The 144,179-nt window shown below is 37.5% G+C and overlaps 3 protein-coding genes across 16 annotated transcripts; 1 reads left to right on the top strand and 2 right to left on the bottom strand.

Moving 5' to 3' along the window:
• The first annotated feature begins 2,442 nt into the window (after positions 1-2,442).
• On the top strand, positions 2,443-29,084 carry frem3 (Fras1 related extracellular matrix 3). The gene is made up of 24 exons (XM_026204469.1): positions 2,443-7,471; positions 7,587-7,676; positions 17,365-17,511; positions 17,883-18,113; positions 18,234-18,359; positions 18,454-18,705; positions 20,456-20,605; positions 20,720-20,929; positions 21,101-21,298; positions 21,388-21,552; positions 21,630-21,812; positions 21,970-22,100; positions 23,063-23,221; positions 23,416-23,719; positions 23,841-23,972; positions 24,076-24,407; positions 24,711-24,903; positions 25,084-25,188; positions 26,184-26,311; positions 26,440-26,574; positions 26,716-26,842; positions 26,970-27,157; positions 27,799-27,945; positions 28,026-29,084. The coding sequence occupies exons 1-24, from the start codon at positions 2,443-2,445 to the stop codon at positions 28,542-28,544; spliced, it is 9,381 nt and encodes a 3,126-aa protein (XP_026060254.1). The 3' UTR covers positions 28,545-29,084.
• Positions 29,085-30,530: 1,446 nt separating this feature from the next.
• On the bottom strand, positions 30,531-104,481 carry gab1 (GRB2-associated binding protein 1). Of its 12 annotated transcripts, none has more exons than XM_026204471.1 (13): positions 103,871-104,476; positions 103,660-103,781; positions 55,515-55,812; positions 49,433-49,658; positions 49,129-49,218; positions 47,528-48,174; positions 45,688-45,782; positions 45,282-45,585; positions 41,511-41,594; positions 38,775-38,868; positions 35,594-35,669; positions 34,007-34,135; positions 30,531-32,526 (listed from the first exon to the last, which is right to left on the bottom strand). In XM_026204471.1, exons 2-13 carry the CDS (start codon positions 103,735-103,737, stop codon positions 32,368-32,370), a joined length of 2,280 nt encoding a protein of 759 aa, XP_026060256.1. In that variant the 5' UTR covers positions 103,738-103,781; positions 103,871-104,476; the 3' UTR covers positions 30,531-32,367. The 12 variants fall into 12 exon arrangements, with proteins under 12 accessions (XP_026060256.1, XP_026060255.1, XP_026060260.1 ...); XM_026204470.1 differs by lacking the exon at positions 35,594-35,669 and adding an exon at positions 38,129-38,255 and having other exon boundaries at positions 103,871-104,467; XM_026204475.1 differs by lacking the exons at positions 35,594-35,669; positions 103,660-103,781; positions 103,871-104,476 and adding exons at positions 38,129-38,255; positions 60,294-60,391; positions 60,488-60,843 and having other exon boundaries at positions 32,320-32,526.
• Positions 104,482-107,031: 2,550 nt separating this feature from the next.
• On the bottom strand, positions 107,032-116,708 carry LOC113044466 (ubiquitin carboxyl-terminal hydrolase 38-like). Of its 3 annotated transcripts, none has more exons than XM_026204485.1 (11): positions 116,564-116,708; positions 113,948-114,636; positions 113,217-113,352; positions 112,696-112,825; positions 112,337-112,438; positions 112,008-112,166; positions 111,251-111,444; positions 110,935-111,028; positions 110,692-110,798; positions 108,236-109,499; positions 107,032-107,426 (listed from the first exon to the last, which is right to left on the bottom strand). In XM_026204485.1, exons 2-11 carry the CDS (start codon positions 114,627-114,629, stop codon positions 107,265-107,267), a joined length of 3,030 nt encoding a protein of 1,009 aa, XP_026060270.1. In that variant the 5' UTR covers positions 114,630-114,636; positions 116,564-116,708; the 3' UTR covers positions 107,032-107,264. The 3 variants fall into 3 exon arrangements, with proteins under 3 accessions (XP_026060270.1, XP_026060269.1, XP_026060268.1); XM_026204484.1 differs by having other exon boundaries at positions 113,948-114,677; XM_026204483.1 differs by having other exon boundaries at positions 113,948-114,677; positions 116,524-116,708.
• Between the last annotated feature and the right edge of the window lie 27,471 nt (positions 116,709-144,179).

Consider the following 144,179-nt stretch of genomic DNA (forward strand, 5'->3'; position numbering starts at 1 on the left):
TGTTTAGAAACTCAAAATATTAAATTTTAGATCTACCAATACAATCATGAATTACATTAACCTTGATTAATAAATGTAAAAAGTATTGTTCGTTGTTAGTTCATAATACATAATGCATGAACAAACAAACTGAATCTTATTATAAAGTGTTAACCAGTTCAATTATTTTGGAAACTGCGATAAACTGTATCTTGGGACATAATTAACCATCAAAACATGTGCATATGTTCAGTAATGTGATGCTTTATGTAAAGGACTCTTGTTGAGTTTACATGAATGTGAGTTAATTAGTTGTAATGAACTAGGAAATGTCAGTTATCTGAGAAAATGATGACCAAAACAAAAATATTATTGGTCATTTAATCGGATATGTGAGGTGGTATCAGTTCCCATATATCCGTTTGAAACACTGCTCCATAAATGGAAAGAGGGTATTTATATCTAGATGGGACCACAAGGTTTCCATACACAGTATGTATTCTCAAGTATCTACCCTGATTCTCACTTCAGCTTGGTCATGTTAAGCTGAAGTCGCAACAAAAACACGAACAAAATAAAGCAGTTAAGTATAAAAAAATGCTGATCATCTCATTTTTAAAGAATGAAAGATATTTCTTCTTTTTTTTGCAACTGATGCTGAGCACTTGTATTGGTGCCCAAGATCATGTGTCACATTAAGGGATAAACTCTATGTACTCCTGACAGCCATGGGGGATTTCCATCATCATCATCCGGTGGACGCATTTAAAATCCCATCCCCAGTGACTGCAACCACAAAAGATATATTTGGACTCTCTAGAAATAAAATTATATGAGAGGATTTTTAGGAAGGCAGCAGGACATCACGCCCGTTAGGATCACAGTGCTTCAAGCCATAGGTCAAACTACGCTTATGGTTGGCAAAAAAAAAGAGTCATTAGGAAATATACCTAAATATACCTTTCAACAGCCTAGCACTGCTGATTATTTACATGGATGCTTGAGTAACTGGAAGAACTAAGGAAAATAAATTAGGGGAAAAAAAAAGCTTTTGTTAAAGTTCAAGAGTTTAGAACTTTATGTTTATGTTTAGAGATATGTTAATATGTTTAGAGAGCAACCCTTGTTTTATTATTTTAGTACAATAAAAGGGCCTCTGTCCACCTGTTTAACCAACTGGAATGAGTATTGTGTGTCTTGACCTTTCAACTGCCCCATGAGGTAACCCCCCCAAGTTACAAGCACATGAGTCACTCAATAAACACATAATTTCATTCAAACATAGCATGAATTTATTGACTGAAAACAAAAAGTCTGTGAAGTGTTATTAGAAAAATAAAATAAAATACAGAAGTACCAAAGAGTACCACATCAATTAATAATAATTGATTTAAACATACATAAATGTTTAAATCAATTATGGAAACATATAACATTACATTTTTTTGTTAACATTTTTTATAATATATTAATATATTTTTTGAGATGCCAAATTGCCAATCTTACCATTTTTTGGTCTCTATCACTCCAACAGAAGGCGCTGTTGCTACTATTCAGCTTTATCTGTAGTTATTTTGGCAAGGTAAACTAAAATAATACTTTTTAAAAAAGACATGTTCACAAATAAAAAGTTGAACATCCGCTGTCCTGACTAATTTTTCCTAAACAATAAAGGGAAAAAATCCTGAGCAACCACATATTCCTTGAAACATTTGTCACGTATATCACAAATCAGTGGCCACATCAATAGGGACCTCAGAATTTCACAAAAGTCATGTCATGGTTTATATCTTTCCTTTTTAGTTTTATTGTAAAACTATTGGTCACACTTTATTTTAAGGTCTAATTCTCACTATAAAGAAACTGTTAACTTTGGTTTTTAACTCATAATTAAACTCATAATTTGCTGCTTATTAATAGTTAGTAAGGTTGTTGTTAAGTTTAGGTATTGAGTAGGATTGGGGATGTAGAATATGCTCATTCAGAATATGTGCTTTATAAGGACTAACAAACAGCCAATATGTTAATAATATGTATGCTAATAAGCAACTAGTTAACAGTGAGCATTGGTCAATATACTAAAGTGTTACCAAATTATTTCCTTTCTGGTCTTAATGTGAATTGTTTTGCCTTCAGTGGGTAAGAAAGGAGAAAAAGAGAGGGAGGGCTAGAGTGAATCCAACACTTTGGGGGGATGTCCAATGTGCTGCCTTAAATTAGCCGTGGGAGAGGTTGGACTAAGGGTGGAGCTTTGTTCTGTCACTATCTCCCTTGTTAAGTATTACCTGCAGTGCTTCAGTAGGTTAGCTGCTCTTGTGCTGTGTGTAAGGACAGAGAAGGGGAAACGTAGCAGTGAGATCAAAACCAAGCCTTGAGAAAACAAGGGAATCATCCTAAATCTTGCTTTGACACTGCAGTGAATCTATTTTTACAAGTTCATGCAGTGCAACTAGCTTTAAAAATATGGCTGGTTGTCTGCAAAGAGGAAGGCTAAGTGCAGCAGGAGCAACTATAAAGTGCCTGTTCATATTGATTTCAATAGGATGTTGTCTCTCTAAAGTGGATGCAGACCCTTTCGACGCGCCTTTCCGCCATAGGCACCAACCTGGACCTACTGCTGAGACAATATTGGTAGCCAACAATGGGATTAGAGTTCCCTTTGGACGCTCTGTTTATCTGGACCCTATCAATGACCTTGTGACTGAAGTGCATGCAGGAGACCGCTGTCACATTACAGTCCTGGACAATGACCCACTGGCCCAGAGACCTGGAATGCTTACACCCAAGAAGTTCCCCTGCGTCTTTGGAACAGAAGAGGTAAAATATACTCACTTTGGTTCCCGGAGTCCAAGCAAAGACCACATAAAACTGCAGCTGAGGTATGACTCCCACACAGACACAGTGGTGGTTCCTTTCATTCTTGAAGTAGAAGTGGTCTTTCAGCAACTGGAGGTTGTCACCCGCAACATGCCACTGGTTGTGGACAAGCTAAATGGGCTAAGCAACCCAATTGACAAGAAAACGTTGGAGTTTGCTTTTGAAGATGGTGTCACTACATGTAAGGTGACAACGCTGGTTGGTGCAGGCAAACTTCCCAGGTATGGTAGTCTTACTGATAACTCCGTTAATGGTCAGATGTTTAATTGCGATGATTTTGTCAAGAAGGGAATTCAATATCAACACACTGCAACTACTAACTCTCCGAACAGAGACTATATTCCAATGTTAGTGGAAGTACAAGATAATGATGGCAATACTATTCAACAGGAACATTTCCAGATAATGGTTAGAATCAAAGAGGGCACTGAAAATACACCACCAAAGCCTAGCTTTATTTCTATGATGATGATGGAGATTGACCAATTTGTGATGACAGCCATTACTTCAGATATGCTGGCTGGAGAGGATATTGAAACAGATTCTGATGATTTAATCTTTAACATAACATCTCCCCTGGGCTATCAGCAGGGCTATATTATAAGCACAGATGATCAAAACCAGCCGATCACATCTTTCCATCAGAGAGATGTAAAAGACCTGAAAATTGCTTACAAGCCTCCCTCTGAGGATTCAGATGTAGAAAGAATTTTCCAGATTGAATTCGAAATTGTTGACACTGATGGTGCTGTTTCTGATACTTTTGCATTCATGATTGTTGTGAAGCCAATGAATACTTTAGCTCCAGTGGTAACCAAAAACACAGGACAGCTGCTTTTTGAGGGCCAATCAAGAGCACTGTCCAGCTTACACAATCTAGAGATAAGTGACGAGGATAATCTTGATGATGTGAAGATTACAGTTGTTGATGGCTTAAAACATGGAGAGCTGACAGTGTTAGGGTCTAAGAGAAAATTTTTCACACCAGCTGATCTAGACGTTGGCATTGTTGTGTACCAGCATGATGGAAGTGACACCTACAGTGACAATATCATATTCAGAATGACTGATGGCAGTAACGAAGTAGAGTTTTTATTCCCCATCACAATTGCCCCCACTGATGATGAACCCCCCGTTATAAATGCAAACACTGGTATTGTGCTTTTCAAGAATGAAGTAATGCAAATCTCCCCCTTTATCCTGAGTGCCACAGACATTGACTCAGAGGATTCAACAATTAAATTCATACTAGAAGCACCATACTCAGACATAGGTGAGCTACTACTCAAGCAGGTGGAGCCTCCTCCAGATCCATCTGCATGGAAATTTAGTGCAACAGATGAGATGTTTGAACAGGTGGTGACAGAATGGTCTCAGCAGGATATTTTGGATGGGAAGCTGTTCTATCGTCACAAAGGACCTCATAGTACCACAACTGTGTTTGACCAGTTTGTCTTTAGAGTCCAGGATGACAATGACCCACCAAATCAATCAGGAGAGCACACATTCACCATTAAAATACATCCAGTGGATGATATTCCTCCAGAACTTTACCCTGGCACCACATTACACATGGAAGTCAAGGAATACGAGCTGACATTTTTCAAGAAAAAATATTTACGATACACAGATCTGGACTGCGATGACAGGGATCTTAAGTACACCATCATCAAACCTCCTACTGACACAGATGAAAACAACCCTGTTCCTCTTGGTGCCATTGTGCTGACTGATAGCCCTGACATCACAATCAGTGAGTTTACGCAAGCTCAGGTCAACCACCACAAAGTGGCATACAAACCCCCGGACCAAGAGCTTGGTATTACTCCCAAAGTGGTCCAGTTTACATTCAGCGTGGAGGACACTGCTAGTAATTCAGTTGATGGATTGTTTACAATCTTTTTACAGCCTGTTGACAACAAACCCCCTGTAATTACTAACACTGGTTTCACTGTTCTGGAGCGAAATACTTATATAATAACCAAAAATGAACTGGATGCCTCTGACCAGGACACTGAGGATGAAAACATTAAATTTACAGTGACCCAGATTCCCAGGTTTGGGCAGCTGCAGTATTTAGGAATCGACATGTCTAATGGTCAATCATTTGTGTTGGAGGACATTGAAAACAGCCAATTGGCCTACATTCACAGTGGTGAAGAATCTCTTTATGATGTCATTAAGCTGGACATTAGTGATGGCTTCCATGAAGTCCCCATTGTTGTAAAGATCAGCATCAAGCCGGTGGACGATGAAACTCCAAAGATTATGTTACCAGCTGGTTTGTTAGGTGCGTCCATTGATGTACTTGAAAATGGCGCAACAGAAATCACCAGTAATGTCATCCAGGGTCGTGATGAAGACACAGATGACCTCATGCTGACTTTCATAGTTGAGGAGCCTCCTAGGCTAGGAGAAATAATGGTGAATGGAGCTCAAGCCGAGCGCTTCACTCAGCAAGACATAATCAATGGTGTGGTCATCTATGTTCACACTAGTGGTGAAATTGGTCCCATCAAAGAGCATGATTCCTTCAATCTTACCATATCTGATATGTCAGATGAATGGGTTGTTGGTGGCAACAAAGTCCAAGGAGTCCGTGTTCATGTCACCATTCTCCCTGTAGACAGCATTCCACCTATAGTTAATGTTGGCAGCCAGTTTGTAGTAGTTGAGGGTGAGAAAAATGTTATTACATTAGAGCACATTCAAGCTGAGGACATTGACACTGATAATGATGATATATTGTGTACCATTATCGTTCAGTCCACTTCTGGCTATGTGGAGAACATCTCCCCAGCTCCTGGTTCTGAAAAATCCAGAGCAGGCACTGCCATCACCGCATTCACCATTAGAGATGTTGGTCTAGGTCACATCTACTATGTCCAAAGCATTCACAAGGGTGTGGAGCCAGTGGAGGACAGATTCACTTTTCGCTGTTCCGATGGTATTAACTTTTCAGAAAGGCACTTTTTCCCCATTGTCATCATCCCAGCGAATGACGAAAAGCCAGAGATTTTCATTCGTGAGTTTGTTGTCATGGAGGGGATGAGCTTGGTTATTGACACTCCTATTTTGAATGCTGCTGATGCAGACATCCCAAATGATGAATTATTTTTTGAAATACTTAAAAACCCAAAACATGGAAACATAGTTCAGCAGTTGAGCACTGGAACACTTCCAGTGGTGAAATTTACCTTAGAGCAGATCAAGGAGGCTTCCAATATTGTTTATGAACATGATGACTCTGAAACCAAGGAAGACAGTTTTGAAATTCGACTCACTGATGGGAAGCACACTGTTGAGGAGAAAGTCATTATAATGGTCATTCCTGTTGATGATGAAACCCCGAGAATGGCCATCAATGATGGCCTGGAAGTAGAAATTGGAGAAACCAAAGTAATAAGTAATAGTGTCCTGAAGGCCACAGATCTGGATTCTGAAGACAAAGAGCTTACTTACATTGTCCGCTACGGCCCTGGCCAAGGTTATCTTCAGAGAATAACCAAACATGGACTTGTCATTGGTAATATTAGTATTGGAATGAATTTCACTCAAGATGAACTTGACAAACAGTTGATTCAGTATGTTCACACAGGCCAGGAGGGTGTTCGTGACCTGCTTAAGTTTGATATAACCGATGGAATCAATCCCCTCATTGATCGTTACTTCTACATTAATATTGGAAGCATGGATATGGTCTTTCCTGATGTTATCAACAAGGGTGTTACACTCAAAGAGGGAGGTAGGGTCACCTTGACCACAGACCTTCTCAGCACAACTGACATCAACAGCCCAGATGAATATCTAAGTTTCAGCATCACCCGTGCTCCTAGCAGGGGCCATCTTGAAAGTACCGATCTGCCAGGGGTGCCCATCTCCACCTTCACTCAGCTGCAACTAGCTGGCAACAAGATCTACTATATCCATACATCTGATGATGAAGTGAAGATGGACAGCTTTGAGTTTGAGGTGACAGATGGCTACAACCCTGTCTTCCGCACCTTCCGTGTATCCATTACAGATGTGGACAACAAGAAACCAGTTTTGACGATCAACAAGTTGGTGTTGGGGGAGGGAGAAACCAAGCTGATCACACCATTTGAATTGACAGTGGAGGACCGTGACACACCAGACAACCTGCTGAGATTTATAGTGACTCAAGTGCCAGTTCATGGTCAGCTTCTGTTCAATGGAACACAAGTCATTTCATCATTTACCAAGCAGGACCTTAATGAAAACCTTATAACTTACAGGCATGATAGCACAGAGACAAATGAAGACAGCTTTTCTTTCACAGTTACTGATGGGACTCACACTGAATTTTATGTTTTCCCTGATACTGTATATGAAACTCGTAAACCTCAGGTGATGACCATTCATATCACCACAGTGGACAATGGAGTGCCTCAAATCGTTGTAAACAAAGCAGCACCCACTCTGAGGGCTCTTCATACTGGGCACCTTGGATTTTTGATTACCAGCAAAGCTCTAAAGGCTGAGGACAGAGACAGCCCAAACAAAGTGCTTAAGTATGTTGTAACGGAGACCCCTCTTCATGGCTTTATCATGAATTATGCTTTGGGCAATGATAGCATCAAGTCCTTTTCACAGGGTAAGTTATTCTAATTTACCCTTTTGTTTCTGAAATATATTATGCAAAACCTTTCACTGTTATTTAAGATTTAATAATCTCAAACTTCTCATACTCCATCCTTTCTCCTTATTAGCTGATATTGATGACATGAAGATTTGCTATGTGCTTCTTGATGGATCCAATGCCACAAGTGACATATTCTACTTCACAGTGGAAGACAATGGTAAGAAAGTCTCTTCCTTGCCCCTCTTATTAACTGGAAGTGTCATGTGTCACTAAAGCTGCTGTAGGAATTTCAAAGCTTTCAGTTGTTCATTTAAATACATTTTGCTGAAGGGGACTTTTCTAGGTTGGTTTATAATTAGCAGAGTATTTCTTTGTCAGAGTCAGTAATAACCAATGTTTAATGCTTCAGTGCTTCTTCATTTTATGTGTTCAAAATGCCAACACTTTCTGAGTTTAGCTGTCAGGCTTGGAAATCAGACTGTATTTCACCTCGTCATGACAACAAGAAACACTCATTCAGACATTAAAAAAGGAAACAATGATTATTCAAAGAATCTTTTTCAACTTGGATGAGCCTGGACAAGTTGGTAGAGCTTTGGTGTGAGTAAATAATAGCATTTGTCTAATGTGGAGTGAGGATCTTAACTGAATGTCAAAGCATTTCCTAATAACCTTAAGCAACCCTAGTGAAAAATAAATATACTTAATTGTATTTAAAATGTATTTAATGATAAGTACACTAAAATAGATTGGCATGTCTCTACTAGCTGAAAATACTGATCTAAATGTAGTTATTAAACTTAGCGCACTACAAATTAATTTGTAAAATACTATTAAAAAAATTATTCTATAATAAATTCTATATTTTACATACAGATAAAAACTAACTGGACAGAATCTTTGAAAGAGGACGGTACTTAATAACCCCAATAACATGTCCATGCTCACTCAGCCCAACAACTAGTGTCGATAATAGATGAATGAATCAACTCATCTTATGATCCTTTAGCTGTATGAAGGCCATATAAGGTACCGTATGTCTATGGGGATTGTTTTTATTGTATGTTGTCATATCATTTAAGTAAACAAGGCCCATGTATGAGTTCTCATCACATTCTGTGTATTGATATTTGTTTGTTCCTTCATCCCTTAAAAGTGTCTTAAGTATTTTAATAATGTGATTTTAACATTGGCCTAAATATAGGCTACGGTATGGTCAGTGAAGGGAGCTTGATAAGTCAGTCTCTCCTAACTTTATACTTTCAATATTGGGAATCCCTGTTGCACATTTGTAATTCGAGCTGTCATTGATGAACAAACCCAAAAACTGTTTACTTATAGTATTAAAACTGGTAAAGCCACTGCATGTGTGTGGCAGTGACCTGGGTTCAAATCCAGTCCACCGTGTTTCCTTCAGACATTGTTCAAATGTCTGTGTCCAATGTTCCACTGATGTTCTCTGGATAATTGAGCTGACTTGTGCACTGGGCATGTTAGTAAAAGGCAATTCCTTAAGCTGTGCATTTATTTATAAAAGTAAATTTATTGCATTAGAAGCACACAATCATTTTGCCATTAGCACATTTCAAGTTTACTTGTTAAATGTTATTGCAATTAATTTGAAAGTCACTAGTATGACCTCAGTTTGTTATTGGTATAATACTAATGCATGTTCAAAACTCTTACAGTGTAATTTAATTGCAATTGTAATGTCACCAAAATACATTTTGGACCCTATTTTAACGATCTAAATGCAAAGTGTAAAGCGGACAGTGCAGGTGAACTCAGGGCGTGTCCAAATCCACTTTTGCTATTTTACAGATGGAAAAATGGTTTGCACGCCCGGGCGCATGGTCTAAACGGGTTGTCCCTATTCTCTTAATGAGCAATGGGCGTAACGTGCAATAAACCAATCAGAGTATCATCTTCCTTTCCCTTTAAGAGCCAGTTGAGCTCGTGCCAGCATAACGGATTTGCTATTTACGCGGCGGAATTTGGCAAACACAAAGACAGAATGCATCTCCGAGATGAAACAGAGCTGCTTGTGTGTGAGAAAATAGATATATAATAGATATAAATAGCCTAATTCTGAAATATGTGATGACTATCCATTAGGACATGTAGGCATTTATATATAAATATATATATGGTCTATGGAGCAGTCTATTCTCAGCTCCTTAATAGCAATGTGCCAGCAATGCACCTGAACACACCTCTTTTTAGACCAGCACACCCATGGGCGCAAAAATGAGCGCAAATGCATTTGCTAATTAAACGGCGTGGCACTGGACGGGAAAATGCGAATGGCGCTGGACTGAAACTAGCAAACACACTTACACTGCGCCTTGCATTGCATTGTGCCGGGTGTATGATAAGGCCCTTGAAGTTTATGCTGAATGAATTCTGCATTTCAAAAATTAAATAAAAGAGTTTATTTTAATTGTACTTAAGTATACTTGGAATAGTTCCACTTTAGCACAAACAAGTACATTTCATACAACTTTAGTTGAACTTCAGCATTGCTTCTCTACAACTAAAATGAATTTAGTACAAAATAAGTTGTTCCAATTTAGCAGGCTTTAAGTATACCATTTTATAGTGTGCCATAAATATATAGTTTTACTAAAGTACGTACAAATAAATCATACTTAAGTATACAATTTTATTTTCACTAAGAAAGGCTGTATTTATTAATTATTTCCAGGACTTAATTTTTACTTATATCCTATGTTAATTCATATGATCAGCACAAACTTGGTTGTGCATCTTTATGAAAATCCTTAATTGTAAACTTAAAAAGGAGCAGACATTTGCTTCTTAGTAGTTTAACTAATGGCACAGGAACTGGAGCATGCACTAGGGCTGACACTGCATCTCTTTGGCAACATTTCAGATAGTGGCAGTAACTGCTATAAGAGCCAAGAAAGATACACATTTTCAGAGAGCTAGCCAAGATAATAGAAACAATACCATTTAGACATGGACCCTAAAGAATCTAGTACTTACAAACAGTATTCATTTTTGAGTACATTTTGCAACCCTCAGATTGACACTATGATGTCTAAACTTCATATAGATTTAAAGTAACTAATGGATAGGAATGGAACAGGTTTACATCCTTGCTGTGGGGCATTACATACAGTATACATTTCTCAAAGTAACTCTCACCCACTGTTAAAACTGAGTTTACAATCTTTATTTGTGGGGTTCCAGAGTATCTAAAGCTATAAATAAATAACAGTAATTTTAAAATTGACCTACTGTCCCCTATCTAATTATTTGTCATGGTTTACGTCAGAGAAACCATCAAAAACATGTTTGCACACCAAACTGAGTTATTCACAGACACAATAGCTTGCATGCTACAAGGATACACTAATACGCATCTATGTATAGATCAGAGTTTCTAAGGCCAGAAGGAGTGAAGATGAGGTGTTAAAAGGGAATTGGTGTTGTGGATACAAGCAAAATGCTAGCCATAATACGAGAGTTGCCCATCCACCATTTTAAGTAAAGCTTATGTATCTATATGATTTTTAAACAATCCCTATTATCTACTTGCTGTTTAACTGTAATAAGATCAGAATGAATTTCAAACAGTCTACAGGTTTCAACTGAATGGATATACTTTTAATTCACCAGGCTTTGTATAATTAGTTACTGGCAAGTTGCCAACCATATAACTCATGTATTAGCCTATGAACAAAGTTAATAGTTTAACTTCTATCTGCTGTCAGTGTTCACATAAAACATACTTCAATAAAGTACAAGCTTAGGTTTCATAACAGAAATAACGTTGTTCGTATTAGGGACATAAAGCAATGTTATATGATCACTTGTTAGATGGTGGAATGCATTTCCCCTGAGAATTGTGGCACCAGCTACACTGACCCGAGTGTAGAAGTCATTGCAGAAAGGGATTTGTGTGTCAAGGAGCAAAGATCTGCTAACAGATCTCCTTTCAAAGATCTCTCTCTGCCTGGCCGAAACTCAAAGCCATTACAAGATATGCTGAAAACCCTGGGGCTCCCCCTTGCCTAGTTCATCTTTAGAGCTGTAGAAGATGGAGAAGATCAGTCTGCTAGCTTGGGTTTGGATTTTCTTCCAGCAATTACTCAGGATAATCAAACATGAGTATTGGTGGAAAGCCAGGGAGAAAGGCTCAGTTGCAAAACCTAGTGAGGCATCATAGGTGCTCTGCTGGCCAAATTCTAAAGAGGCATAACATGTACAGTATCAGGTCTACAATGTCTCTCTCGAGTTTTGTGGTTTCTTTTTCATAGACGTCTGCATCTAATCTGTGTGTCGGACCTGTAAACACCAAAAGGATTTACTGCTCTTTGGTGCCAGTTTCTGCCACAGCTGCACTGAACACCTCTCCATTACTCTATTTCCTCCTTGCAACTCTCATATTTGCTAGAGGATATGATGTATGTAACTGGGGTTATTCTTATCTCTCACAGATGGCAGAGTTTTTTCTGTGATCTGAGCCTTGAGATCACCATATGGTGCCTTTCCTTTCTAAGAGTATTTTCTCTTGATCTCTCTTCCTCTGCCTGCCATAGACAACTTAGGCGACTGGTGTCAAAAGGGATGTGGCTGGTCTACCATGCCATAATTCATCACCCTGCAGTTTGGCGATCAGGTGCCTGACTTACACAGATGTCACGTGGACAAGTACAGTACCTGCCAGTGTCCAGTTGTCAAATATTCCCTCTGTGGAATGCCTGGAATTACACGAGGCGCCTAACATAGACTTCCAAGCTTGGTGCTTGTGAGACGCCATTATTAGATGCAGAGGAAATGGCCAAAGCTTCTCAGGTCAGAAAGATGTGACCCATATTCGTATCAGATGGAAAACAGATGGGTCTAATCTGAAGCATGGTACATTTCATGTACATTTCATTTCATTTCATGCATACATTTTCATGTTTGGGATACTTAACATGGCCCTGGTTCGTGTAAGTATAAAAGGATATGGATGTGCTAGGCCAGTTTAGTCTTGCAATATGCCTCTGGCAGTGAATGTAGATATCCTCCCATCATTCTCTCCCATGCCCGAGGCTCTATACATCTATTGACCTGTGGCACTGAGAACTATAAGAACTATCCACTGCAACTTTATACTTACCATTAAATGTAACACAATCTTTCTACAAGCAAAACCCATTTTGATCCATCATCTGGTGGGCCTAATTCCTAAAAAAAAGTAACTATATAAAAATGTTATGTAATAGAAATAAAACAAATTACTTCAGTGGGGAATTATTACTGCCAACTTGAAACAAAGATTGGTAAAAGGATAGTTCCCCCAAAAATGAAAAGTATGTCATTAATTACTCTCCCTCATGTTGTTCCAAACCCATAAGACCTTTGTTCATCTTTGAAAGACAAATTAAGATATTTTTGATAAAATCACAGAGCTTTCTGACCCTGCATAGACAGCAACCCAACTGACACATTCAAGGCCCAGATAGATAGTAAGGACATTGTTTAAATAGTCCATGTGACACCAGTGGTTCAACCTTAATACTCTCGTGAATGCATGGCTGAGATGGACATGGAAGAGAAGAATTGTTGAAAAAAGTCATTATTTTTGTTTTCTTAGTGCACAAAATTATACTTGTGAGTCGTTAAGTCAAGGTTAATTTTATTTTAAGGTCCAATTCTGGCTATTAACAAACAATGAACTATGATTTTGCCTCATTCAACTCATAATTGCCTGCTTATTAATAGTTAATATGAATGTTGTTAAATTTAGATATTGGGTAGAATTAGGGATGTAGAATATGGTCATGCAGAATATGTGCTTTTAAATTACTAATAAACAGAAAGTATGCTAGTAATATGCATGCTAATAAGCATATAATAATGGGAATTGGTCCCTATACTAAAGTGTTACCATCAGATATGTATTTATTTTATTAATTTATTTTTCTGAAGCCATGAGTGTTAGCTTTAATTATTCTGGATTCAGGTCTTCTTAACTTTTTTTTCTTTTTCTTTTTTTTCTGGAATATCAAAGGCTGTTGGTGACTTGAATAAGTGTGACTGTGACCATTACTTGGCCCTGCATTCTTTCTATGTATTATTGCAGTCATAAATACCTCAAGAGCATTAAATGAGTTAGCACCACTCAGTAATGCTTTACTGCCTCTCCAGCTTACATCAGAAACCCTTAATTTAAATACTTTGTAACACCAAAAAACTGCTATTGTACTGCTCCAATTCTCATGACATATACTGAACTAAAAACAACACTCATGAGAAAACATTCTGCCTTTAAGGAAGACACTTTTGTGTTGTTTGTTCATTGTAGACACAAATCCCCCTAGAGTGTAGAAAGAAGCAGAAAGAACCACAGGAGTGGGTTTGGGCCACCCAGACAGTGCCTGCTGTCTGCCTCAGTTGTTGCTCCCATGCTCAGATAAAAGCTGACAAAGGGGGTGAACAAGGGAGGGAATAAATGCAGGGAGTGAGGATACAGCTGTCACTTCCCACTCTTGGAATCTGAAAACCACTAGAAAATTGTGTGAGAAAGAGAAAATGTGCACAGTCAGAAAACTCAGGTGGGCTCCACAGTCCCTGTTAAAACATCAGTTGCCTTCCAAACATAGCAATAAAACTATTTAGGAAAATGCCCCAGGTGACTTTCAACTCTGATGGCTGAATTCAATCTGGAAATAACAGTGCATTAGTGATAGTGGATCAGAACATCAGTTGCAAATGCATCTGTTTAGACTGCATGGTTATAAATCTCTGATCTGAAACCCAGTAAACAACACAGGAAGTGACTAATACAAGCCCCTTTCACATTGCGATTCCGGCAAATACCTGGGTAATGTGTCCCGGCAATTGTTCCCGGATCGCTAGATTTTGCACTTTCTTCAAAACACCTGGTAAAAGAGTCGCATGATCTGACTTTTGTTCACACAGCGCTCGTTCCGGGACTGAACCCGGCAATGTTACTAGGTCTAACATCAGTATGGTTTTAGCACAATAACAAATAACATATATTTTAAAGCTGCAGTAGGTAACTTTTGACGCTCTAGCGGTTAAAAAAAACAGAACTGCTTGCATTGTTGCATTGTAGCCGGAACTACTTCTCCCTGTTTATGTCTATGAAGAATCACAAAGGTACTGGGTTACTTCGCCGCGGTACTCCCGAAGCAATCTAAAATAGTCCGAATATAAACACTTATTATAGGTGTACCCTAGTGATTCAGGACAAGCCAAAAACACGGTTTGGAAAATGGATTCATGGTGTACTCGCTTATTATATACATTTTTCTACATTTTGAACACAAACAAAGTTACGGACCGCAGCTCTGATTGGTTGTTTCTTACCGGGAGCGATGTATTTCTGCAAATGGCAATAGGACCACTGGGAGGAGCCAGAGGAGCTTGATTTTTTTCACAGATTATCTGTCTCATATTCTATTGTCAGGACATAATGACAGGTTTAATAAATATGTAAAAAATATATTTTTACAAAAGTTACCTACTGCAGCTTTAATTTCTTTTATTTAATAAACAATGAATACAATTTTGATCATTTATTAAACAATTTAAGGTAGCTTTATAATATCACACACTCACAAACTGGACTTTAAAAATGTCTTTGTTTTGGCAAAACCCCCAAAATGAAAACCCCTTAAGTACTATTACATTCAAAATTAATACTCACTCTTTATGAGTATTGTGCTTGTGATTGTCTCATTATTTTATCTTACAGTACCTATTAACTTTATTAGATATTTTTTTATATAGAATAATTGTGACAAAATTATGGCTATGCATGGAAATTATAGAATAGAGGGACATTGTCTCCATTGCAAGTGAAACTATTTTCCATAATCTTGTAGACAAAGTGCCCTTATCCAGGGCCAGAGAAATGTCATAAGGCCTCCGCGTCTCACAGGTGACTGCTGTTTTCTTAACTGAAAGAGAGCCTTCAGTCTGCATGTTGTCCGTTTGATAATCCTCTGATACAGCCTCACTAAGCTCAATATCAGTTCATACTCAAACTGGGCATTATGCCTGGGAAATTTGTCTCCTGAAGAAAGAGACACTTGGCTGAGCTACTATACGGTTCCCCTTCCATTAAGCCTTTGAAAACGGGCTTCAGTTTCTTCTCATTGTGCCTTTGCGGGATGTTTAATAATCAGCTTGTTTTTAATACTTGTTAATGTGTTCAGCAATGCAGTTAGATCTTAGTTGGTGCATCTGTAATGTGCCACTATATTCACACTCCTGTGAAAGCTTAACAAGAGATAAAACATCTCATTTAAATGAGGCTCCCCCACATCTTCTATGTCAATCAGCTTCGACTCTTCAGAAATCTAGGGCAGAGATAAAAATGATAAATGAGTTCTATATTTTTAGGCAGAGCTGTCTGACACCTGAGCTTGGTCAAGGCCAATGCTGTCATGCCAATCTGAGCCATTTCCTAAACTGAGAAGAGGATGGTAAAGAAGAAAGCCAATGTACGACATAATGATGCAGTTTTATTGATTACTAAAAATTAATCTTGTGATTTGAACTACAATATTGCTTCTGCATATGCTCACATCAAAAGAGCAGCTATGTAATAACTACAAAATGGCAAGCAGTTTTTTTTTTTTCACAAACTGCTGGAAATAAAGAGTTCACATTTAAAACTGCTATTTTTATTCAGTTATGCACCAACCATCCAACATTTTTGACATCTACAGTGATGTATCGGGGACTACGAAATTACTTACTAAATACAACATCTTAACAAACTGAGCCAAGAAATAGTGTCTAAGAATGTAACATACCGTTTGTCTTTAAAGATAATCAGAGTCATGGGGGTAGCATGGATTATGTCAAAATGGGATGGAGAATACTTTCAAAGTCATTACAGCTCCTTATCCTACTTCAGTCACTCAAGACTCAAGATCCTCACTGCTTAAATCATTTAGTCCATGGAGAGAGTCTAATCCGATTACACTTTAAACTGATTACTCAAAGTGATAATTAGCCACTGAGGTGTGTATGATTTGATGGAAAAGAGCTGGAATCATTCTAAAATGTATAAAATATTTCCATATCTCGATCTATTAAAAATAAAATAAAAGTTAAATACCAGGACACAATCTATTTTGTTAATCTTGGATCTGGAGGTGGCACATAAGTGCAGCACATACAGTATGCAAGTCTTGGAGACAAAAGACCAGACTGTCTTTTTTATGATTCCTGCAGCCATTTTCATCTCTTTCAACCTTCCATCTTTTGTGTTAATTTGCACCAACCACAATTTTCCACAACTGCCTTCTTTACACTGTCATGGTATGGACTTTCGGCATTAACCTGACACCTCATTGGACTCATTCTTCTTGAACCTCATTCAGCTACCAACAAAAGTAGTAAAAAAACGAAGGCAGTGTGAACATACTGAGTATTGATTTTACAGTAGTAATGAGGGAAAGACAAAAATGGGTGGAGAATGTCAAAAGAAAATTAAACAACCACGGGACATGTACAAGCAGTACACAGGATCAGGTTTTGGCCCCTCTTTCTTTTTACATATCTGAACTTGAAAGAGATGAATCATTAGCAAACTGCATGGGGAAGTTGTGGCCTAGTGGTTAGAGGGTTTGACTTTTAGCCCCAGGGTTGTGGGTTTGAATCTCTGGCAGGCAATACCACGACTTCAGTGCGCAAGGCACTGAACCCCCAACTGCTCCCAGGGCACCGCAGCATAAATGGCTGCCCACTGCTCCCGGTGTCTGTTCATGGTGTGTGTCTTCACTGCTGTGTGTGTGCACTTTGGATGGGTTAAATGCAGAGCATGAATTCTGAGTATGGGTCACCATCCTTGGCTGTATGTCACATCACATGTTCTCAAGGGCTCAAACATACACTTTGTCTTTTTTGAAAAGGGGGCAACAAACTGAAACCACAACCATTCCGTCTAAACTGGGCCTGGATATCTCTAGAAAGGGAATACTACATTGTGGATGAGGACGCAAAGTTTCTGGAGGTCACCCTCAAACGCCGGGGATACTTGGGAGAGACATCATTTGTCAGTAAGTATTTATCAAAGTGATGGTGTTACCCAACAAGTCAAAATCTTTATCACCAGTTTTCTGTTACAAAATATTTGTTTAGGCCTATATGTTAAAATGACATATGACAACAAAACTGAACCTCCCTCATTGTCATGTCCGTATATATTTAGAGATAGTAAACAATGTTTATTTGCAGCTGTTACAAGTTGGTCTCTGTGTGTTCGGTATTTTCACACCCCTTTTAACTATGACTTGCAATGTCTTAAATTGTACCACAGTTTTTTTATTGTTCCTTGAAGTATATAGTTATAAAGTAGTCAGCAGATATCATGAACTGTTCACTCATTATGTTTGTAGTTTAAGGTCTAAATAGTGTTTTCAATTTAAAGGCATTGCCACCAAAGATGGTACAGCAAAACAGGACAAAGACTTCCGTGGCAAAGCCCAGAAACAGGTCCAGTTTAATCCCGGCCAGACTTCAGCCACCTGGAGGGTGAAGATATTCACAGACCAAGAGTTTGAAACTTCAGAGATGTTCGAAATCCAGCTTTCAGAGCCAGTGATGGCTGTTCTTGAATACCCTGATACAGCTACTGTGGAGATTGTAGATCCTGGTGATGGTAATTATGCCATGTTTAATGATTTCCTACTTCGTCTACGTACTATTAAACCCTGCTTCCAGAGTGTGTGCACCACAATGGAATATTCACTTTTAAGCACTGGAATTTCTCTCTTTCCAGAGTCCACAGTGTTCTTCCCTCAAGCAGAATATCGTATAGAAGAGGATATAGGAGAACTATTAGTCCCAGTAAGAAGATCAGGAGACGTCAGCCAAGAACTAATGGTTATTTGTTACACACAACAAGGTAAGATCTAAAAAATGATCACACTGTACTTCTGGTGTATATTCTGCAGTACTTGTAAGTTTGTTCATCTAATAAAAGAAATCCTTCTATACAGGCAGTGCAACCGGAACTACCCCCAGCACAGTACTCTCCTATTCAGACTTCATCACAAGACCCGAGGACCACACCAGCATCCTGCGTTTTGATAAGGATGAGCGGGAGAAGTCGTGTCGCATCATAATCATTGATGACTCCCTCTTTGAGGAAGAGGAGAGCTTCAACGTGTCCCTCAGTATGCCTATGGGTGGCCAAGTGGGAGCCAAGTTCCCCAGTGCCAAAGTGGTAATCTTGGCTGATAGTGATGATGGTGAGTGGGCTAGAACTACATAAATAATGTTATTCAATTACATTTTTATTTTTATTTTTTCCAGTTTTTAAGTCTTCAGTGTCACATGATCATTTCTAGTTCATGCTCAATTATTTCTTATCACAGTTGAAAAAAAAAATCAGGAATCTTTGATAAATAGACATTTTAAAAGAACAGCATTTATTTGAAATATATATTTTTTGTAACAATATACACACTAGTCTAGAGTATTTGGAACTGAGCCTATATATATATATATATATATATATATATATATATATATATATATATATATATATATATATATATATATATATATATATATATATATATATATATATATATAATAGTGCAAGCCAGACTAACTATGCATTTTATTTTTCTTAACCACAAAGTACTTTCATGATTGATATTGGAGTTTAAAAACAACTTACTCATCCTCAAAGACACAACACATTCTCCTCCATGTTCTGTGGTTATCTTACCTGTTTCTTTATAGTTGCTCTTTTATTACACATGCTTTGAAACCATTGTTAGTCACAGAACAATCCATCTTTACTTTTTGGTCATACTACTGTTGTCCTTGGCAGCATGGTAACACGATAACCCAAAACAAGTTGAAGAAGCACAAATGAGGCCCCTATGACCCTAGTAACGACCCATAAACCTCAGCGAGGAACCTGAAAGAGCTTTGTGAACACCCCATCCATGTAGGATTTAGGATTTATATGCATTACTCAAAGGAACCACAGTCCAAACAAGTCATCTTTGAATTTAGTACGTTCAAAGATTAATTCAGGAATTCACCATTTAAAGCACAGCCTTTTTATCTTTTCATTTTCAATAAATCCTCAGTGTTTTCTTCACTCATAAAAACAATCTAATAGTTGCAATCAGCACCATCAATAACAGTCCCCTCCTCCACAATTTGGGAAATTACCCCAACATATATTTATGCGTAAATAATGTATGTACATGCCTAGACTAAAGAAATGAAGATTAATGTGTATATTGTAGTAGTCCAGCGTCTTGGTGGGTCTGGAAGGCCCCGGTATTTGTAGGGGGGATGGGGACTTGGATAGACTTGTGGTCTGGATGCCAGCCAGGGTTGGAATCTTTTTGTTTTGTCTCTGACTTGTTGTCTATGGAGGTGTCACTACTCTCTTTTTCTTTGTACGACCCCTCAAACTTACGGCCTCTTCCCCCACCCTGGAAAGCCCTCTCCCCTCTACATTCATTTATCCTGAGCTGATGCAGATATCGCTCTGGGAAACTCTCAGACCTCCCAAACACACACACACACACTCACCCAAGTGCATCTTGACAGGAGAAGACTCAGACAGGACGTAGGAAATAATGGTAGGTTTCCTGTGCTGTCATGGGGGTGATGGCAGATCCAGATCTTTGTCTGAAGCACTAATGGGTCAAAACATCTCTGTGAAAGATGAAACACAACTTAACAATTCTGGGAACAATGGCTTTAAATGTCATTTTAGTTGCTGGAAAGAGCACCTCCTCTTGGCTTCTGTTTTGCTGAAGGTACTACAGGGTCAAAAGTCTGGGACTACATTGAAAATCTCAGATTCTAATATATATATGTATGTATGTGTATATATATATATATATATATATATATATATATATATATATATATATATATATATAATTATATAAACGAGGAAAATATCAAGAGTTAAAATTTTTCAAAATAAAATCAGTGGAGATTGACAGATATTTCCTCTCGGTACAGAGCCATCTTTCTATTTTGGAGAGACTGAATACATGGTGGATGAGAGTGATGGTTATGTGGAGGTGAAAGTGTGGAGAACTGGAACTGACCTTTCAAAGACAGCCACCGTCACAGTCCGTTCCAGAAAGAGTGACCCTGTTTCAGCAGAAGGTAAAGAGTGTCAGTCAAAAACAACAGTTGCTGATATATGATTTTTACCTAATAAAATTGCAAAAAAAAACATGCATATGATGTTTCTCCCCCACCCTTTTCTCTTCCTCCCAGCGGGTCTAGATTATGTGGGAATCAGCCGTAACTTGGACTTTGCTCCAGGTGTGACCATGCAAACGTTTCGTGTGACTATTCTTGATGATCTTGGCCAGCCAGAGCTGGAGGGACCAGAGACGTTTGAGTTGGTGCTGCGTATGCCCATGAACGCAGTTCTTGGAGAACCTAGCAAAACCGTCATCACCATCAATGACACTCTCACTGACTGTGAGTAAAGGAAAACAAATGAACCAATAAATACAACCATTTTTTGTTTGTTTGTTGTAGAAGATATCAAACTGCAGATAAAATGTGCATTAGTTCCAATGAATAATTCTAAATACAGTCATCTTAGTTGAGTGATACTGGTTAATGAATCAATGCTGGGATCTTCTGCAGTGCCCAAAGTCCAGTTTAGAGAGGCAGAGTATAAGGTAGATGAGGCTGATGGAGAGGTGAAGGCAATGGTGTACCGCAGTGGTGACATCAATCAGAGGTCCACAGTCCGCTGTTACACACGCCAGGGATCTGCCCAGGTCATGATGGACTATGATGAACGACCCAATACTGACGCATCTATCATTGTGTTCCTACCAGGTCTGTTACTTTTTTTCAACCCGTTCCTCATCCTTTCATCCAGCTATAATTTTATGATTCGCTCATCTTTTGTATATGCATGTTTACAGGAGAGATTGAGAAGCCATGTGTAGTAACTTTAGTAGATGACACGATTCATGAAGAGGATGAGGAGTTCCGCTTGGTTTTGGGCACACCTAAGAGCAAATCACTATATGGAGCTGCTGTAGGAGAACAAAAAGAAGCTCTGGTCACCATCACTGATCATAAAGATAGTAAGTATTGACAAATATCTGCTTAAAGGTCTTGATGAGCTTCTCTCACAGCAAACAAAACTCATTTTCCACTGCAGAATCCATCATCAGGTTTGCTGAGATCAAATACAGTGTAAGAGAGCCACAACTTCCTGGAGAGATTGCTGTAGTGAAGATTCCTGTCCTGCGTCGGGGCGACACCTCCAAGGTCTCTGTGGTGAGAATTCACACCAAGGATGGCTCTGCAACGTCAGGAGAGGACTACAATCCCCTTTCTCAAGGTCAGCAGAAGACCCATGAAGGCTACTAAATACAAATCCCATAAGATGCCGTACTATTATCAGAAATTATTTCACCATGCTCAACAAAACATGCAACATCCAGGAGTGTTATCTATTTCCTTTCTGTATATATATATCTGTTTGCATGTCCTCACAGATGTGGAGTTTAAAGAGGGTGAGACAGAGCATGTGGTGGAGATCCAGGTTCTCTACGATGGACAAAGAGAGATTCGTGAGGCTTTCACAGTTCACATGAAGCCTGACGAGTATATGGTGGCTGAGACACAGGTCAGAGACCATCATCTCTAAAAATACCCCCAGAGACGCCACATCGCATACTCGCAAAGACACACGCTAATGTGACTCTCTTGCTAAAATAGCCATGTGGCAGCTGCCTCTGTCAGCAGGAGCCAATCGCTGTCTCCAGTCTCTTTCAGAGGATTCTGTATGATGTAAATGGGCCTCAATAGACACAGTGACCTATAAGCAGAGTTATCCACTGAACATGTACAAAACCCTTTACAGTCAAGGCCTTAGAGCCATTATGGGGGGCTTATTGCTATCTTATTGACAGTGAGAGTCTCCTGCACATAAACGTCACAAGTCTCTGACTGGACATTTCAAATGTGTTTGGAGCTTTACAACTTATACCACTACTGTATATTGAACGTTTTAAGATTTTAAGAAGTTAAAAAATATTACAAAGTAGCATTCTTGACAAAAAATTCAAGAAGTTTTCAAATATATTTTTAAGAACATAGTACTTTTTTCTTTAGAACATGACAGGCTTTGTGGTGTTATTTCACTGTGCCGAATATTTGCTGATCAACTCATTGAAAAATACTTTAAATGCCATTTTGTTGTATTGCTTACATTTTTTTAAAGAGCCTGTCTCAAGCTGGTGGGGTCTTTCATTTACACTCTCTGTTTACTGTTTAATGTCCCTTCAGAGCATGCATGCACATCTAGTAATTGTAATAGCCAGTGATCTAATGCTGACATATTTTAAACAACCCAATAAATTAATAAAAGTTGTTTTAAAGAATACAAATTATTCTCAACTTTTGTTAATTTTATTCTTAAAATATTTTGTGAAACAAATATGTCAAGTGCTTACTTGGGGAAAAAAAGGTTCACAGATTGTCTGTTTATTGCTGCTTATGCTATTGTAGGATTGACCACACTCTGTTTTCCCTAATATGAGATCGGTAGCCTAAATAGTTGTTTTTTTCCTCTCTTCATTTTTGTAGATGAATAAGGCTATTGTGTACATTGAAGAGATGAATAGCGTTGCTGATGTCACATTCCCAGCAGTTCCTCAGGTGGTGTCCTTGCTGCTGTATGATGATACAGTTAGGTCCAAGGACAATCCCCACCCTCCAACCGGCTATCCTCTTGTGTGCGTTACGGTGAGTGACACCATAGATGTCAGTTAATTCCAATTAATCCATTTTTTTTATTAATTAATAAAAAAAATTACACACACACACACACACACACACACACACACACACATATATATATATATATGAATGTATAGTTGTGACATCTTGCAAATGGAGAAGGTGAGGTGACCTGTTTTCTTGTGTCCATGTTCTGTCAGTCCTGCAACCCCAAATACTTTGACTTTGACAAGACCGGCTCCATTTGCTCGGTGGAGAACATCAATGACACAATGACTCAGTACCGCTGGATGGTTAGTGCCCCTAGTGGACCGGATGGAGTCACCAGCCCCATGCGAGAAGTGGACACCAACACCTTCTTCACAAACACCAAGTCCATCACATTGGACTCCATCTACTTCCAGGCTGGCTCCCGTGTACAATGTGCTGCCCGAGCCTTCAACGCCAATGGAGATGCTGGGCTGGAGCTCAGTTCCCCTATCGTGGTCATCAGCCGAGAGGAGGGTGAGGCTCTTGCTTCTCATTTCTTACTAATTCAACAAAGCACAGGGTTTCGTTTGTTTTTTGGGGGATTCTAGGAAAATGAATGTGATTAGAAGTTAATGAAGTTGTCTGCCATCCTTAGGCCTGTGTCAGCCTCGTATACCTGGCACAGTTGGTGCTGAACCGTTCTCTGCTAAAATCCGTTACACCGGCCCAGATGACCCTGACTACCCCAATTTGATCAAACTCACTGTTACTATGCCTCACATGGATGGTAAGTGACCACCTCTATCACAAACAATGCACTACTAAGTAAGCAAATGTCAGCTGAAATGTCCAAAAAGTCCAGGATATTAATCTCCACACTTTTTGCTTAGGCATGCTGCCCGTTATCTCCACACGTCCCCTTTCCAACTTTGAGCTAACCCTTAGTCCAGATGGCACACGAGTAGGTAACCACCGCTGCTCTAACCTCTTGGATTTCAACGAGATCCAAACGGCACACGGTTTCATCACCGACGCCACAAAGAACCCAGAAATTATTGGCGAGACTTTACCGTACCAGTACAGCGTGGCCATCCGTAGCACCAATTCCCTCCGATTCTACCGCAATCTTAACCTGGAGGCATGTCTGTGGGAGTTCAGTAGCTACTACGACATGTCAGAGCTGCTGAATGACTGTGGAGGATCCATTGGCACAGATGGACAGGTAAGGATTTCGAGAATCTGTGTCATTCAGTGCTATGTTTAATTCATATTTGAAGCCAATGGCAAAGGCAAAGCTGAATTTTCAGCATTATTACTCCAGTCTTCACAGTCACAATGATCCTTCAGAAATCATTCTGATATACTGATTTGCTGCTTTTGTGTCCAAACGGTCTCCTTTTTTTCAGTATTTTTTGATGACCAAAAAGTCCAAGAGACGAGCATTTATTTGAAATGGAAATCTTTTCACATTTCGTTTACATGTAAATTTTTTTCAATGTGTCTTTCTCTGTTCCTGTGTCTGTAGGTGTTGAATCTTGTTCAGTCCTATGTAACCCTGCGGGTGCCTCTGTTTGTGTCTTATGTCTTCCACTCACCCGTTGCGGTTGGCGGCTGGCAACATTTTGACCTACGGTCTGAGCTGCGGCTCACCTTTGTGTATGACACTGCCATCTTATGGCAGGACGGTATTGGAAGCCCACCAGAGGCTGAACTGCAAGGTAGTACTTTTACTTCAAGAGATGGAGCATAAACTCAGAGTAATTGAAATGATGAAATTAAATAGACATGAATATAGATTAATGCAGGTTTTAAAACATCAGCATATATCAAAATTCTTCTCCACCTAAAACTTCAATGAAAATCACTATAACCTGTCTGATGTTGTTATTTGTGTATAGGTGCCATGTATCCCACCAGCATGAGAATAAATGATGAAGGCCGTCTTGTTGTCAATTTCAAGACTGAGGCTCGATTCAGGGGACAGTTTGTGATGTCTCATCCAGGTAACCCCAAAACACTGACACAGGTGCAGATGAACACAGACACACACTCATATCAGCAGACAAGCTCTCACTGTGCTGTACAAAATATAAAATACAGTGCAAGTACAGTACAGTAGCTACAGTACTATGTGCCCCCTACTGACAGTAAAAGTCCTGTCACTAACCTCCTGACAGAAACCTTCACTGCCCTCTACTGGAATTGACATTATATATATATATATATATATATATATATATATATATATTATTATTTTTTTTTTTTTTATCATTCTCACTTAAGGGGTCACAATAATGCGCTATGTTAGCAATATAGTTATGCTAATAATAAATTGTATGGCCTGATTTAAACATTTTTTTAATTAGCCTTTGCTAACGCAGTGAATGGACACCATGTAACGTTAGGTCTTTGGAAATTATACAATATCTCTCCGTCTTGAGTCTGAGCTCAGCTCATTTCGCTTGTGTATGTAAACATGATTCGTTTTGGACCGGGTTTGTTTTGGCGCACTTTTGTCTCCATTTATTCCTCATGTGGCGCCTTGTTGGAAATAGCGTTACTCTTTCTAAAAATTACCTCACTTCGATGCATTCACGTTTGTGTCCTCACGTCTTTCAAACTACAGATGGTAAATTCATCCTCAACAGTCAGTGCAAACGGGCGTAACTTCCGTATTCATTTCCCTTGGATATCTCTCTTCTCAGCTTCACGCGGTGATAACTTTATCGATGCGTGGCCTCTGATTGGTTGGTCGATCAGTACACTGGCTGGCATAACTGAGAATCTTTTTGTTATTTTATTTATTTTTATTGATAAAATAAACTGCACAATTTCTAAACAATAGTAATAATAATACATTGTATCATTTTCTAAATGTGTTAAAATATTATCAAATATTATTTGAGTTAAATAGGCTATTATTAAACTAGGCTAAGTCATGTTCTTAAGTCATGTTTAATTGGAATTTTAAATGTCTGGTGTTTGTATTGGCTTTCAGGAACCACTTTGTCCTCCATGGTAATGTCAGCGGACCACTCTGGACTCACGTTCACTCTCTCCCTGATCAGAACTGAGCCCACTTACAATCAGCCCATGCAACAGTGGAGCTTCGTTTCTGACTTTGCTGTAAGTTCAAGTCCAGTTTTCTACCTTTTGTTTCTTTTAGGTACTGTCAGTCATGGCATACATACAGTAAATGCAGGTTATAGATTGTATAAATATTAAAAAGGTAAACTGATCACGTGTGTGTGTAGGTGAGGGACTATTCCGGCACCTATACTGTGAAGCTGATTCCATGCATTGCTTCACCTAACGGAGAGTTCAGCATACCCCCTGTGTGTCACCCAAGGGAGCCCCTCACCTTCGACATGGACATCCGCTTCCAGCAGGTTGGTTTGTCTTTTTTCAATCTGAAAATTTGGTATTGATCTTTGGTTCAACTATATACTTACTTAGAGTGTGTTCATCTAATCCTACAAGTCACAATGAATATTTAAGCATGATGCTTGTTATTTTGTGCTGTTTCTCAGGTGAGTGACCCTGTAGCAGCAGAGTTCAGTTTGAACACACAGATGTTCCTGCTGTCGAAGAAGGAGATGTGGCTGTCTGATGGCTCCATGGGCTTTGGAGAGGGCACGGACACTGCCTTCATGGAAGGTACCACAATCCAAAAGCAATATAATATAATTATTTAAATGTTAGTTTAGGTGAAAATTACTGAACCACTAATTAATTCAGTTCCTGCATTGAGCGTGAAACTTTGTTCCAATTGGTTCCGCTGTAGGTTCGAACATCTATGGTCGAGTGATGGTGGACCCGGTGCAGAACCTGGGTGACTCTTTCTCCTGCAGCATAGAGAAAGTGTTCCTTTGTACTGGTACAGACGGCTACGTGCCAAAGTACAACCCTACTAATAAAGAGTATGGATGCCTGGCTGACGCTCCATCCTTGCTGTACAGACTCAAGATCCTGGTATGTAATTACCTCATACCATCTTGCTTTACTGTACCTTTCGTACAAATGTTAATTATGAATGTAGACTATGTTACCACTATGTTAATCTTTTTTTGAGCAGAGAAATATTAAAATATCAGTGACATAAAAATGTCAAAGTTTTTATTAATGCAGTTTAAAATAATAAAAATCATGTGGTTTCATGTGATCTTTATAAAAAAAAAAAAAGTTAAAAATGTCTAAGAATGCTATGTGGTTTAAAAAAAGTTGTGACTTGTCATGAAGAGGTCAGAATATATTTCATATATATTTTGTATTTTAGCCACACACATTGATTTGGCAGACAAAAGTTTTTTTCAAATATCAATAAACAATGGTGAAGTTTTGTTACCACCCTCTCCTCCAGTTATTAAAATATCATTGTATTAAAAATGTTTTTAAGGATTTGTCATTTTAAGCCTTTGTTTTTGTTCTAAAGCTTTTAGAACAGTTTTTTCACTTAGACATTTTTTTATTTTATATCCCCCAAAAATATCAAAGTTGATTTTAATACAGAAATGCAATTTTTTTGAGTCATTGTACAGTATGTAACTTCATGTTAATTGAATATATTTATTGTGCTCACTGAATGCATGAACTTCCTGGTCTTTGAACTTTAGGACAAAGCTCAGCCAGAAACCCAAGCCACCGTCTTCGGAAATGTCAATTTCGATGCCAGCCTTGCTGTGGATACCCCTGGAGCCCTGCCTTTAGTCCAACAACCTGGATCAGATGGTTTCACCCTGTCATCATCTCCACTCTTCCAGGTCAGAGACTCACCATGTTTTATAACCATAAACCCAATTTGAAACAGAATCTTGAGCAGTCTTTATGTTTAATTCACTAGGTAACTGCTGGCCGTGAATGGTTCATCCACACTATCTACACACTCCGTTCTAAAGAGAACGCCAGCCGTGGTAAAAGAAGCCTTGGGTACCACCACGCTATATCCTCCATTTCTGACTCTGGCACCCAATCCCGAAGTCGACGTGCAGTACCTGACCCAGAAGCTTTCGAGATCGGTACTGAGAATAATCGAGGAACCAACATTCAGCACATCGCCCTGGATCGTTCAAACCGTCTTCGGGTGAGTCAGCCATGGGGTCGGGAAACCTACCTGGAGCCCCCTCTGGTGGAGGGGAGCCTGGGCAAAGGGCCTGGTTCAGATTCCTCTCTTCCCGCTGGCATGTCCACATTGCTGGGGGTGGCTGGGCTCATCCTGCTGGTATGCCTGGTTGTAGTTCTGGTGGTTCTCTTGATGCGACGCAAGAGGAAAGATAAAAAGTACCCAGCTTATTCCACTTCGTCCTGCACAGCGTACAACCGCGAGCCCATGCGACACAATGTGGACAGCTCTGAGGTTTAAACAGCCCTTGTTCCCCTGATCACAACTAACTCTCACCACGGTGCTCTTCTTTTCAAAGAAGCAGCTGAAGTTGAGACAGAAAGATTCTGAGATCTCACTCCTCAGTTCAACTGACACCATCCAATATGTGGCTCTTTTGGAGGTTTCCGCAGCTTCAGTGAAGACATCTCAACTCCAAGACTGTTCATATTACTTGGTCAAATTAAAGGAAGTTGCTTGTTGCCTTTATCTTAAGATTAAGTTTGAGCTTCATAGTACTAATGTAATTTTAGCGCGCTTCCATCAGTAGTTCTGTGAACCAGAATTGGCCACAGTGATCCTGCTCAGACAAACAGAGCGAATCTGTGCTTCAGCTTGTGTCAAACTGTAATTGAGTTATAGATATATTATTCGTTCATTCATTATAGATAAATCTGGTTGCAATTTATTTTACAGTACGTGTACTTACATGTACTTATAGTGTACTTACAGTGTATTTATCTAAGAAAGTTCTGGTAATACAAGGTAACTACATGGGTTAGGGTTAGGTTTAGGGTTAGTACCTAGTTATTACATAGTTACATAGTTAAGTACATAGTATGTACATGGGTAATAGGACTGTAAAATAAAGTGCTACCATAAATCTACTTCATTTTTCCCCAAAGTTAAAAAAAGTTTCATTGTAAACAAGAATAAAAGGTACATTTACTTTGGCATGAAAGTGTATGTTGGACATCAAAAGCCTTATTAAACTATCCAGACAATTTAAACTTGTTCAAGATCATTGGACATTTTTTTTTTTAATTAGTCCTTTCAATTTTTATTCAAATTTTCATAACAGTTCTTCTGAGTGTGTGTGTTAGATTTAAGCAAACTGAGAGATACAAGAACTGGCTTCTTCGAGCAGTGTTGTAATAAATGTATCTATTTTTATATGTTCCATAACATGAAATGCTGTGTACAAGAGCACAGGTCAGCGATCCCTCATGACCGATGTGTTGCTATGCAAAGGGAGCGTGATGTTTAATATTATTAATGTACTTATTTTTATACCTTTTCAGGATGTTAGAATATGGTTCAGCATAACACAATAATTCTGTGTGTGTACACAGCCGCCTGTTAAATATCTGGTGTTAAAAAGTGAGACTGGTGTTGTCAAAAAAAAAAAAAAAACCTTCAAACTGTGTGAACAAAGCACATTTTTCAATCAAAAACCAATACATATTTACACAATTAAAGCAATAATGTATTTGTAGTTTCCCAATTGATATTCCTTTCAATTTATTGTTTAATGTTGGTTTTTGTTCAATGTGCTAAAATTGAATCTTGAGACACAAACCAAGATTTTGCAACCTATATTTTGTAATTTATATCTCTCCCTGTATTATAAAAATGACTAAATATCAAATAACTCCAGGACACAAGTTTTAAACCCGACAGATTTAAAGAAGTCTGTGTCGGAGAACACACCATTAGCCTTGTGGTTGAAAACTGCAGTTTTATTAACTGTATATGTTTTTGAGAATTATTTTCTTTTTTTGCTGATGAAAAGAACTCTGTTAAGATACCTGGATACTTGTTTCATTATAAAGTGCCTGTTAAGATAAATGCCTACTTCTATACCCTGTGACTAGTTGAATTTCTATCATTTCAGCTATCATAAGATAATCAAACGTGCATGATGATACCCTTGATATGTAACATACTCCAAGCAGTAAGGAGTAAACTACAGAAAAATCTAATTTCTATCAGGACACCATTTATGAGTTCACCTCTCGTGAATGTGCGGAACAGAAGAACTTGTTGAAAGAAGTCATTATTTTTGTTTCTTTGCAGACAAAAAGTATTCTCGTAGCTTCATAAAACATGGTAGTTGCACTGCTGTCTATGCAGGGTCAGAGAGCTCTCGGATTTCATCAAAAATATCTTAATTTGTGTTTCCAAGATGAACATAGGTCTTACAGGTTTGGAAAGACACGAGGATGAGTAATTAATGACAGAATTTCATTTTTGGGTGAACGATCCCTTTAATATCAACCCATAATGTTCCATGTAATTGAAATTGCAGTTTTGAAAACAGTTAAAAATCATCACAGATTCCATTAGTTGCAATGCCAGCAGTAATCTCCTGGAGTATCATTTTTATTGAGTTTATTTTAAAATGTACATTTCTTACAGATTCATTAAAAAAAGATATAAAGCATCAGGGTCTGAGGACTCAAAGAAAACAATTTGAGTAGAAGGGAACCAATATAGGCACAGCTTTGAATCAAAAGACATGCTTGAAAAGCCTGTATGGAAATATATACAGCAGAAGCCACCAATGGTGTTGCAACACATCAACAGTGTCTTCTTGGCTTAAGAATGGTAGTTAGTAGAGCTATTTTATTTTACACACACAAGTAAAGTTTTATGCCAATGTATTCTGAATAGATGTATTCTGACATGAGCTAAAATCACTGAAGGGATCATATTTACAACATTCAAAAAAAGTTGCAATGGTAAGGCAATTAGTCTCCAAGAGCGGCGGAACTCCATCTGAAATAAATTATCGAAGTAGCAATGAAATGCATTGATAGACCAGTCACACAGAGAATGAAGAAACATAATAAAATTCCTGAAACTACTTGACCGCCTTTTCCTTCCCTCCAATCTAGGCGTCTCATACTTAGTAATATCTTGCATCATAAGCAATTTCAAAAGGTTTCTATGAGAACATACGATCTGCAACACTAAAGACGTCATCTATAGCTGCAAAATAAAATAAATGAAATCTATTAAACCTTTCAGTGAGTACCTGACCTCGGCGCTTTTGTAAATTGATACCTTGCTTTGAAAGAAATTTAAAAGAGAATAAAACCAAAAACACAAAACACACAAGAATTCAGAGAAAGCTCTTCTCTGTTAAAAACTATCACAGTTCCTGATTCCACCATTAACATTTCATAGTTTCTGATACCATCTCAGACCGTGTGGACTTCTATCCTGCAGAATCCACACCTTAGCCTTAACATACTAGATATTAGATACAAATAAAGGACACTTTTATTCATGTACATAACACTTTATACAGTCTGCCTGCTGTCTTAAATGCAAATGCAAACGATAATCATTTTCAAACAAACTAACCCACCTTAGCAGATTTGCGGCTCAAGCAACTCAAAACCTTTTGATTGCACTACTGAATTACAACTGAGGCCCAAAAAAAAAAAAAAAAAGATGTGTAAAAGTTTCAGATTTTCATGGAACTATACACACACACAAAAAAAACGTTGTTTTAGGCTTGTAAAATGCATTCTAAAAACTCACCTTGGCAGTTTTGTGAACAGGGAACGTTTATAAAAAACAAAAACAAAAAAAAAAAACCTTGAGGACAGACAAATGCATCAGACCTGATGCTCCCCAAGCCCATGGAATAATGTGCTTTAACACCACGATGTGGGAAAAACAATATCCAAAAATCTGAAACTGTCTGAGTTGGGGGCAGTGTGTATCCATGTAGTATGAATAATGCTGCTGTTAGCGTATTTTTCACTTGGCTTTCAGCCGAAAAGGCTCGGCAAGTCCTTCAGCCCCTATGCAGAGTGCGGTCCATCCTACTTGGAGTCTGTCAGCTTATACATGAGGATCCCTCGGGTCAGCTCTCCCCTGCATGGGTGCTGTCGTCTAGCAGGAAGCAGTGTAAACTAGCTGATCTGGGAGCTGTGACCTAGGCGCTGTCACACAGCTGTATCTAAAATCAAACGTGGTGGCCTGATAGGAGGTTCAGAGCGTGTGCAGTGTCCTCCATTTCCCTGGCCTCCCACGAGTCATGACCGTTTAGGAAAGAGGAAAGAGATGGGTGTCATTTGGTCCCTTTGTTGGGGGGATCTTGCTCCGTCGACTGCCGTTCATCACTCCAGGCCTCACGTGTGCTCTTCAGTGCTTGTGTTCGCTGCTGATCCACCACCACATAGTCTACCCGCTCGTCTGATGCTGAAATACCAGTCCCGTTACTCTTCTTCTGCAAGGTCAAGATATGAATGGCAGTCAAAACAGGAGAGAGGGATGCCAAAAGTACAGATATTTGGGTAAAAGGTTTCTACGGTATTAGTAGTATATAAAACAGTCTTTTTTTGGATTCATTATATCAAATAATTATTTTAAAAGTTGAATAAATGTTTCCTTTAGGTATGCACAATGTAACGGTACAATATCGGTTATTGGATGATAATAGATATTTATGTGAGAAACAGTCAAAACAGGAGAGATGCCAAAAAGTACCGATATCTGGGTAAAAAGTTGATACTAAAAACTGCAACAACACTTTTCTATGGTATTAGTAGTATATAAAATAGACTTAAAAAAAATCTTGTTTATTAAATAAGTTTTTGAAAAGTTGAATAAATATTTATTTTAGGGATGCCCATTGTATTGATACAATATCGGTTATCGGATGATAAAAGTTATTTCATTGTAACTGCTAAACAACCGTATTTTACCCTTTGCCATTATGTAACATTCATATAAAGCTAATCTTTAAAAATACAAATAATTGAATAACACTGTTAAATGTGATATTTAGAAAATGTTGTGATTCCTAAATTCCCTTGTACCATTAAAACTACTTTCAGTTATTAATGTTTTACTCTGACATCTGCATTATATTTTTGCATTAAATTAATTTTTCTAATAAAATTGTACTTTATAAGTATTATAAGAATTGGCTTATGGCTATCAGACCGAATTCTGGATCAGTGTATCGCTAGTTTACCTAAAAGTACTTGTACTTTACATGTCATTGTTTTAATTTAATGTGAATATTAATATTAAACTTATTAAATAATGGTAAAATGAGTAATTCCATTATTTAAAAAGCTAAATATTAAAAGACAGAGACTTTTGGCAACGTAAGTAAAGTCTCAGGAACCAGGAATTGGATCAGCTGCAATTAACTACAGTCTCTTGTCTACGGGAAGCCTTTTTCCGCCACTGAATAATAATAATAATAATAATAAAAAAAAGCATCAATTGCTCCTTTTTATCTCACAGTTATGATTTTGACTATGAAGTTAGTTTTTTATGACTCAATTCAGAGAAAAAATTGTGAAATAAAAAAAGCCCCAATTGCCGTTTTTTTTTTTTTATTCAGTGGTGGAAACATGCTTCCATACTTATCTGCAAACAATGATGGGAAAAATAATAATACTCAACTGATGTACAGGCAAAAAGCACTGTTAATGAGACGGGCCATAGAATGACTATTCCATCAACATGAGACAAAAGCAGATTTCAATCCTTTTAATTAATGGCAAAAAGGCTATAACAGGTGTATACAGTAATCAGAGCCTAAGAATAAGAACACTGGGATCAACATGTATTATGCCTCCACTGTAACGCTTGTCCGACACCTGATGATAAAAAAACCTCACCCAAACACATCCAAACATAACATTTTATTTGACAATTTGTTTAATTCTGCTTTATTATTACTCATATCTTACCTTCCGAGGAGGAGTTGATTTCCCAGGGTCCAAATCGAGGTCCAGGTACTCCACCTGCTTGTCTCCTTTGGGCTTCACCATGGGACTGCCACCTCCATCAGCATTCATTGGTGCTGCTAGCTTCACGTTCTGAGAAAAAAAAATAAAAAATAAAAAAATAACTCACAACAAAAAGGTTGCATACATAGAGATAATAGTCAATGCTGTAGTCAGAATTAGTTACTAAAATATTTATGCTACGGATATATTAATCTACTATAATGATACTAGATGATGTAAGTGAAGAGTCTGAATTTTTTACAAATACTTAATCTAATCTACCTATCTTTCAGTGACATGCGATCGTTCACCCAACACTCATTCAAATGATTAAATTGGTAATGTGTCTATCTTGCTTATTATGCCGAAATAGGTGTTTGTAAACTCTTATATATTGATCAGACAGCTTTATAATTCCTTACTGATCTTATGACGCAAGTAATTCAAAATAATGCTCTATTAGTTCTAGAGGATTCTGCAGGAGAAGTAACCTCTGCAGATGTCTATCCAACCTCTAAAAGTGTCACATGCAGGATTATTTCCATGTATTTTCATGGTATGAGTCATAAATGTAATAATTATGTACTGTATAAATGTATTTTTTCTTTTCATGTTTCAAAATATATTGAGCCTTATTTCATGCTGCATTATTTAGTAACTCAATACAAATCCAATCATCAAGTGACTGTCTGGGGAACAATGCTACAATGTAATGCATAGTGTATACAACTGATACAATAATACAATCATGTATAGCTATGATTATCTTGAAAAATCTGGAATGTAAGACTGCATAAAACTCTATGCAAGTAATTTAGGTTCCACTCATGTTGAAATGAACAGGATTTTTTTTTTTTTTCACAAAGAAAAAATAGGAAAAAAATCAAACGACACACATACACTACTGTTTTAAACCTTTTTTTCCCCCATGGATTCAAAAGATGTCTCTTATGCTCACCGAGGTTGCATTTATTTGATCAAAAATACAATAAAACTGCAATATTGTAAAATATGATTACAACACTATTCATAAACACTACAATTTACACACACATATATACATATACACACACACACATATATATATATATATATATACATACATACATACATACATACATATATATATATATATATATATATATATATATATATATATATATATATATATATATATATATATATATATATATACACACACACACACACACACACACACACATATTCACACAAACAGTAATTGTGTCTTTCAGGTGTTTTCCCTAAGTTTTCCTAAGTTTTGTCAAAGGGATAGTTCACCTAAAATGAAAATTCTGTCATTTTTTACTCGACCTCCAGTTGTTCCAAACCTGTATGAATTTCTTTCTTCTGCTGAACACAAAAGAAGAAATTTTGAAACCGCTAATGGTCACCCATCGACTTTCATAGTACTTGTAGATTTTCTGTAGGATGAGTAAAATAGGACAGAATTTTCTTTGATAGAATTCATTATCCCTTGAAAACACACATCCAGAGTGTTGTTCAGTCCACCTTCACAACCCTGCTCACCTCATCCTGGTGGTCTAGATCTGACACCTCTCTCTTTATAGGAGTGATGGGAACTGTACAGTAGAATGACTCTTCTCTAAAGAATGGAGGAACAGGGAGGAGAAGAGGAGTAGAAAAATCAAAGAGTAAACAGAAGGCCCGCAGAGAAACTAGAAATGAAAAATGCTAATACAGATGAGGCAGACAAGAGGATCCACAAAAGAAGGCAAGGAATAGAGAGTTGAAAATAAGAAGCAGAAAAGAGGCAGAGAAAATCTCTTCCAAATCAGTGCAACAAAAGCCATACAGTGCAGTGTTATCAACACCTTTACTGCTGCATGCTAACATGTTAGCAAACAAAACAAGCCATGCACAAAAAGCTCCTTATTACCCTAGTAAAAAAGTAATTTTTAAAATACATTTATTTTATACTAGGTATAGTTCAAATCTATTAACATATTTACAAACATTTTCGATATTTTACTGATATAAAAATGAGGTTACACTTTTATGAAGCCCATATTTATAATGCATTATAAAAGTAGTCTTAAAGCATTATAATGAATACATAATGGATAGCTTTTAAGAATATGATCATTTATAACTTAAGTTACAATCGATTATATTGTAGACAGTTGCTAAGTAACTCTGCAACTACATGTCAACTAGCAGTCAGTGGAGTATTAGTAGCATGTCTGCTAAATATATGCTAACACTTTATTTTGATGGTTCCCCAAAAGATAAACTCACTATAAAAAGCTTTGTAGGTACGTCAAGCTTAAGCTAAGCCAACTAATACTCTGAGAGTTAGTTGACATGTAGTTGCAAAGTTGCTTATAGTCAACAGACTAGGGGCACCATCAAAATAAAATGTAACCTAACATATAAACATTTAATTTTTTTCAGTTGAAATTATTAACCAGCTCACATCAAAATTAATATTAGCCTCACAGAGAACACTCCACACCTAACCACTTACACGATGTAGTAATATACTGCGCAGATCTTAAATAAACTGTCAATTATAAATGCAAAAGTAGATTTCATATGGTTTTTATTGTGTATTATAAATAATCATAATCTTCAAAGTTATAACCACAAATGTGTAAGCATGATGATGCATTATATTTGTTGTTAGGATTATTTATAAGATGATACAACACATTAAAGTTTTATATATTTCATTATAATGCCTTGAGAATACCCCTTATAATGTATTATAAATATGGGCTTCATAGAAAGTGTTACCAAAAATCATTATTAAACTTTATTTGGAGTACTACTTGTGCATAATGCACATTTCTTAATATTGCTGAGGATTGTATGATCTTTGAATAATATTGTTCTTTAAATTCAAGATTTTCAAAGTGTATCTGAAGTATACTTGCAATAGTTCTACTTTAGCACGTAGAAATATACTTCAGTATATCTTTAGTTGGATTCCATTTCTACTTCCGTGCAATTAAAATAAATTAAATACAAAATTAGTTGTTCCAATTTAGCAGACTTGTTTAGTTTACCGAAAGTACAATTGTATGGTATTTTTATTAAGTAAATAAATATGTAAAAACATTTTAGTGTATTTAATGTTCCCTAGGGTATGCATTAAATTTAAGAAAAAATAAATAAATTAACACAAACATGGAGCAACAAAGAAGAAAGGACCTCCAGGTGAAGACACAACAGAAATAGAAGAAATTCTTGAGAAAAAAGAAAAGTAAAGGTAGGAAAAACTGTGAGGGGTACTTCTATCCAGTCAGTTGAAAGACCACCAAACACCAACAAATTTCTGGGAACCTGCGATTTTATTCTCACTCACTTTTATGGCTATTTAAGTTATATAATATATATGGAAAGAAAATTGTGGAATCAAGACCATGTTTATTTCAATCAAATCTGCAGATAATAATATTGTAGTAAACTTAACTCTAATCCCTTAATGTTGCTAACATATTTTAAAAAATAAATAAAGTCAACTTTATACATTTACCTTACCATTTAAAAGTTTGAGATCAGACTTTTGAGATGTTTTTATTTTAATAAATACTTTTATTTAGCAAGGATGCTTTAAAGTGATCAAAAATATTTGAAAATATGAAATAACGTTAATATAAAATAAAATATTAACGTTATACAAAAAAATGTTAAAAAAAATTAAAAGTTCCAACAAAAATATTAGGTAGCACAACTGTTTTTAACATTGATGATAATAAGACATGTTTCTTGAGCACCAGCATTTTAAAATGATTTCTTAAGGAACATGTGACACTCAAGATTGAAACAAAATTATATATAAAAATATACATATAGTCACAATATTACTGTTTTTTTTTTTTTTTTACTATATCAAATAAATGCTGCCTTGATAAGCATAAGAGACTTTTTTCTAAAATACTACAAACGTCCAATTGTTAATGTATGTGTATATAAATTACTTCTGTAATTTATACCGGTTAATCTAATTAACTTTATATACATATATACACATATTCCAATTATGAATGCATGAATTATTTATAATTGAGTGGAACAGTAGCTGTGGTGTTTTTTACATACTGGTTCATCTGTAGACATATTAGCGTGTTGCATGGCTACATAATTCTCATCACAGTCGTCGGAGTCGCTGCTGGAGGCAGTGCTATGCCCCGAGGACGGTCTGGGGGCTGCGGTACACCTAGAGGGGCTGAGCAGCAGGACAAGATTTACACTGCCGCTCACACACACACAAACACACACACACACAAAGAACAGCAACACAAACTCTCTCTGTCTGGATTAATGCAAGATCTGAGCTGGACGACTTTGGCTGATAATGTGGAACACACTGGCAGTCAAAAAGACCTTCAGTGACACTGATTCACACACACTTCCAGCGTTCCAGACACATGAGCCACATGGCACCTACATCAAGGTATTAAATCAATAAATAATTCAAGAACACAATTCATGCCTTCATCGCACTGTCATCACTACCCCTTTTGTTATTATGTGGTGTTAGGTAGTGATGACAGTCCAATCACTTATAATCACAATCAAATAATGGCGACATTTTACTCTCATCACTACCATTTTACTATTATGGGATGTTAGGACAAGACTACGGGAATGCATGAATGATTAGTTGTTTAGCCTGTGGAGTCTGTGGTGTGGAGGACATGCAGAACCATGCTTAAATACTGATCTGTTCTAAACTGACACTTACTCCCTCGTGAAGGACCTGGTCACGGGGGAACGGACCGGTGCCGTATACTCCTCCCACTCAGCTAGAGGCTTGATCTCCAAAGGGGCCGGCTTAACTGCAAAAAAACCCCAGCAGTTTAATGCAGAAAAATGTTCCGAATGACACAGTACCACCCAATGGTTTGGCCTAATACATGGTTATCATCAACAAGACAAGTAATAATCTTTATATATAAATTACAATTAAATTGCGTGTAAATTGTGTGTATTAAAACATTTATACAAAAACTGTTAAACTGCTAAAAACTTAACTATTATTAGGATTTATAAATATTTACAACAAAAATGTGTATGTAATTTCGATGGTGGTTCTCTACTTTTAGCCAGTAGAGGGCGATGTCTGCTATTTGAAAGAAATAATGGTAGTCAGACTCAGAAGTAAATTAGGAACATTTCTTCAGTGAGAAAAGTTTGTTATACTTATTTTAATTTTTTCCACCACTTAAGAATGTACTCGAATCAAATACAGGACCAAATCATGAGAACTGAAATCATTCCTGAGGGAAAACTGGAAAGGTTAAAAGGCCACTGCCAACGGTCAAGACTGAGTGATAAACACACATATCCTCCCTCTTCCTCTTTTCACATATAAACAGTGTCTGATTTAGTTATTGCAGCTGGCCCAAAACTCTGCTGAGTTGAGATTCACCCAATCTGGCAACTGAGAAGTAGCTGTAGCTGGCTGAAACGCACACCAGCTGGTGCCAGTGTGTGAGGGAAGAAGCACAGATGGATATGCATTTTAGGGCCCTAACTGAACTTTTTGGGCACAAAACATTCGCTTGGCTTGAGTGAGTTTCTACTAAATAATATTGTAATATATTGAATTGTGAAAAACTGCATCACAAAATGAATTTTTATTTTTGATATGTCCATTTATTTGATTTATTTTCCAGCCATCTGTGTTCTGCTCTGATAGGAACAAAGAAGTCAAAAGAGTTGATAAACCACTTGTAATGGCTTTTGTTGTTAATTTTTTTGTTCTGCTGTTTGGACTATCATTCAGACGGCACTTACTCACTGCAGACAATCCACAGGTGAGCAAGTTATGTAGCACTAATTTTTATTTTTTTTGTTTATTTGGTATTCGGACACACTGATGGGAGATACACTACTGTTTAACAGTTTCGGGTCAGTGTTTTTTTTTTTTTTTTTTTTAAATAATACTTTTATTAAGCAAATATGCATTAAACTGTTAGTATTAAAAACACAAAGAGTCCTGATATAATTAAGTTGCAGTAGGATTTCAACACTGATAATTATTTGTTTATTTGTTTTTGTTTTTGAGCAGCAAATCAGCATACTGGAATGATTTCTAAAGCATCTTGTGACGCTAAAGTCTGGAACCACGCTGAAAGTTCAGGATTTTAAAATATGCTAAAATAGAAAACCGTTATTAAAAAATTTTTGTGTGTGTTTTTGATCAAAAAAATGTAGCCTTGGTGCGAATAAGCCTTGGTTCTGTGACTTCTCCCCCCAAAAACATAAAAATAATCTTACCGACCCCAAACTTTTGAACAGCAGTGTATCTTTGGACTTCCTGATGGCAGGTATATCCTGATGCCATCAAACAAAGCAGCATCAGAAAGCTCCCAAGACTGCATCCAGACACCTGGATTGCTCCTCACACTGTTAGTCATAATACGATTCATCCGCCCACTTTCTGCTCTTGTCAATATGACTCAAAAATGCGTATGCAAGTGTGTTAGTTAAGTGTTTAAAATGTTTATGACTCGTGGGGCAGTGAGCAGTCTGACAGTGAAAGGTGTTTGTAGAGTCAAATGTTAATCAGTTAGTTTTACAGTAGCTGCGATATCAAGTGTGCTAGCTTCCCTTCACCAGTTAAGCACAAGCATCACTCTACCAGAACCTTAAAACCTCATTTATCACAAATTCATTAGCTTAATAACCAGCTGACCAACACATTTAAGAAATAAATCCAACCGCCTTCTCTAGGACAGCAATCTGTGCACACTACAGACAAAGCAATGTATAGGCAACTGCATCAGTGACTTGATCATTACAATATTTGAGTGGAAAGCCAAGTTCCTCCACACACTGCAGACAGTCAATGTCTGTATGATAGGCTACGTTCACACAGTCAGTGTTTGGGCCGGGAAATCATATTTACAATTATTATATATATATTATATACAGTTATAATTAGAGAGAGAGCCTATGGAAACATCAATGATCAAAATAATATACCGTATTTTTCAGACTATAAGTCGCATCAGTCCAAAAAATACGTCATGATGAGGAAAAAAACATATATAAGTCACACTGGACTATGTGTCGCATTCATTTAGAACCAAGAGAAAACATTACCGTCTACAGCCGCGAGAGGGCGCTCTATGTGTTCAGTGATAGACTACAGGAGAACTGAGCTGCATAGAGCGCCCTCTCGTGGTTGTAGACGGTAATGTTTTCTCTTGGTTCATGTCAAATTAATTTTGGTCGCAGGACCAGCCAAACTATCCAAAAAAAGTGCGACTTATAGTCTGGAAAATACGGTACTTTTAAATCTACTGCTAAAATTAAAAATTAAATATAAAAATATTTAAAGCAGCTACTTCATATATATTCGAATACAACAGTCATACATTGCGATTAGGACCACTTGTTGAAACCTTCACAAACATACACCTGAGAACTGAGGAGGCAGACAATGAAAGTAGCATTCTGTCGAGGTACGTACCCTTACGCCGTCTTGAGAATTCACCTATGGTTTGGGAGTCGGTTCGCTCAAGACCGACTGCTCTGTTTATTTTAGGGCTCTGACCTGAATTGGTGAGAGAAAACTTCTTTGTTACATGTCTCCTTTGAAAGAAATCGGCCTTGTCTTCTTCTAAACTTCACACCCATGCAATTCAGCACAATCACGGCCACCTCCATCACTCGTGCCTCTTCTCTTTCGCCGAACAATTATGTGTTGGGCTGCTGCCATGGCAACACCTCTTCATGCATTTAAGACATGCGATGAACAAGGCTTCCCCACAAAGACGAACATGCACAGGGTTAAACAGACACACGTGGGTGAGTACAGCATTCGCACCAACCGACGACACGCCAGCATGTGGCTCAGCCAGACAGAAGGGTTCAGTGATGTCTTTGTAATATTAGAAAAATTAAACCAATTTATTTTTTCTGCTGTATGCATATTGCTGCCACAAGTCAAGAGGGATGATGGCCACAATTATACAACCGGCCAAACACAAAAAAAGAGCAGAATATCACAATGATTTCCAAGACTGAAGACTGTTCAGGTAAAAAGTTTGATATAGGAAGACAGAGAAACCAGGCAGAACATAGACTAATATTTAGACTAATACAGGACAGCCAATAAAAGCGTAGACTAGAGAGAGGAGAAACACAATAGAACACAAAGTACCCAGCAACTGCCAGTGAAATGCCACCAAAGCCATTTGAATCACTCCATCAGGGTATATACAGCAATCCTTAAGTTAAATTTACTACTTTTTAATACCTTTTTCACTACCTTCAGAATATTTTTTGAAACCATCACGACACTGAATTGCAAGTGTTAATCAGCGACCTTTCTATTATTTACACAGATTTTGACATATATAACATACAAAAAATAATAGATTTAGAGACTGATGTTGACAGCATATTGCACATTTATTTCACTTAGTAAATAAAAATAAAACAAATACCATAAAATGTGCAATGGAGAAAATGGATAGACCGAACAATAAGCCTGCCTGTTAGTGTTGTCACGGTACCAATATTTCAGTATTCGGCACCGATACCAGTGAAAATCCACGATTCTCGGTACCAATTTCGGTAACAAAGCAAAACACAAAAATTTGGTAATAAAAAAAAAATAACTTTTTAGCACTAAAAATAAAACCAATGCCATTCTTTATACTTATTTAGAATTGTGTTTAAAGTTTTTCTACAAGTTATATAATTATGAAAAACAGTAAACAAGTTTCACCCAAATTTAATTTGTCTTTTAATTTATCAAATTTAAACACATTTTATGTTTGGTAAATAAAGGGGATTTGCTATTAAAATTAAAACATGGGAGAAATATTGAGATTTATTTTTTTTTTAAATAAAGTTTTTTATTTTTTTGCAACAGTGGTAGCAGTATCACATACGTTTTACTAAATAATAGTAATATTTCTAAAACAATGCCCTTACGTAAAAATTTTCTTTTAGGCCTAATGAATGCATATTTGTCATTTTGAAATTTCTATTTGCCCATTAGCTCCGCCCACTACCGGAGAAACCGGTATGTCTTCTGCTTTTTCGAAAGTGAATATGAATAATTCTAAATTAACTCGATTATTTTGACAGGAGAAGACAACAGATGCTGAAATTAATGCAAGCGTCATGCGCTTCAGTCTATGTAGTAAATAAACCTGCACGTCTCTGTCATTCATTAATTCACACAGAGACGCGCAGAACACAGATTCATATTTCAAACAACTTTTGCGGCTTAATACTACAGATACTGGTCCATATGGAGATTTGATTTGATTAATTTATGCTTTCACAAATTCCATGACTGTCCATATTAAAATGTAAGTTTAATTTACATGACTGGATTTTGAGATTCCGTACTCGTTTTCTGCTTCGCGGAAATCATAGCGTTGTATGCGTCAAGAACCGGGTTTGAACGGGACCTCGGTACTACCGGTCGTTAACCCAGCTATTAGAAAAATTGCATTTGTCCAAGAAGACGACGATGGTTGTCCAGTCATTGAAGATATGCCTTGAAGCAAGTCTAAAATAAAACGTAAGCCAGCCACTTCTGTTGAGCGCGCAGTGTTCTGAGATGATGCCGAACGACCACTGAATATGACGTCAGCATGAGACGGAGACGGAAGATCTTTGATTATGTGCCCAGATATGCTAAAGCCCATATAAACGAACTAACACGAACGCAGATAGAATTTCAATCAGAATAAGACACCTGATAGTCTGGAAAAAATAATACCTAATTTGGAAAAAAATAATACCTCTGTGACCACATTTAACACTTTTAATGGCCTTAAATTTGACCATTTTGATTTATCACTTTTTAATACTTTTTAAAACCCCGCGGACACCCTGCTCCATGTTCAGAAAAAGCTTGCAAATACACAACAAATACAATAAGCTGCTGTCTGAAGAACCGCAGAAAGGACGCCTGGCATTTGAGGATGATGTGAAAACAGTTAGCTTTGTGCTTGGCCCATGTTTAGAAAATAGAAAAATTATTTTTAAGAAGACCTATTTCAGTACCCTACATGCACATACTTGGCCAAAATCATGCGGACGCCCGAATGTTACACCATTTATGGATTTATTTATTTGTAAACATGTCATACATGTTTACAAATACATAAACATGTATTTGTTTATATTTTATATTCAAATAATTGATATTATAAATATACTTAAAATATCAACATAACTTGTTTTTCTTAAATATATACATGCATGTGTGTGTATTTATATATACATAATAAATATACACAGTACACACACATATATTATGTATAAAAAACACTTATTTTGGATGAAATAAACTGTTTGATAGCACTAGTTTTTATAGTAATTTATATCTTGCAGAACAACCTTTTATTCTAGTTTACACTTTTTTGTGTTTTTTTTTTTTACACTAAAATGACACAAATAAGTTATGAGAAATACTAATTAGCAACATGCACATTTGGGTTAGGGTTTGTTTGTTTTAATATTTGTTGCTTGTAATTATGTATAATTTAACAGTATCACATATTTGTCTTATGATTACTCATGGGTGTCACTAAAAACCACCAAATAATATGGGGTTCTCACAGTTATGGCCGAGTGGTGCATCTCCTCTGCACGTAACCTGCTGTCTCTTGCATTAACCAGCGCTTTGAAACAGTAACACGTAACTGAAGATACACAATGGTTTCGGATGAGCACAGATAGCTGCTGCTATTAGTGTTTAGATCAATAGTGCTGTCCCAGCTGGCTGCTGATGTTGCGCCAGCTTGTGCAACTTTCAGCACGTCCCCTTTTTCTCTCAGACCAGATTGAAATTCCCCTCGCAGGTCTGGCCATCAAAGAGGTCTTTCACTAAGGCACAATGGGGACAGAGGTGACCGCTCCAGGCTAACGGTGCAGACAGGCTCCCTCATACCCAGGGCTCCGAATCTATAGACAATAGCTTATTTTATGTGTGAGGTCACATGCTAATGATTAAAACGCAAAGGTCACTGTTACAGCAGTGCAGACTAGTTTGCTAAGCGAGTTAAAAAGGTCTGTAATGCGCGTTATAATTGCATGGCAACAAGCAGACGGAGACCTCAATTAAAAGTGGAAGAAATGTTTCATAAGCATGGGCCGGCACCTGTTAGTGAGAAAGCTGGTAATGAGAGTTGCTATGTTGAAGAGATGCAAGCATTGTACACAATCCCACCTTATACACACAAACACCACAAAAGAAACAAACCTCAGGGCTCACCTTTACGGTCAGGTTTGAGGTTGCGGTCTACGGGCGGCGGTTGGCATTCGGGTATATGAACCGGTCTTCGAGGTGGAGTCTTGGGGCTGGAGCGGAAGCCCATGTGGGCTGGAGGGGGCACCTGTTTTCCGAGAGAGGAGAACTCTACTGTGCCTGGTGTCATGGGCACATAGTTGGGCTCTTGGATGGGTTCTGATAGGCTGCCAGAACGCTGATGTGACGAAGAGTGGACGCTCATGGGTACATAGTTCTCGTCCATCTCCTCAGTGGAAACACCTCCTACTGGCACCATGCCTTTATTCTTCTACATGCATCCAAGAACAGGGAAGAAACGGTTTTCTTAAGACATTTTAAAGACAGGGCCTAGTTTTAAAATAGATAAAGTTGATTAATTAGGAAAACTCACAAAATAGTTGTTGAAGCTTTCATTAAAATCAAATGAGCAACTTTTATCTGGGGGGAAGGGACGGGGTATGTCATAGCAGTCTTGGGATCCGTAATCTGTGAAATAAATACAAAATAAATGAATGCAATCAAAAGCAAAAAAAAGCAGAAGAAAAAAAAAAGTCACAGAACCTTCTCTCTTCTGCTCAACAAGGCAACATTTATTTTCATTAATAATATAGTAAAACAGTATTATTATGAAATATTATTAATGTTTTAATGCATTTTAAAATTCTATTTATTCCCGTGTTAACAATACTGAATTTTAAGCAGCAATTACTCCAGTCTTATGTCACATTAGTTTCTTGAGAAAGTTCAGAAGAGCAGCATTTATTTAAAAAATATATTTTTTTTGTAATCTTTATATTTTTACTTTCACTCTTCATCAATTGAATGCACCCTTGCTGATTAAGTCCATTGTGTCATTTTTTTCATCAATTTATTTCAATCCTTGCTGTATCAGTGCATTCATTTATTATATAGCTGTGTATTATTATGAGGGCATGAGTGTACATAAACAATCTCAATACTACAATACCAATACCACCAAACAACACTAGAGGGACCCACTCATAACCCCCATTGCAGAACAAACAGCTTGATGGTACTTATTGAATAAAATTTATTTAATAAAATCAGGATTTAGAATTTCAAAATAAAGATAATATTGACATTAGCATTCATACTGTACCTGCTCATGAACTGTAATCAATGTACAATTGGGTTACATTTTAGTGCTTTTTAGCATACATTTCAAGCATTCTGGCAAACTGTAAGAAAAACAAATAAACAATCTGACAATAAATAAATAAAGGCTAGGTTTTTGCCCAAATTGACTGTGATGCCTTTTCCATTATTCCATGTGAACATTAGTTCTTTGTCTGCTTTGTTACAGACCACTATACAGAATTTGTGCTAACTGTTAAATAGGCAGAATGAACACTTGAAAATCTGTAGAAATTACTATGTCTTACAGTCTCAAATAATTGTAATATAGATAATTATTCTAAACTACCGTTCAGAAATTTGACAGAAAAAAAAGCTGAATTTTCAACAAACATTACTATGGTCTTTAGTCTCACAAGAACCATCAGAAATATTTAAATATGCTTATTTACAGCTGAAAAAACATGTCTTACTATTAATGTTAAAGGGGAATTCTTCTCCTCCACGTCACCCTAGCACCAGACCCTTTTGTGTAGTAAATGCTAGTAAATGCATCTGGGAGCATGTGAAAATACCACATTTAATGTTTGTACTCCAAACTCACTTCATAACGTCAGTCGAGTGTTTGAAATAAATCCTTCTGTAAGGTGATGTGGCTTCTTAAACAGATTAAGGCAGACAATATTCCATTTTATTATAAGCAGTGATAGTGGCTACGTCGATTAGCATTTCATTATAGATATACTTTATTAATTATAATAATAAGAACCCAGATAAACCATATATTGCCATAGTCTTGTGTCTATTAGTCAGGCTGAACCAGTAAAAGCAGTTCAATCTTCTGTTTATTCAGCTGCAGCAATTGGCATTTCCTGGATTTGGATTTTCAGTGCGAGAGCGCCCTCTGACCTTTGGATGGAGATTTACTGCTCATCACAGAACCATGCTTCACTGAAAGATACGCGTGACAATCGGATCTTCTGCCTAATCACAATTTAATTTCAATTAATTGTGCAGTCCTAACCAATAGGGAACTAAGACTCCTAGAGATTTTGAGCTTGTATTGTTACCGAACTTTTTCTCTCACAATGATGGTGAAATAGCAAAGCTGACTTGGATAATTGCTATCCTCCTACCTTTACGTAGACGTGAAGAATCCACTGTACCAATGGTGTTGCTCCTTAGTGCTTTGTTCCCTCCTGTACTAGACGGCACGCAGTAATTCCCATCAGTCTCAGACACTGACCGTGGCACCACATACGTGTCCGTGGGTGACCGCTCAGGTGGGACTGTTCCCGTGGTCAGTAAAGGCTTCGGCGGACGAGGGGGCGGTACCACATCTGTGGCCCCTGAAACAGCCTCCACCCCAGCAGTACGGGGAATCTGGTAGGTGCAGTTACTTCCAGGTGTAGGTGGAATATCATAGCTAACTGACAAGTTCCGCAACTGGGCCTCAAAAGAGGGTTTACGACCAGGCGTGTTAAAGACGTAGAGTTCACCGGGCTCACCGTCAGGACCGAGAGGGGAGGACGCCGACTTCGGCAGTAGCACAGTGTCTTGAGAGTAACTTCGGGGCAGGAGGTAAAGACCCTGCGAGTCGGCCGACAACGACTGCCCGCGCGCAGGAGGAGAATCATAGAGCCCAGGGGCATGCTGGGTAGGAAAGAAACCATTGACCGAGGCGTGCCTGGAGGAGGAGGAGGAGGTGGGTGTGTGGTGGGAAGGGAGGTTGTCATTACAGTCGGGTTCAGAGGAGGTAGACTTGGAGCATTCGCCACGGGCCCTGTAAAGAAACCCATGCATCAGACACAGGCTACGAGCTAATTAACTCCAACAAATGCCAGCTAAATATATTAAAACACACTCTCCTCATCAATACAAAGACACCCTTTCAAAAACACACCATGCTACTTTAGGTCATTATGAAAATCGCAATATGAAATACTCTTTGTATTTTTAATTAACTGGCAAGTAAGACAAAATGTCAGTCAGTCATTGCTGCATAATAACTGAATCCATAATAACTAAAGTGGTTTATATTGCAATATTTACCAGCCAACTACATTATTTTATCATCACTTATTACACAGCAACTTGGCAATTAAAGATGCATTCAGTAGTTTGGTGCAAGGTTAAAAACCATGACTAGCATCAGAGTAATTTACATAAAACCTTTGCAATACGTGATTGTACGTTAAAGTAAATGAATGACAACTATGCTAACTACTGACTGCACCTTTATAAATGAAAGGACGTAAACTATTGATTTGATAGAATATAGAGACAAAACGCTACTGGTTTAATGAGGGACATGTAACTGTGAGAGTTCGGGCAGATTGTTTGCTAGGGACAATGGTCAAATAGAGTTGAACATCATTACACAATATTTGCCCATAGTAGGAAATGAATAACCAAACATTTAAAGTATTCCAGAAAGCTGTGTAATAAGCTTATCGCTATACAACTAGAACTGGCAAGGTTAGTGCCAAACACAACCATGCATGTCATATTTCACACAAGTCCTGTTTCAAACTATGCATACCAACTCTTTTGTTTTTGTTTTTAAGCAACGAAGGCAAGAAAACATACCAACCCATTTTAGACAAACCCCAGAACAATATATATATTTTAGTAAGTTGTTATATTAAGTGTGCAGATTTTCAGGTAAAAATAACAGGCCATATATGTGTGCGTGTTGTTTAGTATTGTATTCTTCACACTGATGCTCTTCACTCACTGACAATCAGGAGGAGCGCTCCTGCTCTCACACTCCTCCAGAAGCAGGTATTCCTGCTCCTCCCCCCCTGGGGCAAGAGGAACCACTGGACTACACCACACACACAAATACATAAAATGAGCCCCATATAGCCAGGTCTGAAATGTCCTGAAGCGTCTTAGCAGGAGTGGGCGGTATTCACATTATATAACGGGTAATTTAAAAACAACAGACTCAAAACAGTAGCAGGCCTACGTTACAAATTATTGGTTGAGCCACACACTAAAATAGCCAGTGTACACATAACCCAAATGTTGTGTCTTACCTGGTAGGCTCAGGTTTCTTGCTCTCACAGTTGAGCAGCCAAAGGTAGTCCTGAGGCTCATCAAGACTGGAGGAGGATCCCAAGGGTCGGATGCTGACAGGCTGGTATGGAGGAGGCAGGTTGGCCAGAGCAGAAGCCCCTAAGGCTCCTCCCGGCCCTCCACTAGGGGCCATATCCACCACCAGACCCCCTGGCACATTTACTTGGTGAGAGTTCTTTGCGGAGTCTGTAGAAAGAAGATGATAGGAGAGAATATCGCTGAGCTTCACACTTTATGAGATCATAAGCTTTAAGATACACTTAAGATCAGATCAAGCTCAGGGCGGCATTGCTTTAATCAAAAGCTTTTACTGAAACCATCCCTGTACAAAACAAATTAGTACTGTGAAAGCCTCTCCGCAGGCTGATATCTGGTAAGCTATGTGAAATGGGTGTAAAAAAAAAAAAAAAAGTGTGAATTGATCAAATGAGAATATATGTGTATGCAAAATAATGTGTGGATGCAAAATATATTGGATCTATCTACTTAAATCATAGCTCTTAGTGCTATGACCTGCTTGATTTAAAGATTGGTTTCACTGTATACATTTTCCAAATTCACCTCTAATGTAAGTGCATTATTATAAACATTTAACCCCTTTTTTTTTTTTTTTTTTTTAAACTAAATGTCAGCGACAGCATGCCACGTAGATCCTGCATGCAGCCAAAAGTGTTCAAAGACCCTGTGAAATTGTTTGGTGAATGCAGTTTTCCTTCCTGTGTTGACGTACTTCCTATTGAAACTTTAATGTTTATGTGTGAAATATTAAAGGGTGCATTCAAATCATTTTTGCAATATTGTAATTATGGCATACATCAATTACATTTACAGTACCTGAATAAAAACAAAGCAAAAACACATTCTTTATTCACAACAGATGACTTGAACACACCTGATGTTGTAACTTTGAATTACTTCCTAAGATGTTTCAACACATCACGTCTTAAAACACACACACATTTGTTTTTGTGAAAAGTGGGTACATCCCATAGGCTTAATGGTTTTTGTATTGTGCTAACCATATTTTCTATAGCCTACACCAAACTTACACCTAACCCTAGCCCTCACAGGAAACTGCACCTTTTTACTTTCTCAAAAAAACTCATTCTGTATGATTTATAAGCCTTTTGAAAAATGGGGACATGGGTTATGTCCTCATAAGTCACCTTCTCCTTTTAATATCTGTGTCATACCCATGTCATTATACAGAGTTGTGTCCTGATAGGTCACAAACACACACACACACACACACACACACACACACACACACACCTTTTAAGCTAAATCACAATTGATTGAGATTTGATGATTTGCTTCTTGTTATTGAGAGAAGAAACAGCTGATTGGACAAAATCACTGAGAGCACAAGATGGCTTGCAAATATTTTTATATTCCAAAAAGAGAGAAACTATCCAAACTATCAAACTACCATGTTACTTTGAGGGAGCGTTAATTATTATTTTTTTGCAAAGCGACTGATCAAGGTTAAGGCCTCCATCCTACACAGTCCGTGTGAAAGTGTAGAACTGTGCAGAGAGGAACCCTGAACACAAGACGCTAATGAAAGTGCCACTAATCCATGACAGAGTCTAGGTTTTTATGTGGCATCTAGGATAGCTTGTAAAGCTTTTTGTCTATGCTCTTTCAAAAGGGTTTTTCTCTTTATCTCTGACTTTATTTTTATTTCCATCTTTCTTTGAACAGCCTACTCTCAAGGTCAGTGGAGTGCGGCTGACGGGGTGGTTGTGCGTGTTTTTGTACAAGTCTCTCTTCAAACTCTGCTTTCAGTTATTCAGTAAAACGTGCACACATCTCTTGTGCGCACACACACTGACACCCACCCACACACACCCACTCACTCACTGGGAGCATCTGACTCTTTCTAAGTGCAGGCAGCTCAAGACTGTCAGGGCCACTTTGTCTCTTTCGGTCTCTTCCCTTTTTTTTCCCTTATTCTTCTCCCCTCCCTGCTCTTGTTTGTCAAGCTTGCTGCTGAATCATCCAAGCCCTGGAAAATCCCCCCTACATATCTGAATTCTCAGTACACCGTTTAGTGCTGGTGGCTAATAGTGGCATGCTTCTGTGTATCAAAATAGACAAAAGTGACAGTTTAAAACCGTTTGGTCCTTTTTTGATATAATGCATAATCAATTCAGCAAAAAAGTGAAAGACAATGTGACGATTCAACATCTGAGGTGTCACTATACCAAATTCAGTAGCAGTACTCGTCAGACGTCATGTATTATTGTCCAATTACTGCAGAGGCATTGATCATGAATATTGATTATTACGTGATGTTCTCCCAGAAGGCTTAACTTTTTAACTAATTAGTTGTCGAGTTGAGAAGTCGCTCATGATTATTCAGTTACTTGTCTGGACGCTCGCTGTAGGTTACCAAACAAAGCATGCATGGCCAAATTAATATTCAAACATTATGCCTAAATTTAAATGTAGTAGCAAAGACAAATTTTATTGACTTGTATATAAAGGAAGTAAAAGCAGGCCAACACAGTCATCTGCACTGTAGAGCCATTAAATAGACTAGATGGATAAAAATAAATAAAACTATTATAACTATTATATATATAATAAACATATTTCCATTTTGCAGAACGGCTTACCCTGACAGTAAGCAAATCTCCTAAATTATGCATCAAAGATATGGAATAAAATAGAATGGAATGGCAATAATTCTGACTAAAATATAAATTTAGCTAATGTATTGCAAAGGTATTGCAAAACACCTCATTTATAACAGCTCACTTCAAACTCATTAAAACAGTGTTTAATTTATTAAAAAAAAAATAAATAAATAAAAAATAAAAAAAATAATAATAATAATAATAATAATAATGATAATAATAATAATAATAATAAAAAGAAGCTAACACTCCTTCTCCTACCTCTCTCTCATACATTTTTTGGGTTTTTTTTTCCCCAACTGTTTCTTTGAAACTGTTTCTCTTAGGGGGACACTTTGGCACTTCGATCTAGTATCTGCATTACATTAAATGACTTATGCCTGAATTCTTATGCAAGAATCCAAACCATAGATGTGTCAATAAAATACTTATTTAAAAAAAATATAAACTATTCAGTTCAGCAAGGATGCATTACATTGATTTTTTTATCTTCTATTGATCAAAGTATCAAAAAAAAGAAGAATTTTCAACATTGACAAATGACAATAACAAGACATGTTTCTTAAGCAGCAAATAAGTATATTATTAGAATGAATTTTGAAGGATCATGGGACACTAAAGACTGGAGTTCTGGCTGCAGATAATTCAGCTTTGTTATCAGAGGAACAAATAAAATGACAATATTCTTATAACATTTCACAATATTTTTCTTCTTTTGTAAAACAACAAGAATGTTTTCTTTCCAACCTCATTTGAATGGCGGTATACACTGGACTAGAATTATTTGATTTCTCTAGGTCTAGGAAACAATTTTTTTTTAATTAAAATAAAATAAACCAAATTATTTGTAGTTGACTTTATCAAATGAGTCTCATTTCTCATGAGATGTCACTGTAGTTACTGACTGGTTGTACATATGACAATGTACTATGCATGTGGATCTCATGATCTCGATGCATAGCCAACGATACGATACGATACGATACATTAAAGATACATATGAAGCAGCTACCGATGCAAAGCCATACGATTCACCCCTATTACGATGCAGTGCGATCTGATTTCCATTCGATTCAATTCCACACAATGCAGTTTAATGCAATATGATGCAATGAAGGAAATATGATCACTTTTAATGCCTCAAGGCCTGTTTTATGAAACAATTCAACCAACTAAGCCAGGCTTATTTCAGTTAGTTTGACTCATTGTCAAATGATTTAGTTCCAAAAAGCAAATTTAACATAGGTCTAGCCTAGATCAAGCTTGGTCACTGTGGCAACTTATGCTGGGAAACTAACCTGGGTTTAAAGCAGGCTAACTGTCAGGCTAAGCTAAGCTCCTCTACTTACCAACAGCAACACAATGATATTAACACTGTCTCACATACTGTTATTAGATTTGTTTGTTTTTTTACAGTTTCTAGCCATACAGCCTTTCATTTTATTACAGCTGTACCTTTTATAGTTTGCAGAACAGATAGCAGAACATTACAATCTAAAATTGCTCTTGAAAGCATTAAAATAACTAACTTAAAAGTTAAAATCACTAAATTAAAAATGAAAATAAAGAAAATGACTACATAAGAAGCTGCTATAAGAAACACACATTAATTAATTTGAGCTTAGTAATTAGTAGCCTACTAGCTTACATTTGATTGACCTATTACTGTTTGTCATGGTGGATAGATTTGATCCATGATTGACATAAAGGTCTGCTTAAGAAGAAGCGTGCACAAATTAGTAAGGTTGTGTGTATTTAATTTGTCGTTAATGGAAACTCTTTAGCCCCGATTTGATTTGTTAGGTTCTTTCAAGTCAGGTTTTGGACTTAATACCCATTTAATTTTCCTCGGGTCTCCGTGGTGTTGTGATGCGTCATATTCACGCAGCAGCAGCGGTGATGAGAGAACGCACTTGAGAAACAATCTACCGTATTTTTCAGACTATAAGTCGCACCTGAGTATAAGTCGCATCAGTCCAAAAATATGTCATGATGAGACATGAAAAAACACACATAAGTCGCACTGGACTATAAGTCGCATTTATTTAAAACCAAGAACCAAGAGAAAACATTACCGTCTACAGCCGCGAGAGGGCGCTCTATGCTGCTTATTGTAGACTACAGGAGAACTGAGCTGCATAGAGCGCCCTCTCATGGCTGTAGACGGTAATGTTTTCTCTTGGTTCATGTCAAATTAATTTTGATAAATAAGTCGCACCCGACTATAAGTCGCAGGACCAGCCAAACTATGAAAAAAAGTGTGACTTATAGTCCGGAAAATACGGTACAAATAAAATATTGGGAAACTTTCTAAATAAAAAAAAGTATAGCTCATCCACTAGTAATTATATATAAATAAATAATTTTTACAGATGCAAATACGTTAGAAATGATGCATCATATAAATGACAACTTGTGGTTGATGCACACTTTTTTAACCGATGCATCGAATCTTTAACGTTTTATGCCGATGCACCGAGCAAATCGGGGAATGTATATATATATATATATATAGTGACCTTTTTTTTTTTTTTTTTGTGATGTGACATTCAGCCAAGTATGGTGATCCATACTCAGAATTTGTGATCAGCATTTAACCCATCCAAAGTGCACACACAACCCTAACCCTAACCTTTCGATTGCCAGTCCGACTCTCTAACCATTAGGCTACGACTTCCCTATATATATATATTATATTAATATATATTATATATATTAATTACATTTAATCTAATCTTGACAAACTATATATCGTTGGAAAGGTCTCAGACTCCCAAATATATATTTTACCAATGTTTTTGTTAAAAATTATGTAGGAAAAGTAATAGATGAATTTATGATAAGAGTGCACCCTAAAGCACCCAAGAGTGCACCCTAAAAAAAAAATCTACATTATAACAGGAGTTCTGACCTTTGTTAAAAAAAAAAAAAAGATATTGTTGCCTTTTTAGGCATCACATTTTAGAAATCATCAGAAATTATTTATCATTATAAAATCAGACATTGCATTACCATGTAAATGGTACATCAATATCATGTTACAAAATGTTTTCATTCATGAATTATAAAAATGTAAGTTTGGAACGTGCACTATAAAGTCTATGTTAAAAAATGTGGGTGACAGTTAAGGGGATTTATATGGCCAGTTAATGGATAGGATTTATGACGGCTCTAAGTGCAGGTGTACATGGTGTGATTTTCACTGCCACATGAGCTCACAAACATAATCCCTTCTTTATCTGTTCTAGATATATGTATTTTCCCATCACTTGGAAATGAAATTGGATTATTGTTCCCATCAAATATTTTCCTCCAAAGTCCTGAAGAATTGTTTAATGAGACTGTCTGAAATCATAATCATTTAATTCCACGGTGTGCATTTGCATGTGACACAATTTACCTTCCGAATCGGTGGGGTTGAAGCCACAGATATCACAGATGCAGCGCACCCACTTGTTCATCTCCTCTTCAGTGTCTGCCACCAGGTAAAAGATCCGGTCGATAGTCTTGATGTCAAAGATGAAGCTGTGCTCCAGGTCCTTCTTGTTGAATGTGAGACCGGCGTCCACCTGCTCACACAGGTTCAGATCGATCACGCGGATGGGCTTCTTGGCATGGTTATTCTTGTAATACTCCAGAATATCTGGGTCTCCTGTCATCCTCCCACTGCGCAGAACAAACCATCGCTTCTTCCATGCCTGAAAGCAGAGAGGAGAACCATATGATTCATACTACAACACTTTTAAAGAATCGCATGACTAAAAAAAAAAAAAAATTATAACTTGAATAATTCTCCTGACCAATTTTGCTAATATGTACCATTGGACAAGTTTCATTGATGGCCATCTTGACAAAGTTTCAGATAAAATTTTCTCTGAAGATGATAATTGTAAATCAAAAAGGTTATATTAACTTCCAAAATGCTTTTCTTTCTTTTTTAATACAAGTGCTCTTCATACTAACTCCGCATGCATCAAACAAATTTACTGTAAAAAAAAAAAAAAAAAATCTAGACTGAACTTACAAATATGTTGACAGCCTACGAAAAGTTCATCAGACTGGCTTCTCTGGAATATTCATGCTGTTATGTAATGTTATTACATGAGAACCGTACCAAATTAACACTGACTAACTGTAGGAAAAGCATTGTGAGATGTGTCAGTCCTACAAAAGTCATTGCAGGGGTTTTTATTACATCTGATCCTATTGATCCAGCCACATGCAGCGGACACTGAGGGCTCAAACAGATACTGGCTAAACCCTTTACAGACTGACTTTAATTTAACCCCATCTCAAAAGCCTGAGAAGCACTCATGCTAAAAGAAGTAACTGACAATTACAGCTCGATTATGCATGCTTTTCTCCCATTTAAAAGAGAGGGAAAATGGAAATGTTGGTTTTGTATAAAAAACAGAGTTCAAAATGTCACGGATTGTGACAAAGTGAAGGGGACAGCAGTTCAACTCTTAGAAAACTAGCCTACCTGAATCTATCAGGTGGGTGGATGTAAAACAGGGTGGGGATCAAATAAAAGAGGGCAATTTGGAAATTAAAAGCATCATACGAATGAAATAATAAATTTATCAGATGGAGGGAAAAAAATATCAATTTACAAAAAGATGGACATAAACTGGATAAATAATGCTGTATGGCATAATGGTCAACCAGAAAGTTATTATTTATATTTATTGTGGTCACACTTTATTTTAAGGACCAATTCCCATTATTAACTAACGATTAACTATGACTTTTGCCTCAAACTCTTAATTTGCTGCTTATTAATAGTTAGTAAAGTAGTGTTAGTAAGGTAGTAGTTCAGTTTGGGTATGGGCTAGGATTAAGGGATCCACAATATGGTCATGCAGAATAAGTTATTAATTTGTGCATTTTAAGCACTAATAAACAGCCAATATGCTAGTTATATGCATGATATTAAGTCATTAGTTTATAGTGAGAACTGGTTTCAGATATTAATAAAATAAGCTATTTTTTTTATCAATTTCAATCAAGTACTTTCAGTCAATTAAACAACTAGTTAAAAATAATGAGTATGACATGCATGTGATATTCATATTTTGTATATTTCACATATTAATTTTCAAAACAAGCTCACATTAAATTAGAACATTCAAAAAAAAAAAAAAATCAAGACTAGACTCTTTTTTTATATGTAGCCTATAATATATTAAAAACATAAAAAATAAAATATTCAAAACAAATGGCATCACATAGTGAGAGTACATTTAATTATTTCCAAAACACTATTCAAAGATTATTTGAAGAGTGTTTTAACTAGTAATTTAAACAATTAGTTGCAGAATGAGTACTTGATTGGTTGGTTACATGTGCACAACACTAGTAGATATTCAAGACCTAAATAGACCAAAATATGTACCTAACACAGTTCCAAACAGGGGAAGAAAACGTTTTTCTTAGATTTGCCCGTATAAGTGTCATGAAACCCTAAAAACACATTTTTTGAGATGTAAACATGTTGCACGTCAGTAAAAACAACTTTAGTACTCATGTCTATTATTAAGGTAAATAATTTTTTTTTTTTTTTCTGAAGCAATTTTATTCTTCTAGTTCAAAAAGCAAAGTTGAGCCTATGTCACGAAAAGTGACATATGTGTGTCAATCTGGAGTGCTGATTGGCTGCCGAGGCTGGAGAGTAGCTTCTGCGTCATCAGTTTTCTGATAATTCAAATCTTATGAAAGAGCATCTGCACTGTCAGTTCATCTCTAAACATGACCGTAACAATATTTAATATGACAACATGTGGAGCATGCAGGTTTCTGCGTGGAATCCCGCAATGAGTTTAATAACACTATATTATAGTAATATCATAGTTCATATCTTGATCGGATCAAGCGTGTTTTGGGTTTATGTGAAAGAACACAGGTCATATTCTCCCTTGCTCCAAACATGAACTAGCACGCACACATATCATGTCTTCTTCACCTCGTCCAATCATGAACACGATGACACAACAGATTGTGATACACAGCAAATGATACAGACCGAAAATTCAAAGAAGAGTAAACAGAAACTAACTGCCTTTATTCTGTCTGCTTTAGATATTTTAATATTCAGTTGTCTGTATAAAGAGTGTGTTATAGGTCTGTGTTCTATTGGCTGTTTTCTCCCCTCTTCCCATTCTACACTCCCACTTTTGAAGTCTTTTTCAGATCCAAGGTGTGAGAGACTCGTGCTCGAACAAGGGGGTTTCGTGACACTTTAAACTTCAACAGACCACTCTGTCTTAAACAAGATTAAGAAAATTAACCCTGAGGAAAAGATCACAGGCTTCTGTAATTAAACCGCCAGACTGCCAGGAATCTCAATCCGTGTTGTTGTTTATTTTTTACCATCAGGTTTGGAGGGGATTAACAATGCCATACTTTACCCCCTCTAACCCCCTCTCAGCTGTTTTTCCATCCACAGGGTTCTCTTTGTTAGACAGCCAAGCTCTGGCCCTCTGGATATCACCCCACCGCATAGCAACACAAGAGGCAACAGCCCCGCCATGCCAAACCAAACACACACACACACACAACATGACGCTCAACAACTGATCAGCATGATAGACCTAATTGTGTGATGCGACCTAAATTTACCAGTGAATACCATCCGAGCATCATTTCACTCGTATGGACGGCTCTACAGTCTCAGGCTGAACATTTCACTCTGCTAACATTCTAATTGCAATATAGACTATAAAATTAAATGATAAGTGGTAAAACACGTCAGTGGGACTGAACAAGTCCTAAAATGAACAGCATTAGCCGTGCTCCTCTACTATGGTTTAACCAACACAGAGGCCTCTTAGATTCTAGCCACCACTTCTAAACAAAGCTTTCGAAGCTCATGTTACACAGATAGTGTGTGCATGTGTATGTTTACTGGCAGGAGAGAGCCCCGGCTAACCTGTCACATGGATCAGCTTACGTGGGTACAACGACACAGACAGAACAAAAGATCATCCGGAGAACTGCTTCAGTCAACCGTGAACATTCAGGAGAACTCACGGCAAGCAAGAAGAATGCTGAAGTTTAAATCAATACAATGGGAAGGAAAAATGTAATAAACTAATCATTTACAATTTTTTTTTATCCAAAATCAATTCATTAAAATAATTATACATTAAACCTAAAACATTCAAGTTATAGATAAAATGGCTAAAATACAACTTTCATTGAGAACGTTTTTATGTTTCTGAAGTTAATGTAGTTTAATTTAGATATAAAAAATAATCAATGTGGCATCAAGAACTGTCCTAATATCGTAATAAAGAAAAACTCATTAAAAGGATGACACATTCGTGAGGGAAAGCTTGAGTTGTTTGGCATATTGTTAGTTTCATTGTTATTAAGTATTAAAAAAATGCATTATAAACATTTAAAAAGCCTTTGTCTGCCAAATCAAGCAACATAATGTGACCAGCCAAATCATGTGGTGCAAACGTGACAGCGAAACATGCAGGAAAAAATGGAAAATTAAATCATAGAGGACCCCTGTAGACCCTCAAGACTGAGTTTAAAAGATAAGAAGTCACTTAAAATTATTTGACATCAGAGTTTAGCAAAGTTACTTCAGGTCGTACAATGTCTAAAGTGGTACAATCTCTAAAAATTGAATTACAGTATTACATTAAAAAATGTTTTTTTATAATAAGATGGTGTATAGGAAATCTTTACAGAATTACATCATATGACATTTTTAAAGTCATTCAATAAAATTAATATTGAAACTATAAAATTAATTTACATTACAAAATTCTAAATTAGATTTGAAACCTACATGAATACAAAGATCTATTTATTTATTTTGTATCTGACCTTCAAACAAGTATACTGTACTGCTTCTGATTTTGGCAGCTGCAGTAGAGAAATCTAAAGGGGATCGAAATGTCAAATTTGTTTCATTTAGGAGAAGCAATGTCTTCGTTTTGGAGGAAAGTGGTCAAGTTGAATGAGCCATAAACATCACTCTCTCATTTGTGCACATCTCTCTCTCTCTCTCTCTCTCTCTCTCTCTCTCTCTCTCTTACACACAAGGCTGGTTTCTAACCGACACACTCGCCTTTGTCAATAAAGATGTCCTCATTTCAGACAAAAACACTCTCACATGACACCAATTCAGCCATCCTGGTCTGGTTTTGTTATACATCAATCCTACCTTGAGTCCCAGCTCCTGAATCCAGCTCAGGCACAGATAGTGTGGTGTTTAGCCACCTGTGGTGAGTGCCTGTTCAATATTGTTCAATGCCATTTAGCCTGTAAGAGCACATAAATCCAAAGACTCTCAGATGAAGAATAATCTGAAGAGAAGAGATGCTCTGTTTCACAAACAACACTGCCACAGCTAGTCACCTTTAGATCCTAAAAGCATCCAAATGGACCCTTTTGCAAAAGTCCCTTACACTCCTGCAGTGTTTCAAGATCAAGTCCACATCTCGAAAAGTCCTTCAGCTCCAGAAGTAGTACGTAAAATGAATGTGTTTGTGCATAAGGAGGGAGAGGGAGTGGGGACAGGGTGGGACGAAATTGAAGAGGCCCTTCCAAGTGTGGCAGCAGCTGTCTGTCTCACGCACACACACATACACATAAGTGTGATGCATACAGAGGCATAGGGCACAGTGTCACTGTCTTGACTTAACAGAGATGCCATTGAAGGACAAACTATAGGGGAATGCCATCCGAACTGAATCACTGACTGGTCAGTCTCTCTGCGGATAATTGACGTAATCAGGCGCAGCAATGGAAAAGAGTTAGAAAGAAACGGTTTAAAAAAAATGGAAAGCAATAAGAGACCACAAGCTGTTGCTGTCGTAGAAAAACGGCACGACTCGCATAGACAGCCAATGCATCAGCATTCATTTCTCTCATGCCTGAAATTCCAGGGGCATTACCCTGCACCATATTTTAGATGAGGTGCAATCACACTGGGGCTTTCTAAAACATGTTGACATGTAAATTGTTAATTTCACAACATCATCTTCTACCTTTCCATCATCATTGTTTGAAATTATTACATGTCACTGAGAAATAACATCTGAAAGAGGCACAAAGACTCGGAAGTGAGAGAAGTTCAAATAGAGGAAGACTCTTAAAATAGAGGAAGGATGTTAAACTGCTGATAAATGTGTAGTTCATAAAACAAGTAACTCACAATAAGTAAATAAAGATATAGTACAAACCACATAACAATCCTGTGATTGTACAGTACCTGCTAATTAAAAGGATTTCTTGAAAGTTGTTCTTCTGATAATTAAAAAAAAAAGAATTGTTTTTTTAAGGCACAAACACAGATCAAAAATCAGTGTAGGAATCTCAACAACGGTGACAAACAGCAAATTCAGAAAAGAGAAAACATATCAACTCTAAACATTAGAACACAAACTACTAAAAGTAACATAAAAAAATGCAACAGTAAAAATTAAAATAAATAACTAGGACAGTTCATCTAATAATTCATTAATGCCACAATGCATCATGGGAGCCATGGATTAATTTTGATAGGTGGCACCCAGAATGCACTGCAACATGCTTTTTTGATTGTCACCGTTATTGAGATTCACAGGTTGATTCTTGATGTTTGCATGTCTAAATGAAAGACTCTGAAAGATTTTTGAACAAACAACTTTTAAGAAATTCCTCAGGTTTTACTCCGTTATTCAGGAAAAACAATACTTTTTGCTTGTCTGTCTGTTTTAACTGCCAAGCAAAATCTTACTTTAACATTTTAAGGGTCAGCAAGAGCCCAACTAAAGCAAACACTGACCTCTATAATGATGACATACAAATAGTGATTTTCATCTTTGATTCTGCTTGTTAACATCAGGTCTCTTCAATAATGGTCAATCATTTATATATTGAAATGTTCAGTGAATGGTGCTAAAAGTAGGGGTGCTCCGATCACGATCGGCCGATCGTTAATGCGCATCTCGTCAGTAAAGCCGGTTCTCTAGTCAGCGGTAAATTTCATCAGGTGCGTGATTTCACACAGAGCAGCTGTTACTACACAGAGCCGTTGTTAACTGAGAAGATGCACCAAAAAATGCTGAAAATGAAGTGGATTTGTGCATCTTCTATATTAACAACGGCTCTGTGTAGTAACAGCTGCTCTATGTGAAATCAGGCACCTGATGGAATTAACCGCTGATTAAATAACCGGCTTTACTGACGAGATGCGCATAACGATCGGCCGATCGTGATCGGAGCACCCCTACCTAAAAGAATTCAAACTTTTACCCAATACAGATAAACATTTATCTGCCAATATTTCATTATATGTTGGTTGTTGAATGCATCTCAATAGTTCGGCAATGAAATTTCTAGTGAGTGCCGCTAAAATGTTAATGCTCTGTTGCACTTAAAAAATAACGTATCATCTACACTAAACCCAACTAACATTGTTAACAACAGCAAATGTGAGATTAAAACGCATTTGATGAAGCAATCTTGCCATTATAGGTTGCTTCTACGAGTCTTCAAGTGTTTTTATTGTGACTAGTGTTGTACTGGATGCATTACAGAGTCCTCTGCATTGCAAATGCAATGCTTACTAGGTGAGCTAATAAGCAACTTTACTTTTTCATGCATGGATATGTGATTATGTGACACAAACTTCAAAATGCATTACTTTACAAATTATGCACTGAGGTAAAAGAAGCCTATAAAGTACTACTGTGCAAGAAACCAGAAAGTTATAAATATTTATTAAAAGATAATCTGCCCCCATAATAATACTTTGTTTGAAAATAAATAAAAGTTGTTTTTCTGTTCATTTCAGATGGAAACTGCATTCAATTGTATGTAAAGGTTTTGCGAAAAAAAGAAAAGGAACATATTTTAAATGAGCCTATACGGTTTAATCAGCTTCTCGTGCATTTGACAAATTTGAACTCAATTTGATATTTTTGATATTATTCTTGTTTTAAGCATTGGTAGAAAATTTGTTCAACCATAACCACAAATGACAAACTGCTAAATGTTTTCATATCCCAGGGAACACATGTTAGGACATTTTTTTTAGCCTGAATGCAATGTAAGTAGCTTTGGATAAAAGCGTCTGCTAAATGCATAAATTTAATATCGTTTTATGTGTAATAAATATTAACATGTCCGAAATTTTGAGAAAATACTGTGGTATAATTTTCAGCACATATCACACACCAGTAAGATGAGATGGTTCAGTATTTATGAACACTAGAAAAGAGTAGAAATTAGATCAGTGGTCTCTAAGGAGACCAGAGCTGGAGAGTGTGTGAGAACTGACAGTTGGATCATTTGTAAGTGTGAGATCGTTCCGAGACGGAATAACCATGACATGTTCGCATCTGACTGCCAAAGCCACTCCATCTTGACTGTTCAGTGAATAGCACTGCATACCATACATGTACTAGACCTATAATGTGCATTTTACTGGAGATCTATTTGATGGGCGATGTGAAAGCTACATGCTGAGAAATAAAAATTCTGCAAAAGCATAATTTTTGCCTGCATGCCACCCCATACAAAAAAAAAACTAGAAATTAAAAAAAATTGTGTCACTGTGTGGTAAAATCTGCATAACACCATCCAAATCTTCACGCAAAGAAAGCGTAACTTTTATTATCGCTGTGTGTTTCCAAATATGGTAAGGGGTGTAACATTTCCACTACATGCTTGAGGTATTAGGCCAATCACAACGCACTGGATAGCTGGCCAATCAGATCACACCACACTTTTCAGAATGATGATGAGCTTTGTAAAAATTACTGCGTATCAGAAAAGAAGGACAGAGAGGAGCAACAATATTGTAAGATGTGGAAATTATGGTAAACACATTGCATTACACCAAATACACAAAATAATGTTCTTTTTAGCAACATCACATGACCCCTTAAAAATCGCACATCACAATTCTGATTAATGTGTCATTTTTTTCATTGTTTACTCCTTAATAGGACTGAATCTAACTGGCTTCTTTCTACCACCAAAGGATAGTAACCGACAGGATGGCGGCTAAGTGCATAATAATAGAACTGGCCTGTCCAGACCTGAACACATGAAGACACATATGTGGGCACCTCCCCCTCGCCATCTACTAGCTCTTTGCATGACATCATTCTCTCATGTCTCATGCCCCATCCATCTCGTTACACTACAGCCCTGTCTTTAGGTCATCACATGCACAGTGAACAGGGCTGTCAGTGCTAAATAAGCCACATGCAAAGATGATTAATTTACATGGATTTGGATTGGCAGAATAAAGTTGATTTTGCACTCATTAAACAGACCAATGAGATCTAACAAGATGGCATCACATGAATGGCCTCCAGCAGATACAATGATGTATATTTGCAGTTAATGGTGCAGTCAGTGTGTCGGAGTTTGTCAAACCCAGACAGATGTGCTAGATAAGAGGAAGAGTGGGGTATCAGGTTTGGTCACAGAAATAACAAGCTATGAGAGCATGTGCAAGTATGCATATGTTGCAGCTGAAGTGCTCCAGCGTATAGAGGGGTGTGTCGGGATGCCTTTCTGCCAAGAACACGCTGTCAGCTACATGTCAGGGCAAAGCCCAGGTTGGGTCACACCTGCCACTTGTTTGTTCATCATCCAACTTGTGCACTCTCACTTTATTTATTTCCAGTGACAGCATGAAACGGCAAAGCAGCCTGGACTCCTAGCTCTGGAATGACGCTGTATAATGTCATTCTATATAGTGACGCTTCAGCTGCATCTTAGAAAGGAAACTTCAGTTAGAGTGTTTCCCATTTACATGCAAGTAAAAATAACAGCCTGACAGGGTTCATTGTAAGGTAGTATCCAGCTGACAAAAGGTCTGCAAATTTTTATACACCTTTTTAATACCAATTTTGGTCACACTTTATTTTAAGGTGTCCCTGTTACACAGGTAAAATGTACTTACTATTATAATAACAATATATTATGCATAATTACATGCAAGTAACGCTTATTACCCTAACCATATAGTAAGTACAAAATACAGTTAATATTACAGTAAGTAGCCATTTAATATTAGTCATTACTTAAATGTATAATTAAACTGTAACAAGGACACCTTAAAATAAAGTGTTTTATATATATATATATATATATTTTTTTTTTTTTTTACCCATTCTAACTGATGTTTTAACGGCACATGAACAGCACATGATCAATACATTTACGCCATAGTCACAATGCAGAACTGCATGAAAAGGGAACGTGACAACTTGAGTGCCACAACCTCTCGCACACTTTCTCACTCCTGTATCCTTATTGTTGAGCTCTGCAAACATAATACTTTGTTCTACGTAAACTTTTAGTTTCAACTCTGAGGCGTACATTACCCAGTTGACTTTTAACGTATCATTAGAGGAGTTCACTTCAATAGAAAGTGTCAGATTTGTTTTTATTGCAACGTTTCTACTGCAGTGCTGTGATACAAAACATTTATCTACACTGTCAGAAACTCTTATGAAAAGCCAGAAGCAACATGAGAAAAAATCATTAACACCACAGGCTGGTATTCAAATGGTTTACACAAAAACAATGTCTTTGACATCTAACATTCGCCTTTCAAAACAAGTCATTCTTGCTCTGTGATCTCAGATGCATCATTCTGGAATAAGATCAGTGCAAACAAACTTTGTGCTTGATAGCCCTTTGTTGGCCTCAGCAATAATGGTTTCCCTAATGTCTTTCTAAAACTGACCACATGACTCCCACTTACAAGCACTTAAAAGCATGATACAGTTGAAAAAAAAAAAAATTAAAAGCAAAGTTTGTAAACACAAACTTTCAAATGTTAACTTGACACACTCTGAAGGGATGCATGTCATGTCAGTTTTGGTGCACTGGTTCTGGTTCATTTCTCCTTCAAAAACTAAAAAGACAAGAAAAGAGAACTGAGAGCAGCAGATTTGACTTCTCACTTCTTCCATTTCCCACATACTGTTTCAAATCAGTGTTAAAATGTTTTAGGCCCACAACCAGCCACTTGCAGGAAACCATAAGTTTGATTGTCTAATCCTGTCTTACTTTGCCAGTGTTAGGAACAGAAAGAAAAAATGAATTGTGAAACCCGACAGACTTCTATCCTTCTACTTAATGTGTATTACATCACAACTTTGACACGTCAAATAATAATAAAAATGATAATAATGTAAGAGTTGAAGCAGGTTACTCGCAAATCTGACTTTTTTTTTAGTGAATTAAGTCTTAAATGTCTGTCTGTTCTAGGGTTGTCACTATTAGTTCGAAAATTGATTGCACAATCGATCGGACCAACCAAAAAAAGTTTCGAAAATGAAAATAGGGATTCGATTTTAACAAAAAATATGTACACTATTAATTTTAAAATAATTAAACAATTAAAAAATATACATGTAAAAAAATTCACAAACAAGCAGGAAAAGAAAATAAAGAATTCCGAAAGTGCAGTATGCCTGAGAAAATACCAGCAATTTTATGCACCTATAAGACCCAGTGACGTCGAAAGTGACCTCTTATGCTGCGTTCACACCAAAATGCGAATAGAGCGTCTGGCGCGAATGATTTCAATGTTAATTCAATGTAAAGATGCATTTACGCACATCTGGAGGTCTCGCGGCACGGTAGATGTGAATTCGCTTCACATGTGTCTAGTTAAAGTATATTCTGAGTTATGAAAAGGACCATTGCAAGCTGACAGCGACCGGCTTTTTGAAGTAATACTCCCACCTTGCGCAGTTGTCCCTGAGTGTACCTGGGACATCAGTGCGGTCGGAGAGCATCTTCTCAACAGCTGGACATAGAGTGAATAAAAAACCCTCAGCTCTGGACCCCGAAAATGTTGATCGACTTGTTTTCCTGTCCAATAAATTTGTAATGGCCCTAGCCTTTAATTATGCCTGCCTAGTGCCGCCTAGCTTATGTGTCGGTTACATTAATAAAAAAAAAAAAAAAAAAAAAAAAAAAAAAAAAAAAAACACACATCAAGTCCTTTCTCAAGTCCATTTAAAATTTAACTTTTTTGAACAGATGTTTGAAATGGATTGAATCCTTATTTAAAATAATCTTGGAGATTTTTGAATTGCCCAGGTTGAAGCCTTCAGTGATATTTTTCTTTTGTTATGGCAGCCGTGCCCTCTACATATATATTTTTTCAAGAATGTTGCACTCCTGTTGCTGTTTGTTATTCTGCACAAAACTTCATGCCAATAAATAATAAATATTGCTGACTTGTGCGTTTCCAATGCTCTCTTTAAGTTTGTCCATTATTTGATGCTGAAAAAGGAAACATCTTTTTTTTAGACATGGAAAATCGATTTTACAATCGATTCAATGAACACTTATGTCTTAAAAATCGAAAATTACTTTTTCACCAAAGTGACAGCCCTAGTCTGTTCATTACACTTTCTGGACTTCAAGGAGGAAAGTCATAGATTTTTGTAAAATCCTGAGTATACAGTAAGGTTATAATCGCTAACGAAAAAAAAATAAAAAAAATAAAAAAAAATAAAATAGAAAACTAGGTGGGGAAAAAAAACATTGTGTTCAACTTCGACGTTGAAAACACATTCGTGAAAGGTTGGTATCTTGTGAACACCTTTACACAATCACATGTTAAAAAGTGGTATAAAAATATTTACATTCTGAATATAATTTTGTCAGTGTGTTAATGTCGACCCGAGAAGCGATTGCTACTTTAGAAAATTAACTAATCGCAAGTTTGAGGTAAAATGCACTTGGGTTGTCAATGTCAAAACAATAGATAAGCTGTGATTCAAATATTAAATGATGTTATATCATTTGTTTAGGGCTGGGTACTGAACTTTGATGCCTTTATGGTATCGAAATGTTTGCTGCTTCAATCCAGATGAGTAGGCTAGGGTAAATTTAGTATAGGGTGCGAAAATTGTACAGCTGTGGTATTTGTATAGGGTGTGAATTCTGTTTAAAAAAATCTATCTCTTTCTCAACCATGCACACTCACTCACACACACCCACGGCACACACACACACAAATTGAAACTGAGCTCCCAGACAATCTGACTTGTCTTGTTGTGGCTCAAAAATGGGTTGAATACATGCGGTTCATGTATGTCTTCTTTACTGTTGGCTTTTTATGTTTTTACTGGCACACGTCACTTACACATTTTGCACTTACTTTGCACTTGCGAAATGTTGAGACTGTTTACATATTTGTGCCCATATGTACATTTTATGTACTGGTTTTATTTTTGAAAGAATATTTTCTAAAATTGTCTGATATTTTTGTTCAGTTATTATTAAATACTTTTTCTGACCTTTTTAATCTTGCCCCTGACAAATAACCAACATTATAAAAAAAGACAAACTAAACTAAAACTAAGTATTTTCTAAAAAATAAACTAGCAAACCCATTTTAAAAACTAATTAAAACTAAACTGAATTCGAAAAGTCAAAAATAAATAAAAATAAAAACTAATGGAAAATGCAAAACTATAATAACCTTGTTATACAGTAGTTGATCGAAGATATATAAAAAAAAAAAACAGAATTACAGCTGAGAAACTGATGAGAAACTGGAATGTGCTGCATAACATTTTTTTTATGAACCATATCAGTCAAGCACTGGATAGTATCAAATGTAAACAGTTGTTCACTACCCTGAAACACAAAATATTCTAAAAAAAACTGCAGTTACTGACCAAAAAGCCAGTGAACTGAACATCATCTTGCTGTTTTGAAATACAGACTTTTAACTGATGTTTAAGGTTGCACAACAGTTCTAGGGTCTCTACAAAGCATTGTAAATATCAGACCAAACCCCATTCCACATCGCAACCATGCATATCACTCTGAAGTCCCCTAGGCTGTAGAAGAACAATGCAGTTCTTGAGGCACTTCACTCTGGAGCATCAAGAGTTTTTGGCCAACCTGGGCTTGCTAACCCGGCGCATGAAGAGAGGAAAACAAGGAGGAGGAGGAGAATATACAAAGGCTTTCTGTGTTGTTCAAATAGCTATTGAAAAATCAACCTCTGTTATCTGTGAAAAAAAAAATCTCTGGGATACAGCTGTAGCTATTATAACATCCACACCTGTGTCACACTAATGCGCTATTAGTGATGGACAGTGATGTTCAAGCGGTGCGTTGCCTGCTACCTCATTACATTTGTACATCGTCATCACCGTCGTCATCTATGGCGTGGAGGAGGAGACCTTTGATTTACTATCCTTATCTTGCACGCTTTATGATGACTTCAAAAGCCAGTGTTCTGAAAGGCACCGCTGGCCTTGCAGAATGAATAGCTGAGCAGACTCTTCTATTAAAGACCTACACAGTATCGATGAAGCAGAGAGAATGGTTCCCAAGGACTCTCTTGCTGCATTCCCACTGATAAAATCTCCTGTTCTATAAAGTTTCATTTTATTCTGCATGTTTTTGGTTTAAGGCATAACAGATAAAATGGTTTAGTCAAAAAATCTACAACCAATAGGAACTCACTCCATTTCTTCTTACCCAGTGATCAAAGAGCAGCCTGATGAGTCTAAACATTTCTTAATTTGTATGCCAAGAGGTGAATCTGGACTCTACACAGGCTCTTAAATCCTGCTGGTCTAGAAGTCAGGGTGCAGAATATTTCATATATTAACTCAATATCTGGAAAACTAGACCGCATAAAACTAATCTGCACCGGAAGCAGATGTGGAGATGCAATGTACATTCAATTGTTGGACATCTCGTTCGGACGCAAGAAACACTACTGTTCAAAAATCTGGCGTCTGTTTTTCAATTGATTTTTTTGAAAGCAGTATCTTAATTAAAGGCTTGTTCACACTAGGACGAATATCGCGAGCATTTATCGCCGACGTTTGATGTTTTGTGACTAAACAAAGGGTGCCACTGTGAGCTTCTGAAGTTACAGTAAAACACGACTTGGTGGCACTCAAGCACAAAACGGTCTTGCTGAGCACACTTGATACCTAACAATGAAGAGGAGGTAAGTACACCAAGAAGATGCATCGAGACAAGATGAATGTAGAGCTGCTGGTCTCATTGGTGTCTGAACACAAAGGGCTTCATGACGAACGCAACAGCCACTACAAAAATCTTGATAAGAGGGAGTTGTTATGGAGAGGAATTGCAGATCAAATAGGATTCGATGTGTACCAGGGTATTTCTGTTTTTCATTAAGCGCCATCTAATGCCAGGGAGTGAATTTGCACGTCCACTCAGCTCTTCGCCAATGAAAATCACTTAAGTATGAACACAACAGACGTGTCAAAAAACATTGGTGATGTGTACACGTGATAATCGGCCCAGTGTGTATGAGGCATAAAGCTGCATTTATTCGATTAAAAAAAAGTAGTAATATAACGTTTTAAAACATATAGCCTATAAATCCATTTCTGATTAAATATATTTTTTCAGTGTAATTTGTTTCTGTGATGATCTGTGAAGCTGCAGTCTTCAGTATCACATGACCTTTCAGAAATCATCCTAAAATGCTGATATCATGTTGAAAATACTAAGCTGATATATCAGTCAATTCTGAATTCTTCTGTTCCAAGTAGTCTGCAACATATTTTGCTCAGTCTAACACCAAGCTTCCAATAACATAGAAATCCTGGTATCACTTTAGTATAGGGACCAATTCCCATTAACTAGATGCATATTAGCATGTGTGAAATTATTCTTTACTACAAAATATTCATAAACCCAATAATCCCGAAACAAGCATTTATGAGTCAAATCAGACCTTAAAGCAATCAACAGTCAGTGAGCTTACCTTTCAAATACAGTTTCCATCAGCAGTCAGGGCAAAGCCGAGAGGGATGTGTCTGTTATGTGTAGGACGAGTGAGTCTTTATCAAGAAAACCAGTCTTTTTACATGGAACTCTGGAGAGACCTCTCCCACCTCTTACTTCCTGTTATATTGGTAATCAGGCCCTCCCAGAATGCCTTAAAAAACATGACCACTAAATCAGAGGGGCTGTGGTTGACTGAAGGCAGGAGCAGTGAAAGGGGTTGTGTGCAAATAAACACAAACACAAACACTCATGCTGACAGAACACTTCAGAAAGAAAAAGAAAGCAAAATATATTTATTTATATATCTATATACCTTTTTGGGAGGGTCCTCAAAACACTTTGAAGTTAACAAAACAAATTCTGACTTAATTTCACTCTTATGCTGATGAATAATAACTTTTCTGTGGAACTTAAAAAATATATATATTTTTTTAAAATAATCTTAGGGTCATTCTTTTTCTTACAATGAAATAAATGGGCACTGGGACTGTCAAGCTCTATTATCATAAAATAATTTTTTGAGAAGCTGTATAATTGCTTTGTGCGACAAGTTCACTGAAAATTACTCCACCACTGTAGTTCCTAAAGCAAACATGCACTATTAGAAATTAGTTGTGGAAGTACAATATACAGTAGGATAAAGACAATGCCAAAACCACAAGTCTGGCAATCAATGCTGTAGAATATCAAGAAGTTAAATTCAACTTGGATTTTTTTGAGAAAAAGGAAAAAAAAATGTTTTGCATATTAAAAAAAAAAGTCTGCGATATTAACATTACTTGTATGAAAAAAACATTACTTTCTTTATATGAAAGTTCCAGAATTTCCTTCAAAAATGTATCTTTTGTGTTTCACGGAAAGGTTATGCAGGTTTGTAATAACATGAACGTGAGTCAGCAATGACAGAATTTCATTTTGGGGTGAAGCAATTCTTAGGTTAAGGTAATCTTCTGTGCAAAAATATTTGGCATGTGTTATCAAGAATTAAATGCCTAGACTTCACAAACCACAAAAATTTTAAATATGTGCATCGACTGAATTTCTGGGGGTGGGGGGGATGCTTTATTCCAGTAATATATTTCAAAGCAAAGATTTTTTGGCAGAGCATTCTGAAGCACTCAAGCTCTGCCCCCTGAGCAGCTCACCAGCCCATTACAATCTAATGCTTTCCAGGCCTGTGTAATCTAATCAAATGCGAGAGTGACCCACCGAATGAAGCTATCACAGAGTGATTCTCTTAGCCGAACATAAAGACAAGACAATTTAAGGGAACAGCTTTTGTCAGATTTATAAAACACCTGCCATATTATGAGGTCACCTGCTACATAGCTTTTCAGTAGGGATGTTCATTCAGTTATTTTTCCTAACCAACAACCGACGCTCGTTAACCGATTATTAACCGTTAACTGACAAGATTATTTTAAATTAGAACTGAATTAAATTAGAAAGGATAAGTGTGTGTGACCCATTAAAAATACTAACATTTGTTTCCCAGGGATTCATTTTACATGCGCAAAAAGCAGCAAACAACAGAACATGAGCATTCACATTAGAGCCCGACCGATATATCGGCCGGCCGATATTTAAGTGAGTGAAGTGACATTCAGCCAAGTATGGTGATCCATACTCAGAATTTGTGCTCTGCATTTAACCCATCCGAAATGCACACACACAGAGGAGTGAACACACACACACACACTGTGAGCACACACCCAGAGCAGTGGGCAGCCATTTATGCTGCGGCGCCCGGAGAGCAGTTGGGGGTTCGATGCCTTGCTCAAGGACACCTAAGTCGTGGTATTGAAGGTGGAGAGAGAACTGTACATGTACTCCCCCCACCAACAATTCCGGACGGAATTGTTGGTGGGGAATATTATCGGCCGATATGATATGAGTATGTTATGAGTGTTGCATAGTTTGCCCACCAGAGGGAGCTCCGCAGTTGCAGAGTCTGCAACTCCACTATAGAAGAAAGCGATCAGCCAAGCCACAAGAGATGTACTGTTTATACGGTGAGTCTGTCATTCGTCATGTGAGATGATTTAGTTCATACACTGTATATAACAACGGTGTGGTAGTTCTAACTAACGGTCCTATCATTATCACTTCTAAATATTCTGTAACATCACTTACAGCCGCTAATGCATTGCTATATTAGATTAGCCACAAAGCTAATACCATGTTTATCAGTGGAAGAGCGCTAACGTTAATAAGAGGTCAAACTATAACTTTAGCGTTTATCTTATTCCAAATATGTCTGCAGTGTTTTCCACATAATGACCGCGTAAGGGGCCGTTCACATATCGCGCCTAAAAACGTGTGTAAAACGCTAGGCGCGCCCACTGATCTATAATATATATAGATCAGTGGGCGCGCCGCTTTTTCCTTCTCCAAAGCGCTCGGGCAGAAGCGCTCCTGAGGCAACTGCCTTTGCTAAGCAACCATGACGTGCTCTCTCAATGAAGACGCGGACATTTCAGCAAAAGATAAATGGATTTGCAGCACTAAAAATCGCTCGCAGTAGCTCTGCTACTAAATTTATTTCAAAATGGCAATCCATATACAGCTATGAACAGCTGTTCCTTCATCTTGGCTCAGTTTTCAACGTTGTTACGGGAAAGGACGAAGCTGATTGGTTAGTTCTTGTCACATGACCCGCGGTGCGCTTGCTGCATTCTGAAAAGTTTAGATGTTTTTAACTCGATGCGATGCGGACGTGCTTGGAAAAAACGGGCGCGTCGCACCGCTTGCGCGTCGCTTCCCTGCACAAAGAGAAGAGGAGAAGATATACGGGTCCGTTGTGAATGTGTCTGTGAGAGGAAATATAGTTTAGTTACAGTAACTACAGTAGGTGCGTCAGAAATGATTTAACCAGAGGGGACATGTAAATAAATGTGAGCTGAACACGCGCTTTTTTTTCTTTTTTTTACAGATTGTTTCAAAGCAGCTTTACAGACATAACAGGACAATGTTGTAATAATATGGTTAAATATAAGTAGGTAATATGTCATACCTATTGCTTGACAAAAAATAAAATAAAATAAAAAAAATAAAAATAATATATATATAGATCCCTGTCTATTATAATTCTAATTCTAATGATGACATGAGTAATGATACATGGTGATATTATTAATACACATGCTTATTCTTTCTCTGTCTCTCTTTCTGCCTACAGATACCTGAAAAAGGTGAATGCTGTAGCAGTAAAGTGTGGGACTACTTCTGCAAATACTGATCATTAAAAAATATATACTTTTGATGTGCAATTGTTTAGTCATTGAGACTGTAATCTAAGGCTTTTTAAAAAAAACATAAATCCCTTCTGGAAAATGATTTATACAGCCCACATACATAGAACAGGCAGATATTTTGCTATTGAATGTTGTGTAAGTGCAGTTTATAGGAAATGGGTCTAATATCCAGTTTATTTTCAAAATCAAAATATCGGCTTATAAATCGGCTCATTTCGAGTCAATATCGGCATCGGCCCCCAAAAATCCATATCAGTCGGGCTCTAATTAACATGGTCTTTATATTACATAAAAATTCAGCATTTACACATAAAACTTCCAACAAAATGTCTTTACACAAAGATTTGCTTTTATTGTGAATGTACACAAAGGCAAACTGTTTAGATTTCTGATGATCTTTATAACTAAAAGGAGAAATTGCCTCCACCTTTAGAAGGGGAAAAAAATTCAAGTGATTGCGCTGGCGTCAAATGCGCGCACAAAGTTAAGCTTTGCTTCGCAAATGCAGCCTGTTCATTATCATAATAAAATACAGTCAGTTAAAAATATATGAAAAAAAACAACAACAACACACTGCTCAGATTAAATATGTAGTAAAATCTGTGCTGTTGAGTGTTATCACCGTACCGCTGTGATGTTATGCAAAACATTTAGTTTTACTTGGATATTGGAACGCGAGTGTAGTAGGCTATAATAAATAATAATTTGGTATTCAAATACAATCACAAACATTTGATTTTGTGTCGAATGAGAGACCCGTTGATCTCAGTTTCGTTTTAGCCTAAATGAATAAGTTTTGGCTTGTCGTTTACGTTGCTATTCTTGTTCTTTTTTAAAAGCTAGGCTACTGTTAATTGAAATTATTTGTTGTGGAGTGAGGGGAACTAAAATAGCATAGCTATGTTTACAGTGTTTATTATAATGTTTGTAGACATTTCACGTCAGCATTAGGCCTATTTATGAATTAAATAATAAAATGAGACTTATTAATATGATACACGACTTGTGTTTTTTCACTCTAAAAAAAAGATTAGCAATATGATCATAAGTACACAGCAATATATAGCGTATTCATTGCAGCTTGCTTGAACGTATTTTTTAAATCAAGTACTACGACAGTAGATGCCAATAAGACTTCACTCACATAAGAAATGTCTGCCTACATACTACCTTAGTTATGTGCAAAGTCACAAACTTTCACTTTCCATGTGTGTCTCTTTAGCCTTGTGATGTTTTATGTGAATATTATCATCTTTTCACCACCTACAGCTACAACCAGTGTTTGAACGGCCAAAATCAACCTCAACAACAAAAACAACCTGGACAGAGTGAAGTCAACTAGTGATATGCAAGATCCACACTTGGACCCCAAGCAACATATCATGGATACTATATTTGTTGCCTAATCATTTATATATATATCATGTTAAATTGGTTTATCACGAACGTGTGAATTCATATTAAATTACACATCATTTTACTGTAGCAAAAATTACCAAATTAAACTTTTCCCTTCTCTGTTTGGTTGGCATATTGCTATCTGGTTAAAAAAAAAAAGGTCTTTTTTCTTTTTTTTTCCTCTGACCTGACCTGACACTTTATTTTAAGGTCCAATTCAAGTCATTAAACCACTATCTATACGTTTTGCCTCAAACTCCTAATTTGCTGCTTATTAATAGTGGCTTAATAAGCAATAGTTAATAGTAGCTGTTACTTTTAGGTATTGAGTAGGATTAGGAATGTAGAATATGGCCGAGTAGAATATGTGCTTTATCAGTACTAATAAACAGCCAATGTGTTAACAATAGGCATGCTAATAAGCAAATAGTTAATAGTGAGAATTGGTTCCTATACTAAAGTGTTACCAAAATGTATCTATATAAACTGGAAAAATTCAAAGGATTTTGTAGTAATTTGTTCACAAAAAACACTGGATATTTTTCTTGCAGATACTGTACATGCACATAAGCATGCATTTTCTTTACTTGAATCCAGTTATTAATGCACGCATTGTTAATGTTGCTGGGCAGCTGAGAGTCAGTTCACACTTGAGTAGCTGAAGGAATGTTTACGCGATTAATGAGTCAGAAAGTCCAACCTCGAACTTTAATGCCTTTTTCTCACCTAATGAGAAAAGATTCTCATACAGTCAAGTGAAGGCAGGGTTTGGTTTCTATCAGCACCTAACACAGTTTGGCACTGTGTGCTTACATTTTTCCTGCAGAACATCAGAGAAAATATGTTTTGCAAAAACCAAAAGGAAGTGAGCTCTAACCTAATATGAAGTTTGGACTGCCTTATTCTGGAATCCACATTCAGTATGTGGTGGTCTGGAAGACATGAAAGTAAAGTCCAGTGGAACAGAGGTTGAAATAAAGAACAGAACAAAAAAACAAAAAACTCTGCTTTTTCCGTTCTTGGATAAATGTCCTCAGTCTCCCTTGTCTTCATACTCTTATGACCTGGACTCCAAAAGCAGAAAGCTAAAAAGAAATGTGGGAGTTCTGGGAGGAAATCTGAAATCCCTCTCTCTGTCAGGACATTACATGAGAAAAGAGAAACAGAGAAAGTTAAAAAGATAGTTAGTATATAAGAAGGGATAGGCCGGTTGTCCCGACCTTGATTCAAATAACCTTGGGAATGATTCAGGCAGCTGTGCGGTCCTGCCCTCACAGAACACCCATTCTCAATCATTAGATTTTTTTAAACAAAGCCAAGCCCTTAGTAAGGTCATCCAGAGAGCTAGCATGCTAGTCCTCAACCCACAAACACTTTAAATTGAAGCACATCACAACAACCATAAAATTACAAGCTAAATCCAGACCAGAAGGATCAAATGGTAAAACTTAATTTGAGTCAGCACTATGGCTGGACCAGAATATTTGATTATTTTTTTTTACACCTTGTACCCCCTGCGAAACGGTTCTCATTCGAGCTTGAACATGAATCGCCCATGAGTTTACGTCATGATTCAGTTCATTTGGAAGAGAAAATAAAAATGCATAAGACCTCAGCTGTGTGGGAGCACTTTAAATTGAGTGAGGACAAGACAAAGGCAGTGTCCCAAATATGCCTACCACAACAGCACATCAAGTTTGAAAAATGTAAGTAGTACGCCTATAGTTTATTTTTGGTAAAAAAAAAAAAAAAAAGGGCTGCTTTTATTCGCCATGTTGAAAAACATTCACTTAATTTGTTTGGAAAATACCTACGAATACGGAAGTCATAAAAAAATTTACTTTAGTCCAGCCTAATAATAATTGTTCTATATTAATATTGCTCTTAACAGACCTGTTTGTTTTGTATCACTAGAGCAGTGTCCATTCTCGGAGCATATAAGCCCTGCCTGCATGAGTCGCAGCGCTTCTGGCTCGCACTGTTCTGTAGTTTATTAAAAGTGTCGTGTGTCCATATTGCACCAAAATGTGACACTGCACTCCCTTTGTTCCACAGCAACACACTTGCCACGTGTGAAGTCGATTGAATGAAAAGTTCTTGACATAATAAAAATGCAAAACTACAGACAGACATACAGAGATTCCTGCCTTTATTAGAGAGAAGAATATGTTCATCCCCCTCCCTCCTAAGCTTTGAATATTAGGTGTTGATTACTACCGAAGCTTGAAAACTGTAATACGGACCAGCCCCAGTCAGCACCAACAGCCTTATGGTACATACAGTGCAAGATCGGGCTAGTTTTGAGAAGCAATTGGTAGTTTTTTTTTTTTTTTTAAAACCAGGCATCCCTGATCTGAACGCACATGCTGGAGATTTACTACTCATCACAGGAGCAATATTACTATATATATATATATATATATATATATATATATATATATATATATATATATATACACACACACATTATTTCATCATATACATTTAGAAATTATCAACAGTTTAATGTTACATTTATAACATTTTAAAGAAGTTAAAATAAAATGTTATAAGAATACATTCTTTTTAAAAGTGTATGTGGGCAGAAACTACATTTTTTAACTCAGACCTTGCATGTGTTTTCTTTGTGTCTGTTGTGGAGAGCTTAAAAATGACCATGCAAAAGACAATGAAGGTGTGGGATTATTCTGAATCAGAAGGAAATGGAAAAGTTTTGTTTAAACTGTGTTATGTCAAATTGGCTTACAATATAACTCAACTGGAGCGAAACATAATCATATTCAATTCAGGCACATAGTCGTAGCCAGCAATCACATCATGGCGCTACACAAAGTAAATTTTTTAAAAGCTGTTGTAATGCTATTCCTTGATAAACTTTTACAAATCCTGCATGGGTTGCTCATGACTGGAGAAGATCCTCGCACTGGTGCACGTCATCAGAAAAGAGATGTTGCTACGAGACACTTTTGACAGCCGGTTGACATGTTTTGCTTCATTAACAGCATTGAAACAATATTAAGCTAGTTGAAAATCAACAAACTACAATGCCAGTAACCACTTGCATATGCAACTAAATAATCAACGATCAAGACATTTCATGGGTTGCTTTTCTATGACACCATGATTTAAAACAAGGCAGTTGTCAATCCCAAACATTGACTGTGAACGCAGCCTTAACTCAAGCAATTATCAGCAGAAGATAAATGTAATACAGAGAACATCCTATGCAGCTGGAGCAGCTGAATAAATAACCTGCACTAGTTTAAACAGAACACCATGAAACGGCCAAAATAACAAACTTCATGTGCAAACCACAAACTATAGTTCACAGACAAGCGATGTCCACTCTTCTTGGAATACAGTGGTTGGGACTTTCATAACCGATGCATATCGTTGCTCAAAATGACACGCTTCAAAAGCTACAGCCAAACATGAATAATAAAACTGCGCATTAACATTTCTCTCACCTTAATCCTGGAATGATGCGTCTTCTCTGGGAAATTCTGATATTGTGAAACTTCACCTACTGCATGCGAGATGAAAACACAGTGCTAGAGAGTCCCGCAACTCTTAAACTTCACATGGTCCTAAGTCCAGGTGTGTGCAACATCAGCATCACATTTAATGCAAATGATTACGGTTTAACTAGAAGACCCACCGTCCACTCTCTTTAAAAAAACATCCTGGCTATGGCTGTCCTTGGATGGTGCACTAAATTGATGAGTCGGATGTCCGTCTCTTAGCCCACACTGCTCCCTTTCCAAATGACCACCAAAGTGACACATGTAGGACAAGAACAACAGCATGTTTTCAAGCCGAGGTCATTCCATATCAATCATTAGGGCAGAGAAATAATGAGAGAGACAGAAAGAGAGAAAGATAGATCGATAGCCCTTAACAGTAATCCCAGGGGAATGGCATGGTTTCATTTCCTCTCTACAGTTGGTTTAGTTCCTTTATCTCTTCTTCTGCAGAAGAAATGTGAGCCAGTACAGACGCAGCGGCTGGACCTCTAAAAGCTGCACTGAGATGGGATTCAAACATTAACCAAGGAACACGAAATAGAGTATGGAACAGGGCAAAAGCGTAAGCAGGAGAAGGAGAGAGGGGCTTAATCATTTACAGTTTACCATCGCTTGGCTGTGGAACAACAGATGAGCAACCGGTCTCAACTGGGCAAAAACACAAAGATACAAAGTGGAAGTTTCCACTTCGCTGGCAATTTTCATCTTCCTGGTCATCTGTTCCCAACACTCACTTTGAGAAAAAGACATCCTGTTTTTCCTCCATTGTCACTCGTTCGCTACATGGCTGGTCACGACTAAGTTTAGACTGGTTTATGTTTGTAGGGCAAGGGGGGCTTCCTTAAAGTCAAATGCAGGAGGGTATCCTTAGCTTTTTAAACATTACTTGCAACAACAATATTGATTAACATGCAGTTGCAAGTGGAACACTGAGCCATTTAGTTAACAGTCTATTTCTAAATATCGTGCAGTTACACTTAAGTCAGAACTAGCAATGAGCAAAACTTTCGTGAGCTGACATATATTGCATGTTCTATTATGCAATATATGTTATTATATTGTGCAAGGTGACATGCAATATTATTTTTCACTATATATGGTTCAAATGTCAAATATATTTGTACGGTTTCCAAGTAGATAATAAAACAATACCTTTGCTGTACTTTTAATAATTAGTTTATGTTTCTTGATTACTTCTACACAGTTTCTTTCTTTTTTTATTTTCTTGAAAAAAAAAAAAAAAAAACTATGAAAAATGCTATGCTTAAGGGATGCTTAGGGATAATTCACCCAAAATGAAAAATTACCCTGTGGTTTACTCAAATTCATTCCATGCAAGGTGTATAAGACTTTCTTCTTTCAGACAAATATAATCCAATACAATTTCCTGGCTCTTCCCAGCTGTATAATGGCAGTGAATGGTGGCCGAGATTTTGACACAAAATAAAGTGCATAAATCCATCATAAAAAGTGCTCCACACGGCTCATAGGGGTTAATAAAGGTCTTCTGAAGTGAATCAATGCATTTGTGCAAGATAAGTCTCTTGTTAACGTGTGTACGACAGTTAATGGAAGCTAGAGATTACAGTTTATACAGTTTTAAATATGGATATTTTACAGAAAACTCATCGATTCTGCTCATAAGGCTTTTATTAAGCCCACGGAGCTGTGCACAGCACTTTTTATGATTGATTTATGCACTTTTATTGGACTTCATGATCATAAACCCCATTCACTGCCACTATAAAGCTTGGAAGAGCCAAGACATGTTTTAATGTAACTCCGATTGTACTCATCTGAAAGAAGAAAGGCATACACATCTAGGATGGCTTCGGATGGTGAGTAAATCATAGGATAATTTTCCTTTTTGGGTGAAATATTCCTTTAAGAGAGTGTGTACAAATATATACTTAGCTGTGACTTCATTATATTTTATACTTTTTTTTTTGTATTTGCTGGTATAAATACTTATCTTTGGGTATTGTTACAATATCTAGTGTTGAGAAAAAACTGCAAAAAATATTTTATTAATCTGCTTCCATTTTATTATCCATTTCTAATAATTATTATTATTAACACTAATTAAATTAAACTTAAAGTCCAATTCTCACTATTAACTAACTATTATTAACTATGACTTTTGCCTCAATTAACTCCTAATGTGCTGCTTATTATTAGTTTATAAAGTAGTTGTTAAGTTTAGGGTATTGGGTAGGATTATGGATGTCATGCATTATATTTACTTTATAAGCACTAATAAACAGCCAATAGGTTAATAATAGGCATGCTAATAAGCAACTAGTTATTAGTGAGAATTGGACCCTATACTAAAGTGTTACAGAATTTATTATTATTACTAACAATAATAATAATAATAATAATAATAATAATAATTCATATTTTAGAAAACTTCACAGAACAGTCAAAGTTTGGTTGTTCACATTAAGTAGGCTCACTAAGAATGAAGTAGAAACCACTAAATCACACCAATGACTATTTAGTGTTTATTAGTCACTTTTGGAACTAGGCGAATCAAAACAATGTGATCACCAACCTGATTCACAAGAGGTGATTCAGGACTGGAAGGAGCGACATGGTGTTTTTGATTTATATCTTTCCCTGCAGAGCTGCAGTCCAGCGTTAATGTGATTTGGCCATGGCCATATTGGCTAATGGTAAAAGAGGTTCCTTCTCTCCATTAACCGGACTTTAATATGTCTGCTCTCAGTAAGCCCACGAGTTACATAAGAGACATTTCAAAAACAATTCCAACCTCTTCCGATCTCTTCCACTCCTGATCACGAGACTGCAAAGCCAGTAAACACATCAGTGAGCGCGCTAATGCACACACAAAACCGCAAGCGCTCATAAATGGACTGCAGAACAAGAGAGCGTCCTCTACGAGCAACATCCGAAGAAAAACTCAATATAAATACTACAGCTCTTCCTAAACAGGACACCTTCTGACAGACTGAACTGGAAAGAGTCGGAAGCATAAAGCAGCATCATTCCAACAGATTGTCTTGTATTTACCTGTTGAGGTTGATTGTTGCTAGTCCCAAGTGTTTGGCAAACTGATCTTGCCTCTGTGGTGTTGCTGTTCTGAGTATATGGAAGTTCTGTCCCACTTTTACTCCACAGCTAGTCTGCAACTCCCTACTCCAATAACCCCTGACCTACAGGAAGTAGACACAATAGACTGAAAATAACCCCCCCCTTTCTCCCTCTCTCTACTTTTTCCTACCCTCCACCTTCCTTTAGATGACAACAACAGCCTTTTCTGTACGGTGAAGAAGAAAGGCTGCAGCCACCACAGTGATACCTGTCAAGACTCAGCGCTTTGCTCTGTATCTCCGCCAGGATTGCACAAGAGCTCACTGGGTCTTTCCCATACACGTCAAGACAGAGCCAGAACAATATACCTATAAGAAAGAACATTCTTCTTTGATGCAAATTCTCTGCACATAAAAGTTCACTATGCCTATTTGAAAGTTGTAATTGGGTGTAATTAATATGCTATAATGATGTTATATCTTATTCTACAGTTGTTACAGATGAGCATGCATAATATTTATGTAAAATACACATGATATTACTGTTTTACTGTATTATTTCTTTTTAATTAATGTATTTTTGGCTTATGCTGCCTTGATGAGCATAATAGACTTTAACACTTAAAAAAATCTTACAGACAGCAAGTTTTTGCAAGGCAGTGTATGCTGCTTTTTTTCATGTGCACACTTGCAGTCTTTCTCACTTCTCTCCAGGAGCCTCTTGTGATAATGTGTGTCATCCCAGGCACATAATCCAATTTTAGGCCAAGGCTAACCACAGCAAATCACATTTAATGCAGAGACTAGAATTTATTTGTGCCAAATCGAATTGTCCCTATATAGGCTACCTAAAGAAGTGAGAGGTACAAGAAATGGAGCCATGACGTAGTGGAGATAAGGAAGAAAAGAGGCTGCATCCAAGAGCATCCTTTACACGTTTCTCTTGCACTGATATAAGTCCCAAACAATGATGTTTGACATTCAAGTATTTATGACTGCCATATTAATCTACAGCAAAGGAAGAATTCTTAAGTGGGAAAAACAATGCATGAGTGACTTAAGCATTAGTGTCCCAAAGGACTGTGAGAGGTGAGGGTCGCTGGACAGAAGACTTCTGATCAGCGTTTCCTATTATAATCTCATCCACACCTTAACAGCAGAACTGAATCTAAATCTGGATCAGAGCCTATAATGGGCTGTGCAGACAACTCTACAGGCAACTGAGAATAATTTCAGCGTGTATTATAATTTTTAAATACTAAAAATCTAAATAAATAAAAAATAACATTGAATGCATTACATGTTAAATTATTGCACATTGTAGTTAATAAAGACTAAAAACACTCTTTAAAAAATTTAATGGTTATATCTATATGAATCTATACCTCACAGTATTTTTGAGGTTTGGCCTTAAGAGAATATGTATTACTGGTGATAAACACTAAACACTCATGAAATATTTGTTGATTACAAAGGCAACACAAAATTGCAATACAATAATTATGAATTTTGGGTTTCACTATTTTACAGTGGCTTTGCTACAATGTAACAGTAAATTTAAGTGAGAAATATATGTAATGTGTTTTTACTATAGGGTTATGGTTAGTTGCATCTAATTATGCATAGTTTACTGTTATGACTATGGACTCATGATACTGTATGTCATGTTACCTCAAGGATAAGGACTCATGTTACTGTATTTTTGATTCAGCCAGTAAAACAGTGTTGAAGTAAACAGTAAAATAATCTCTGATTTCAATTTAGTTATTATAAATGCACTGATATAACAAAAAATGAGGTATTTTCATGTTATGAAACCAAGTGTAAGATATATGCTCCTGGTCTTTTATAAAGATATACTTTAACTGTAAAGTATGCAATAATAACATGTACAGTTAAAACATTTCAAAATTAATATTAAGTTACTTGGAATAAATGAGTGAAAAATGTTAAAATGTTTGATACAATAAATCAAATTAACAGATATACAAAATAAAAATAAAACTTTCCAAGAAAACTTTTTGTGGCTGTGCACACACATAAATTACAGTCTTGTTAAAGTCCGAGCAGGTGGTGAAGGGTGAGAGGTGTGTACAACACATGATTTCAGCCCATTAGAGCAGTGACCCCCTACAGAGAACATCGTGTACTGGAGCAGACTGGGAGAAAACATGCCTGCAAGTCACCCGTTAACATATGTGAGAATTTAATCAACATATGGGAATTTCTCTCAACGTTGACACTTATTTTTAGTTGTAGCACTGATTGTGATTTATATGAGTTTTAATTATAACGTTCGCTGACATTTTAGGTAAAAAATAATAATAATAAAAAATGTATTGTGCTGATCTTGCCACATGTATCTCCAGTATAACGATATTTGTGTTGTTAATAGACACAATGGAAACTGCAATGCAACCTTCCCTTCTTGCTGAATGCTGATTCCTAGATAAAGATAGTGTACCTCATCACAACCTCTCCCATGTGCCACTCAAATGAGTTTGCCACAGTTAAAAGTAGCTTGTGGGTCTGTGGTTCAGCCTCACTTGCACTGAAGCACTGTGTGATGTGCTATGACAAGGAAAGACACTTCTGAAGGACAACTAAACTGTGACTGCTGTACTACATTGTGCTTGTCAAAGTAGAAACCAGGTCACTGATCAATAGCTATTATCCTAATGTAAAGTTCACTCAGGCTTCTGATAGATACACAGACACTTTTCACCCTCTTTTTTCCGACTATCCTGTTTGAGTAATAAATTAATAATCAATTGATCAATACATTTTTTTTTTAAATAGTTTGTTTTAGGGTTTCATGACCTTTAAAAAAACATAATATATTATAATAATATATTATTATTATTATTTTTTTTTTCTTTTCTTTTTTTTTGAAGCCTCTACATTAAATGGTTAGCCAGTTTAATGCTTTGGATAGCTTTTCATGTCACTATGAACACCATTTCAATTACTATTTCATTATTTCATATAAAAGCATCCTCTATTTGTGTTTTAATTCAATCTGAATGATGGCTTTTGCTAATATGCTGTTCATATAATGCTAATATCCAGCAAACCTTGATGTGTATTTATATACACAATACAATAGAACTGACTGTCTAGCGGCTAAGAAAGTACGGTCCAATAACAGTATTGTATTGGCCAATATATTAATCTAATCTAATGGCCAATACATAATGCCTGACCACTTGCAACACTTAGAAACGAATATGCATAATAATGCTGGCATTTAAAAACAAAGGCACAAAAGTTTGAAAAAGCATCTTTATGAGAGTGTGTACCCTTCATAATTGAATCTAAAAGACATTTCAAAGGTTACGGATGACGTCTAAGCACTAGCTGTGGAACACCAAGTGGTAAGGCATGGGCTAGTCATCTGACCAAGATGGAGAGAAACAAAGGGGCATGACATCAACAAACTCAGATATACGCAAACAGGGCAGGCACACTCTTTTTTTTCAGTTCCCTCTATCCCTGCTCTTTGATCCAAGGGGGCGATAGTTACGCTGGCATAAAAAGGTCAGTAGGATGGCACTTTGCCTGGATGAGTCAACTGCCCTCCTCCTCGATCCCCTTTCCTTTCCATCTATCGCTCTTAAAGTCACATGTCTCCGTCAAAGCTGCGTCATTCACATTCAACACATTCTTCTGGCCTTGGCAGCCTCTCTTCACATGACTGGAGCACTGCTTAGGTCTCTCCAACTGCCTGCCCAAACAATTCCCTCTTTTTTAGGACCCTACCACTCCGTGCGCAGGGCAGCAGGGCCCAAAACGGACATTGACCTCCACGACACAAGATTTTCTTAGTCTTTCAGCTTGTTTGGCTACACCAAAGGGAAACGGGACAGCTAGAAAAGGTGGTAACTAGTGGTGCAATGGATCACTAAACTCACTTTGAGTCATGGATCGCATAATATTTCAGATCAATTAAAAAAAAAAAGTGTGCTTTTCATTTATTACTTAAAGCTTAATTTAAGTGCTTCTATACCACAGCAAAAACTACTATCTGAACTAATAAAGTCAATAATAAAACAAGAAACATTACATAAATTACATGCATGGACGAATACAACAAAGTAACTAATAAAGTCAGTAACACTAGTATTCAGGTGCAGAAATGTAATAATTGTAAAAGAACACAAAAGTGGTCTTCACTGCAGAAGTTAAATATAGCAGACAGAAGCAGGTATTTACAGGCTGCTGTCTCTTTAAGACCAAAATCATCTACCTAATATATACTGACAACAAATCCGCTTGTTTTCTCAGCTGTTTCAATTCACTTAAGACATTACTGACTGTGTTTACCAGAATACTTGCCAAACGGGTATTTTAATATAACTTTGTGTGTATGTTTCTGTTTAAAGGGAGTCAAAGCAGAATCAATGTGTGTGAATCGCGCCTGTCTCTCTCTCTCTCTGTGTGTGTGTGTGCGCTTTGGATGTGTGCAGCAGCAGTAGAAAACAGTGTGCATATTCTCTTTTGCTTGAATGGTTAAAAATAGTTTGAATGGGTAAATTGGCAAGACAAAACACATTGACATGAATTGAACATGCAATGATAAACTAACTCTATGATGTTAAATTTAACAGTTAATCTGTGAATCGCATGCATGCCAAACGTGGGGTCAGGTCCGTATGGATCTTTAGTGTTGGGACCATTTCTCACTTTTAATTAGTTGCTTACTGACATGCCTATAATTAATATATTGGCTGTTTATCATTACTTATAAAGCACATTTTCTGCATGACCATATTGTAGATCTCTAATCCTAGCCAATACCTAAACTTAACAAATACCTTACTAACCATCTATTACTAAGCAGCAAATTAAGAGTTTCCTCAGGCAAATGACATTTTTAATAAGGCTGTAAAACTGCAAACCTCAAAAATCACATTTTCACACAATTCAAACAAAACACAGAAATTAATTTCCAAAGCCTTTCTTTCCTGTTTTGCATAAAAAATAGCAACCGCACTCACAATGAGCAACTTCTCACAGACAAAATGTTAAGTATTTCTTAACTAAAATAATTCATATTGAACATACGTCAATTCCCTTTTTTTTCTAGGCCTATTTTAAAATTCCCTGATGCTTGTATGACTATGAGAACTCTAAAAACCATAAACCAAGTTGTTTTTATATTGAAGTTACAACATAACAGATATTTCCTTCAGTATTTTGATGTTTATCCAAGTGAAATGGAAAACTTGGTTCTTTCCATCAGTTGTTGATTGGAAGGAGGGATATGTGAATGCAAGTTTGCAGTAGATTGTAAGAAAAAGGTGAAGTTTTTTCTACATCCAGCACACATCACCAGAGAGAAGGTGCATGTATGGCTGGGCGATATATCTAACGATACGATCATGCGCATCTAATCAGTCAAGTAAATAAGTAAAGTAAGTAAATATCACGTTCATTATCGCAGATGAATCGCCTTCGATAATGAACGTGATATTGCGTAGCTTGTCAGCGATCTACGGCTCTGTCTATTAAATGCCACTCCAATTATAAGCAGGTGATGGCGATTTTAGCTGTGATCACGGAAGCAGCTTTACTGATTAGATGCGCATGATCATATCGTTAGATATATCGCCCAGCCCTAGGTGCATTTTGATGAAAAATTACAATGTAATATAAATAAAAAGCAGAACAACCAAGCAAAACATGCAAGGATAAATCAGTAATAAGATCAATAGCATGCACTTATATAATAGATAAAGAGAAACTAAATTTAATTCAAACTTTAATAAAATACTCAAGTTATTTCTGAAGGACAAAACTCAGAAGTAAAAGTTAAAATGCATAATTTCTGTGCAGCTGGCATCATCAAACAGGTTTTGCAAACACTCTCTAATGGTTTCCATTAGTTTGTCAAACAGACGGTCCCATGCCAACTGCTGTTTTGAGCCCTCAAACAAACACTAATGTTTTGATATTGTATTGGAGCGTCACAGTATCTACATGTTTTAAGAAAATCATTCTCCAAAATGGCTCACTTACAGTTTTTCCATTAAGCTGAGATAGGTGAACGCAAAGCAAAACCAAATAAACTGAAGCTTTCACACATGCAGCAGATGCTAATTTAAATAGGGTGGGGAATATATGCAAATCGCGTCATCAAACAGATAATATAATAACCCAGTGAACGGTCCAGGTTCCAAAGTCAAGCACATACACACTCCAGAGTTAAAACACCTGCTCGTATAGAGACCACAACAGAAACTCTAGACCCACTCGTCTGCAGGGAAAACCAGGTGTCTTTCTCCAAAGCCCGTAAGATCAACAAAACGTGCCATGAGGAAATGAAAGGAACCCGTACTGACCTTGAAAGCTGAGCAGATTTACTGGAGTAAATCTTAATCCAAAGTTCTCGGGGAAGAAAAAAAGGATAATGAAGGTTACTTAACTAATAATTAGGAATCAAATGAAGACCAGAAACAAGACATGCCCAATCAGCCCTTCTGGAGAGGACAGAGGCGTACGTTCACATCAGAAACAAGCCTGTGTACTGTATATTGAAGGTCTTTTTGCTTCTCACAGCTATACACATGAACACTATCTCTGTTGGCACGATGCCAGGCTGGAGATATCAAGCCACATTGAACAGCCCTTCTAATGCAATCAGGAGAGAGAGCACTCTCAGACTGTCGCTGAGAGCTCACTCGCGACGAGGGGGAAGGGAAGTCCAATGTGAGCCAGGCCCCAACAGACTCACGGTAACCTGAGAAATTACACGGGGCGGCGGCGGCATTTCACAGCTTGTCTCCAGCCTGACCCCTCCTACACACCAGTAGCCCACTGTGATCCTGAGCAGGGACAGAGAGAAGCCCCTCGTCCACCTCTTTAATGTTTAAACACCATAAATGGTCTTAACCAAATTAAATAGGTAACAGTTTACAATAAGTTTCAACTTGATAAAGAGTTAGTTTACTCAAAAATGAAAGTTCTGTGATCATTTACTTACCACCAAATGAGTTTCTGTTACAATTAGAGTTGAGTTTCCATTTCCCAAATTTGATTTGCTCTTGCATGTATGTGTGTTAAATGTGAATAAGAACCTGTTCATCATACAAAGCAATTGTGTCTCTTCAGATGACTTGGACTACGTTATTCATAAACACTTTTTGACATAAATCTCTTTATTAACATTTTGAAGTGTCAACATTTTGGATATTCAATGGAAGGACAGAAATCTCAGGTATCATTAGAAATACCTTAATTTGTGTCTCAAATATAAATAAAAGTCTTATGGGTTTTGGAAAGACATGAGGTAGAATAAAGTATAAAAAAAATGTCACATTTTTATTAATCTAGGTTCATCTTCATTTTTAAATACTGTTGTTTATCGTTAATTCATTCATAATAAATTAACTGATGTTAAAAATGTCATATGTAAGATTGTTCATTATTGCTTATTAGTTCAATCCGAATTTTCTACTTAAATATCAAAATTCTAATTATATTTGAATTTAAAAAGGCATAATTTCAGTTAGGAGGAAAAAAAGCCACAAGTAGGCCACAAGGGGGCGTATCGCGCAAAATATTACGCACGTTTCTTCATAGCATAATAAAATAACTATCTTTGAAGAAAAAGTGCATAATGTTTAAAATAATGTTTTTAAACCATATTATAATAAAGTTGCTTAAACAATAATAATAAAAAATAATAATAATAAATGCATGTATGTATAGTTTAATACAAAAGACCGAAAACCAAATCACAGAGTAGGCTACTTTTCTGACTCTTACATCGTTGCTGCATTTCGTGGGCCACTGATAGGCTGCCTGACGGCTGACGCACAACTCAAATTTGTTTTTGCATTCAAATGTGGATTTTTTTCTCTTCATTCAATGAATATTCGAAATTAAAAAAAAAAAATTTGTTACCAAGTGTAACCAAAAAACTGTAACCAAAACTTCCCAATACCATTTTGATATTTTAAACAAACATTTGATATAAAAATATAAAAAATTATATTATATTTAAAATATAAAATAATATAAAAAAAAGGTAACACTTTAGTATAGGGAAGATGATATGTATATTGAGCATAAAAACAAAGTATGCTTTCATTAATTAACAACAGCGACTAGTATGTTTGTTTACGAGGACAGCTGGTAAAGACAATGTAACCGAAACAAACTTTTCTCATCAATATTTTGCAGATTCCACTTAGACTGCTAACTCAAACGGAGTCAAATATAAAATTCCTCTTGCCATGGATGCAGTGAAAAGTAAAGCAGGAATCACGTGAAAACACGTGTTTTCTTTTACAGTAACTTTATTATTATTATGTCTGTCAGTGATTCTGGAGTGTCACTACAATAGCCAAAACTGATTCTTCAATCCCGCATGGCTCTGTTTTCCAGCGCAGGTCCTGCAGCCTACTCATTTCGCTCTCTCTCCAACACCTCCTCTTAATGTACTCAAGCCCATAACTAGGCTTTATTCCAAATAAAGAAAAGAGAAAGAGAGTGAAAGGGCTTTCTTCAGCCATCTGGGAACCATCAGCAGCGGTAGCACAGCAGCACAGGAAATGGTCGCCATGCTGCTGTCAAGCAGCTCAGTCTGCAAGAGAACGACACGTCAGGAGCAGACGAGCAGCTGGAGAGAAAGCAGGAGAAAGACTGAGAGACAGCGCAAGGGGGCAGATGAGCAGCCTGACAAACTGAGAATCCTGTGCATCATGGGAATTTGGGGAACAAATAGGCTCTGAAACAAACCTTGTAAAGTGTAAATCTATGATTTTCCACATGTTCATAAAGTATATTATTACATATCCTTAAACTGAGTGATTGGCCTTAAATAAAATTGCCTTTATACTGCAACCTTTTAATGATGTTAATAATAATAATAATAATAATAATAATATTTAATTATAAACAAAACTATTATAATTATCTTCAATATGTATTAAATATTAATAGTTACAAGCATTTAACATCCCTAGAAAAGTTATTATATTTTTTAATAATGTAAGTAATATTACTATTAATATTATTGACTAAACGAGTTGTTTATATTATAATATTAAAATAATAATAATAATAATAACTATCATAATCATTAAAATATTAAGTTACACATACTTAACATTACTAAAATAGATATTATAAGTGTATTTATTATTATTATTATTATTATTAATTAGTAATATTATTGAATAAATTAGTTGTTCATTTTATAATAATAACAATAATAAGAAAGCTATCGTGATTATTAAAATATTTATAGTTAAAAAAATTTAACGTAACTAAAATAGTTATAGGAATTTATATATATAATGTTATTAATATTACTATTAATAATTAATATTATTGATTACATAATTGTTATAGTTTATATTATTATTATTGATGTTATTATTATTATTATTATTATTATTATTATTATTATTATATTTATAATTTAAATAATTATTAATCAAATATAAATAATACTTAATTTATATTATCAATATTTAAGAAGAACATCAATGGTAATAATGGCTTTTGTAATAGCTTATTATTAACAATACAAATAATAATTATTATTATTTTTATTACCATAATTAATAACTGAAACACAAAATTACTCAGCTCAGCAGTGTTATTTAGAGGGTCTTACCTGCAAACAAATCCAAAAACTTGTGCACAAAAAGCGCATGATACAGATACAGTTCAGTCATTTTAGACACAGTTCAGCCCGAAACATTCCTTGAACAAACCACATGTACCATCTTCAGTAGTTGGTGTATGTTTATGGGGAAGAACTGCGGCCCTAAAATAGCACCTTCCAAAAAAGAAAATGCTCAAATCTATTCTTAAACTGGGCTCACCCAAGACGTCTGCATCACAAGATTTGCCAACTTCTAGAACGAAACGTCTGCTCCACTTCCCCTCTAAAACGTCATTTTTCATCAGCTGCTAACTTCTTTCAGTAAAACTATTCATCCAAGAATGGACTAAACAATGAGTCGACTTAATCGTTTAGAGTTTAGCTTTTCTTAGTGATTTAAAGGGGATGAACTAAGAGTAGTAACCTCAAGTCAGCACTTTTGTGATAAACTGACTGACTTTAACAATACTAAATGTGTCAAAAAAGTACTAAGCTAGTTTTGTGCAATATAACTATACATAGCCAGTTTATTTTTTGGATAACTATGAGTAGAAATGGCTGCACGTTGTATTCAACAGGCTATTTTTTGAATGTCATAGGACTTGACTGGCTCTGTCTAGATATTTCTGATTTTAAAAGAATTTGAAATATCATAACATATTGGATAAAATATTTTACAATATACTGTAGTTTTGAGCATTCCATTCAACAAGTAATGCATTGAAGTAAAATATGCAAGTATACAGTGTACATTAAATGGTGCTGACAAATTCATAGCACCTACTTAAGGGAAACCAAATCTAATCGATATGGCTTGTAATCAGGGCCAAGTCTGTGTTTCCATTTAATCAAATTCTTTCAAAATAAATAAATAAATAAATAAAGCCTCATGCAGGGCATTCTGAAAGTACAGAAAGAGTTATAAAAATAATTAATAACAAATGAAAAAAAATCTGAAAAACTGAAACCATGTTATGTTATACGGGAAAAAAAAAAAAGAGGAGAAAATGAAAGTGTGAGACTTCCATTTCCATCTTATCTAATCTCTGCATGGGAAAGAACAAGACTGAACAAATATCCCCTGCAAATAAAAGCTCCCATCTGTTTACAAACTGCCTTTTCCTGTTAGCCTCTCTTTGCTGGATATTCTTTGGCAGTTCAGCACTTAGGCTAATTCGTGATCAGCTGACCAAACAACGCTAGTCTAGATATGCAGACGATGACACATACAAGAATAAAAGCTAATCAAACGTGTTATGAATCAGATGTCTAAGGCATCGATAGCAAAGGGCCACTGAGCACTTCAGCCAGTTATAATTAGCTAAGCTCGTCATGCTCAATGACTGAACACTTCAAACAAACACTACAGATAACACTAGCAGCACATGACTATAGCGGGTCTCTACAGAGGGAAAAACTGTGAAAAAAAAACTACTTCTTGAAAATCTGATCAAGACACATACAGTAGGTGCTAGCAGGAAAAATCTTGGCCTTTTTAGCTACTATTTTATCTTGTTCTATATAAAATAATATAAGAACAACATAATATTCACATTTTAATTTTAGCAAAAAAATAAAAAAAACACTCACCAAGCAATCAAAATACAGTAAAAACAAGCAATAATATTGAATTAGGTTTTCCATCATAATATATTTTTAAATGACATTTAGTTACAATTTTCAGCAGACATTACTCCAGTCTTCTGTCTCAAATGACCCTTGAGAAATCTGATTTGCTGCTCAAGAAACATTTCCTAAATTATCAATGTTGAAAATAGCTTTTGCTGGTTAATATTTTTGCAGAAATGGTGATGCACTAGCCATTAAATCAAAGTATTCTAAAAAAAAAAATATGACTGCCAAAAAAATATTAAGGAGCACATTTTAACAAAAATGAGAAGAACCTTTATTAATTGTTTACTGATAATGTTTGACAAATAATTAAGCAGCAAATCAACATATTAGAATGATTTCTAAACGATCATGGGACATTAACATTACTCACTTTTTGCATGTAATTCATTAATTTAAATAACAGTTTTGTTTTTCATGTTGCTAAGATGTTGAATATGGAGCTGACCATTTAGGTAGCACTAATTTATTATGCATGACACAGCAATAAATGGGAACATATTTCTCAGCTTATTCTGGATTTGTAACCTACATAAAGTTTTTAGCATGCAGCTGCCACTCATAAAACATTTCATTTCAAGAAAAAAAACAAACAAACATAAAATTACAATATTAACATAAATTAAGATGTTTGTCAAAAATCACACAGCCTTAACTATGGAAGTGGTTTAACACAATAACAACAGGAAAAGTCAAATGCAACACTGTTTCCAAAATAGTTTCCCACCAATAAGGAATGTAAATAGTCTGTATATAAACTTCTAAGCTCTGGATCAAACTGATGGAGCCCTGGTGAATAATAAAAAACTCTTGAGCTTCCCAGCAAAAATAGAAAGGTCATAGAGTAAAGGGAGAGACAATGTATGGTTGTGTGTGTGTGTGTGTGTGTGTGTGTGTGTTTGTGTGTGTGTATGCTAAAGGGGCAGGTCCCCATCCCTGCTCCCAGACAGAGGCTGCCTTTGGAGGCCCTCTAGAGAGCAGACTGTGTGAATGAGTTACGACAGCTGAGGCCAGTTCCCTCACCACAGGAATCCTAAAACACACACCATCCTGCCAATAAAATCAAATCAACCGGGCAACAAATGCTTATCCAATGCTAATGTAATGCTCTCGTGAGAATCTGCATTCACCTAAGGCACTAGAGCTGCCTGAGCAAACCACACAGATCGCTTTGAATGCAGAGACATGATTGTATGGATGCCGAAATGTCAGGATCTTTCCAGCTGTTGAGGTCTAAAACATTTTCTATTATGTTTCTGAATGGGGTAAAACTAGAGTTTTTAGACTTTGGTGATATATAAACAACTTCCTTTAACCACTGAAAACTTCCACAAAAGTTTGATTCACCTATATCATAACCATTTCAAAACAAAATACTAATTTTTGTTGTATATGCATTTATTTTAACAAAAGTTGACATTCAATAGTTAGCAGGCAAGCATGTTAGCCTCTCAGTAGTGCTCTTATGTGTTAGTTAAAGGTTAAGGGTGCTGTATGTAAGTTTGACTCTACTAAAGCATAAAAATACCATAATATGTTTGCAGATGTAATGAATGTATTTGTGTGTGTGTGCGCATATATGTGTGTATGTTAGACTAGTTTAAGTGTTTCTGTAGTTAATAAAGTCTTACCTGTATCACACTTATTCATTGATTGTTCATAACAGTAGTCCCTAATCATGCAGATTTTTGCTACATGCTCTGAGTAGTATTGTACAGTAAAAAAGTAATTTTCCTTAAACAGGAAAGTAACATTCTTAGAGTTGACGGACGGTTGACACTGAGAGGTCAAGTAAATACTTACAGCGGATCTAAATATTTATAATTAATCATAACTAGTTATGAATGATTATTTGTATATACCCTTTGAGCTGATTCGCCACACAGGTATTTAAGATACATGCTAAGTTAGCATACTTCTTTATCTGAAAAACAATGCTACAGTCAGTTATTCTCCTTTGAAAATGTGCTTTCCGAGCCGGAATGTCGTTCTCTGTTCTTGTTTGCGAAACCCACCCACTGCCAGTTTACCCAGTTGTACTTCGGCACCCCCGGGTAGCCAGTTAGTGGAAAACAGCGCATTTCATTTCATTAAAGGGAAAGTTCACCCAAAAATGAAAATGATGTCATTAATGACTCACCCTCATGTCGTTCCAAACCCGTAAGACCTCCGTTCATCTTCGGAACAGTTTAAGATATTTTAGATTTGGTCTGACAGCTTTCGGTCTCTCCATTGAAAATGTGTGTGTGTTATACTGTCCATGTCCAGAAAGGTAATAAAATCCTCATCAAAGTAGTCCATGTGACATCAGTGGGTCAGTTAGGATTTGTTGAAACATCAAAAATACATTTTGGTCCAAAAATAACAAAAACTACGACTTTATTCTGCATTGTCTTCAAGTGCAGTGATATCCGGTTCGCAAACGAATCATTGGATTTAACCAGTTCTTCTTGAGCCAGTTCACCAAATCGAACTGAATCGTTTGAAACGGTCCGCATCTCCAATAAGCATTAATCCACAAATGACTTAAAGGTACAGGTTGTAGGACCTGCCACTAGAGGGTTTACCACCAAAACAATAACAATCGCATGGCTTGATGATGCTGAGAAGGAGCGTGGAATGATGGAATTTGTTTTCTTCTACCCAACTGCTGATGGCCATCAATCAAACAGAAAGATAAATCACGGATTTAACGCGATTTGCGCGAAGTAGATTAAATACAAAGTCAATGCAAAGACACATTCAGACTATGGATCAGACGCACTCTCGCACGGGTCTAGACGCAATACCCCATGTTTGGCGTGTATGCCCCAAGTATGCTCGAGTAAAACAAGCAAGATCGGCATCTCTTTCTAGTTGTCAAGTTTGTCGCGAAGCTACTTCCGCATTTGTCCACATATATGATAACTGCGCATGTGTGATTCAGTGTGAAGCACGTCTGAACCGAACTGGTTCTTTTGATGATTAATTCTGAACTGATTCTGTGCTAATGTTATGAGCGCGGGTAAACCGAAGGCTTGAATCAAGGGCAGTCATCGCCAATGAGGTCTTTAAGTCGAGCGCAAAAGAACAAGTGAACCATTTTCTTCAACCGGTTTATTGAATTGAACTGTCCGTAAGAGAACCGATTTGCGGAAAACAACTCTAGAACGAATCAATCTTTCGTTCGTTATCTGGCTCGGCTGAGGGTTCATCTTCAGTTCTCTCTTCACAGCAGTTCAGTCAGTGTACAGTTTGAGTAAATTAATTACTCCGAGATATTAGATTTGGTGAACTGGTTCAAGAAGAACCGGTTAAATCAAATGATTCGTTCGCAAACCGGATATCACTACACTTGAACGCGCTCATAACAGCCCCGGATGAGAAGACAATGCTGAATCAAGTCATAGTTTTTGTTATTTTTGGACCAAAATGTATTTTCAATGCTTCAACAAATTCTAACTGAACCTCTGATGTCACATTAACTACTTTGATGATGTTTTTATTACCTTTCTGGACATGAACAAAAGCTCTCGGACTAATTCTAAAATATCTTAAACTGTGTTCCGAAGATGAACAGAGGTCTTACGGGTTTGGAACAAGTCATTAATGACATCATTTTTGGGTGAACTATCCCTTTAATGACAGCATTTTCATTTTTGGGTGAACTATCCCTTTAATTCTTGATTTATTTCCTTGTATTTTTCAACCTTTCTTATTATTTGCAACTGTGGGCCGAATCAAAGGTCAACAAAGGCCAACCCTGCGCACTACTTCTATAATGCAATCATTTCATTACAGCTTTCAAAAAGCAAGTTTACCTCAGAATGCACAACTTTGAATGGTTGAAACTTTGCATGAATACTTTGAATGGTTGTCAATGAAAAGAAAATGCTTTTTGTTGCTAGTTGATGTAAACTCGACATCTACCAGCAGGGGCTAACTGGACCATGCTAACACTCTATGTGTGGTGAGACTCTTGCAGAGAAATACAAACAAACTAGTTTGTATTCAGTGTGTATTTGCATTTCCCCATCCCAAACTTATCATACAACAGTCACCCTCTTGGTCAGTCATAATAATAAAGAATGTCTGCTTGCTTTGAGGCTTTTCAATGCAGCGTCAAATGCAATGCACCAAAAAGAGGAATCATCTTTCAAGGCAGAAAATCTTCTGTTACTAAACATACTGCTCTTTTGGCAAATTATGTGTAATATTAATTTATACACATAATAATAGTGTCAAAGAATCAACATAATCTCTGTTTAGCAAAGTCATTTAAAACAAAAGCTAATTCCAAATTAGCATTTAAAGTTTTGGTTTTCATCCCAGTGTGTCCATAATTTTTAATTTCAGACAATAATTTTCAATATTGAAAAGCTAAATTGGGTAGGAGTGAAGCACATTAATATTGCAAAAGTGTTTTTTTTTTCTTATTTGTTACATTTAATAATTGATAGAGCCAATCCATTACCAGGGCCCCTCTCAAACCTGACAGAACTACTCTGGCCACAAATGACCAGGCGGGGTGGGAGAGAGACCGGCAAAAAGAGGGGGAGGGGGAGAAAGTGAGAGAGACAGAGAAAACAAATGAGAAAAAATGTCTGCACCAGCACCTAACTAAGCCGATAACCCCAACTACAAACACTGTTTGTTTCTGTTCTCTGTGCATGTTTGTTTCAACAAAAAGTTGCACGATTATGTTTCCCCATCATAAGCAGATTTAATGAATCCTGATGAAAATAAATAATTCAACTGCTAAATAAAGAACTATTCTTTTGTTTTTCTGTGCACCCAACTGAATTCAACACAGCTGATGTAGGCAGTGAGTGAGGGCAGCCATTGTATAGCACTGCTAATGGCTTGCTAGCTCACAGTACTCTGTAAATGCTTAGAGCACCTAGTGGTTTGCTGAGTTGCATTAAAACAGAAGGGTGGAGTGTGTTCTTGATTAGATGGGTTGAGCTGCACAAGTCTAGATTCCTGCATTTTTTCCCTCTGGCTCTCTTTCCCTGTTATGTGCCAACCTCTCCATCAATACACACATGCATTTACTTACATAAATACATACATATTTAAAGACTGAATATATGTGTGCTACGTATAGCCTACATATTTACATTTTTTTTTATTCTACATTTGGACAAGCTTGTAAATTATCAATCACTCACTTGATGTTGACTCTTAAAAATAAATAAATAAATAATAATAATAATAATAATAATAATAATATGTACATTATAATGTAATAACATATTCACTAGCATTTCAAATGACTCATCGCAATTAATCGATTTAACAGCACTAGTCCCTATATTTTTAATTAGCCAGTAGGTTTAAGTTATATTAACAATGATTGGCTACTAAATAAAAGGGAGTGGCATTTTGATTTTCAAGAACGTTTGATTGGTTTTAATTGATTAAATACGCATATCCTTTAAAAGTGAATTTTATGTTTTTAAAAACACAAAAGATCATTTTAAACTAAACTTTAAAGTGAAATATACATACTGTATTTTCCGGACTATAATCTAAATAAAGACTATTCCGCACTCTTTTTAATAGTTTGGCTGGTTCTGCAACTTATTTATCAAAAATGTAATTGACATGAACCAAGAGAAATGAACAAAGAGAAAACATTACCTTCTCCAGCCACGAGAGGGCACTCTATGCTGCTCAGTGCTCCTCTAGTCTACCCCTGAAAATTTTTTTCTCTTGGTTCTTGGTTCTAAATAAATGCAACTTATAGTCCAGTGCGACTTATATAGGTTTTTTTCTTCATCATGACGTATTTTTGGACTGATGCGACTTATACTTAGGTGCGACTTATAGTCCGAAAATTATGGTAAGCATGTATCCAAATGAGCTCCATATAAGAAATCATATGAGATTAAATCGTCTCAAAGTGAACATTAACACTCCAGGCTTTAATCGGAGTTGCCACATTACTTTCCCGTACCATTCATTCATTCATTTATTCATTCATTCACGGGTTCCCAACTTAATTTGCCTCTTTCACAATTAGTCTCTCCAAGCATTATGAGAAGGGTGTGAAAGAAGAAGTTTACAATGAAGAGAGGATGAGGCCAAATGGAAATTGCTAAGACACAAAAAAAAAAAAAAATGAGCCGCAATGGACATTTTTAACTCATGTCATAGTCCATTTTGAGGAACATGGTGTGGCTATTGTGGGGAATAATAACTTATGATCTTCTGATGCCACCAGTCACATGTCTCGCATGGACAGGCCAAAAAAAACAAACTTTTTCCTTTTTTTTTTTTATACTCAAGCAGCCTTTTTAATTATGCTTCTCTCATAGTAGTTAGTTACTTGTCTGAGACGACCCTCTGTAAAAGCACTGTGCTCTTTGAGCCATCAAGAACATTTCCTTTAAACAGTCGAGTCAAATGATCTGCTCTGCTCTTGAACTTTTGCCAAACCGTCAAAAAAACATCAGACTTTTGACCCTATGCCGCTAAATGCTTTGCAGCACTAGAAGATTCAGATGTGCAATGAATTTTTCTGAAAATTCTGCTGATCTACGGTTTCCTTTTAGTCCTCATAACGGTACAATTTAGAGTATAAAATGCAAAAACTTCTCGTGAGAAGCTAGACACCATCTCAGATCTTTCATAATGCAACAAAGTGCGATTGTGTCATTTCCACTGTTATGATTTCATAACATGTTCAAAGCATTCAAATTCCCAGCTGGTTCAGATGCAAATGATAGTCATCTTTTTAATTATAAAACAAGATCCTGTTTTGAGGCTGCCTGGCCGCATGTCCTTTCTGATTTTTTCAGAAGTGTTCCAAACATGAACAGTACATAAGCTACCTAAAAACGATCGTTAAAGACTCAAGAAGAGCTCCATTTAATTTAGACATAAAAGGGAACAGAATGAGGGATAATGAACAATGGATTTAGAACAACAAACACTACTGTTCAAACATTTGAGGTCAGCATGATTTTTTAATGCTTTTGAAGTTTTATGCTGGCCAAGGTCTGCATTTATTTGCTAAAGAATTTTTTATTGTTAAGCAACATTAAAAATGTTCTCTATTGTGCAAAGCTGAATTTTTTGGCAGCCATTTTTATCAGTGTCACATGATCCTTCAGAAATCCGTCTTATATTCTGATTTGCTGCTCAAGAAACATTAATTTCTCAATTTTTTAAAAATAAAATTAAATAAAAACTCACATTTTTGGAGGATGTCTACAAGTCTTCTGAAGCAAATAAAAATGACAGGGTTATCTGAAGTTTCTCAGTGCAATCACAGTACAAGAAATTGCAATATGTATCTAAAATCATTGTTGATCAATGCACTGGTCAAAAACAGATATAGAATCACCGATAGGCCCGCACACCTGGCATGGGGCTCCTCTTGAGGAGAAGTATTTTAGTAGCCACCCGGCTCCAATAAAAACAGTCTGGTCCTAATCAGCCACATGTGAAACACTGAGACAACTCCAGTTTCATGCACCAGAAAACAGACTGAGGGTGTACTAACACTAACCAGTTTGAACCGTGCCCGAGTGCTTTGACCACCAAAGCCCTGGCCCGCTTGGAAGAGGTGGGCCAGAGCACGGTTCAGTTGGACTTGGGTGCGGTTCGCATGCAGTGTGAGCGCTAACCGTGCTGGAGCACGGAACAGGACACGTGACGTCACGGTTTTGCGACGCTCCAAAACCAACATGGCGGGGAAAGGGTCGCTTTGGTCTACGGCAGAGGTGCAATGCCTGTTGGAAATTTGGGCAGATGAGAGCATACAAGAACAGCTGGACAAAACGCATAAAAACTCAAAACTGCAAAGTCTTTGCTGCACTTCAGCTGGTACCTTGCAAACCTCCTCATACGAGCAGCACGATTACGCGAAAATTTTCGCGCCACTAAGGCGACACATCTGTTTAACAACAGGCTGTGAGAGGGCTGTGGACCACCGTGGACCAAACGACACAAAATTATCCACAAAGAAAACAGAGCGATGGACTCAGAGAGCGCCACTCTTCCTGTTTATCCCGAAACCGTCGCACCATAATGACGTAAGCGTGTTCCGGCACGAATGCTGAAACCCTATGTGAGTTCAGGCCAGAGGGGGAGGGGGGACAATCGTACTCGGGCCCGGTTCATGGCAACCGTGCCTAGTGTGAGTACACCCTGAGACTAATGTTGAGGACAACACTTACAGTAAACCTAAACTGTAAACTTACCTCAACAAGAAAGGAGGGATAAAGGAAAGGAAGATTCTCATCTCACTCTAAAAACCAACTAAACAAATACAAAGGCTTTTTCCACAATCACTTTGCTCAAACATGTCTCAAGCAGGAGGAAATCTAAAAAAAAATTACTTGAGAACATTGTGTGTTACAACAAAGCACTTGTTCTCTCTTGGATTTAATCTTATTATAGCATTGTGTGGATGAGCTCAGAAATCCTTTTAATTAGATTTGGAGCCATGAAATATCATTCATCACATTCAACACACTACCGTTTACTCTGGAAGCTCAAAGCATGTGAAATCACACCCAGTCTCTCAAGCCTGTGCATTAGCTACAAGGCCAAATAATTGCCATTCGAATGTTCCTTCTAAACAATGGCAATATATGCCAAACACTTGGCTGTTTGAGTCTAAACCGTTTTGTTGATTGCACAATGAGATAAAACATAAATCCAATGCAATGTCTCTAATAGAGCTCCACCAGATTAAAGGAATCCAATAAAAAAAAAGCATCACTTGAGCCTGAAGGAGATTTCTAACATGTTTGGTTGGGGTTCGACAGCAGGCAGAGCTGTAAGTGAGTGATTTCATTACGGATTATTGGTGTATATTACCACTAAGAGGAAGGGAAGACCCCACGGTACAAATACGATGTGTGAATGACTAAATGCATTGAGTCATCCTGTGCAGACAGAATGGAGAGTTAAGTGTTCAGGGTTGTCTTGGCAACTAAAGTAGCAGCAAACAAAGGCATTTCATATGATTAGGTGAAATATTTGAAAAACCTTGAAATCCTTGCAAATTTAAGGTGACAGTATATTTAATACGAAACACTCAAAATACACGGATCAAGGAACCAGCCTTCAGTTTAATAATCATTGGTGCAAGCAGTGCAAATTATATCATTAAATTTAATTGCATTTTAATCCATCCATATCAGCACTGTCTTCTGAAACCTTGATGCAGATAAACAATAGCTTTCGGCTTGAGCCACACTTAAAAGTTGTCATTAGATTTCAAAAGAGCAATGCCTACTGCAAACAAATTGTACCTTTCTTGCATAAAACAATGTTGCTAGCAACTTTTGCACAAGTAAACTGAACATAAACGTTTAGATTTAGATGTATGATACTGGTGTCTTTGGGTCAAGCCACACACCATTAAAACAATAAGCATCACTAAGGTAAATGCACATTTGGCTCTTATAATTTCCAACTGTACTAGACACTTTGGACTTGAACTGACTCCTATTGCAATAGATTCATGAAGTTTGTTCTGTTTCTTACACTTTGTTTTGTTCTTTTTTTTTGTATATGTTTCCCCATCTCATAGTACATGCGTCCACTCATGGACATTCTTGGATTCAATTCTGCTGCACCTCACTGACCAGAATACCACAAGTTCTGTGACCGTCCTTGTGTTCTGTTTGTGCTTGTAACTATTTATATGCAGGCCTACTTGTATGTTTACACCCTAAACTCTAGCTAAATTTGCTATATTAAGCAAACGTAATTTTTGTTGTAATTATTATTTGTACCTTGGACAGTTATGTCATGTGATGTCAACATGGCGTCGCCCATGAGGGGGCGACCCACCCCATGTAGAAGAAAACTGCCTTTTATACAAAACTGGCATGCGAGGGGTCTCATAGTGCACATTATTAACTGATATTTCTCAAAAAAAATGCTCTTAATTTGAGTAAATCTTTTAACCAGAATTTTTTTTTATACTTAATGCTCCTTTAAGAAACAAACAAAAGTTCTCTCTAACACCGGTAGGTGTGTCCTACAGAACAGATCAAGACCCCACAAATAAGGATTTTGCACATGCGAATTTCCAAACCATTTCAGTGTTATGAACACACAGACAACGTTCATACACTCTCCCACGCGTTTTTAGGAAATGATCCCGTTTTCAAACTATTCCTAGATCGTCAGCATTTTTGAACGCAAAAAAAAGCCTCAACAGAAAGATCGGGAGCAGTGATTGACATGCGGTTGTTGGAAATCGTACTCTAAATTTGCATGAATCTCGCTCCAACAGTCCTGCGGTTACAACACTGTCAGTGCATTTGAATAAGATTAAAACGGTACTTACATAACGCCGTAACTTTTTTTCAGGTGGAGACTTTCTGAGCCACCCCGTGCACACCACCTCTCCTCCGCTCATTTTCATCTAACCTTCCAGGAAAATAAGCGCTTTAAGTTTCGTGTTTCAACCTGCAACACATGAAAGCAAAGTCCCACAATTTGAGGTGGAAGTTGCGCCCAAGTGTTTTTAGTGCGTTTGTTAAAACAAACAAAAATACCGTCACTCTCGGTTTCCAGCACGTCCACACGGGAAGAGCTTCCCGACAGCGACACAAACTCCTCTGGATGAAGTCCTCTCTTCTGGCGAAAGGAATATATCAAACACCGTATGTTCAAGCACAGCAATATCCGTCTGAAGTTGAGCCTTCTTTTAGTTTACACACTTTATCGGTGTAAATAATCCGCTGTTTTGTTGTTGTTGTTGTTTCCAGCTGAAATGCAACGAGGCAGCGAGTGATACTCGCCAAGTTCGGCGTAGTGAAAGCTTTGCTTGATAACCTTACTTCAAAGTAAACCAAAACAGTTTTCTTGAAAATATATACAGTTTTTCCTTATTTTTCCAAAACATTATGGTCGCATTAGCGCTGATGTGCTTTCTTGGACTAGAAAATAAATCCGTTCCGATCGTCGACCTTCCCTCCAGTTTCACTCCCCACGGCTCCTTGCTGATTGACAAGCATAAACGTCGATACTTTCCCTAAACTCAGCCTCCTCTGGCCTATGGAGGCAGGGAGAAGTCGGTCAAGACGGAGAATAAAGAGCATTACATCATGGGAAATGTAGTCTTGGAGTGTTGCCCCGTGAAGAGGGAAAACGCTGGGACGGAGGACAGAACGCTGAGACATAAACAAATGTCTCAACCACGTCCCAAATAAAACTAGCTTGAGTCCGGATTAAGACTGCGACAATAAAGTAGTGCTGTTCTTTTGCGTCTAATCTTTTTAATGATTCGACTGAGCCGCTTCTCAAACTCAATCTGTAGGATTTGTAAAACAGTCACAGTCGGTTTATAAGATTATTACAATAAATATTTTGTAGAATACCATTTTCTATAACTAGTAAATTGTCTGCCAAAACCTTTTTTTTTTAACCTAAACGAATGTTTGTGTGGTTAAATGTGACAGCAAAATATATTTAGGCACTAAATAATTTTTATATATGTATATATACGTTTATATTTTTGTGTGTTGAATCATACTGCAATAAGCTGACGTGAACTTTGCAGTAAACACCACCCATTAATAAAGCCCCAAAAGTAAAAGAAAAGCCAGGCGTGTCTAGATTTGGCTTCATTAAACGTTTTAGAGCATGTACAATTCAACACATGATGACGTATTTACGTCAGTACGTAAAAGAATCACTGTTTCTGAAATGAATCTTTAAATGAACTGTTTGAAAGAACCGAATCGCAGAAAAGAGTCCAAAAGAGACTTTCAATTAAAGCATAGTATGTTTAAGCGAACGTCTTGATACAGACTGCACTTACCTAACAGAATTGTCCAAATTAATGATGCTGTCTTTTAATAGCTAGCTGAGTTTTTTTATACAGGAGTTAACTTTACACAGGCCTACATATTTATAAAAATTGAGAAATTCAGACAGTTTAAGATAAACCCTCAAAAGCATAGGTAGGCTACTAAAGTTAATACGACTGGTAAACGGTTTCTGTCAGTAAAGAATGTTTTCATGTTTGTGGGATTGGTATCTTCGGAATGTTATTGTAATGCTAAACGCCTAGCTGGTTATCTCTGAAGCTCTGTGCCTACTCTCTGCAATGATTTGCATCTCAGTGCAAACGATTGATTTAGTCATTTATTATCCTATAATCTTTCATCTTGTGATTTCAGGTTGTGTCTATAATCCATATTAAGTATTTTTATCTACAAAATAATTTAGTCCACACCTTGGTTGTTTTCTTCTATTATCTGTCTACTCTAAAAAACCCAAGGACGATATAAGTGGCTATGGACCTTTTTCCTATTTCTGGGTTTCTCAGCAGAAAAGGTCGTCATAGTTGGGTATTTCAATAGTTATTATAACAACATTATAACTATTTCCATGTCACAAAATTAATTGTCAGTGGGAGTGGCCTAAACTGTAGCAAAGACATGGGTAGATAATATCAGTTGTTGAATAATTCAAGTCATTGATTTAACCAAATGGTTTTAGAGACTGTGTGAGTGGTGCAACACTGTTATAAAGCGAATGGCTCTGGGGGGGACTGAAGAACTAAAGCCCACATTTGAAAACCACAAAGCCAACTTTGCTACATGTATTAGTTCACCAATTTAGAAATGCTCATCTAAGGATTGCTTAAATGTCTATTCTAAGCTAATGAACAAGGACAATGATGTTTTGCTGATTTTAATTGGACTTAACTGGCTCAAAAACAAAGAGTTGTTTTAGGGTGTAGTGGTTCAAACTGAGGACAGTGGGATGTTGGGGATGGATTTATGGATTGACAGGCATGAGGTGACTAACAAAGGTATCATACTCTGGTAGTAAAAACAGACCTAAACTTGGTCATTGTCTTAGAACCATAGAATATTCACAGGAATAGCACTTGTTTTAATTGTTGCTCGGGGGTTCAGTATAAACCAATTTATATATATCTATATAGTTTATTTCTATTTTGTTTTCATTTTGATATTGTCATTTTTATAACCCTTTTGAAGAGGTCTATATAGTTTTTAAAGATGAACATAAGAATGGCAATGAAAATAAACATAAGTAATCAAAAATGTATTAGTACTGAAATCAAATGTGTCTTATTGTAACTGAACACTGAAAACTGAAACATCAGCTTTTTTTCTTTTCTTTTGGATATAAGACTTGAGCTTTCATACTGTAACCACATCTCTAACCTTGAAATAAAATAGGCACATTCTTTTAAAATGTTTTAACTAGTAAATGACACAAAACCTGACAGTGATCAAGTGAGTGATCAATTGTAACATGGTTTTTAAATAATATAATTAGACAATTTTCAGTTATGAGTATTTACTATAGAGCCAAAACCATAAGTATTACATATTAACACTGTACAGCAAGAAGGTTTTGTGTGTGTGTGTGTGTGTGTGGCTGGTCCGTATTGGACTACTGAAGTATTAAAAAGCACATGAAATTCACTTTAAAAATTTAAATTAAAAAAAGGTATCACCTGAATGAATAAAATAACTTAATTGTAATTAAATAATTGACAAAAGGATATAGCTGTAATCCTCAACCCAGAAGTTGAAAAACTTCCAATTCAAATATTCATGCAAGCAGTTCACTGTATAGTATGGTCCAAAAATATTTTTAAAACCATTCTCTGCCTAATGATTTCTGTTTAGAAAATGAAACAATTAAGATTCCAGAATGAGACCATAACCATTACTGTATTTTGTACAAATTTATTGCATGCCCATTTCTGACCTAAAGTACTCAAAGTGCTTCAATTAATTTCAAATGAACATCAATGTAAAAGGGAAAAACCATGCAAACCAGAAAAATGAATAAGACACATCTGTTCTGAGGTGGCACACTTATCCACACTGTGGGCAATCGGGACAAAACAAATGCTGTTAGCTGGACTGTCCAGTGCTCTGAGGCTATGTCTGTGACCCTTCCTTAGAAGACGAGTCTGCTGACTGTATTGAAGCCCCCTCCTCCACCCCCACCTGAGGGCCCACAGCTGCCAGGAGGCTCGTTGTCATCAGAACCGTTGGGTCGGAATGAGCAAGAAGCAGAGGTTGCTTGAAGAGCTCGAGCTCTAGCATTCAGCTCCTGCTCCTGGAAGGAAAAGAAAAAAGGGCTAAATCCATGACACAAAGGAAAACCATTCATATTTCATTGAAAACCCATTTTTGAAAAGACTTTTATTTGAAAATGTCAGGTGGAATAACAATAATAATAAAATTCAGTATCTTAATATATTGTAACAATAAATAATGTATTGAACTTTACAAAGAGCCATAAGGCTTTATAAAATAATTTAATGTCCTATGTTTTTCCCCTTTTGTGTTTTTGTACCATATTACTTATTTGTTAAAATTACTTAAATTTTTTTTTTTATTAAATTTTTTTTGGGGAGGGGGTACCTTTATTCATCAAAGAGGCTCAATTGAGCTCAATTGGTAGAGCACTGCGCTATTAAGCGCAAGGTTGGGGGTTCGATTCCCCGGGAACACATGATATGTAAAAATTGATAGCCTGAATGCACTAAGTCACTTTGGATAAAAGCATCTGCTAAATGCATAAATGTAATTTTTTAATTTTAATTTTATTCATAGAAGTATTAAATCAGCATATTAGAATGATTTCTGAAGATCATTTGATACTGAAGACTGGCTGCTGAAAATTCAGCTTTGCCATCAGATGAATAAAATATATATTTTTAAACATAAAGCCTTAAAACTGTTATTTAAAATTGTAACAGTATTTCAGAACATTACCTTTACTAATTGTATTTTGATCAAATAAATACAGCCTCGCATAGAATAACAGTAGTAGTATATTTTTGTTTAATGCCATGTCAGCATCTTAGGCTATTTTCTTGGAGAGCATAAAAGTGCACCACAGACAAAGTACAATATTCCCACCTGCAGGAAGAGTTTGTTGTCTTTGGTAATGGCATCCATCAGCTCCTTCTGCAGGGGCGGCTCTCCACTCAGTCTTGAGCCATTTACAACTGACCCAGGATTGCTCGGTTGTCCACCGACCTCTTGTTTCCTGTAGATCAGGACATAGGCTGTGTCCTTAGGGAAGCGACCGGTGACGTTCCGCAAGGACTCAGAGTTTGTATAAGTCACACGGCTGTCATTAAACAAGAACCAGTCGGTGGACTTGTTGTCAGTGCATCCCATTTCCTCCTGTGTGGCTGTCGAGCGCTCTGATAGGCTGGAGCTTTCCAGGGGCGTGGAACTTGGGTGAGCTACAGAACCGTCAGTGTTACTCACATTCCTTCCATACGAATAGTAGTGACCGCTCTCAGAGGACATCCCAGAATGCACTACAACAGAACTCAAAACATACGGCACTGACAGCAACTCCGAATCACTGTCGTTTGTCTTGCCATTTGTTCTGTTTTCTGTCATCACATCCTCCTTTTGAGAAGGTTTGAGCTTCTTAGCTAGATTCTCACCACTCTCTGGGGAGTCGGATGAGGAAGACGTAACTGAGATACCGTGTTGGCGTAAAGGCAGGCTCATGTGCAGCGGAATGCCTACATTGTCCAGGATCTTGCGACGGACGTGACAGGTGGCATCGTACGAGAAGCGCAGCAGAGTCAGAATGAGGTACTCAGGTGCCGCCACCACCCGCATGACCTTCTCGGCCCTCTGAAGTGAGGCGCAGCGTTCACAGAAGTAGCAGTTCTCATTCTCTAGGATTTCTGGAGCTAGGAAGTAGTCGACCAAATCTGGTACAGACAGTGTGGGCTCCTCCACCGGCCTCTCAATCCTGGTTCCTGCACCTTCTTTAACCGAGCCCTCCGACGATTCACTGCCTCCATTCACCGCCCCTTGGCAGGGTCCCACAGAGGAGGAGCTTTTGTGCTCATCGGTGGGACCGTGGCACTTGGACATCGAGGGGCAGAATGCAAGAGAGAGGTCTGTAAATGGCTCCTCTTTTTCTGACAGGCTGTGGCACTGCAGGCAGCGGATGGCTGTCGAGAGTCGACCACCAAACATACGCTCCACTAGAGTGCGACCATCTCCCTTGGGTGCTACAGGATCTGGATTCAATGGCATATCAGCGACTGGCTGACTTACAGCATTGTTTAGAGTTTCAGCAGAAGTGCTTGCAGGTTCAGGTTTTGGGCTGTTCACCTGAAGTTCTGAGAGAGTCTTCTCTTCTTCATGCAACCTTAATTTCACAGAAGACAGAACGAGACACATGAAATGCATAAACTCCCCATGCTGTCATAAATAAGAAAACGCATTATTTTATTGTTTTTAGGGCTGTTATCAATTAAAGGAACCTCTTATTTACATAAGTAAAAAACCCAGCAAGTAAAATGATAGCTTTGCAAGCCATATTATATATATATATATATATATATATATATATATATATATATATATATATATATATATATATATATATAATTATCAATATATTTAATACATAATATATTATTATGTATTATATATAAATGTATATAATACATAATTACATTTTTTATTGCATACTTGTTACTTGTTGAAGTTTAAATAGTTTTGTTTACTTTTTCCCATTTTCACTTCTTAACAGCTCTTACACTCTGTAGTGAAGCAGTGACATGATATTATTCATTAAACAGTTACCAGCATTTAAATAATAAAAATGTATGTATTTAAAACATATACACATTACAGTGAAATGCAACAGTTACCATATGGTCCTTGCTGTAGAAAAAGTGATTTTTGGATGAATCCCTCTTTGTAAACTCAAGAGATTTGGATTCTGACAGTACATTTTTATGCAGGTGGCAGGAGAAAAACAGCCATTCTGGATTCTAGATAGCAATAAAATCACACTAACCCATGCAAATGAAGAAAATATGTAACTGCCCAATGAGAAACAACTACAACCAACCTTTTTCCACACATTATGGACTTATATTTGGCCAGTTTATACTGAAGCTGACTGGCTGTCTTCTGACAGTCTTCTTTTTAATATCTGTACAAATTAATGTATGCTTCACTTGTATTTTACTTGCTCACTTATGCTTCAAACTTCTTGAGCTAAGAAATATATATATATATATATATATATATATATATATATATATATATATATATATATATATATATATATATATATATATATATAATAATGGATAATATATATATATATTATCCATTATTCCTGACAAACAGGAACCAGAATAAGGAATTAATGTCTGATCAGTCTTCGGCAATCATGTAACAGTTGTAATGTCAACTGAATGAACGTGTTACAATAAACTGCCCTAATAAAGTTTCGAAATCAGCTCAGTCTGGCATTGCACACTTACAGCAAAACTCTTAACTCTTAAACATACATCATTCTTGCCATTGCCATTTTCTGAGTTTACCTGTCCAGCAGAAAGCGCAAATACTCTGAGCAGTCTTGCTGGGATCCGGCTGTAAACCACGGCGGCCGAGAACCCTCCAAAAAACTCCTTGGAGAATATGCTGCTCTCTGGTGGGCAAATAACATGATAAATAAATCACCAGCAGGTATGCTTAATACTCTCATTTAACACGCCCACCCAGCAATGCCAGACACTGTAATGTTTCAAAGGACATTCCGGAAACTGCACAGAAGATAAACATACCTGTGTGTGGGCCAAGAAGGCAAAGAGAAGCTGGAGCTTCTTCATGAGGGTGTTGCTACCATTTAAATGCAGAGACATAACATGTCGTCTGAAACTTTTAAAGAGAGACTGTTAAAAATATCAGAAATACATTACAAAATATAAGAAATATTTAAATGCCTGAGGATCATTTTATGGTGCTTTATATTGTGTTTACTTGCAAATACATAAAAAAGTAATGTTATCCTGCTGCATATGGAGAATGTTAATGTTAGATTAATGACAGTAGAACAGTTGAGAAAGAGATCAGATAATATGCAACAGATTAAAAACGTACTCTGTAGCCATGAATAAAATTTGGATGATGCTGTTCATGTAGCACGTGTTGCCCAGATTCACAAGTCCCGTCTTTCCCGTTTCAGATTTTCCGGTGATCATAAGCAGGCCTGAGGCAAATGAATTTGACTGAGAGGACCAGGCACTTTGGTTCAGAACAAATTTGATCTTCTCCTCATTAGGTTTAGGTAGTTCCTACAACAGAACCAGAGGAGGATATAAAACAGATGAAGCATTGCAACACACTACTGTTCTAAAGGTTGTGTTCAGTTTATGAAAGGAATTAACTAGTTTTGATCAGCAAGGATCTATGAAATTGAATAGCAACAATAAACACTAATAATGTCCCAAAATATTTCTATATTACAAGTGCTTTGTTTTTGAACTTTCAAAGATTCAAAGCACAACATGAATGTTTCTTAAGCATCATACTAAAATGATTACTGAAGGGTCATGTGACACTGAAGACTGAAGGGCTGCTAAAAATTCTACTTTGCCATCACAGAAATATAATTTCTTTTGATAAATGTTAAAATAGAAAAAAAGTTATTTTATTTGTAATATTTCAGTTAATTACTCAGTTATTACTGTATTTGTCATGCCTTAAGGAACATGAGACTTCTTTCAAAAATATTAACTTTACCGACCCCAAACATCTGAAGTACACTCTATTAAATACTCTATAAAAAATGTTAGCAAAACATGTTTACTGTTGTACACCAGAGCCCAAACCAGAGAATCCCTGTTTTATGTCTTACTTTAATGGATTCAAGAATGCTGTCATAGAGGTCTGGGAAGCCAGAATATTGGTACATCATGCAGTGAACGAGTTCTGCAAACTGCAGCAGGAAGGTTTTGCTGTTGGGAAGGCCATCATTCTTCAAAGACTTTACAAGTGGAACTATATGAGGAACCACCTGGTACAAAAGACAAGGGTTATATAATTCACATAACACGATTACAAAGCAGATATTAAAATGCTCAAATCAGATACTAAAGACCACAGCTCCTTAAATGCATTACAAACATTTTCAACTGATTAAAAAAGAAAAAAGAAAAAGCGAAGCAATGTTCACAGTGGCCTTACTAAGTGGAAGGCTTCGGGAGAGTGCTGGAAACTAAGCAGCATGTGTGAAAGCACCACCAGAGCTGCCTGTCTCACAATGGGATACCAGAGACGATTGAAGACCTGTAAACGGACAAACAAAAACACATCCATATACATAAACGCACAGAAAAGCATCTGCCAGGCTGGTCCGAACAACAAGTTTTTAGGCATCAAAGACAATAAATAGTTTATGGACTCAGCTAATATAATCAATTAAATTCTGATCCATTCCACTTCCCAATACTTTCTACAAACCAGAACTCATATGCTGGAGTTGCTTGTAATTCTCTAAATATGTCAATTTGAAAGCTCTTTTATGAGATTTTTTACACACAAACCTGTTCAATTTTGAGCAGTGTGACATCTATGAGGATGGTGAACTTTTGAACTGCAGCAAGACCCTTTAATAAAGCAATGACCCAGGTGTCCACATGATTGGCTAGAGGCCAGGACAACCAGTCAATCATCCTGAGAAAGAGAGAGAGAAAACAGGGTCAGGACAGGCAACATATAAAATAAAAGCCTTACATAAGAGTCACAGTGCCACACAAAATAAAAACTGGCAACATTTTGACCTCAACATTTAACCCAAGGAAAATAAAATAACAAAACAAACACTACTCATTTAAAATCTGTTGAGCCATGATGAACACTACACTCTTTCTGAATGACCTGCATAAATGCAATTACTACATACTTGAGGCACACAAGAAGTAAAGAAAACAACATGATGGCAGTTGAATCAAGGGCTTAGTCTTTTAAATGGACACAAAAGCACTATTCACCAGCTTTACACAGAGCACGCACGCACACACATGCACACACACACACACACACACACACACACACAGAGTCTGACCTGCAGAGTGCTTGTGTCATACTGGCATCTTTAACATTCTGGTCAGTGGTGAGGCTTTTGATGAGGACTGTGATCATTTGCAGAGGGATGTGTTGGACCAGGCTTGCTAGAGCAATGGAGGGTTCAAATGAAGGGTCTGAAATGAAAAAAAAAAAACAGTGCGGAAATATCATTTTTGAATATTACATTATGATTTCATATTTGTGCATATGCCAGTTTTTTTTTTTTAAAGGGGTAATTTCATACTTTTTTTATGTGCAAAAATATATCTACCATATTTTAAAAGGGTTAATTTAATTTATTGTTTGACTGAAAATTTTTAAATAGTTTAAAAAAAATAGTTTTTTTTTTTTTTTTTGCCATTTTCCACCCTTTCAGACCATTAAAACTGAACGGCCTGTTGTGTTGCCATATAAATAAAAACACCCCTTTCAATCATTGTTTCACAATGCATGTTAACATGTTAAATGATAAAAAATCTGTCATTATTGACTGACCCTCATGCCTATAATTGACCATTCTGAATCATTTGTATAATGCTTCTGCAATGTTTTCAAAGCTCCCTTCCAATTCATTCTAATTTCCTTAATTTGAAATACGAATGAAGGAATTATGCATTTATATAGCGCTTTATTGTGTATTTCTGTACACCCAAAGCATTTTTCAATCATGTGGGGCAATCTCTCCTCAACCAGCAAATACCATCCCAGGAGGAATCATTGCTTACTGACCTGTGGATGAGATGATGGCAAACACCTCCTGCAGTGATGGTAGCAGTGTGGCCGGCTCGGCTTTCCAGATGCTCTGCAGCAGCACGCTCACCCTGGTCACCTGGGTCACATACTCCCGCAACTCCCGCTCTTCAGTGGCAGGACAGTTAAAATACGCAAAGGTGCGCACAAGCTGCTGGCAGAACAGAACTCCAGCCTTCTCTCGTGGGACGCACTGAGGGAAGTCCGTCAGTATGGTGGCCAGCTTGGCACAAGTTGCTGGTTCCGGCCGTTCACAGATGATGCGTAGGACCTCTGTCTGTAGCAGCGGTGCCAACTCCAACACAGCCGGGCAGCTGATGAGCAGTCGGAGGGAACCATGAACGAAGTCCAAGATAGCAGGGTCTCTGTGGTCCAGAGAGCCATAGCCCTGCTGTAGGAGACCGAGCAAGTATTGCTTACTGAAGAAGCGGGCAAACTCATCGCGATGGTAACGCGCGTACGCTTCTTGCACTTGGAGGCCAACCTGTCGCTGAAAAGCATCCTCACCCAGGAGAATAAGGCGGGTGGTGAGATGATACAAGGCCTGGCACTGCTCCTCGGTCACTTCCTTTTCTGCAGCCTCCATCACTTTTTTCACAATAGCCCGTTTGACATTCAGAGGATGGGAGGAGCTGACCAGCGCTTCCAAAATCTTATCCATGGTTGGACTGTATTGTACCACAGGAAAATTTGAGGTAAGCTAATGGAGCTGTAACAGTATTAGAGAGTGAGATTATTTCTTGTGTCAAAAGTATTAGTCATGTCTGGCTATGCATCATGTGAGGTGGTTTTTATAAAAAAAAATAAAAATGATGACAAGGTTTGATTGTTTGTAAAGTGAAAATTGATTCTACACCAGCTTTTTTAGTTCACATTTATACTACATGCCTACACATTTAAAATATTAGTTTTTTATCTTTTACCTTCCTGTTAACATTGCTGAAGCAATAAATTCAGTGACACAGAAACTTCATTCCACCACACAGTTATTTAATTTTTTTTTAAAAGAAGTATATTGAACCTTACTAAAAAATCTAACTTACGTTAAAATGAATGTTAATGAGTATATTTCACTCAATTTCTCCTATTGTCATCACTTTGAAGAAACAATTACAAATAAAATAACATGTATTGCCAAACTTCCGTATTAACAAAAAAAAAAAAAAAAACACTTTAGATTTTCCTTTACGAATGTTTTTTTACATATTCCTCATAATAAAAAATTGGTTTTCTATCAAGTAGTATAATTGATCCATTAATCAATTAATATCATAAACGGATTAAATATATTTACAAATTAAAATAAATTCAACAAAATTACCAATTCTTGGCATTAATATAACACTGACATGAATATGTGTGTGTGTGTGTGTGTGTGTGTGTCACACAAAACCAACCTTATGTGTCAATTGAGATTTGTACATCATCTGAAAGCTGAATAAACAATTTCCATTGATGTATAGTTTATTAGGATCTGACAATATTTGGCCGAGATACAACTATTTGAAAATCTGGAATCTGAGAGTAATAAATAAAATAAATAAAAAATAAATAAAAAATAATAAATAAATAAAAATACTGAGAAAATCGCCTTTTAAGTTGTCAAAATGAACTCTTAACAATGCATATTACTAATCAAAAATTAAGTTTATATATATATATATATATATGGGAGGACATTTAAAAAATATCTCCATGGAACTTGATCTTTACTTAATATCCAAATGATTTTTGGCATAAAAGAAAAATCAATAATTTTGACCCATATATAAAGTTTTTTTTTTTTTTTTTTTTTTTGGCTATTGCTAAAAATACACCCCAGCGTTTTGTGGTCCAGGGTCATAGATAGATAGATAGATAGATAGATAGATAGATAGATAGATAGATAGATAGATAGATAGATAGAAATAGAATCCTCTTTGTTTACTATCTTTATACTTTTATTGCTGCCAATTCTTGGCATTAATATAACACTGACATGAAAATTCTAATTAAAGATTTAAGTTAAAGGAAGTTTAAATTAGTTAAAGATGAAGTAGTATGTCTTTAAGCATTCATAGAAATGACAAAGCTGCTTGTATGAGAGACAATTCCAACTGCTTATATTATTTCATGTCTCTTACAATGTCTAAACAATTAATGTCTTTCTACTACAAAATAAATACATAAATAAAATAAACAAAAATAGGTCAACCCAAACAAATGTGAATTTGAATTTATTGCGGGTTACTGACCTAGACAGAGCATTCTGGAAAGAATCAATATCATATGTTATGCGGTTTGCTGCAAATGAAAGCTCTAAAGCTGTAATGAAGATAAAGCTACCTGCTAACTACTCTGCTAGCTAGCTTGGCTAACACAAAGCAGTTAAGCAACCATATAGTAGGACGACACAATAAAACACGAAGCAGAGAAAGATCGCACACACCGTTTACAGATTTAATATCTGGTTGGTTCCTATCGTTATGGACGATATCAGCAGCTAAGTGGCTGATTTAGAAATCGAAACACACAAATGCCACAGCACTGACTTAGCAAAAACAAGAATTACTCGCCTGTCTTTTCTCAAGGATGTCAGCAACGATCGACACTCACCAAATTATGTCATTCCAAAAATGTATTGGTACAGAACTGGAAATAAATCTAATCAAAAGCCGAAATACATATTTTTAAGATATTAATGTTGTGAGCTGCTTGGTAAACTGCGACCTCTTTCAATCAGCTGTTGAAACACACATACGTCATCTAAACGCGCAGAAGTAATGTTAGGACCCACACTTGAGTCCAACATATGAAAAAATTATAATACATCGTTTTTTTTAATAATAATTCAATATTATAATAATTCTTAATGGTGATAGGAAACCGAGGTTTTCTTAACCGTTTGAGGGTTTCATGAAATTGTGTCGATAAATGGCTCTATACTCTTTTAACACATTAGCAACATCTGGTGGTCGGACTTGGTTTCTCCACCAAATCTAACAAAACATCGCGGAGAAGAGGATGGACTGTGGCTAGAAGGGATACGGGAAAAACCTGAAACTATCAATAAATTGAATGTTCTACCTGTTACATTTACATTTAGTCATTTAGCTGAAGCTTTTATCCAAAGCGACTTAGAAATGAGGACAATGGAAGCAACCAAAATCAACAAAAGAGCAATGATACAAAACGCAGTATAGCAAGGGCTTTTAAATAATATAGTAAATAATAATAATAATAATAATAATAATAATAATAATAATAATAATAATAAAACACAGATAGAATAGAAAAAGAATAGAGCAAGCTAGTATTTTTATTTATTTATTTATTTATTTATTTATTGCTTTTGTTAATTGCATAATACATGAAAAGAAAAAAGATTAGATTAGATTTTTTTTCTTTTTTTAAGAATGGAATTAGAATAGTGAGTGCTAAAATTAGAGGGTCAAATACAGATGGAAGGGATGTGTTTTTAGCCGATTCTTAAAGATGGCTACTCAGCTGCTTGGATTGAGTTGGGCAGGTCATTCCACCAGGAGGGAACATTTAATTTAAAAGTCTGTAAAAATGGCTTTGTGCTTCTTTGGGATGGCATAATCAAGTGATGTTAACTTGCACAACACAAGCTTCTAAAGGGCACATACATCTGAAGTAATGAGTTTAGGTAAATGGGTGCAGCGCCAGTGGTGGTTTTGTGGGAAAACATCAATGCTTTAAATTTTATGCCAGTGCAAATTGATAAACAGAGGGTTGACGTGTATTCTTTTTGGCTCATTAAAAATTTATTTTTGCTGCCACATTCTGGATTTATTGTAAAGGTTTGATAGAACTGGCTGGAAAACCTGCCAAGAGAGCATTGCAATAGTCCAGCCTGGACAGAACAAGAGCTTGAACAAGGAGTTGTGCAGCATGTTCCGAAAGAAAGGGCCTGATCTTCTTTATGTTGAATAAAGCAGGACCGAACAGTTTTAGCAATGTGGTCTGAGAAAGTCAGCTGAACATCAATCATAACGCCAAGGTTTTTGGCTGTTTTTGAAGGAGTTATGGTTGATGTGTCTAACTGGATAGTGAAATTGTGATGAAACGATGGGTTTGCTAGAACCACAATCAGTTCTATCTTGGCAAGATTGAGTTGAAGGTGATGGTCCTTCATCTAGCAAGGAGTGTTTGTTAGACAAGCTGAGATGCAAGCAGCTACTGTCGGATCATCAGGATGGAATTGTGACTTGGACACCTCACCTCTCCTAGATACTTTGAATACCTATCTGATAGGTAAGACTCAAACCACTGGAGTGCTGTTCCTGAGATGCCCTTTGCCAGTATGGTTGACAAGAGGATCATGTCAAAAGCAGCGGAGAGATGAAACATGGTGAAAATGTGGATTCCGCTCTTGCCAGTCTAAGGGTTTAAAAAACTGAGAGCAAGGCAGTCTCAGTTGAATGTCCACTTCTGAAGCCAGATTGATTGCTGTCAAGGAGGTTGATCTAAGTGAGAAATGCAGAGACTTGGTTGAACACAAGCTCGTTCAAGTGTTTTTGCAATGAAAGGAAGAAGGAAAACTGGTTTGTAGATCTCTAAAAGAGATTGGTTGAGGGTGAGTTTCCTAAGTAGTGGAGTTATATGAGCTTGTCTAAATGTTGATGGAAAAACACCAGCGTGTAGGGATATGTTAATGATGTGAGTGAGTGCAGGACATTATTAAATTTTAAAAAATAGCAATTATTGATGTACAGTGTGAGAACAATTATGCTATACAGATGTGCGCATGTCCAGTAGTTTTAGCTGTATGCCATCTAGCCTTAAAGGAGACAATATGCCCCTTTTTACAATAGGTAATATAAGAAAAGTGTCGCCAGAAAGTATCTGCAAAGGTTCAGCTCAAAATAGCCTACTACACAGATAATAATAATAATAATTCCTTACAATTATATGGCGCTTTTCTAGGCACTCAAAGCGCTTACATAGTCAGGGGGTATCTACTCATCCACCACCAGTGTGCAGCATCCACCTGGATGATGTGACGGCAGCCATATTGCGCCAGAACACCCACCACACACCAGCTTTCTGGTGGAGAGGAGACAAAGTGATGAAGCCAGTCAGCAGATATGGGGATTGTTAGGAGGCCATGATGGTCGGAGGCCAATTGGCGAATTTTAGGGATTTTTAATGACCACAGAGAGTCAGGACCTCGGTTTAACGTCTCATCCGAAGGACAGATCAGTGAGATCCTTTATTATAGTAGTTCAACAGATCACAAATCCCACGGTTCAGATCACATTACAGTTTTTGACCCACGGATTGCATAATTTTTCAGATCAGCTTGAAAATAAAAAAAAATATTTCAATTTAACTTGCTTTCCATTTATTAGCCTATTTCTAAAGTGAAATAGGCTACTTCTTTGATACCACATACTACTAGATTAACTAAGAAAGTTCAAACGATTCAAGACACGAGAACATCCAGTAAAAATAAGAACAAATACAAATGACAACAACAAACTAATGTCATAGTGCTGTAATCAAATGTAGCCAAAGAGTTTTCTTTATTTTCATGACTATGAAGATTGTAGAGTCACACTGAAGGCATCAAAGGCTATTTGACCAAGAAGGAGAGTGATGGGGTGCTGCGCCAGATGACCTGACCGCTACAGTCACCGGACCTGAACCCAATCCAGATGGTTTAGGGGTGAGCTGGACATTATCAGCTACTTTTATGGTCTTTCTGGACTTTGCACAGGCTTTTGACACAGAGTTCACCCAGGTGGTGGAGGGCCAAGCGGCGGTGTGTCTGGGAACCAGAACAATTTTTTCCCCTCCCTCCCCTCTCTCGTCTCTGTCTTTCCTCATCCTTCCGTCTCCTTTTCTCTCACTTCGTCTGTCTGTCCATACCCCCAAGTACCCCACAGCAGCAGTGATCGGCTCCCACAGAGGAGGGAGGGGGGGAAGAGCACAGTCTTGGGAGTACCCCCCAGCTGGCTAGGGGTGATGGGTTATGTGACGAGTGGGGTGGGGCAGAGTAGTCCGCGGGGAGCTCTCACGCTGTTTTGTGTACATTTTATTATTAAAGTTTTATTTAAATGTCCGCCGGTTCCTGCCTCCTTCTTCCTAACGTTTTACTTTGTTACAACCGCCTGTGGAGCATAATAAAAAAGGTAAAGGGTCATGAAAAGTATATTGGAATACTAAGGCTCCTACATGATGGAGCGATGGAGTTTCTGCAAATGGCAATAGGACCACTGGGAGGAGCCAGAGGAGCTTGATTTTTTTCACAGATTATCTGTCTCATATTCTACAGTCAGGACATAATGACAGGTTTAATAAATATGTAAAAAAATATTTTTTACAAAAGTTCCCTACAGCACCTTTAATATCTAAAAGGTTTCCATGTGAATTTATACATTACTAATTTTGTGAAATAAATGAATAATAATTGTCATAATCGTAAAACCATGCTTATTTCTCAGACAATAATCGTACCAACAAAATCTGTGATGGTTGCATCCTTAAATGCAAATATGTGCTATTTGATGGACTTTATTCAACTTGGACAGGCAAACAACACAAAGAAAACAGAGATTTCAATATGAAAACAATTAACAAATATGTCCCAAAGAGCATGAGAGGGAATTACAAAATAATCACTGAGAATAATGGGTTATATCAGGATATACTTATTTACTTTTAATCAATCCTGTTATGTGTTCTGTTAAATTTCTTCTACAAGAAACTCTTTGGTCAAAGCTACATCCACTTTGAATGGCAGTGACTGTAAATGATCCATAAAGACTGTGTAAGGGAAACGGGTCAAATTTAGCTCAAAGGGAATTATTTAAGATTTTAAAGGGAATTTGAACAGAATCACTGTTTCACGGCTGCTCACGGAGACGCCCTGCGATTCAGTGAACGAGCCGTTTAACATCAAATCTGCGCTGGATACTAATATCCAAACTATAGTGAAACACTATCAATTAGCACAGTAACAAGATCGGCAGTTTAAGACATTAACTTGTAAGCACAAAACACAAGATACTTCTCTTTTCAATATGAATAAGGCTTTATTAGATAAATCTAAGACATATAAGCTAATATAACACATAAACGCACGCAATCACAAATTCACACAAGTTGCAGGAAGATTGAAAGTTAGGGAAAGATGAGTTTAAGAGAATGGAAATATGGAATCCTAAGTTTACAGCAATACGTTAAATTGCATAGACATGAACAACCATCAATCACGTAATTAACCCTCACATTGAGTTCTTCAGTGAGGTTAAAATTATATTAGATACACCAGCAAAGGTCACAGTCTGGAGGTAAAGTTACTTGCGTCTCCTGTGAAAGAGTCCCGGGGAAATGGGCTATCCCGAGGTCATTGATTGGCTGGAAGTTCAGTCGCTGAAGTGACGTCTTGGGGAGCCCGTGCTTGGGCGTTGGCTGAAGCTGGAGTTGTATGGCTGGTTGGAGTTGAAACGCGCAGACGAGGTCGACGTTACAAAACTTAACTCAGAACACGAAACTCTCAAACAGAAAAGAAAAGAAATAAAGTTTGACGAGACAAGGTTGTGTTCCTTCTCATCGTGGCTAAGTAGCAGCAGGCTTGCAGGCCGAAACACGCTGGAACCGCGCTCAAAGAACAGGGATGATTAAACAGCATGGCTAGAAGCTACAAGCTAAAGCTAGGTAGCAAAGCTACAAGCTAAAAGCTAAGAGCAGGCATGATTAATAGCAGAGACTAAAAGCAGACTAAAAGCGAGGCATGACTGATATCACAAGCAATGCTAGAACTAAAAGCAAGATTTTATGGTGTCCAAAGGTATTTAAACTTGCCTGTTGGCCACACCTCAAATGTTGTCTTGACCAATCAGATATTGTCTTGGCTCGGGGGTATCATAAATCATTTGATTATCTTACCAAGCATGTGGTCCGAATTTTCCTGCCTTGCAGGGCCTAATTTTGGACATGACTCCTATTACCAGGTTATGATATATTTTACAAATAAATGATTGTCAGGACAATATCAAGAAAGAAAATTCAATCACAGACATACCAAACATAATTACAAATCGTTAAGCTATGCCATAGTTATAAAAAAAAAACATACACAATAAGTGATTATAACATGATAGTCAAATGTGTGGGTTACACATAAATGAATATGGAGTGAAGCGATGGACTGATTCATTTATAAGTCTTTTTAAATTCATTCTGGTCCATATATGTGTACAAAAGCAGTTTCTTTGTCTTTACAGAAGTATTTGTCAAGAGAATGGCAGAGGTTTAAAGCCCTTCCCCCCCTTAGGAATTTCAGTCTGGTTCTGCTGGGTGGGGGAAGTCAATGGAAGTGTTTAACTTGATCTCCTGGGTTTACATGTGATGTCCAGCGTTGCATTTCCATTACGAACAACACATTTTTGACACCAAATTTCTCTTCTTCGAATTGAAATTGTAAATAATTGTTCTAGTGGTGTTAATGTTCAAAGCTGTTGTGTGAACAAGTTGGTTGGTCATCTTGCTTGGTTCTTGTGGCACTAGAACTGATTTATGACTTCCTGAGGAATTCAGCTCGTGTTTCAATGCACACAGCTTTGATAGACTCTTTAATTTGTCTGGTTCGACTCATTTCTGCTATATATATCTGCTCCTTTCGATCGGCGAGGTGTTTAGGTGAAGACATCGTCGATCGCTGGAGAAACAAAGGCAGAAGAAGCAGACAAACACAGCAAACAGCAAGACAACACCTCCATGACAGTTACTGTACTGGTGCAGGCATCAGGTTATTTAGGTACACGTGGTTAAGTTCAATTAGTCAATGTAGTTTAGCACATTGAGGATAGTTTAGACTGTCTTGGAAATTGTTGTTTTATTCTGATTCATCAATCAAATTTGTGGTTAACTTTGTTTGGTTCTTCTAGGTTGTCTTACTTTACACGTTTACCGTTAGTTTTCTAGTAATTTCATTTGCAATTCAATGAATTGACCTATCATGCTTGGAGCTCTCTGGCTTTCATTCAGTTTAGAGTGGCTGGTGGATATTAGGTGTTGCGAGTCAATCCTAATATCAGACCTTCGACCCTCGCAGGGTGTCTAGGCGTTTCACCTACTCAGGAAAGAGGGGAAGGAGGAGGATAGGTAAAAGAAGAACAAAACAAAACAAGGCTGCTGTGGGTTTTCCTAGCATGGGTTACAACTACTATTGAGCTAGGATGTCAGGAGCAGCTAGTGTGTCGTGAACCTTAACTTAGTGTCAGGTGTTCTACCTATTGTGAGGATGGCTGCACGTTTCTTCATGGTGGGTATGTGTAACTTTGTTACACTAAAAGTTGGATATTCTACCTGTGGGAAGAATATGTTTGTTGACTGTGTTATCAGTAGATGTGTTTACCTCTGGGTGTAGGTAATGTTGTGTGTGTTACTGGTGTAGTGCATGTGTGGTCAGATCTGTTCAAGTCTGTGTTGTCTCCCCCTTTTTCTAGCATGTCACTGAAGACTGGCTCTCTGCATCCTTGGCTTGGATGAGGGCATGTCCATGGTCTAATGAGGGGTCAGTCCAGCAAGGCAGGAAGTTCTTTAGCAGACAGTCGGAGGCAGTTTGGCATGGCTGTGTGAAGCTGGGTTGCAAAACTTTGTCTCCTATGTTGCATTCTTCTTGTGATGCCTTCTAGCTGTAGCAGACTTTCTAACCTTCAGTGCTCTGGTGGTTGCTGTTGCACAGCCAGGGAATGTGGTACTTGGAGTTGGAGTTCATTTGACAGTTTGTTAGTGACTGAGGTGATGTCCTTTAGTACCTCAGATTTTTCATCAACAGTTGGCCGTGAAAGACCTGTTCGTTCTGGGTCGTTGTTAAACAGGTGCTTTTCATCTCTGATGTGGTGCACCAGGTGATCACCGGCCTTCCGTAAGCTGTCATGTTCTTGTGCATACTCAGCACTGTGCATGTCTGAGTGGTGCTGAGGTGGGTTTTGTTGTCGCTTACCCACACGAGTTGCTTTTGGATGAGTTCAATTCAATTCAATTCAAGTTTATTTGTATAGCGCTTTTTACAAAACAAATCGTTACAAAGCAACTTTACAGAAAATTATGTTTCTACAATATTTAGTAGTAGCTAGTAGTTTGTGCACATTTGACAGGATTTTAGAAAAAATAATAATAATAATACAAGACGTAGTCAGCTAGACGATGAACTATCAATATTATTCATTAAGTTATTATATGATTCAGTCACACATTTAGCAATATCTGTTAGTTCTGTTTGTTGATTCAGGGTTAGCATCATCTGGGGTCCTCTGAGGGGTCAGCATCATCTCTTCTTAGGTTTTCTGGATCCAGACTGGAGCTTGTGTAAATCCTAGTTACCACGGGATGTGAATCCGGTGGCTAAACATAGAATCAAAATACAGACATCATTAGCATAGCTGCTGATCCAACAAAGTAAAATTAGTTTAAGCCAAGCTAATGAATAAAAATGCACCTTTGATCAGATTCAGCTACACTCACAATTAGAAAGAGATGTGTTTTTAATCTAGATTTAAACAGAGAGAGTGTGTCTGAACCCCGAACATTATCAGGAAGGCTATTCCAGAGTTTGGGAGCCAAATGTGAAAAAGCTCTACCTCCTTTAGTGGACTTTGCTATCCTAGGAACGACCAAAAGTCCAGCGTTTTTTGACCTTAGGGTGCGTGATGGGTTGTAACGTGGTAGAAGGCTAGTTAGGTACGCAGGAGCTAAACCATTTAGGGCCTTATAGGTAAGTAATGATAATTTGTAACTGATACGGAACTTAATAGGTAGCCAGTGCAGAGACTGTAAAAATGGGGTAATATGATCATATTTTCTTGACCTGGTAAGGACTCTAGCTGCTGCATTTTGGACTACCTGTAGCTTGTTTATTGACGAAGCAGGACAACCACCTAGAAGTGCATTACAATAGTCCAGTCTAGAGGTCATGAATGCATGAACTAGCTTTTCTGCATCAGAAACAGATAACATGTTTCGTAGCTTGGCAATGTTTCTATGATGGAAGAATGCAGTTTTTGTAACATTGGAAATATGATTTTCAAAAGACAAATTGCTGTCTAATGTAACACCCAGATTTCTGACTGTAGAGGAAGTAACAGTACATCCGTCTAGTTGCAGATTGTAATCTACAAGATTCTGTGTAGTGTTTTTTGGTCCAATAATTAGTATCTCTGTCTTATCTGAATTTAATTGGAGAAAATTATCTCTCGTTGATATATAAAGCTGAGTATCATCAGCATAACAGTGGAAGCTAATTCCGTATTTTCTAATAATATCACCAAGGGGCAACATGTATATTGAAAATAGAAGGGGACCTAGGACGGATCCTTGTGGCACTCCATATTTTACTGATGATAAATGAGATGACTCCCCATTTAAGTAAACAAAATGGTAGCGATCGGACAGGTAGGATCTAAACCATCTTAGAACCTGCCCTTGAATACCTGTGTAGTTTTGTAATCGATCTATGAGTATGTCATGATCTATGGTGTCGAACGCAGCACTAAGATCAAGTAAGACTAGAAATGAGATGCAGCCTTGGTATGACGCAAGGAGCAGGTCATTTGTAATTTTAACAAGTGCAGTTTCTGTGCTATGGTGGGGCCTAAAACCTGACTGAAATTCTTCATAAAGATCATTTTTATGCAGGAAGGTGCTCAATTGAGCAGACACAACTTTTTGTAAAATTTTAGACATAAATGGAAGATTTGAAACAGGTCTATAATTTCCCTAGTACACTAGGATCTAGTTTTGGTTTCTTAATAAGAGGCTTGATAACCGCCAGCTTGAATGGTTTTGGGACGTGACCTAAAGATAACGACGAGTTAATGATATTTAGAAGCGGTTCTTCGGCTACAGGTAACAGCTCTTTCAGTAGTTTAGTGGGTACTGGATCTAATAAACATGTTGTTGGTTTAGATACAGTGATAAGTTTATTTAGCTCTTCCTGTCCTATGGTTGTAAAGCACTGCAGTTTATCTTTGGGTGCAGTGGATGAAACTGAAGTGTTAGATGATGTAGAATCTACATTCACTATTGTATTTCTAATGTTATCTATTTTATCAGTGAAGAAATTCATAAAGTCATTACTATTTAACGTTGGTGGAATATTTGAATCAGGTGGCGTCTGGTAATTTGTTAACTTAGCCACTGTGCTAAATAAAAACCTTGGATTGTTTTGGTTATTTTCAATGAGTTTGTGGATATGCTCTGCCCTAGCAGTTTTTAGAACCTGTCTATAGCTGGACATACTGTTTTTCCATGCAATTCTAAAAACTTCTAAGTTAGTTTTTCTCCATTTGCGTTCAAGACTACGAGTTACTTTCTTGAGAGAGTGAGTATTACTGTTATACCATGGTACAGTACGTTTTTCTCTAACTTTTTTCAATTTGATCGGGGAACAGGTTCTAATGTATTAGAGAAAATAGTGCCCTTGTTGTCAGTAATTTCGTCTAATTCATGTGTATTTTTGGGTACACATAGCAGTTGAGATAGATCAGGCAGGTTATTTGCGAATCTTTCTTTGGTGGCTGGAACAATAGTTCTGCCCAGACGGTATCGCTGCGACATATAGTTAATATCAGTTATACGCAGCATGCACGATACAAGGAAATGGTCTGTAATATCATCACTTTGAGGTACAATATCTATAGCAGTAAGATCGATTCCATGCGATATAATTAAATCTAGTGTATGATTAAAACGATGAGTGGGCCCGGTGACATTTTGCTTGACTCCAAAGGAGTTTATTAGGTCAGTAAACGCAAGTCCTAATGTATCATTTGTATTATCAACGTGAATATTAAAATCTCCCATGATTAGCGCCTTATCAACTGTAACTAGAAGGTCTGAGAGGAAATCTGCAAATTCTTTTAGGAGTTCTGTATACGGCCCTGGTGGTCTATACACAGCAGCCAGAGCAAGAGATACATTAGATTTCTTTTGCATGTCTGACAGAGTAACATTTAGCAGAAGTATCTCAAAAGAGTTAAACCTGTATCCTGTTTTCTGGATAACATTGAGAATATCACTATATATTGTTGCAACACCCCCGCCACGACCAGTCTGACGGGGCTCATGCTTATAACAGTAGTTTGGTGGAATAGACTCATTTAGACCAAAATAATCATTTGGTTTAAGCCAGGTTTCAGTCAAGCAGAGTAAATCAAAACTATTATCTGTGATCATTTCATTTACAATAACTGCTTTTGGTGTGAGTGATCTAATATTTATGAGCCCAAACTTAAAAAATTGTTTTTGTTCATTTACTTTACATTTTTCTGGTTTAATTACGATAAGATTTTTTCTAGATCCTACATTATATTTATATTCTGACCTCACTATTCGTGGAACAGACACAGTCTTGATAGTTTTTACAGCGCAAGTACTTTTAGCATTTAAGCGGGTGGAACAAAACTCATCATAATGGTTATTCGAGAATCGTCTTACTAGTCACATGGAGCGAAGTGTCCTGGAGATGTTTTCAGAGAGAAGCTCCGCTCCAATTTTGCTGTGGTGTAATCCATCAGCGCGAAACAATCTAGGACGCTCCCAGAAAAGATTCCAGTTATTAACAAATAGCAGTTTCTGTTAACCTTCTGACACCTTTCATGTCCTCGTCGATACGTGGGCAGTGGTCCTGACACGACGATCGTCGCCGTGGGCGTCGTGCTGCGAACCTTCTCGATCAGGCTCCTGAAGTCCCTCTTCAGCATCTCCGTCTGCCGCAGCGTGGTGTCGTTAACCCCGGCGTGAAGCACGACCGCTCTGGGGCTCTCGTCGTCCTTCAGGATCGCGGGTATCTGCGCAGAAACATCGAGAACACGAGCACCAGGCAAACAATGAGTGTGCACTTTACCTTCGGCTAACGTAGCACTTACGTGTCGGACGATGGAGTCTCCGATGATCACAGCGTCGCGTCCTGTCTCGCGGAGGGGAGCGAAGCGGTGTCGCAGTGAAGGACATCTGGGAAGATCGTGTCCTGGGTGCACCGGGCCTGCGCAGAGAAACACACGGAGTAGACGTGGTGGGACTGTTAACAGCACGCTGTATCCTTACCCCGGACTTGTGAGCGTCAGCCCGGGATGATTCCAGCGTGGCTCTCCACTCTCTCAGCTGGGCCTGCCTCTGTTCCAGGTCGCAAATCTGCTTCCCCACGGCCTCGAGCTCGAGCTGCACAGAGTGGAGACATTCATCCGCCATTAAAGCAAGTAACAGTGAGTACAGCAGTGGTAATGTGTGTGAATAGATTATTAGCAATGTAAGCGCAGTTAGCAGCAACCACGCTTGCTGATGCTAACTGGCTAAAAGCTAATAGCGGACCCGGGAGATCAAAATAAAACTAGTGATAGCGAGGCGCTCTGATTGTTTTTGTTGTAGAATACAATAGAGGATATATTCACACGCTATATAAACGGAAACGATGATGTATAAAATTGATTTTTAAGTTAAAAATAGTCAATGAAAAGAATATAGTGACGGAGCTCAAACGCAGTACAGCCGTCAACAACAAACAGGAAGTGACGTCAAGTGACGTCAAGTGAGTCAGGTGATTACCTTTGGATATCGGGTTAGGTTTCCAGATGTTCTTATCCTTTTGGTTTCTTGAGAAGCGTGGCTGGTCCCATGGATTTTTCCAGCAGTTGGGCTGAAAGCGGTCGTGGATACGGGCGTCACGTTCTCTGTGCTCTTGATGGAAGACTCTGGTGTTGTGATGCCACTGGGTGTCGTCCAGTGCAAGGCTTGAGTCTTTGTTGACAGAGTTCAAGAGTGTGGAGGCCCTGTTACCTTTGTTTGAGGCCAACTTCGGCTTGTTATAGGCCTTCTGTGTTAGGTCACGCAACTGTTGGATGGTCATGGAGTTCGGACAGGCCATGACACCTAGATGGTGACTGACTCCAGGGTGCAGATTTCTTTGAAGTTTACATCCTCTTCAAGGTCAGGCTTGTTGTGTGCACCAAAGTAGGCTTGTCGGAGTCGGTTGTAGTAAGCTTGTGGAGTCTCTTGACGACCTTGTTTGGTTTCCAAGGCAGTTAACAGTTGTTCAGACTCTGGGTCTGTAAACTCTTTAATCAGGACCTCACGAAGTCGCTGGTAGTTTGACTTGGTTTGACTGGGCTGTCAATCTAGAAAGTTTCGTACCTCGGGACTGGACGTGGCTCTAAGGACGTATAACCAGTCTCTGTCAGTCACATGAGGTCTCACTTCCAGATGAAATTCGATATCTCGCAGGTAAGCTTGGATGTCGTGGCCCTCTGTGGAGTTCGGATTGAACCTGCTGATGTTTTCAGACAGCTTGTTGAGGTATTTGAGGGTCATCCCATGTGCAGCTTCAAGGTCTTGTACGGGAGGTTTTCTTGCGTTGGCAGGAAAGGGGTGTGTGGCGAAGTCAGGTGAGGTTTTGGGTTGTGGCCCTTCGCTCCTTTCATCATATGCCAGTTCTTGGACGTGGGACTCTGCTCTGCTCAGCAGTGATGAGGCTAAGAGAGGTCTCTCTTTCCTTGGCTCTTGTTTGTGCTTGTAAGCATTTTGGAGTTCTTTTCTGACCATGTAGAGCTCATCGTTGGTATCATCTAGTTGTTGGGTCAGATTGTCCGTTTTAGTTCTGTACTTTTCAAGGTGGTGTTTCAAAGCACTATTTTCAGAATTCTTGTTTCTGATGTCTAGCTTGGCTTTCTCTAGTAGCTGTTTGGCATACTGGAGTCTGTTTACCAGGTCTTTCTGAGCAGGCGTTGCATGTTGCTGGTCGAGCTGAGCTGCTGCCAGGGCTGCTTGGAGCTTCATAACTTGATCCGTTGTTTCTCGCTCCCTCTCGCTGGGTGCTTTGAGTTGATCTTGAACTTTCACTTCCAGCTTGTCTATGCGATGTTGAGCACGTGTCAGCTCCTCTTGAAGGTGGGTGATGTGCTTGTCGCTCAGTTTCAGCTGGGTTGTGAAGGCATAGCTTAGTGAGCTCGTGATCTTGACTAGCTCCTCGTGGTTGTTGTTCTGGCTTGAATCTTGTGTCAGGAATCTTCTCAGGATTAACCCTCTGGAGTCTAAGGGTATTTTTGGGGCCTGGAGAAGTTTTGTCATGCCCTGATATTTGTGCTTTTTTCAGTTTCTTATAAATATCTAAATGGGTAAAGTCTAATATCACTGTAATCAGCACAAACTGAGCTATAATAATATGTGAAATGCATGTATGTACATGATTGTATTTTTGAGAAAGAAAATGTTATGCATGGTTAGTGAAAAACTAAAAATATTAAATTGCTTGAATAAGGCCATAAAACACATACATAACATTGGTTCCCGGGATTGTTGAGAACTGGAGCTTGTAGCCTAGAATTTTTCTTTCTAAATTATGTGAAAATCATCTTGTTTACTCATTCACAGAAAACAATATATTGATTTAAATTTTCTATGAAACTTTTTGTTGGTTAAAGACATACACGAGTAGGCGTCAACTATCATGAATATCATTGTGATTTACACCTGGGAGGACAAAGGCCTGCATAATGAGCTGCATAATGAGCCTCTCAGTCAGCCTCTCATTCATGCCACTGAGGGAGGACTTACAAGAAAGAATGTGAGAATAAAATAAATCTATATAATTTTATGTTTGTAGTATATTAAGAATATATTTAATTATCCCACAAAATAATTTAATATCCACTTGGGGGAGCAGTTAAACAGTTTATTAGGGACAATCAAAGCTTACTTTCAAACTAATTTTTTGTCATCCTTACTCCAGTCACACAATCCTTCAGAAATCCTTTTAACAATCTTATTTTCCACCAAAAAATATATATATATTTATTATCATCATTATCATCATTAGGGGCCAAGCACCGAAGGTGCGTAGGCACCTATTGTAATCGTTGGCGTTATTATTATTCTTCTTCCGCCGCAAGTCTATGGCAGCCCATAGAACCGATTGCGGGAAAGTTGTATAATTTGGCACACTGATAGAGGACAGTCCCAACATTAACTATAGCTAATTTGAAGTCTCTAACTCCTACTCTCTAGCGCCACCACTTGTCCAAACTTTCAATGTTTGTATGCTAATAACTTTTGAACCGTAAGCCAGAAAATGGAAATTCTTTTTTCCTCTGAATCCTTGGCTCATGCCAAGTTGAATGAACCCCAAAATTCAAGGTTTAGTTTTTTCACTATTTTCAATTGTTCGAAAAACATACTTTTTCAAACTCTTCCTAGACAGTTTGTCCGATTTTCACGAAAATTGGCTCAGATCATCTTCAGACCATGTTAGCAAAAAGTTATGGAATTCAAGTCAATTCGTCCAACTGTTCTCGAAAGACATGTGAAAAAATATGACGAAAAGCATGCAAAAATACACGTGAGGCTATATCTCCACAACGGTTTGGCGTATTGAGACCAAACTTGGTGTGTGTTATAATAAGCATGACCTGAGACTACCTGCAGTGTTAAGACACAGCGCCACCTAGTGGTCAGGAGATATGAAAAATGCTTATTTTGGCTTATAACTTCTGAATGGTTGGGCCAAAAATCACAAAGGTCTCTGTAGATTCAGTGAGTCATGTCGAGTCGAATGATATCCAATTGTCCCGTGTCGGCCATTTTAGGCGTCGGCCATTTTGAATTATGTTTCAAAATGCTGTATTTTTTGAACACAGCATCGTATCGTTTCGCAAATAATTACAAAAATATTCGGCTCCATGCCCTGAAGGTACTCAAAAGTTTGGTGGCAGCGCCACCTTGTGGCCAATAGTTATAATGAAATATCATATAAATGCTAATAACTTTTGAATAAATTAGACTATTACAATTAAAATGGTCTCACTACATTCTGTGGGTCAATCCGAGAGCGTTGATACCAATTATGCGAAAATTGGCCATACTTCCTGTCCGCCATTTTTATTAATGTTGAAAACCTACTTTTTCGAACTCCTCCTAGACCGTTAGTCCGATTTTCACCAAATTTGACGTGAATCATTGTCAGACCATGCTGGAAAAAAGTTATGGATTTCGTGTCGATATACGAAACGGTTCTCATTTAGCGCATCAACGAATTTGCTGGAAGGGTGCCAAAATGCATTTGATGCTGTATCTCTGCAACACTTTGACATATTTGCACCAAACTTTGTATGTGTCATCGCTGGGGAGAAGAGAGACTGACACAGATCTGTGTGGAGTAAAAGCCTATGTGTTGTGGGACAACTAAGTGTTGTATCAGTGATTGTGAACCACTAGTGAAATGTGGTGATGACTGTGTTGGTCTCAGGGGGTCTAAGTAGACTAGAGATGCGAAGACTTTGTCACTCTAATGAGGAAAAGGAAAAGAGAGAAAGAGGTGAAAAACAAATTTAATGACAAGCAAAATGTTATGTTTTTCAAATTAGGAAAATATTTTTTTCCAATTAAATGTTATCAAAAAGGTAAACAATATTATTATATTTCTTGTTTTGGACAAAAGAATACAATAATAATGCTAATATCTCTTTCCTTAGTCTGACAGGATTGACACCATACACCTTTCAGTTGGACCGCTCACCAGGGAGGCTGCGAAGGCGACAGTTGTTCAACACGTATCTCTATTAAATTGATCTCAACGTTGGATGAGATGCTAAAACTTGGATTGCATTTCCAAATGTAGGGAGGTTAGGAAGAACAAAGGAGAGGATGATTACAATCAAAATTCATAAGGATGATTCATCGTCTTTGGCACGATTGTGTATTTAATTCACTTAGAATTGATTGATGGTTCTTACATGTCCTACAAATGTAAAAAGAGAAGAGGAAAGTCAAGGAGAGAGAGGACGGAGATGGTAAGTCTCAGTAGCGGTTATCTCAACTACAAGCAGAGCGTTGTGTTAGTTGCTGCACAACTAATCAAACAAAATAAACTTTAAGTGAAAGAGAGTTGTCTTTCTAATTTATTTGAACTCGTAGTGAGGGATAACAATGTCTCCTTTTAGGGTTCCGGTGTGTCGTTCCCAGGCTAGGATACACAAAGTAAATAAATGGTAAGAAAAAGTAAAAAAATAAATAAAAAAAAAATTAATAAATGGGCAAAAATATGCAAAAATTAAATTAAAAAGAGGAAATCAATAAGTAAAACAATAGTGGTTAAGTGTATAACCACAACAGGCAGAGGGTCAAATAAGTAAAGGTCTGAATAGCATATATTCAGGTGGGTAATAAATAAATTAGGAAGAATAAGTTTACTTAAACTTCCAAAGTTTAGAAGGCTTATTCATTCCTAAAATAATTAGGCCCAAAAGAGAATACTAGAAATAAAAGATCATATGAAATGATCTGAGAGGGAAATTTTAAATGATTCAAAATAAATTTAATGTTTCAATTAAATCTCAATTTGTCATTGTGAGTTAGTATTTCCCTTTCTAGTAAAATGAAAATAAGTGGTTTAGTGAGAAAAGAGAGCAATAAAAGAGAAAGAGACTAACAAGTGTTAGTTAAGATGTTTAAAGATGGTTAAATCACGTCAGCGTTGCCCAAACACACACTATTCATCCACTGGATTGTAATGCTAACGGCTAACCTTTGAGGCTAGTGGCTTTAGCATAGACTTCAATGTAAATGCAATTGTTTCGTTAGCTTAGCAACAACGTGGAGTTTGTTTACACTAGTGCTCTGCGTGTGCACAGTTCAGAGTTGCTCCAGAAGTACGTTAAGGCTTCCAGGTCACGGGCGTCACTATGGCAACCAAAACACACTCGTAGTGTGTAACGTAGGTGAATTAACGTTACCACATAAATCGTTGCATTGTTGCAAATACAGTTAAGCATGTTACATGAAATGTCAGTTCATTTCAACACTGTACAAATAACAACGCCTTTTAGTTGGTTTTGCGATGTGGCACTTAAACTCTCAGTTTGTATAGAGTTAAATTAATCTTAATTAAAATATAGCAGCTTTTGCTGTAGTTAGGGGGACACAGCGATAGCGACCTTCTGCAGATCTGAATCTCCGTGCCAGTTTCTCTAGACACAAACACAAAAGGTTTCCTTCGCTGTTCGTACACAGTTAAAATTTACTTGATCAAGCTTTTAAAACACTCCCATTCAAATAACTCTCGGACACACGCAGTGTTACGCGAGATTGCATTCACAGACAGGCAAACATTATTTTCTAATGTTTAACTTAGGGGAGTCAAATATCAAATTTAATTCGGCAGTGGAACACGCACTGACAATCAGACTATATGAAATATGAAATACGGAGGCTCTGATAAATAGATTGAGGAACACGCTCAAAACTATTCTTTATTCACCGATTTATATCCCTTTTGAAACACTAACAGTTTAGCTCCGTTCAGCAAACAGTGACTGAGATAGCTTTTGAGACACTGGAACACGCAGTGAAATCAAATCAGCTATAAAACAAGGCATTACAAAAATGAGGAACACGCTCAATTTCTACCTTAATGTACGATCTCAGATGTTTACTTTTAAGTTCACTTACTGCTGTTAACATTGAGAGACGGACTTGAGTTCCAGCTGCCTTCATTTATTTGAGGGGGGCACGCGCTGCTTACGTCACGGGTCACACAAACACACACACACGTCTCGCTAGCTTCTCATCTTTCATTCCTTTAGCAAAATCAAAGATTAAATAACTTTGTTAATGCTCGCAATTTAGATTAAACTGCCCGCATTATTCTCCACCAAACTGTAAGGGAAACAGGTCAAATTTAGCTCAAAGGGAATCATTTAAGATTTTAAAGGGAATTTGAACAGAATCACTGTTTAACTGCTGGTCACGGAGATGCCCTGCGATTCAGTGAACGAGCCGTTTAACATCAAATCTGCGCTGGATACTAATATCCAAACTATAGTGAAACACTATCAATTAGGACAGTAACAAGATCGGCAGTTTAAGACATTAACTTGTAAGCACAAAACACAAGATACTTCTCTTTTCAATATGAATAAGGCTTTATTAGATAAATCTAAGACATATAAGCTAATCTAACACATAAACGCACGCACTCACACATTCACACAAGTTGCAGGAAGATCGAAAGTTAGGGAAAGATGAGTTTAAGAGAATGGAAATATGGAATCCCAAGTTTACAGCAATACATTAAATTGCATAGACATGAACAACCATCAATCACGTAATTAGCCCTCGCATTGAGTTCCACAGTGAGGTTAAAATTATATTAGATACACCAGCAAAGGTCACAGTCTGGAGGTAAAGTTACACAGGCGTCTCCTGTGAAAGAGTCCCGGGGAAATGGGCTATCCCGAGGTCGTTGATTGGCTGGAAGTTCAGTCACTGAAGTGACGTCTTGGGGAGCCCGTGCTTGGGCGTTGGCTGAAGCTGGAGTTGTGTGGCTGGTTGGAGTTGAAACGCGCAGACGAGGTCGACGTTACAAAACTTAACTCAGAACACGAAACTCTCAAACAGAAAATAAAAGAAATAAAGTTTGACGAGACAAGGTTGTGTTCCTTCTCATCGTGGCTTGCAGGCCGAAACACGCTGCAACCGCGCTCAAAGAACAGGGATTATTAAACAGCATGGCTCATACCTGTCAAGTTTTGGATTTGAAAATAAGGGAAATTTTCCGGCGCCCACCCCAAGCAGTCCCACCACCCCAACAAAGCTCCAGTATCCCTTACATTTTAAGACAGGTGTTATAGCCCAAATGAAAGCACAAAATGGTATATATGAAGAGCATTTATTTAAAGGCTTATTTGCATATTTTCTGTTAATTTAACATTACTTGTCTTTACATTTACATTTTATTTTCATTCCACACATTCTTTTCATTTCATATTGATTTTCTTTTACAGTTTTTCTTTTAATTTCACGTAACTTTTCTTTTACTCTTTTAGTGAGTTGTTGTACAAATTTGTTGCAGACTTTGCATTCTTTAAAAAGGTAAATTCGCTGTCCCATTTATCATGGTATTTACACATGGGTTTTGGTTTTTTGGCAGGTGTGCCTTCACTCTCTATCGTAGCATCCATCATCCGTCTCTGTTTTTTCTTTTGTTGTTGTTGTTTTTCCCGCGTTATAACTCATGTCATCTGACCTCACACACCCCTTGCGACAGGCTACTGCAGGTGGCAGTTATCGCGAGATTAGTGACAGAGCTCAGATTGGGAATGTTTTTTTATTATTATTTTATTAATAACGCAAGTTTAAAAAAAATAAATAAATAAATTTAAATACGGGAGATTTACGGGGAAAATACTAATACGGGAGGACGGCGGGAAAGAAGGGTAAAATACGTGACTTTCCCGGCCAAAACGGGATATTTGACAGGTATGACATGGCTAGAAGCTACAAGCTAAAGCTAGGTAGCAAAGCTAAAAGCTAAGAGCAGGCATGACTAATAGCAGAGACTAAAAGCAGACTAAAAGCTAGGCATGACTGATAGCACAAGCAAGGCTAGAACTAAAAGCAAGATTTTATGGTGTCCAAAGGTATTTAAACTTGCCTCTTGGTCACACCTCAAATGTTGTCTTGACCAATCAGATATTGTCTTGGCTCGGGGGTATCATAAATCATTTGTTTATCTTACCAAGCATGTGGTCAGAATTTTCCTGCCTTGCAGGGCCTAATTTTGGACATGATTCCTATTACCAGGTTATGATATATTTTACAAATAAATGATTGTCAGGACAATATCAAGCAAGAAAATTCAATCACAGACATACCAAACATAATTACAAGTGATTATAACATGATAGTCAAATGTGTGGGTTAGACATAAATGAATATGGAGTGAAGCTATGGACTGATTCATTTATAAGTCTTTTTGAGTTCGTTCTGGTCCATATATATGTACTGTAAGGACGAAAGAACCTGAGATACTTTGATCTCCTGAGAAACAGACAATACAAACTTACACAGGCATCTTCGAGACACCCCACAGAGTGGAGGAGCAGGAGACCTCCTCCCCTTCTGGCCATTTGTTTCATTTTAAATCCCTTCACCCATTCTTCCTTCTACTTAGTCTGCTCAAAATGATTACATGAAAATGTCAATGCAAGTGAACTAACATTCATGTCTAGTACCATTGGAAATGTCTCAGTGCAACTGGTACAATGGTCTCAATCTTACAAAAGTAGATTAGAAGATAATACAGATCCGAAGAGTCAAGAGATATCTTGATTACTGTGATGGGAGTGCCCTTACCTAGGGCCCTCCATGTAAATACTCCATGTAATACCCCCATTGAGTTGTAAAACCACCCAGGCTTGGGACCTGAGTTAATGCAAATTCCAATTGTTAGTTCCTCTCTCCATCTCGGGGGATGTTTGTCTTGGTCTGAGGTATTTAAACGATTGCAGCAAGAGGATCAGGGCGATTTCTGTAGCCAGAAAGCCCGTAGTGTGTTGTGTGTCTCTTCACTTCATACTATGTATTTTCTAAGGTCAGGTATGCAAATTTTACTTTTAGATTCATCTTTGAGAATTTGATGTTTTGTATTGATATGATTTGATGTGTTTCAATTGGATGTGTAATTGGCAAAATACATATCTACCTGACCGTTAGGCAGATTTGAGTTTAACCTAAATTGAATAACTCTACACACTGAAAGACTGAACACGCAGGAAACCTTCATCCAGCACCGGATACCTTCCTTGGGCCGGGTACCTGGACCTTACAGTACAAAAGCAGTTTCTTTGTCTTCACAGAAGTATTTGTCAAGAGAATGGCAGAGGTTTAAAGCCGTTCCCCCCCTTAGGAATTTCAGTCTGGTTCTGCTGGGTGGGGGAAGTCAATGGAAGTGTTTAACTTGATCTCCTGGGTTTACATGTGATGTCCAGCGTTGCATTTCCATTACGAACAACACAGTTTTGACACCAAATTTCTCTTCTTCGAATTGAAATTGTAAATAATTGTTCTAGTGGTGTTAATGTTCAAAGCTGTTGTGTGAACAAGTTGGTTGGTCATCTTGCTTGGTTCTTGTGGCACTAGAACTGATTTATGACTTCCTGAGGAATTCAGCTCGTGTTTCAATGCACACAGCTTTGATAGACTCTTTAATTCGTCTGGTTCGACTCATTTCTGTTACAACTGTAACTGAAAAATCATACACCACATAATTTTCAATGAATGTATGTCCAGTTATTACAAGTATCCCTATCTAACTTAACCAATACAGTGACTTTTTACTTATACACCTGTATCATATGCAGGTCACTGTGACTTATGAGCCATGGCTTAAGGTAATCCTAACCCCAAGCAAGGTATTGCTTTGCAATTTAAACAGTGATAAGATTAATGTAAAACTTCAATTACTATGATTTAGAAAAACAAATGACTGCATTTGCATTTTTTCCATTAATTTAACCATTCAGACTATATGTTTGTGTATGTGTGTGTGTGTGTGTGTATATATATATATATATATACTGTGACGAGCGTCCCGACTGACTATCAGTGTTGCCCTGGAAACGGACGAGGACATGGGCTGATCGGCCCCAGCTGCGGCTCATTTGCTGACAAAAGCAGCTCGAGGAATGGCATCCGGGGGTGAGACTTCTCCATGCTAGAGAATAACGTGAATTCTTTCCAGAGACAAGTGGATAGCAGATTAACCCCGTCCACGAGCGCCACTCAGACCCACAAAACACTGGACACGACGATGAAGAGCTCCCACTCGCATCAGCACAGTTTCCTAACCTTGGGCCAACTTTTTGAATAAATCCATTTTGAGCTCTCCTTGTAGTGTGTTCCTTCCACACGTGACAGACTCGTGGAGAATGCGGGCAGATTAGTGGAAGTTACACTGTTTTTTTTTTCTCTTCTAGTTTGGCAGCTGCTCCTCTACTCGAAATGGATGAACTCTTGCAGCGTCTGGCCGAGGTCAGCATCCGCCAACATAAAATTGTAGATCACATTGCCACCCATCAAGGCGAGGCAGAGCAGGAGCTCGCCACCTTCCGTACGGCCAACCACCAGCGTGTTCCGTTACCCAGCCCAAGGGTGCAGGATGGGAGGGATGGGACCGTGACGACTGGGCACGAATGCTGGCACCCCTACTTACGGGGGAAGCCCAGCAGACATTTTCTTCAGCCTACTCACGGCATTCGCCAAGTGCTATGATGACGTCAAGAGGGAAATCCTGGCTCAGATGGAGCTGTCACCAGTGTGTGTGGCCCAGTGCTTCCACGACTGGACCTATCAGCCAGGGGTGCCAGCATAAGCCCAGGCTGCTGAGCTCTCACGACTCGCCCAACATTGGCTCATGGATGGAGAGCCCACCGCTGCCCAGGTAACAGAACGCGTGGTGGTCATTCGCCTCCTCCGAGCCCTGCCCTGCCAACATCGGCAAGCTGTCAGCATGAGAAACCCAAAAATATTGGCGGAGGCGGCCCATCCTCGAGAGGCTGGGGAGCGAGCAATGCCATGATCCCAGAGGGTTGTCCAGGAACAACGCGCACTGGAGTTGGAGGTGTACTGGCCTTGTTTCACCACTTGAGGTCTGCCGGTGAGGAAATCAAGAATCCAGTTGCAGAGTGAAGAATTTAGGCTGAGGTCTATGAGTTTAGAAGCTAGCTTTATGGGAACTATAGTACTAAAAGCTGAGCTATAGTCGATAAATAGCAGCCTTACATAGTTCCTGTTATCGCTGTCAAAGTGTGTGAGCCCTTACGAAATGAAAATATATTTACCACTATATTTCTTAAAATATATTGTGATATGTTGTAATATATTATTTTCCCTTTTTATTTTCTAATATTTTATATATTTGAATACATTTAATAATATATTTATGATACATATATTATATAATATATTGCAAAATATACAAATGATTGCCGCTTTCAATATATTGCAATATATTGGAAAAAATGAATATATATAAGAATATATGGCTAATATATTACATGATATTTTCCAATATACTGGAATATATTTTTGTTTCATAAGGGAGAGAAGAATGCAGGATTCGAGAGATGGCATCATCAGTGAATCTGTTTGGGCGTTAGGCAAACTGAAGAGGGTCTAAAGTACCTGGGATGGAGGAGCAGATGACGTTTTAAACAAAGCCATCAAAGATCTTCATGACTATTGATGTGAGGGCAACTGGATTTTAAAGAGGGTTTATTGTTCTTAGGCACAGGGATGATGACAGATTTTTTGAATGAGGTGGGGACCACCGATGTAGCAAGAGACTCATTAAAAATGGATGTAAACAAACCAGCGAGCTGATCAGCGCAGGACCGCAGAACACAGACAGAAATCCTTACATTAACTCGCTTTAGTGCCCTCCGAACCTCGTCCTCCAACACGGTGATCACAGGATGATCGCTGCTCTGGCTGCTGCTTCATGACACACTGATCGACAGACTTGCACTGCTTAGATTGCATTCAAAGCGGCCGTAGAAAGTGTTTAGCTCATCAGCCAGCCATGGATTTGCTCTCACCTCTGCAGATGATTTTTTGCCAAAAGCACAGATGGTCCTTAGTCCTTGCCACTTGCGTCAAGAGTCATTTAGCTGGAAATGTGACTCTATGCCTTCCCTGTATCTGTGTTTTGCGGCTCTTACTGTGCGTCAGAGAGCATAGCACGATGCTGTGTACTCGCTCATGTTTCCTGACAGAAGACCGGCATTGTAAGCAGCAGTGCGTTTGTTTACTGCTGCACGGATTATTTTGTCTACCCACGGTTTATGATTTGAGAAGGTCCTTTAGTTATTGTATCCATAGCTTGTTCGGCTAGCGTGTTTACAAAGCTTAATGCTACATCCGTGAACTCGCTGACGTAAGATGAACTTGCTCGAAACATGTCCCAGTCTACGTCATCAAGAGCCGCCTGTAGCATGGCTTCTGATAGGACGGACCATCGCGTCACCACCCTCTGCACCGGGGGATTTTGAATGAGCCTTTGTTTATATTCCAGTGTGAGGAAAATGGCGGCATGGTCCGATTTGCCAAAAGCCGGTAGTGAGCAAGCTTTGTAGGCATTCTTAACCTGAGTGAAGCAATGATCCCGTGTATTCGGTTCTCTGGTTGGACAGAATACATGTTGATAAAGATTAAGCATAACTTGCCTGAATTTGGCTTTATTAAAGTCCCTAGCGATGATAATAGCAGCATCAGGATGTTTGTTGATGTTGCAGCTGAGCGTATCGTGAAGCTCAGACAAAGCCAAACCGGTGTCTGCTTGTGGTGGGATGTAAACAGGTCAGTGAAGCAGTGTGTTTCTTTGTCGTAAATTTTCAGTGCAGATGTTATGTGTGTAAAAAGAGAAAGCAAAAGTATGTAAAAAAGTAAATAAAAACATAATCTAAGAGGAGCGACCTGGACGGCGATAGACTCGGCGGCGCCATCTCGTATGACTCATTGAAAGGTTCAACCAGACTCTCAAGCAGATGCTGTGGTGAGTGGCTGCAGATGATAGATGGGACTGGGACTTGGACCAAATGCTGCCATACGTCCTGTTCGGAATCCGGGAGGTCCTGCAAGCGTCCACAGGCTTTACCCCATTGGAGCTCCATTTCACGTAAGTTTCTGGCTAACTGGCAAGGGCCCTACACGGTGGTGATAAAAATCGGGCAAGTAAGTTATCAAGTATGCCACCCTGGACGACGGAACCCGGAACAACTATACCACATAAACTTACTGAAGAAATGGTGGGGACCAGAGACCAAACCACCGCACTCACCGCCCTTGAGCCTGTGCTGGTCAATATGAGCACCGAACTATCCCTCTACCTCTGTAACTCTGTCAGAGGACGCTAAACCCAAGACATTTTTCTCGACCCCAAGCGGCCACTGGCAATATTGGACCTTTCCCTTTGGACTTCACGGGACCCCGGCCACGTTTCAACACTTGATGGACATGCTGTTACGACCGCACAAGCAGTATGCCATGGCCTACATTGAAGACGTGGTTATCCATTCGGAGTGTAGGGAAGACCACCTGGAGTGGCTGCACAGGGTGCTGATGGAGCTTTGGCGGGCTGGGCTCACCGCCAACACTCTTAAATGTCATCTGGTGCTCTCTGAGGCGAAGTACCTGGGGTTTCGGGTAGGAAGGGGCTTTATGAAGCCCCAGGAGAAAAAGGTGGAAGCTGTACGTGCCGCAGGTACGAGCATTCGAAGGGTTGGCGAGGTATTATTACTGTTTCATCCCTAACTTCTCTTCTTTAGCTGCCCCCTTGACAGACCTGACCAGGAAGGTGCAGCCTGAGTGCGTGGTTTGGAGCCCTGTGGCAGAATCTGTGGCTTGATCTCTGCGGATCAAGCAGGCACTCACCGCAGAGCTGGTCTTATGTGCCCCAGAGTTCAGCTGACTCTTCCTGCTACAAACGTATGTGGGATTACGGCTGTATGTCCTTTAAATAAACAAATCTACTAGACACTGTTGACATCTGCATGTTGAAATTTGCATGTTGATAATGATGTTCTGGTATTTGCATGGTTCATGCCAGAGCCCCAGTGTAGATGATAAACATTTCAGTGCTTAACCATCCATAAACCAAAGCAGCTTACTACAGCAGAGATGAAGATGACTCTCACTGGACTTCTCCTGTTTGTCCTTGGACTGAATGCAGAAGAATATTATAGAGCACACATTTATGTGTCCACTCCAATGGCCTGGATTCAAGCTTACAGGTACTGTCGAACATACTACACAGACCTGTCCACCATCACTAGTGAGAATGAACATCAGAAGTTGGTAGCAGCCGCAGGAGGAACATTCTCTAATGCTTGGATTGGTCTGTACAAACCAGCTTCAAATCCAAACAGCATGATATGGTCTAATCAAGAACCATATAATTTCACTAAGTTAAAGAATATTGACCCAGTTTTCAGCTGTGTATATGCTACAGAGCTTGAATGGTATATGATTTATTGTACAACTGTGCTTCCATTCTTCTGCCATTTCGACTATGAATTGAGGCTTGTAGGGATGAATATGACCTGGCACGATGCCCTTGATTACTGTAGGTATTGGTTCACTGATTTGGCCAGCACAACAGACCAGTATCAGTTGGAAATTTTGACAAATAATAGTAAAGCTTCCATGACAGAAGGCGTATGGACAGGACTGCGTTTCCTGGCGGGAGAATGGCACTGGGTGAGCAAGACTTTCAGACATATTCCATATCAGGGCTCACTGCCATCATGCCCAGAAGAGCCGTACCGCTGTGGAGCTCACAACAACAGAACAGGGCAGTGGGAGATGAGAGACTGTGAGGAGAGGCTCAACTTCATGTGTTACAAGGTGAATGTGTTGCTTATCTGAATTTACCTCAGTAATAATAATAATAATAATAATAATAATAATAAAGCTTGATTAAATGTCACCCTTAACAGATGTTAAGATGGGTGAGAAGAGGATAAAGTTCAGTTTCACGCAGTTTTCCAGCAGATCATCTCCTCATACTGTAACTATGGACATGTTGGAACTTTTGTCAACATATCAATTGTTTAATAATTTCAATGTTATCAAACTTTTTTGGTGTAATGCATTGCTAAAAAGTGTGATTATGCTTTATTTTACATGACATACAGTTGAATATATTTTATTTTTATGTGGTTTAAGTGTCCAAATGTTCATAAAATTTATTAATGTAGGTCATATTGATTTAAATTTCTTTAAATCTAAAATATATTATTGTTAATTCACTTTCATTCATATAATACCCAATATTATCTTAATGTGTAGAACTTGAAATGGTAATGGTGTATTATTCATAGAAATTAGTATAAATTTTTATATGATTAGCAATATTTCAAGATTAACATTTACTGGACTAAAGCAACAGAGATTTAACTGATTTTGAAAAATCATCTTACTAAGACATATAGATAGATAATAGGTTGATCTTCCAGAGTCAGGTCAGGTCCCCGTTGATTTTCCAGAGTAAGGTCAAGTCACCATTAACCCCCATGTGTCAAGTAAAACCACAGTTAAACTTCATGAATCAAGAGAAGTCACTGTTGAACTTCATGAGCAAAGTCAAGTCACCATTGATCTTCATGAGCAAAGTCAAGTCAACATTGATCTTCATGAGCAAAGTAAAGTCACCTTTGATCTTCATGAACAAGGTCAAGTCACAGTTTATATTTATGAGCCCATTCAAATCACTAACGATCTTCCAGAACTTCATCATGTCTCAAGAGATCTTCCAGAGCTTCATCATAGCTCAACAGATCATCCAGAGCCCTGTCACATCTTAGCTGAACTTCCAAAGCCTTATCACATCCTGTCTGTTGCACCCAGCAATGTTGTCTCAGTCTGTTGTGTTGCT

This window comes from Carassius auratus, chromosome 26 (assembly GCF_003368295.1).
Source record: "Carassius auratus strain Wakin chromosome 26, ASM336829v1, whole genome shotgun sequence".
Lineage (NCBI taxonomy): Eukaryota > Metazoa > Chordata > Actinopteri > Cypriniformes > Cyprinidae > Carassius > Carassius auratus.

Coding starts and splice junctions, on each gene's coding strand:
- frem3 (XM_026204469.1), top strand. CDS start 2,443: ATGGCTGGTTGTCTGCAAAGAGGAAGGCTAAGTGCAGCAGGAGCAACT. Junction 20,930..21,100: donor CAATGACACTCTCACTGACT/GTGAGTAAAGGA, acceptor GATCTTCTGCAG/TGCCCAAAGTCCAGTTTAGA. Junction 24,408..24,710: donor CCATTGGCACAGATGGACAG/GTAAGGATTTCG, acceptor CTGTGTCTGTAG/GTGTTGAATCTTGTTCAGTC.
- gab1 (XM_026204470.1), bottom strand. CDS start 103,737: ATGAAAATGAGCGGAGGAGAGGTGGTGTGCACGGGGTGGCTCAGAAAG. Junction 48,175..49,128: donor AGCGCTCCTCCTGATTGTCA/GTGAGTGAAGAG, acceptor GTTTCTTTACAG/GGCCCGTGGCGAATGCTCCA. Junction 32,527..34,006: donor AATCAACTCCTCCTCGGAAG/GTAAGATATGAG, acceptor TTGACCTTGCAG/AAGAAGAGTAACGGGACTGG.
- LOC113044466 (XM_026204485.1), bottom strand. CDS start 114,629: ATGGATAAGATTTTGGAAGCGCTGGTCAGCTCCTCCCATCCTCTGAAT. Junction 109,500..110,691: donor TTGCGCTTTCTGCTGGACAG/GTAAACTCAGAA, acceptor TGTGAAATTAAG/GTTGCATGAAGAAGAGAAGA. Junction 107,427..108,235: donor ACAACAAACTCTTCCTGCAG/GTGGGAATATTG, acceptor TTTTCCTTCCAG/GAGCAGGAGCTGAATGCTAG.